This window comes from Armigeres subalbatus, unplaced genomic scaffold (genome assembly GCF_024139115.2).
Source record: "Armigeres subalbatus isolate Guangzhou_Male unplaced genomic scaffold, GZ_Asu_2 Contig282, whole genome shotgun sequence".
Taxonomy (NCBI): Eukaryota; Metazoa; Arthropoda; class Insecta; order Diptera; family Culicidae; genus Armigeres; species Armigeres subalbatus.
Window position 1 is genome coordinate 20,425 of NW_026943022.1, and position 122,507 is coordinate 142,931.

General features: G+C 42.0%; 1 protein-coding gene across 2 annotated transcripts; it reads right to left on the reverse strand.

Moving 5' to 3' along the window:
- Nucleotides 1–61,715: 61,715 nt before the first annotated feature.
- LOC134203881 (sodium-coupled monocarboxylate transporter 1-like) lies at nt 61,716–120,961 on the reverse strand. 2 transcript variants are annotated; one of them, XM_062678716.1, is made up of 3 exons: nt 120,637–120,961; nt 64,341–64,708; nt 61,716–63,274 (listed from the first exon to the last, which is right to left on the reverse strand). In XM_062678716.1, exons 1-3 carry the CDS (start codon nt 120,682–120,684, stop codon nt 61,822–61,824), a joined length of 1,869 nt encoding a protein of 622 aa, XP_062534700.1. In that variant the 5' UTR covers nt 120,685–120,961; the 3' UTR covers nt 61,716–61,821. The 2 variants fall into 2 exon arrangements, with proteins under 2 accessions (XP_062534700.1, XP_062534701.1); XM_062678717.1 differs by lacking the exon at nt 120,637–120,961 and adding an exon at nt 85,941–86,486.
- Between the last annotated feature and the right edge of the window lie 1,546 nt (nt 120,962–122,507).

Genomic DNA, 122,507 nt, shown 5'->3' on the forward strand with positions numbered 1-122,507 from the left:
GAATACTTAAACGTCGCCGTTCTTCTGCACTTCGTAGATACTGCAATTATCGTTCCACGTACAACAAGCAGCAGTTCAATAGTGCCAGCAGTGTATACAGAAGTTATAATCAGTTTTTGTATTCCCGATACATCAGCCGCACACAACGAAATCTGCGTCTAAATCCCAAGCAATTCTGGAAATTTGTTAGGTCCAAACGGAACGAAGATGGTCTTCCTACGTCAATGCAACTGAATGGTGTCTCTGCTGACACTCCCGCTGACAAATGCGAGCTCTTTGCTACACAGTTCAAGACCTCCTTCAACGATTTCGCAGCTCCGCTCTCTCATGCCGTTGAGGCTTCTCGCGACGCTCCTCGTGATGTACTGGATTTAGACATCTTTCCCATCAGTGATGAAAATGTGTGCCGGGCAATTCGGAAACTGAAATTTTCTTTCCGTGCTGGGCCGGACGGGATACCCGCTGCTTTGCTGCGCCGGTGTTCAAGTGCTTTTATCAAACCGTTAGCAAAACTCTTCAATCTCTCGCTTCGAACCAGAAAGTTTTCCATGCGCTGGAAATCGTCATACCTTTTCCCAGTACACAAGAAAGGGAACAAATGCGATGTGAGCAACTATCGCGGAATAACCTCTCTCTCCGCATGTTCGAAAGTTTTCGAAATCAAAGTGAACGACACGCTCTGCGCTGGCTGCAAGCAGCACATCTCAACGGACCAGCATGGATTTTTCCCTAAGAGATCGGTCGCGACCAACTTGACAGAATTCACAACAACTTGCATTGAGGCTCTTGATAACGGGCGGCAAGTGGATGCTGTATATAGATCTCAAAGCTGCTTTTGACCGTGTTGATCATGGTATTCTACTTAGTAAACTGGAGAAGTTGGGCGTTTCCTCTGCGTGCGTGGATTGGTTTAGATCCTACCTGACGGATAGAAAATTGCGTGTGAATGTCGGATCATCTTTTTCGGATCCTTTCGTTACTCCATCTGGGGTACCACAAGGGAGTAATCTGGGACCATTATTGTTTTCAATATTTGTCAACGATGTGACACTGGTGCTACCACCTGGGGTGAGGCTACTCTATGCTGACGATGCAAAGATATACATTGTCGTCAATAGTCTTGAGGACTGCATTAAACTACAAATGCTTTTAACCCGTTTAGAGGGGTGGTGCGAGCGAAACCATTTGTCACTCAGTATCCATAAATGTCAGACAATAACGTTCAGCAGAAAACGAAAACCTATTATTTACAATTACATGCTGGCTGGGACAGCTCTTGAGCGAGTGCAACAAATCAGGGATCTTGGAGTTATACTTGACGACGCACTAACCTTCCGTTTCCACTACGATTACGTGATTTCTAAGGCAAACCGACAACTTGGCTTCATAATGAAAATCGCCAAAGGATTTCGTGACCCATACTGCCTGCGATCGCTCTATTGTGCGCTTGTACGATCAACACTGGAGTTTGCTGTCACTGTGTGGTGCCCTTATCAAGCCACCTGGATCTCGAGGATCGAATCTGTGCAAAAAGTTCGTGCGCTTTGCTTTGCGCAATCTTCCTTGGCGTGATGGCCAACATTTCACTCCATATGAAAACCGCTGTCGGCTGCTTGGGCTGGATACTTTAAATGTTCGACGCCGTGTGGCACAGGCCATGTTCGTAGCGAAAATCCTCAATGGTGCTTTTGACTCTCCAGCAATACTTAGTAAGATTAATTTTTACGCTCCTATGCGTCCGCTGAGGAGAAGGGACTTCATTCAGCTTGGTGCTCGAAACAGTCGATATGGTCAGTATGATCCAGTTCGATATATGTCATCCAATTTCAACGCAGTGTTCCACCTCTTTGATTTTAATCTATCGCCAGCAAATCTACAGCGAGTTTTCACAACACACTTTCGAGACACCGTTTGACACAAACGTAGTTTGTTAAGTTCTGTTTTACTGTAGTGATTAATTCTTGTGTATTATGATTATGTATTATGTGTATGCTTGTTAGATTCAGTGATAAGTTTTACCCTTGTAGTCATTGAGACATCAGATGTCAGATGACAATTACTACTAAATAAATAAATAAATAAATAAATAAATGGTGTTCGCTTCCGATCCGGCAGGTACGAGACGGCGTGGAGCGCAGCGAGCGAGATGGGCAGACCAGGTGCAGAACGACTTGGCGAGCGTGGGGCGTATCCGAGGATGGAGAGATGCGGCCTCGAACCGTGCATTGTGGCGTCAAATTGTTGATTCAGTGTTATCTGTTTAGATGTTAACTAACTAAATGAAATGAACTGTGTTCAGTTAGAGTCAAACCATCGAGAAAGTAAAGTTACTCAATAAAGCTCCCGCAATCTCTCGAGAAATTTTATATGTGAAATATTGTTGTCCCCAGTGCAAAACAAGAAGGTGTTGGGCCTTAATAGTGTGACCCCGGCCATTTTCGCAACTCTTCGAAAACTATGATCCTGCCCTATCAGAAATGAAAAGTGAGGAGTTGGAATCGGAATGAAACGTTAAACTTATCTACTTACTCATCTCTCCTTACCTCTCACTTCACGTCTGTTTTTAATAAATTAAAATTGTGAAGAATGAAAAAAAGAAGTAAAAATTAGGGATGTAGTAGAAAAGAATAACGTTTCACTTCTCATTCCTCACTTTTCACTTCTTACTTGTCACTTCTTTACTGCGATTTCTTCCCTTCTCATATTTTGCTTTTCCCACTTTTCAACTCTCGCTTCTTACTTCTAGTCACAGTAAGAAGTGAAAAGTGAGGAATGAGAAATAAAAAATGATAAGTGAGAAGTGGGAAGTGAAAAATGAAACAATTCTTGATTCCCAAAGAAGAAGTGAAAAGTGTTATGAGGGGTAGGAAGTGAAAAATGATACGTCAAACATCACTGCTTACTGTCCCCTCGTTGCTTATCACTTAAAATTTTTCACGTCTCATTTTGAGAAGTGAACAGTGAGAAAGGAGCACTGAGGAGTAAGGAGCACTTGAGTAGGAAAGAGTACCTTGTGTCAAATCTCGTTCCTCACTTATCACTTCATACACCTTCACTTCCTCGCTGTCACTTGTCACATTTTCTATCTCTTCACTTCTCACTTGTTACTTCCACTCATCAATTCTTACTTCTCACTTCTCATTTTCACTTTTTATTTTTTACTTCTCAAGTTATGAGCTAAGAGTACAAAGTAAAAAGGATACGTCAATCTTCACTACTTACTTTTTTACTTTTTACTTATAGTAATAAGAGAGAGAAATAAGTAGTAAGAAGTAAAAAGTGATATTTGACTTGAAGAAAATGAAAACTTCTTTACTTACTTCTTACTTGAAACAGTTCACGTCTTGTCTTGGGAAAAGTGAAATAAACTCACTACTCACATTTATCTTTTCTTACTTTTCACTACTCACTTTTTACTGAAATGAAAAAAAAACGGCCAGCTGTCGTCCTACGAACGAAAATACCATCGCTCGAATTGTTGTGGGTTTTTTTTTCATGAAAGAATCAGCCGCAATTAACAGCTACCCAGTATTGAATCTGGGACTGGTGATACTTTCTCGAATTTTTTGACTGTTTTTGCAACGCTCTCCTTTCAAGTAAGTAATTCAAGAAAAGTAATTCATCAAAACAATCCCGAAATAAAGCCAATTTCTAGCAACCAGATGTTAAGAGAATCAAACTTTGAAGAGTCCATTTCTGGCACTACATAGTCCGTGATTCTTTGTGATACTGATAACTATTGTTCTGATAACTATTTTATTCACTAGCAAAAATCCAATAAATATGGTATTTTAGTAAACGTGAACTTGACAGGAATGTAACGCTGGAAGTTAACGAAGAAGTTTATAACGGAACCTTTTTGTTGATATCAGTACAGAATATAATATTAACATTTGAAGACCATGTTCAGCAGAGACTTTGTTCATTTGAAGACGAATGGAAATTACAAGTACAAAAATATATTTTGATTCCGTAGCATATGAGACAATCAAATGAGACTGAATTAAACTGTGCCCGCCATTTGTGATCTCTATGAAATTTGTGTTTCCGTCGAATGAAAGCTCGAAACCTAACTGCATTGACCATAAGCGAGCCCGAACATCGAGCAGTTGTTGCATTCACAAGGATCGCGTCACACTAGTGACTGATCACTATCAAGTAGAATATATAATTCGCTTGCGTAAATCCTGACATATTGCATCTGTTTTGAACACCGTTGCTTATAAGACGCAAGAATGACGACAACATAGAGACTAAAATTAGCGTCATTCTGTCTGTGTCACATGACTTGCCGTCGTCACAAATTTGAAAGGCCATCGAATTTGCATTATAAAATGGTTTCGGTAGATGACAAGGAAACAAAATAAAATATCGGTTATAGAAAGGTATGAAAAAGTAATCCAGTTTTTGGCGCATAGTTTTCGCTATATGAACCAGTTTTATGGCCATGCATTATGAACGCCTTGAACGATCTTTCCCAGTTCAATGGGAAACAATTGGACAAGCGAGACTTCGCACCAAATATAGATATAGATTCAGGCACGCAGCATGACTCGACCCTAGCATCTAAGAAACAAGCGTTTTTTTAATCGACGCTTGTTCATTCTCAAAACAAACGATGATTCACGGCATTTATCCAACCAGCATTGTCATCCGCAGTTTTCAATCAAGTTCATTATCTCGACAGCAGTAACCGAGCGCTAATGTTCTAATCACTACACCAGATAGCTCACACGCTCACAAGATTGTCGATGTCAACTGGCCATCCAACCATCAAATCGTCAACATTTTGATGGAATGGCTTGTGCCTCCTATCAATTGCCACAATAGAACCAGTAGCGAAAATAATGCAGCCACGCTATGATTCATGGCACAACAATTTAGCACAACTCAAGGTCAACCATTTTTTTTTTTTGAGCGCAATCAATTACCCTTTCTACTCGTTGCACCTTCGCTGCAACTAGACTACAGCCAAATATAAGCTTTAAGACTATTATATATTTGGAGGTTTGTAACGGAAGAAATATTCAGACAGACAAATATGCTGCAGACAGCAAGCATGTTTCTTCCGGATAGATTTTCATTTGACCAAGCAATAAAACAATGTAAGCAAAAAATCGAACACAATGACCCACTCTAATAAGCCTGAAGTTACCTCCAACTTTGTCTAACAAACACGTGAATAGGAAACTGCATGATCTACCCTTAGAAGCGGGCAGTAACGCTAATAGGTAAATAATAGCCACGCTTTTCGCCCCAAAAATCGAGTGATTTGTATTGTCTACTCGGGCGAGCACGGAAGAGATAAGTAAACTGGTTTCCTCCTAACGCGTGATACCGATAAGACAGAAGCGAGCTGGAGAAGCTGATGGCAGAGTGGGATAATGTCAATAGGGTGAGCCTTTTAATCTGGATCTTTTCATGAAACAAAACATTATGGCAGAAATGATGACTTTGGCAGAAATGATGACTTTGGTTTTGATCACGCACATTAGTAATAGATACGGGTAGAGCCTGGATACGAGAAACGCAGAGAAGAAATATGAGCTAAACTTTGGCTTGACCCAGTTCTTAACAGGCCACGGATGCTTCAAGTGGTACCTACACAGGTTCGGACACGCGGCTTCTCCCGCCTGTCCGTAATGCTCAGACGTGACAGAAAATGCTGAACACATCATGTTCACATGCCCCCGGTTCAAAACGAAGAGGCGTGCAATGTTGGAAGCATGTTGAATGGACACTACCACCGATAAAATCCTCAGAAAAATGTGCCAGAACCCAGAACAGAGGAGAGCGGTCGCAAGAGCGACGTCCAGGATAGCCGACATCCTACAACGATGTTGGCGAATAGAGCATCAGCAGGCAGCCTTTACGGATAGCGGATCATGAGTACTCCACCGCGGAAGTCGTGAATATATATGTCGATAATGAATGGGAACGCCAGCGCCAGCTACCACGCGTAGCCTCAAAACGTGACGAAACGGCCGGTTTCGGAGGAGCTCTCGCTTTCGGGACACTTCTCGGTATCTCGGTATCGGGGGAGCTTCCGCCGCCGGGGACTATCTGAGTAGCTTGCGAGTACGTTGAGAGCTAAATGGCTCTTAAAAGAAAAAGAAAATAGATGTGGTGCTGAATGGCACAAGGAAAAAATAAGGGGCTCAACGCTTTTGTGTGCTAGCTGGCACCAACAAGGGAGCCAAAGGGCTCAGACGTAGAACAAATCATCGAAGAGAGGCACTGTGAAAGGTGTCGTTTTGGGAGGAGAACTTTCAGTGCTGCTTTCCCCCACACAAATAAAAAGTTTCAGTTGAAAGAACGTGAAAGTTGAAGTGTATGCTGAGATAGCAGAAAGGTAGAAAGTGTAAACTGAGAAGAACCAAGAATTTTGTTGTACAAACGTTCATGAAAAAGGAAATTCGTCTGTGGAAAGACATTTTAACCAAGTAGATCGTAGGAACATAATTTTTCGATTGAATTGGTGCGTCTCTGAGAGCACGACTAATCAAGAAAGATCACATGAATGAAAATCCAATCTCCGTTTGACCTGGGTAGATCACATAAAACCAAAATCAATATCCAAAGGGAAAGTTTCATTAATGACTGCACAAGTAAGGTTCAAATGTCATACATGAAATCGACTTCTTTTTCTTGCTGTTCGCATTGTTTTTTTTTTTTTGGGAGAGTTTACTCCTTCGCTCTGATCTGATTTTGTTAAAAGTACACAAACATTTCAAAATGTTATTGTCCTTTTAAATACCTGTACAACGCATAGATCATAATGATATGCACAACTAACCTCAAAAATGCATCTGAGATTGATTTGTTGCAATCCCTCTCCTCAGTATCCTACCTTTTATATGGTTAAGAAAACTAGTTGGCACAAAAGCGTAATTTTAGGCGGTGATATATAAAACTGGTCATATTTGGCGTTTTTTTTAAACTAATTTTATTTGCTAATTATCTAATACATGCATTTATCTCTTAGACTAGGTGTTCCGTGTTTTCTTAGCACTATCATCTTTATTTGCTATATTACTTTTTAGTTATTATTAATACATTTCAATTGCCTCTGGCAGTTAGAATTTTTCCTCTGGTTAAATTGATGGAATTACAATGTTTTCAACTTAAACTAAACTAATTTATACTAATACTTAAGCTAATTTATACTAAGGGTACAGGAAGCTAATCGTTGCAATAGAAGATTGCAACGATTTTTGTCTAAAATTGGAAATTATTTTGTTGGACATTTGTTGCAATGTCTCAATATTGAAAATTCTATGAAGTTTATTGGTACTATACCACGGAGGCAACTTCAGAATCATTTTCAAAATTTTATTTTGAATCCTCTGAAGTGCCTTCTTTCTGGTATTGCAGCAACTTTTGGCGTTATGATAGTCTGTTTAACAGCCCGTATGAATAGAGCTATTTAAAATGATTCATTCGTATGAGATCTGTGCGAATAATGCAACAAACAGTTTCTTAAGGCCTCCAATACATCTGGCAGATTGTGGTGAAGTTGCTCTGAATAAATTAAAATTTTATTTGCCTGAAGCATGAACCTTTAGTGATCTATCAAGCCTATATAACTCCCTAGAGCCAATGCGAATGCTTCACCAGTCAAATAAGTCCAACGCAGATGTTCTAGGTTCTCCAAATTATCGTGGAGTTGAGTTCAATTGGTCTACCAGGTCAAATACGCCTTGTATCGGAGCTATAGCAACCCAGCGAGTCCATATATTCAAAAATCCCAGCATGTTTTAGTTTGGTACCTACCAGGCGTGAATTATTCGCTAGGGCTCTGAGGACTTACATAGACATGCTGGGTTGTTTTCGAATTAGAATCAGTCCTGATTGAGCAAATAGACCAGATGATCTTAACTCCAGAATAATTTGGAGACTCTAGAATATCTGAAATTGTCTTATTTGAATAGTCAATCAGTCGTTACGTTTATAGGTATTCATATGGACGTGCAAAGTACATGCATGTGGGCGGAACCGAGCGCGACAGGGCCTGGGAAGCAGTGTTACGATAGACGGGGATACCTTAGAGGTGTTCGAGGAGTTCGTCTACCTCGGGTGCTTGCTAACGGCTGATAACAATGTTAGTCGTGAAATACGAAGGCGCATCATCTGTGGAAATCGGGCCTACTACGGGCTCCAGAAGAAACTGCGGTCAAAAAAGATTCGCCACCGTACCAAATGTGTCATGTGCAAGACGCTAATAAGACCCGTTGTCCTATATGGACATGAAACATGGATAGTGCTCGAGGAGGACTTGCAAGCACTCGGAGTATTCGAGAGACGGGTGCTTAGGACCATCTTTAGCGGTGTGCAAGAAGACGGTGTGTAGCGGCGAAGAATGAACCATGAGCTCGCCCAACTCTACCCAGTATCCAGAAGGTAGCTAAAGCCGCAAGGGTACGATGGGCAGGACATGTTGCAAGAATGCCAAACAGCAACCATGCAAAGATGGTGTTCGATTCCGATCCGGCAGGTACGAGACGGCGTAGAGCGCAGCGAGCGAGATGGGCAGACCAGGTGCAAAACGACTTGGTGAGCGTGGGGCGTATTCGAGGAAGGAGAGATGCGGCCTCGAACCGTGTATTATGGCGCCAAATTGTTGATTAAGTGTTATCTTTTTAGATGTAGACTAAATAAATGGATGAATGAATGGACGTGCTTGGTTGCTTTTGGTTTTGTACCAGACATAGTCGAACTGGCAGACCAATTGATCTCAACTCCGGAACAATCTGAAGAACCAAGGACTTGTATTATGGACTTATTTGAATAGTGAAGCATTCACAAGAGTTTAAGGACTTATCCGTACATGTATTACGATCAAACCTCTATGAGCTGATGTTCTATGACTCGATATCGACTCATGGAAGCAAATTATGCCACATTAAAAAATATTATCCGGGGTACTGTGATGGTCCCTTCAAACGGCTTCCAGAAGATTTCCATTCCACATCTCTTCCATGAGTCGACGCTCCCTTCAATATCGGCTCATGAAGGTTTGACTGTATTTATACGACCTTTACCAAGCCTTGAAAGTTTAGCTGGCAGGTAGTAGGGTGGCCATTTGAAATCGAATACATTATGGAGATAATGTCTTCAATAACCATGTCATTTTTTCTATAGGGGAAATGACGGCTTCGGCAGGTTTTGTTCTATAACTAATTGTGCTCAAATTTGACCTAATCATTCTTTGCGCATCAAAGAAGATTGTGGCCAAATTTCATTAAATTTGGTCAACAAAAACCACCATGACAATAATAGAACAAAACCAGCCAAAACCGTCATCTCCCCTATGTATTAGATCTGCGTTGTACTTATTTGAATGATGAAGCATTCGCAAGGGCTCTTAGGACTGTTTGATACCATGCGTAGTTGATCTGGTAGACCAATTGAATTCAATACCTGGACAATTTGGAGAACCTTGAACATCTGCGTTTGACTTATTTAAATAGTGAACCATTCGCATGAGCTCTAAGTACTTATGTAGACAGGCTGGGTTGCTGTCGGTTTGATATCAGGCATAGCTGAACCGGTAGACCAATTGAAGTCAACTTCCGGATAATTTGGAGAGCCTAGAATATCTGCGCTGAATTTATTTACATGGTAAAGCATTCGCATGACCTCTAAGGACTTATATGGATACGCTGGGTTGCTATCGGTTTGATACCAGTCGAAGTTGACCTGGTAAACCAATTGAGCTTAACTCCTGGATGATTTCGAGAACCTAACACATCTGCGTTGGACTTACTTGACTAGTGAAGCATTTGCATGAGCTCTAACGACTTATATGGACACGCTGGGCTGCTGTCGGTTTGATATCAGGCGTAGTTGTCCTGTTAGACCAATTGAGCTCAGCTCCCGGACAATTTGGAATTTATCACAACGCTAAATATGACCAGTTTCATATATCACTGCCTAAAATTACGCTTTTGCAACAATGGGACCGCAATCCCCGTCGAATGCAACTTGTTGCGAGTAAATCGGATAATGCTAAGTTCCTAAAAGTGTGTTTACAAAATTTGTATACATACGCACATACACACACATACAGACATCACCTCAGTTCGTCGAACTGAGTCGATTAGTATATAACACTATAGTTCGCCGGTCCTTCTATCAAAAGTTATTTTTTTGAGCAAGCATATAGCCTTTCAGTACAACTTTGTGGTACGAGAAATGCAAAAAGATAGAAATAGATAGAAATTGTAAACTGAGACGTACTGAGAATATTGTTGGAATTTTTTCTGATTTTGATGCAAGTCAGATATTCTAGAGCCCTACAAGCTCTGCCCATGATAGCATGTCCAACATCAGCTGTTGCCTTGGATACAGCGTTAAAAAGTTTAAGCTGACTATTTGCTTCTCAGTTGTCCAAACGACAGTTTTGGCCAGATGGCCCAATTAGCAAACGACATTTACGAGGATTCTATGACAAAAGGTCGAAAGACAAAATGTCGAAAGGGCAAAAGGTCGAAAGATAAAAGGTCGAAAAGACAAAAGGTCGAAAGGACAAAAGGTCGAAAAGACAAAACGTCGAAAGGGACAAAAGGTCGAAAGGCACAGAACGCCGAACGCGACAAAAGGTCGAAAAGGACAAAAGGTCGAAAAGGACAAAAGGTCGAAAGGCACAGAAGGTCTATCAAGAAAAAGTTGATAACAAGTTGGGTGTATTTCAAAAGAATTTATAAAATGCATTTAACTTTAAGCAGAAATATCGCACTCATCTAATCAATCAAAGTTGAAGAATGAGCAATTTTCAAAGTAGGAGTAATAACTATAAGACAATATTATAAATATCTACATATATAGTTCTGAAAGAGATAAAAATATTGTTAATAAGAAATGAATAAAGCTTTTTTTACGAGACAGAGTTGTGCTATACAGTTGGCAAAAAATGCTCTTTTATTTTTTACTATTTTTTAACAATTAAATAAAATTCAGCCGAAGTGTGCCAATAATACATGAATATAAACTGACAACACTGCTATGTTTGTTTGACTTGTTGTTTTTGTTCATAACTTATATTCGTTTTATTCACTTCAATCCGTTTCGTAAAAACCTCTTGTGATCGTTTAGTAATAGTCAAGTGACTAGTGCATCGTGTTACACTGAAATAGTTTCCGCCGCTTGTGCTATTGTGCTGTTTTTCCGATTTTAAAACTGTTATTTTAGTAGCATTGTCTGCTGAAAGCTCCTGCCCGCATCTGTCGATTCATTGCCATAGTACACACGTCTACACGCATCTGCGCAAAAGCATCTGAACACCATTCGTTGAGTCTACCTGAAGGCGCATCACTTCACGATGGCAAAAGTGTGTGGAACGTGCTCTGAGGCAGTCACTGGAATCGAATATGTTGTCTGTCGTTTATATTGCGGTTTAACATACCATATGAATGCAAGCTCCGGAGTTACTCGCGCTCTGCTATCGTACTTTACATCCCACAAACGAAACTTATTTTGGATGTGTGATAATTGTGCGAACCTCTTCGAAAACTCACATTTCCGTGCAATTTCGACCAGAGCTGACGAGATGTCCCCATTGAATTCTTTGGCGACGGCCATCTCCGAACTACGAACTGAAATTAAGCAACTGAATTCGAAGCCCCCGGCCCAATCAACACCTGTAATCAGCAACATGTGGCCTACACTCGAGCAAAGAAGAGCTAATAAACGACCACGCGAGTTCGAATCAGGAGTAAGGGCTTCTAGCATTTGCCAAGTGGGTACCAAGCAAACCGACGACAACGCTCTTATTGTGCCCATTATCGGTGATGACAGAAATTCAAAATTCTGGTTGTACGTTTCGAAATTCAGACCGGATGCCACTAATGAAGCTGTTTCAACTTTTATCAAAACGAATTTGGAGACTGATGACAACCCTTCCGTTGTAAAACTAGTTCCCAAGGATAAGGACACCTCCGGACTCTCGTTCATATCATTCAAGGTTGGACTCGACCCATCTTTGAAAGCAAAAGCTTTGGACAAATCTACTTGGCCTGATGGATTACTATTCCGCGAGTTCGAAGACTTTGGAGACTCAAGAGTCTCAAAATTTCGAACGCTGCCAAAGAACAAGAAACCTGCAACGCCGTTACTGCAACCTTTAATCACATCGTCACCAATCACACCAGTGATGGAGCTGAGCTGAACATCTTTAATTCGGGATGCAATACAATCAGCAGATTGGAAGCCCCAAGTCCCCCCATCACAGTCGTGCCATCCCCGCCAGCGCTCTGCAGTCATCCCGGACCTGTGTTTGGGTGTGGAGGAGGGGTCTTCCAGCCTGCCTTAACAGGCAAGTACGTATTGAACAAAATTTATTCGCCATCTGAAATATGCTTCGCTCCTAGTTTTCCTCTTTCGTCTGATCCTCCGGTTCCGGTTGTGGCTACTCGCACACTGGGATGCATGCCTGCTAGCTCGAAGGAAGCCCCCTATCCCCTCAACACAGTCGAGCCTCCGCTGCCAGCGAACAACAGTCATCCCAGTCTTGTGTTTGAGATCGGAGAAGGGGGCTTCCAAACTCCCACTGCAGGCAAGTATATATGCCGTCCGAACAGCTCTCTTCCTGATGTACATAACACTTGCAGTTACGCACCACAAAACCGAGTTGTGAATCAATCGTCGCCGAAGCAACGTGACAACAAGTGTCCTTCCAGTGCCGAGAGCATCAGCGTTTATTATCAGAACGTGCGCGGTTTGAGAACCAAAATTGATGACTTTTTCATCGCGGCGTTGGATTGCAATTATGACGTCATCGTGTTGACTGAGACGTGGCTAGACGCGCGCCTGCTTTCTACACAATTTTTCGGGGATAAGTACACAGTTTTCAGAACTGATCGTTGTCCTCTAAACAGCCAGAAAACCCGCGGCGGTGGTGTTCTGATTGCTGTCTCTTCAAGGCTTACCTGCTTCCTCGACCCTGCTTTGATCAGTTACTCTTTGGAACAATTGTGGGTCAGAATCAAATGTGAGAACAAACATATTAGCATTGGCGTTCTGTATCTTCCGCCCGATCGTCGAAACGATCTGTCTTGCATTCATAACCATCTAGATTCCATTCGAAACGTCATGGCTGGTTTGAAACACAACGATATTTTTCTTCAGTTTGGTGACTACAATCAACCACGATTGTTGTGGAAAATGTCAGATGATGGACTCCCAAAGCCTGCCTCAAATTCAATACTTTCTGCCTCTGCCAGCGCACTGATCTGATTGTATGTGTTTTAACGAACTAGCACAGCTTAACATGGTGTCCAACCAAAATGGGCGTTATCTGGACCTAGTCTTTGCCAATGAACCTGCTCTCGATTGTTGTGCAGTACGAGAATCTATCGATCCACTGGTAAATCTTGACGCCGATCACCCAGCGCTCTATTTATTACTGATGCTGCCTACGCCAATCGTTTATGATGAGTCCCCTGTTGCTCCCACATACAATTTCCGACGATCCGACTTTGAAGCACTTCAGGTAGAGTTCGCCCAGATTGACTGGTCACCGATTGAGACTGCACAAAATATTGACGAGGGTGTTGAATATTTCTGTGACACTATCAACAGAATTTTTCAAACTCATGTGCCTCTGAAACGACCTGTACCTAAACCTCCATGGTCGAATTGTCGTCTACGCAGTCTAAAGAGGCTGAGAGCAGCTGCCTTAAGACAATATTCCAATCATCGTAACGCCTACACGAAGCAACAGTTCACCCGCTGCAGCAATGACTACCGACTGTACAATCGATTCTTGTACGGTAAATATGTTGTACGAATGCAACGAGACCTACGACAAAATCCGAAACGATTCTGGTCGTTTGTTGACTCTAAGAGGAAGGAGAGTGGTCTTCCATCATCGATGCACTTTGAAGAACGTTGGGCTCAGTCATACGAGGATAAATGCGAATTGTTTGCATCTCATTTCATGCACGCGTTCAACAGCCATGTTGCGACTAATAGTCAAATCGAAAATGCCACCCGACAAACGCCAGAGAACGTTCTCGACTTTCGCTGCTTCCGGATTAACGAGCAAGATGTTGGATCTGCAATAAGAAAGCTGAAATCATCTGCAGCTGTTGGACCCGATGGTATTCCTTCACTTATTCTGAAAAGATGCTCAAGCACGTTGGTGTCACCTCTTACGTTACTATTTAATTTATCACTACGACAAAGCCAGTACCCTACGCAATGGAAATTTTCGTACATGTTCCCAGTTCTTAAGAAAGGTGACAAATCGAACGTTGAGAATTATAGAGGTATAACTTCTCTGTGCAGCTGCTCAAAAATATTCGAAATTATTATTAACGAAGCTTTGTATGCAAGCTGTAAAAACTACATTACGACATCTCAGCACGGATTTTACTCCAAGAGGTCAACGTCAACTAATCTTATTGAGTTTGTGTCACTCTGTATCCGCAATATCGATTCAGGCAGACAAGTGGACGCAATCTATACTGACCTCAAGGCGGCGTTCGATAGAGTTGATCATGGTATCTTGCTCAGCAGACTCGCAAAGCTCGGAATTTGTCACGACATGGTTTCCTGGCTTGAAACATATCTCACTGATCGCACGGTTTGTGTCAAAATTGGAAGTGCTGAATCTGCTATTTTTTCAAACCCCTCTGGAGCGCCTCAGGGCAGTAACCTTGGACCCCTGCTTTTCTCTCTATTCATCAATGAAGTTGCATATGTACTTCCACCCGGCTGCCGTCTATTCTTTGCTGATGATCTTAAAATATACATGGTAATCAACAGCATTGGAGATTGTGTGCAACTGCAGGAGCTTGTAACCAAATTCGAGCTCTGGTGTACCACTAACAATCTGACGCTTAGTATTCAAAAATGCAAATCAATTTCCTTTCACCGTAAGATGCATCCAGTACTATTTGATTACAGCATGTCCGGGATTATTTTGGAACGAGTGGACAGCATTAAAGACTTGGGAGTGCTTTTAGATCAGGGGCTTTCTTTCAAGCACCACTACAATGAAATCATTAATAAGGCCAACCGTACGCTCGGATTCATCTTCAAAATTGCGAATGACTTTCGAGACCCATTTTGTTTACGATCGCTCTACTGGTCGCTCGTACGATCTCAACTAGAGTATTGTTGCATCGTCTGGTGCCCCTATCAGACTTACTGGATCGACAGAATTGAGTCCGTACAGAAGAAATTCGTTCGTCGTGTCTTGCGACACTTACCTTGGCACGATCCGGTGAATTTACCCCTATATGCGAATCGATGCAGACTGATAGGAATTGACACTCTGGAAAACCGACGTCGAATCGCACAAATAGCTTTTACTGCTAAATTATTAACCGGATTCATAGATTCTCCAGAAATTCTGCGCCAGTTCAATATCTACGCACCGGAACGGATAATGAGACCACGGAATTTTCTTTCTCTTGAAGCCCGCAATAGACAATACGGCTCACATGAATCGATCCGTGCAATGGCTGCATCCTTCAACACGGTGTACGCTGAATTCGACTTCAATCTTCCATTGGTAACCTTCATCCGGCGGATTAATTAGGATATGCGAATTAGTTAATAAGATTTTATTCATTAAGACAATGTTTTGTCAGATGAATTTAAAAGCAAACAATAAACAACAATAAACAACAATATCAAGGTTTTCTGAATGACACTTCGATCTGTCCGAATAGATCACGCCGCAGCCACGCCGGTGTATTTGATCGAAGTGACATTTAGAAAACTCAAAGAACCATCTATTAGTGGTACTCATTAAATGAATTTTATTTAATTGTTAAAAATTGTAAAAACAAAAGAACAGAGTTTTTACTAAACGTGTAGGGCAACTCTGGTTTCATTTTTATTTTTCACTAGCAGATCCGACGAACTTCGTTTCGCCTTAAATTGATTTATTCTCTGATTAGTTCTCAAGTTAAGCAGATATTTCTGTTTCATTTGTATGGGAGCCCCTTTTTCCAAAGGGGAGAGGGGTCTCAAACCATCTTAAGAACCTTTCCCGGCCCCAAAAACCTCTGCATATAAATTTTTACGCCGATCGGCTCAGTAGTTTCGGAGTCTATAAGGTTCAGACAGACAAAAATTCATTTTTATGTATATAGGTTTTATTGCTAATAATTTCATTTGCGTTTGCTTAATAAAGCCTTAAGATGAGGAAAAGCCATTTTGAGTAGACCACCAGACTGTCTTGCTTAAACCGTTAAAACCTCATTTCTTTTCTTAAACATTACAATTTGGTGCGAGATTGACTCTTTCCGTTTCACTTTCTTGTCAATTTCAAACTTATGTCCTTTGACCTTTTGCACCGACGTTCGACGTTTTGTCCTTTCGGCCTTTTGTCCTTTTCGACCATTTGTCCCTTCGACCTTTTGTCTTTCGACGTTTTGTCTTTTGACCTTTTGTCCTTTCGACCTTTTGTCTTTCGACCGTTTGTCCCTAACCCATTTACGACACATATAACTATTTCGGCCAAACGACTTTTTCAGCCAAACGGCTAAACGGCATTTCAGCCATTTCAGCTAAACGGCATTTTTGGCTAAATGACAGGTTTCGTCGAATGACCATTTTGGTCGTATGTCGCTTTCGGCTAAATTACATTTTCGGTCAAACCGTTTCCGGCCTAATAACCGTTTCGGCTAAACGTTCAAGTTGGCCATAAGGAATTCGGTTAGATGACTTTAGGCCTAACTTGTTATTCACGCCAAGTGGCATTCGACCTACTTTTGGCCAAATTACCCTTTCCCGCTCTTTCTTAAAGAGTGGACAAATGAGGTCATCCAACCAGCAGGAAATTCCCCGTCTTCCCATATTTTCAACTTAATATGGTGCAGTACTTCTTAAAGCTGCCAATGTTTAAGAAGTTCAGCCGGGAGCTAGTCCTTCCCCGCAACCTTATTGTTTTTCAGCTCTTTTGGCTTTTCGAATCTCATCTAGCGTAGGAAGCTCCACAACTTGCCCATCATTGCTAATGTTTGCTCTCTTCACCGATGCACCGTCACTTCCACTGTTCAACAATGTCCCGAAGTGTTGCTTCCACCTGGCAGTCACTTCGATCTTATCTGTCAGCAAATGCCGTTCTTGGTCATTGAACATAACGGGAGAAGGCGCTGTCTTCCTCCGCACGCCATTGACAGTCTCATAAAACCTCCGCATATCGTTCTGCTCGATTCTTTCCTGCGCCTTAGTAATCACTTGTTCTTCATACTGTTTTTTTCTTCCCGCGATGGGTTCGTTTTTCGGTTGCTCTTGCTTCCTTGTACCGATCTCAACCGGGTATTCGACAAGTCGAGTCAAAGTCAAGTACGAGACACTGAAAACGGTCTTACTGTTGAAGTCGAAATACGTATCTGTTAAAGTTACAATCAAGTTGTGGAATTAAATGGGATAAAAAGAAATCGTCTTATGACAGTGTTATAGAAAAAAGTGCTTCAATTGAGTTTCTGCCATGAGTTGTTGTCAAATTAATCAGGCTCTGACTGTATTATTTAAACCATTCCTGCATAAAGATACACTTTAACAAATGTTGATTCAAGAATTAGTACAATGTCATATTAAATATGTCTGACATATTTTTGACGAAATCATGTTTACGCACATATTTGAGCTTCAACTGGTATCTGCTCTGCGTCCAAGTGTGATCAACCCCAGCTACTGACCCCGGATTACGGTAATTCGCTTACACAAACTGAACATAATCGAGTGTTTGTACATCAAAATAATTAATGAAGACATGTAAGAGCGTGATGTAGGGCATCCAAAATGTTCATGTGGTAATCAATCATAGTTTTCGAAGCGGCAGTGAACACCAAGCAAATACACATCACTGTTTTCAACCTACGAAAAAAAATAATAACACGATTTAAGTACTTAACCCAATAGCACTCGTGTACCAAATCTTCACCATCTGAAGTATGAGAGGCTCGTGTACGCAGTACACGTGCCTAACTGCTCTTGGGTTAAAGTGCGTAATGGCTTATTGATAGCCTTTGGCGATATGGTCTTAAGATTTAAATCATCGTGTATAAAAAACACACAAACAGCTTAAACGGCTGACAGAATGATGAAGCATTTTTTTCATGAGCCCTTCATAGTCAAGTTTTAAAAACAAGAAGATCAAAATGATTGCCAATTTGTTTCCATGAACTGCTTCTCCGAATACCGTTTGCCCTAAAAAAATTATTACGTGGAGACGTTTCGCGTATACCGGAATCTGAACTAGCGATTTTTTTTTGTATTTCGGTCAGTGACCTTGAACTAGTCTAGTGGCACATTTGGCATAGTGAGAATGGCAGCTTGAGGAAGCAATCTTGCCATTTTCAAAGCGATATTAATCATGCCGTTATAAAGTGCACAGCAATTTTTTTTAAACATGTTATAAAATTACTGTAAACCATCTAGGTCACGATACATTTTATATCCTCTTCAGGAAACTACGAAGAAAGAGCATTCGTATGACAAATTTGATGAAAAATGGAATAACAAACATGTTGCTTGTTCCTCTACTAGTATTTCAGACAACGAACCCTGAGTTGCTTGTTTTTAGTCTTCTTATCAAAGACCATGTCGAATCGAATCAATACCAGGAAGCAATGTATTGGATAACAATATCTAAATTTTGAAGAAAGCAACATTAGCATCATGACAAAGACCCGCCCGGCGGTGCTCGTGTGATCATTTTTACCTTGAGGCAATATTCGGTTCGGTTTGAGTTGGTTTAGTTTGGTTTGGAGCCACTCAACTACAGTTGGAGTGCCACACCTCTTTTTGCCGACTATTGGCACGCACAAATTTGACATCCCTATCTGTGGAGAAAGATCATAACTGGTTTTCATATTTGTTTGATGTAAACAAACAATCAAACGTGGTCGTAAGCAAAAACGCAGTAGGGCGCATATTCTAACGGTGATAATATTTATGACACTGAAAGGATTGATTTCGTATGCATGTTTTGCGCTGCATAATGTAATTATCATGTTTAATATTTAAATATGAGAAATCAAGTCCATCTTTGTATACGAAAAAGCCAAATAATTACAAAGTCTTCGCTATTTGCAACCTGTAGCGAAATGAATGTCATTTTATCAAATCCCTCTGAATATCAAATGTTTCGACCCACATCAACCGAAGGTTTTTGCCAAATTTAGTTCAGTTTATTTTATTTTCTTTGTAAACCTCAATTCGCCAAGACAATTGGAATGGATAAATCAAACATATCCTTTAATAGACCTTTATTTTCTTAAGGAAGTGCTACAACATTTATTAAAAAAAAAATTGAATTGGTATAAGTGCTTACCTGCATGATTACTATGTAACAGTTTTTATCACTTCAGTATACGTATCACTAAGAAAACAAACTCAAATTAATCATAATATTCCGCACTAATTCACCCGAGATGAAGATTTTACACATATCCAACAAGTTGTTCCTGGAAACTAAAACACATCCACGTCAAATCGATTAAGAACCAACTCATTGACAAGTATTCCATTTTACGCAAAATTATCCTACGATATTACTTTACTTCGTCTAGCCATACTAGGTAAAACAAGTTCACTGTTTTTCTACGAACAAGCCATGAATTGTTTTTGAGGAAAACATGCTCCCAGCCTAAACAAATATGTCATAAAGGAATTGTTTTGGTAATAAAATGAAAATGCGTCAGTTTCTGAAAAACAACAGTATTGCTAGTGAGCTTGGTCAATAATCATTCTTAGAACCGAGCTTAACAAACGGCTTGTTACAATTTCCTAGCTAATAGAAATTTATTTAAAACATGGAGCATTTTACGACTATGAGAAAATCTCTGTTTTGTAAGTGAAAGCTGAATATCGAATAACTTTGCGTAAAATGGTAGCCAACGAGCATATCATCATTAAAATGTTCCAATTGAAGATTTCATTTAAACAGTATACTTGTCACTATCAACAAAACACAAAACAGGAACCTTCAAATTGATGACCGACTTATTCCCCAACCAGCGTTTCTTCTTTCACCTTTCCCACGAAAACTATTTCGCAGCACAAGAAAGTCACGTAGTTCGGTGCAGGTTCGATTCGCCACACACAGGCAGCTCACACACCTCTCAACTATTCTAGCACTGTTATCACCGTTCGGTTGGAGCTTCTTTCCCGCAACCGTAACTGCCAGTTTCAGCTCAACAATCAGAACACTATCTGGCTTGGAAAGCAAATTCCTTTCCCGCCCGTTTTCAACAACAATAACGATAACAAAACTGCAATTGGTCGTTCCGAACCAAATCTCTGCCTTTTCGGAAGCGACGAACGTATGAGTGCTTTCCGTTGCAAGTCCACTTTGTGACTGGCGATGCCCGTGGCGGGTAGGCACGGATAAGCGGTGGAAGTGTGGTTATCTCGGATCAACGGGCTCCGAAGTCTGCGTACATAAAACCTGTTGGTTGCCAGCACTGTCTGCCTGGCCGCGGACGCGTTGACTGTGGAACGAAAACTATCGAACAACTTTGTGCGGTGTCGAGTGTCAATATCGCGTCGTTGACGTAGTTTGTGCCATCCCTATTGGCGGGTATTGAAGACTCACCGAAGACGAAAGAAACACCAACGAACTTCACTGTTTAAGGGTCAAAGCTTCAATTACGTCAGGTTTTGTAGCAGGAGAGGGGGCTCGGTATCTTTCTAGGCTTCATACAAAATAACATCTTACTAGACGTGAACATCTCCGTAAAGCGAAAATATGGTTAAGGTATGGTGTTCGATTGAATTTAGATTGGATTGCGAATGAATTGGGATAGGGATTAGATTGTGCTTTTATTGGGTTTGTTTGGGATTGGATTGGGATTGGATTGGGATTGGATTGGGATTGGATTGGGATTGGATTGGGATTGGATTGGGATTGGATTGGGATTGGATTGGGATTGGATTGGGATTGGATTGGGATTGGATTGGGTTGGATTGGGATTGGATTGGGATTGGATTGGGATTGGATTGGGATTGGATTGGGATTGGATTGGGATTGGATTGGGATTGGATTGGGTTGGGTTGGGGTTGGGATTGGTTAGGTTTGGTTGGGATTGGATTGGGATTGGTTAGGTTGGATTGGTTGGGTTGGTTGGGTTGGATTGGGATTGGTTGGGTTGGTTAGGTTGGATTGGGATTGGTTGGTTGGGATTGGTTGGGTTGGTTGGGTTGGTTGGGATTGGTTGGGGTTGGTTGGGATTGGTTGGGATTGGTTGGGTTGGATTGGGATTGGTTGGGTTGGTTGGGATTGGTTGGGTTGGTTGGGTTGGTTGGTTGGTTGGGATTGGTTGGGTTGGTTGGGTTGGATTGGGATTGGTTGGGGTTGGATTGGGATTGGTTGGGATTGGTTGGGTTGGTTGGGATTGGATTGGGATTGGTTGGGATTGGTTGGGATTGGATTGGGATTGGTTGGGTTGGATTGGGATTGGATTGGGATTGGTTGGGGTTGGATTGGGATTGGATTGGGATTGGTTGGGATTGGTTGGGATTGGATTGGGTTGGATTGGGATTGGTTGGGGTTGGTTGGTTGGGATTGGTTGGGATTGGTTGGGTTGGTTGGGATTGGATTGGGTTGGTTGGGTTGGTTGGGATTGGTTGGGGTTGGTTGGGTTGGATTGGGTTGGTTGGGTTGGTTGGGATTGGTTGGGTTGGTTGGGGTTGGTTGGGTTGGTTGGGTTGGTTGGGTTGGTTGGGTTGGTTGGGTTGGTTGGGTTGGTTGGGGTTGGTTGGGATTGGTTGGGATTGGTTGGGATTGGTTGGGTTGGTTGGTTGGATTGGTTGGGATTGGTTGGTTGGTTGGGTTGGTTGGGTTGGATTGGGGTTGGTTGGGATTGGTTGGGATTGGATTGGGTTGGTTGGGATTGGTTGGGTTGGTTGGGATTGGTTGGGATTGGTTAGGTTGGATTGGGATTGGTTGGGTTGGATTGGGATTGGATTGGGTTGGTTGGGTTGGTTGGGTTGGGATTGGGTTGGGATTGGTTGGGATTGGTTGGGTTGGATTGGGATTGGTTGGGTTGGTTGGGATTGGGGTTGGTTAGGTTGGTTGGGATTGGATTGGGTTGGTTGGGTTGGTTGGGTTGGTTGGGATTGGATTGGGATTGGTTGGGTTGGTTGGGATTGGTTGGTTGGTTGGGTTGGATTGGGGTTGGATTGGGATTGGTTGGGTTGGATTGGGTTGGATTGGGATTGGTTGGGTTGGTTGGGATTGGATTGGGTTGGATTGGTTGGGATTGGATTGGGATTGGTTGGGTTGGTTGGGATTGGTTGGGATTGGATTGGGATTGGATTGGGTTGGTTGGGTTGGATTGGGTTGGATTGGGGTTGGATTGGGATTGGTTGGGGTTGGATTGGGTTGGGATTGGTTGGGTTGGGATTGGTTGGGTTGGTTGGGTTGGTTGGGTTGGGTTGGATTGGTTGGGTTGGTTGGGTTGGTTGGGATTGGTTGGGTTGGTTGGGTTGGATTGGGTTGGTTGGGATTGGTTGGGTTGGTTGGGATTGGTTGGGATTGGATTGGGTTGGTTGGGTTGGTTGGGATTGGTTGGGTTGGTTGGGATTGGTTGGGTTGGTTGGTTGGGATTGGTTGGGTTGGATTGGGTTGGATTGGGTTGGATTGGGATTGGTTGGGGTTGGATTGGGATTGGATTGGGATTGGTTGGGTTGGTTGGGTTGGTTGGGATTGGTTAGGTTGGTTGGGATTGGTTGGGGTTGGATTGGGATTGGTTGGGATTGGTTGGGTTGGTTGGGATTGGTTGGGTTGGTTGGGTTGGTTGGGATTGGATTGGGATTGGTTGGGGTTGGTTGGGTTGGTTGGGATTGGTTGGGATTGGTTGGGTTGGTTGGGTTGGTTGGGGTTGGTTGGGATTGGATTGGGTTGGTTGGGGTTGGTTGGGTTGGTTGGGTTGGTTGGTTGGGATTGGTTGGGATTGGTTGGGATTGGTTGGGGTTGGTTGGTTGGTTGGTTGGTTGGGTTGGTTGGGATTGGTTGGGTTGGTTGGGTTGGATTGGGTTGGTTGGGATTGGTTGGGTTGGTTGGGATTGGATTGGGATTGGTTGGGTTGGTTGGGTTGGATTGGGTTGGTTGGGTTGGTTGGGATTGGTTGGGATTGGTTGGGATTGGTTGGGATTGGTTGGGGTTGGATTGGGTTGGATTGGGATTGGTTGGGATTGGATTGGGTTGGTTGGGATTGGTTGGGTTGGTTGGGATTGGTTGGGATTGGATTGGGATTGGATTGGTTGGTTGGATTGGTTGGTTGGTTGGGTTGGGTTGGATTGGGATTGGTTGGGTTGGTTGGGTTGGTTGGGTTGGATTGGGATTGGTTGGGATTGGGTTGGGATTGGTTGGGATTGGTTGGGATTGGTTGGGTTGGATTGGGTTGGTTGGGTTGGTTGGGATTGGATTGGGATTGGTTGGGATTGGATTGGGGTTGGTTGGGTTGGTTGGGATTGGTTGGGTTGGATTGGGTTGGTTGGGTTGGATTGGGGTTGGATTGGGATTGGATAGGTTGGTTGGGATTGGTTGGGTTGGTTGGGATTGGTTGGGTTGGTTGGGATTGGTTGGGTTGGTTGGGATTGGATTGGGATTGGATTGGGTTGGTTGGGATTGGATTGGGATTGGATTAGGTTGGTTGGGATTGGATTGGGTTGGTTGGGATTGGTTAGGTTGGTTGGGATTGGATTGGGATTGGTTGGGATTGGTTGGGTTGGATTGGGATTGGATTGGGTTGGTTGGGTTGGTTGGGTTGGGATTGGTTGGGTTGGGATTGGTTAGGTTGGTTGGGGTTGGATTGGGTTGGTTGGGATTGGTTGGGTTGGTTGGGTTGGTTGGGTTGGTTGGGTTGGTTGGGATTGGTTGGGTTGGTTGGGTTGGTTGGGATTGGTTGGGGTTGGTTGGGTTGGTTGGGATTGGTTGGGGTTGGTTGGGGTTGGTTGGGATTGGTTGGGATTGGTTGGGTTGGTTGGGTTGGTTGGGTTGGATTGGGATTGGTTGGGTTGGTTGGTTGGGTTGGTTGGGTTGGTTGGTTGGGATTGGTTGGGATTGGTTGGGTTGGATTGGGATTGGTTGGGATTGGTTGGGATTGGATTGGGATTGGTTGGGATTGGATTGGGATTGGATTGGGTTGGATTGGGTTGGATTGGGATTGGTTGGGTTGGATTGGGATTGGATTGGGGTTGATTGGGATTGGATTGGGTTGGTTGGGATTGGATTGGGATTGGGTTGGGATTGGGTTGGGATTGGGTTGGGATTGGGTTGGGATTGGGTTGGGATTGGATTGGGATTGGATTGGGATTGGATTGGGATTGGATTGGGATTGGATTGGGATTGGATTGGGATTGGATTGGGATTGGATTGGGATTGGATTGGGATTGGGATTGGATTGGGATTGGATTGGGATTGGATTGGGATTGGATTGAGATTGGAATGCTATTTTATTGGGTTTGGATTGAAATCGAATTTGGATTGGATTTATTTGGACTTATTCGATATCCGTCAAAATTAATCGTCCTCTTCTAGCAGGGTTATTCGGTAATTATAAAACTGTCATATTTTTGTTTAGTTCGAGCTTAATCTGTAAATGAGACGGCCCTTAATTTCCTTGTAATCTTGATCCCCACGAATTTTCGTTTTCGTTGCTTGAGTTAAACTTCTGTTTTTTTTTGAAGTGTATTATTAATATGCGATTTTTAGCATAATTACTTTCTGAAAACGACTAAACCATTTTTAATATTTGGAACTGAGTACAACCCTAACACTACCGTATAACAATATCAACACATCTTGGTAATAATTCTAATTGCAGATGCCATACTATTTATATATATATATATATATATATATATATATATATATATATATATATATATATATATATAGGTGGGGTTATGAAAATATTTACTAACAAAGGAATTTACTATCTTTCATGCAATTGCACTACCGTTTCCTTATGCTCCTATATGACAACCAACAAACCGCTACACTCCAACCGAGTCAATCAGTTGAATTGCATATGTGCATTCAACAGTTAGAGCAAATACCGGCAGTAACTAGACGCTTTCTGTTCTACGGTTAACACAACCTCGATCATTTGTCCAATGGCTGTCGTTATCGAACAAAGTCGATAGCCAATTTCGATCTACTACTGGAATAGTCATGCATGTGTTCATGTGTGCAATCCATCCTAGCCACCACGCTTTCCATCTAAGGAAGTTTGATCGAATGCAACAACGGCAACAGGTTTCATTCTGCCAAGTTGTGCTTTCTTCGGAACTTGTAGATGATAAGGTATATCATCGAACATGGAAATATCTCATTATCTTCACATGTGATCCGCCGGAGACCACTTAGTTATTCTATTTTTATAAACAGCTTATGTGTCGTCTCCCAAGAATTGCTCTATCGGGTTTTTCAGCAGTCCAGTGCAGTGCCGAGGAAAGCATAATGAAACGATTATTTGTGCAAATGGTTTGCGAGAGCTCTCTTTCCTCCTCTAGTCCAGTTCTAGAGCCGGTAGATGGAACATACGTCGTCGATGAGTAGACCGGTAGGCTACGTGATAATGTGCCCTTCCCATCGACGACGGAGAAGGTGCATCGAAAAAAAAGTGGAATACGAAGAAAACAAGTGAGGTGATAATTGTTTATCATACTACATTCAATTCACATTATTGTGGTTTACTTTCTTCGAATTACAATCAAGGCAATTACCGGTTTTAGTTTACCTTTTTTGTCAACAATCGAATCCATCGTCATTGTAGTTGTCAAACGTGAAATGTGATGTTGACTATTTAAAACCGTACATTGTGCGGTACGTATTTCGTTCGACCCATAGACGCACATCGCTAGTCACGCAGTCTACGGAGACACAGTCAATCTTCCTAGAACTACCTGATAGATCTTGTTTGCTCACTGCGCGTCACGTCTCCTTAAACCTGTCAGATCATTATTGAAAACCATTTTCATCGGGTTATTCCCAACTTTCGGCCAACGTCAAGAACCAACAATAAACCTGAACTTAGAAAATAATCTTAATTTCTAGCTCTCACATGTTTATTCGCAATTTTAAACATTTCAAGAGCCCGGCGAAAATGATTAGCAATTCAGTGATAATTGGATATGGTGTAATGACGATTTCTCTGATTTCCTTCCTAGTCTGCACCTGCACCATCTACGGGACTTCTAAGCAGGTGTTCCTCTTCTTCGGCTTCTTAAAGAGCTCCACCCATTCTTTTTACCCCATTACCAAATGTAATGCTTCCGGTGTTGGAGAGTAGCTGCAGGAACTTTTCTGGCTCCCATCCAATTGCTGAAAACAGGATCTGCGGAAACTCACAATGTTATAGCAGATGTAGCAGTACCAGGGATTGAATGGAGCTTTGGTAAAAGAGTTAAAGTCGCCTCCACTCAGCTCGGTGTACGGCTGCACGTCGCCAGCCACGCAGTCTACGGAGGATCCACAAACCATGTTCCACCTGAATGATTCACCTTGTTCGATGGGTACCTTGCCTACGTGTGCCCGTCGGATCTTCGTCGAGAACGTTTTTCACCGTGTTACTGTCCGATATTATGGCTACGTGCCCGCCCTACTGCAGTTATCCGATTTTTACGGTGTGAACGAGGGATGGGTCTCCCAACAGCTAATGCAACTCGTTGTTCATTCGTCTCTTCCAGTTATCAACTTTATTCTCTACAACTCTATTCGATCAGACCGTTTTGCAGAGGCCAAAGTACATACGATTTCCAGCCATGATGCGTATTTGAATGTCTCTGCTGACATCGTTTGCAGCGGTCAGCAGTAAGCTCAAGTACAAGAATTCAACCACCTCGATTTCGACTGGCCCACATTGTCTTATCTTGAACCTCTTTCTATCATGTACCTCGTCTTCGCGTCTTCGATAACTAATACGATCCGCTTAGCTTCGCTAGAGCTTAGCCAGATGTAGACTTCTTCCATCTTCTCAAAGTTACGTGCCATAACATAATATCAATGTCGTCGACGAAAACAAATACGCAGACACGAAAGACCATCACCTTTCCGAAACCATCTGCGCGTTTCAAAGGAACCCAAGAATGCCTCTGAAACTCTAACTATCTCCCGATCCATCGTCACCATGACCAACCGTATAAGTTTATCCGAAACCAGTATTCCTGTATTAGCTTCCATCTCCCCGCACGGATAAAGAAGGCCTCCCAGAATATGTAGACGTAGTTTCTGAAATTTCAATTGCCCCTTACAAATCCTTTACTATATCTGACAGACGGGCCAGATATAATGAAGGGAAAATCTTTTATCTTTACTTTTTTATGGATAGACGTTTTTATGAATAATCCTAATTTCTTTCTTTCGAATTATATCGAGAAAACGTAATCATTCAAATATGACATTATATCCTCCCTTGGATTTGTACCGGGCAGAGGCAACCATATGAAGAAGGCATTACCCCTTCCTTCGCGTTATGGGCATTTTCAAGCCGAAATTTTTGTTCAGGTCCGAGTTATTGCTAAAATAAGTGTTTTTTTTTTTTCCTGTTATTTGAACATCTCTTAAATATTTTGGACGTGTTCATGCCCAAAATTTATCAAATCGACCATCAAACCAAACCAAAAAGATATTTGTAATGATTTTGAGTCGATTCCGATGTTTTCACCATTTGAGTAGGACAGGATTGTTTGAATTCAGGGCCGCATTCATGGGCTACAATGGTATAGTAAGGGCTGAAAATTCAATTACAATGAAATTTGCATGCGGTAATAAGCATGCGGCTGCACAAACTAAATCAGGAGTTTCAAACATTTCATTTTCAATTGAAATTGACCTCTAAAACTATTATCAGGAGCGGATTTAGGGATCAAAATGGGAGTTACCAGGGACCATATCACCAATTGCAATGAAACTGGGCATGCGACTGCTCAAACTTCATGAAAACACATCAGGATCTCAAAGAACTCTGTTTGAATTTGAAATTTACCTTCTGAAATTTTGACCAGGGCCTGATTCAGGGATAAAATGGGGAGAGCAGGAGCCATGTCGCCAATAGCAATGACACTGGACATGCGAATGCTCAAACTTCATAAAAACACATCAGCAGCTCAAAGAATTCTGCTCGAACTTCAAATAGACTTTCAGAAATTTTGACCAGGACCATATTCAGGGGTCCAAATGGGGAAAGCAAGTACAATATCACCAATTGCAATAAAACTGGGCATGCGACTGCTCAAATTTCATGAAAACACATTTGGACTCAAAGGATTTTTTTTTCAACTTGAAACTGCTCTCCTAGAAATTTCAGAAATTCCTCCGGAAGTTCCTCCAGGAATTCCTCCGAAAGACTTCTGCAGAAATTCTTTTAAAAGCTTTCGGAGCAACTCCTGAGAAACTTCCGAAGGAACTTCCGGAGCTTCCCGAGGATAAACTTCTGGAGGAATTTCTGGAGGAACTTCCGGAAGAATTCTTGGAGGAACTTCCGGAGGAATCCCTTGAGGAATTTCCGAAGGTGTTTCTAGAGGAACTTCTGGAGAAATTCTTGGAAGAACTTCCGAAAGAATTCCTGGAGGAACTTCCGAAGGAATTCCTGGAGGAACTTCCAAAGGAAATCCTGGAGGAACTTCCGAAGGAATTCCTGGAGGAACTTCCGAAGGAAATCCTGGAGGAACTTCCGAAGGAAATCCTGGAGGAACTTCCGAAGGAAATCCTGGAGGAATTTCCGAAGGAAATCCTAGAGGAACTTCCGAAGGAATTCCTAGAGGAACTTCCGAAGGAATTCCTGGAGGAACTTCCGAAGGAATTCCTGGAGGAACTTCCGAAGGAATTCCTGGAGGAACTTCAGGAAGAATTCCTGGAGGAACTTTCGGAGGAATTCCTGGAGGAACTTCGGAGGGATTCCTGAACGAACTTCCGGAGGAATTCCTGGAGGAACTTCCGGAGGAATTCCTGAAAACTTCCGGAGGAGGAATTCCTGGAGGAACTTCCGGGGGAATTCCTGGAGAAACTTTCGGAAGAGTAACTCCTGGAGGAACTTCCGGAGGAGTATCTCCTGGAGGAACTTCCGGAGGAATTCCTGGAGGAACTTCCGGAGGAATTCCTGGAGGAACTTCCGGAGGAATTCCTGGAGGAACTTCCGGAGGAATTCCTGGAGGAACTTCCGGAGGAATTCCTGGAGGAACTTCCGGAGGAATTCCTGGAGGAACTTCCGAAGGAATTCCTGAAGGAACTGCCGAATGAATTCCTGAAGGAACTTCCGAAGGAATTCCTGGAGGAACTTCCGAAAGAATTCCTGGAGGAAATTCCGAAGGAATTCCTGGAGGAACTTCCGAAGGAATTCCTGGAGGAACTTCCGAAGGAATTCCTGGAGGAACTTCCGAAGGAATTCCTGGAGGAACTTCCGAAGGAATTCCTGGAGGAACTTCCGAAGGAATTCCAGGAGGAACCTCCGAAGGAATTCCTGGAGGAACTTCCGAAGGAATTCCTGGAGGAACTTCCGAAGGAATTCCTGGAGGAACTTCCGAAGGAATTCCTGGAGGAACTTCCGAAGGAATTCCTGGAGGAACTTCCGAAGGAATTCCTGGAGGAACTTCCGAAGGAATTCCTGGAGGAACTTCCGAAGGAATTCCTGGAGGAACTTCCGAAGGAATTCCTGGAGGAACATCCGAAGGAATTCCTGGAGGAACTTCCGAAGGAATTCCTGGAGGAACTTCCGAAGGAATTCCTGGAGGATCTTCCGAAGGAATTCCTGGAGGAACTTCCGAAGGAATTCCTGGAGGAACTTCCGAAGGAATTCCTGGAGGAACTTCCGAAGGAATTCCTGGAGGAACTTCCGAAGGAATTCCTGGAGGAACTTCCGAAGGAATTCCTGGACTAACTTCCGAAGGAATTCCTGGAGGAATTTCCGAAGGAATTCCTGGAGGAACTTCCGAAGGAATTCCTGGAGGAACTTCCGAAGGAATTCCTGGAGGAACTTCCGAAGGAATTCCTGGAGGAACTTCCGAAGGAATTCCTGGAGGAACTTCCGAAGGAATTCCTGGAGGAACTTCCGAAGGAATTCCTGGAGGAACTTTCGAAGGAACTCCTGGAGGAACTTCCGAAGGAATTCCTGGAGGAACTTCCGAAGGAATTCCTGGAGGAACTTCCGAAGGAATTCCTGGAGGAACTTCCGAAGGAATTCCTGGAGGAACTTCCGAAGGAATTCCTGGAGGAACTTGCGAAGGAATTCCTGGAGGAACTTCCGAAGGAATTCTTGGAGGAACTTGCGAAGGAATTCCTGGAGGAACTTCCGAAGGAATTCCTGGAGGAACTTCCGAAGGAATTCCTGGAGGAACTTCCGAAGGAATTCCTGGAGGAACTTCCGGAGGAATTCCTGGAGGAACTTCCGGAGGAATTCCTGGAGGAACTTCCGGAGGAATTCCTGGAGGAACTTCCGGAGGAATTCCTGGAGGAACTTCCGGAGGAATTCCTGTAGGAACCTTCGGAGGAATTGCTGGAGGAACTTCCGGAGGAGTTCCTGGAGGAACTTCCGGAGGAGTTCCTGGAGGAACTTCCGGAGGAGTTCCTGGAGGAACTTCCGGAGGAATTCCTGGAGGAACTTCCGGAGGAATTCCTGGAGGAACTTCCGGAGGAATTCCTGGAGGAACTTCGGAGGAATTCCTGGAGGAACTTCCGGAGGAATTCCTGGAGGAACTTCCGGAGGAATTCCTGGAGGAACTTCCGGAGGAATTCCTGGAGGAACTTCCGGAGGAATTCCTGGAGGAACTTCCGGAGGAATTCCTGGAGGAACTTCGGAGGAATTCCTGGAGGAACTTCCGGAGGAATTCCTGGAGGAACTTCCGGAGGAATTCCTGGAGGAACTTCCGGAGGAATTCCTGGAGGAACTTCCGGAGGAATTCCTGGAGGAACTTCCGGAGGAATTCCTGGAGGAACTTCCGGAGGAATTCCTGGAGGAACTTCCGGAGGAATTCCTGGAGGAACTTCCGGAGGAATTCCTGGAGGAACTTCCGGAGGAATTCCTGGAGGAACTTCCGGAGGAATTCCTGGAGGAACTTCCGGAGGAATTCCTGGAGGAACTTCCGGAGGAATTCCTGGAGGAACTTCGGAGGAATTCCTGGAGGAACTTCCGGAGGAATTCCTGGAGGAACTTCCGGAGGAATTCCTGGAGGAACTTCCGGAGGAATTCCTGGAGGAACTTCCGGAGGAATTCCTGGAGGAACTTCCGGAGGAATTCCTGGAGGAACTTCGGAGGAATTCCTGGAGGAACTTCGGAGGAATTCCTGGAGGAACTTCCGGAGGAATTCCTGGAGGAACTTCGGAGGAATTCCTGGAGGAACTTCAGGAATTCCTGGAGGAACTTCCGGAGGAATTCCTGGAGGAACTTCCGGAGGAATTCCTGGAGGAACTTCCGGAGGATTTCCTGGAGGAACTTCCGGAGGAATTCCTGGAGGAACTTCCGGAGGAATTCCTGGAGGAACTTCCGGAGGAATTCCTGGAGGAACTTCCGGAGGAATTCCTGGAGGAACTTCCGGAGGAATTCCTGGAGGAACTTCCGGAGGAATTCCTGGAGGAACTTCCGGAGGAATTCCTGGAGGAACTTCCGGAGGAATTCCTGGAGGAACTTCCGGAGGAATTCCTGGAGGAACTTCCGGAGGAATTCCTGGAGGAACTTCCGGAGGAATTCCTGGAGGAACTTCCGGAGGAATTCCTGGAGGAACTTCCGGAGGAATTCCTGGAGGAACTTCCGGAGGAATTCCTGGAGGAACTTCCGGAGGAATTCCTGGAGGAACTTCCGGAGGAATTCCTGGAGGAACTTCCGGAAGAATTCCTGAATTTTCTATAAGAGCAGTTTCAAGTTCAAACAGAATTCTTTGAGTTCCTGATGTGTTTTCATAAAGGTTGAGCAGCCGCATGTCCAGTTTCATTTTAATTGGAGTTATGGTCCCAAATTTTGGGCATGAACACGTCCATAATATATATCTTCGATATTCTGGATATGGTTCGATATGGTTCGAATTACAGGAAAAAACACCCCCGCGAACACTTATTTTTAGCAATAACTCGGACCTGACCAAAAATTTCGTTAAGAAAATTATTTTGCACTTTTTAGCGGAATGTCTTCACTTGTCATAAGACGAGTTTGTACAATCCCATTTAATTCCTCCACTTAATTGTACCTATGACAAGCAAACATTTCGGATTGAAAATGTGTCAGGGCAAATACATTGCTATTCCCATTGAGCACAAACGAAACCGCGAGGTATTCCGACGATCAGGTGCTGAATGCGAGCCATTTGAAAAAAAAACTAAGAGGATTAAAAAAGTTTTTGAATTTTGAAAAAATAAATAAAATAAGGTATGTTCCCTATCTTGATGTCTCCCTAACTCGATGGTCCCTTCAATATCAATTAAGGGAAAGTGCACATAAAAGAAGAATTTTCAATAAAGAATTCAAAATGTTCCATAAAAAAAACACAATTTTTTTTTTTTATAAATATATCAATACTAGCAATAAACAATAAACAAGCAATTGCTTTTTTTACTTTTCTTTAGGTAAATTTTCATATTTTTTTGTGGAAAGTTTACATTTTTTTGTTGAAATTTTTTTTTTGTGGAAAATGTTGTAATTGTTTATTGATAATATTGATTAATTTTGTATTTTTTTTCAACCTTTTTTTTATTTTTTTCAATGGATTTCTTTACTATATTGGATGTCATTTAATTTTTTGGAAATCGAGAGCGTTACGCTGAAAGGAAAAATTGTGTAACTTACTAGCGCCTTTATCTTTTTTAATTTGCTAATTTCATTGAAACTTGAGATTAATAACGATAGGCTATTGAAAATTTCAATTCTTGTCAAAGCCAGTAAAAATTTTAGATATAACCAATCCCATTCGTGCATTCCTAACACGGACATCAGAATGATGTAAGTTACACGCCTTCTGGTCCACTGTAAGATTTTCTTTGCGTATATAAGAAGCAGTGCCTGCCGTGCGTGAGTCATTCACTATACACACTAACCGAATGCACCACACCGGACCGAAACAAAACGAAGTGAGGCAAAAATAAGGTGTGGCACCATAGCTTGTGGCAGCAAGGCAGGGAGAAGAAGACGTTTTTTCTCAATTTCAAGTAGTCACGATGAATTACTTCTCTGCAAATTCGACGTCGTAGCTCTGTAGAAAATTTGAGACAGAAAAAACATGACATAAAATGTGAAAAAGAGGACATCGAGCGGCTAATAAAGCACAAACACCAATGTTTCGTATTGCTCGTGAATATGAATATTTTGAATATGAATCTGAAACATCCATTCTACCAGCAGCTTTTTTTATAACAGTTAAAAAAAATTGAGAAGAAAGCTTTAAACTGTTACACTCAACCCTCTTTTTACGGCACTTTTTATTCGTCACTTCGTTTTACGTCCTCCTTTTTTGATATCCAAAAGTAAACCTATAATATAGCAGTCTTAGAAACCCAAAACACTAAGTAGTTGTTTTGTATCTTGGCTTCAACAAATATTCCATTCCAGGCCATTCGAGAATTCCCAGGCAGCTGGTCTAGAGCCAACGGCAGCCCACGGGGAGGGTACAAAAGACCTATTTTGGTTACGGGTCTCAGGGTATAATGACGTAGGGAAGCTTTCGGAGTACGGAAACCAATCTTTAAAGTGTTTACCAAATGCTTTTTTTTGTCATAGTCGGTCACACCTGGCACCATGAAAGGTAAGATGCACTGTGCTGCGGCTTAGAGGACCGGATGGTGGCTCCAGCGAAGGCGGTGGTGTGGAGACGGATGACGGGGGTAGGCAGCTTCGGTGGTCGTTTGGTGGTCTTCGGCGATGAAACGGCGGTGAAAGGGTGACGTGTTAAGATTCCCACAGAAATACGCGACGCAATTTTATCGCCTGGCGACTGCGTATGGAAGCGTAAATGGAACTTTACATGTAGCTATCCAATGATCGAATCGTGGTGACTTGTTGTCACAGTCGCGACAATGGAATCGCTTAGGTCGGGAGGGGGGGCTTTAATGACGCGTGGCCGCGGGAGGTGGTTTAGTCAACGATTTGGAGGTTATGCTTTTGACTGCGAGGTGATCTGGCGAAGCAACTGAATCATGATTTTGGCAGATTGGGACGCCTAGTAGTGTATTCATCTTGGTCGAAACAGTGCTGACGAAGCAAATCGGTGGTCCACACTGTCAGTTTCAAGGGCACGTAGGAGTTAATTTCAAACGGCCTGCTCGGTGTGATGGAGCTGATATCACTGGCCCTGCGGATTTCCTAGGTGGCGTGGTTTGGTGCTTTACGGAATTCCTTTACCGTGTTTTCCAGAGCCGGGTTCTGATCCGAATGGATGGATAACGCACACAGCTGGTATTAGTGGCGTTCGTTCTTCCGAATCTTCCTGGGGAAACGATGGACCACAAAGGGAAATACTCATCCGCTGGAACGGGGTCCCTGCCGGACTGTACGTCACATTGTATCTGTGGCTTGTTGAAAACTAACTGTAGCTCTTTCGATCTTTCCATCGTTTTTGCTGTTTTCTCCACTTCAGTTTAGTGCATTCAATCACCTACCAATGACCCATCTCCTGGTGCAATTAATATCCCTCAAACCATCAGTTCATTTACGCGTCTTTGTCGGCTTCCTACGCGTAGGCATACGAATTGACCGTTGGGTTCACGCTTCTAAATATATATAAACATTATCCCTCATTTTCCGCACCCGAGTAAACTATCCATCCATGATTGCATATTTGTAAAATTCGACAAAAGTTTTTTTTACAACGATATAGTTTGTGATATGCATTAGTATGGAAATCTGATTCATTTACAAAAAAAAATCGGAAATTGCACAAACACTTTTTACATTTAAAATCATCGGCACTGATTAATCGCTTTAAGGATTAACCCTTCCAATCTGTATCTACCAGTGATGAGTTATTTGAGATTATGTTTGCAAAAAAGGCTGGAATTTTAGAAATCGGAAAAAAATGTTGAAGTTATGAACATACACGTCATATATCCACATATGCTTTCTGTCGACCACATAATTAGTTTTGTTAGTTATCGTTAGTTATCGTTCATTCGCTGATTATCTCAATGTTTAATAAAACTTACATTTCGTTCCGAACACCCCAAGATTTTAAACGATCATAAGGTAAGTATTTGCATTCGTAAAATTAATCGATCTCCGGTGGACTACTGGAGAATTTTCCAACGCGAAGTCTTCAAAAGTCAGGCAAACAAAACACGGCCAGTTCAGTTTACTCTTTAACTAGCTTGACCCTTCACTGTTTCATTAACCAGATCCTCCAAATACGTCATTTTGAATAGATTATAATGTTTGAGCTTTTTTGGTAGTGGAATGTTCCACCTGCCATAAAGACGACCTTACTGTTCAGGTTGAATTACGCGTCTATCAAGCTATAAAGTGGGGGAATTAAATGGAACAATACAAATTTTTCCTATGACATGGTGACAACAGTTTGTCCGGAAATGCGTCTTCGTGCAACAGTGTTTTACTATCTATCACTCATCTTGTTGAAATTGGTTCAGATTTGTTTATTTGCTCGACTCAAATTCGGACTATTTACCGGCTCAGTTTGTTCGCAAACAATAAAGCGAGTTCCTGCCAAAACCAGCTCTTTCTGAGAAATATGCCAGATAAAATGCACCTGGGCGGATGCTCTCCCGGAAAAGAGCGTCTGTATTAAATCCCGGTAATCACTGTGCAAGATAATCTAGTGAGTAATGATAATGTTTCAACAGTATTTTAACGTGAAATGAATTTTCAAATATTTTTGGAAACGAAAATAACAAGCAACGATATTTCGAAGTACACTTGAGTTGGTTTTTACGCGGGGGATACGTTACGCTTAAATTCCGTAAACAACTATTGCTCATTTACAATATCTGTCACTTACGAATGAGGAAACTGGACTAGGCCGGTGTATGGCTTCAGCCACATAAGCAGGAGGTTCAATCAAAGACTAGTCCCTTTGCTACTTTGTGTCCCAATCTTAACACTATCTGTGTTTTACATTCTTGCCGAAACGTTTCCTACTATATCATGCTCATGATATCATGATTAGTACATAATAATTTTATGCGGCAACGACAGGCATTGAGGTTACTCTCATTTAATAGTCTAGACTTGGACCACTTAAGATTTTTTTGAATTGCTCAAGCTGAATAGCGTTGTAATCCAATTCCCAAATTTCATCTCGCTTTCAGGGGCACACATCTTTAAAAGCAACATGGTGCAACATTTTTTTAATTTGTTTCTCTAATCATCTTGTTATTATTATTGTCTTTATTTAAGAGGCTTTTAACCCTTGGCTGGCTCACGTCTGGAAACTAATCATCTTCTTATTGTCTTGTGAGGACTATAGGACAACCATTGTGGCAGCGGTGATTGTCCATAATGGAATAACCCTCGGTATAACCCAATTTCTGGTGCTTCGAAAAGGCAATGATGAATTGCGCTGATTCTTAAAATATTATATTTAAAAAAAATAAAATAACGTTCGTTCCTGGAAATTTGATGCTTGAACAAGCTTTTTTTAAATGTTTGAAATATATTTTTCTTGCACTCCGCATTTTTAGCTATGACTTCGACGAATGTTTATAAAACTGCGTACGTCCTTGTCGCAATGAACTCCGGAATGTTGACTGCATCATAAAGCTTATCTAATCAACAAAAACAGCAGCCAAACATGTTGGCAGACTGACGGCGAGACGGGTAGCAACTGCCGAGTTTGTATTCACGAGACTTCTACCATTGAACGTGATACTGTTCACATGTTTGCACGTACCACTAATGACTCACATTACGGTAGGTCCAAATCGAAATCACATCCCACAAGAAGTGAACTCCTGCAGGCGATACCCATTTGTTCACAGCTGTTTGCCTGGTGCCTTGTATTCCATTGGCCTTCTCATCCAACTCCGTGCTTTTGGTATAGACCAAACGTGCGGCGGCCCAGTTGAGTGCTGTAGATCGTACGTACTTCGTAAAGGGAGATATTTGTTTTGAAACTCATTTGCGTTCCTACGAGGTGAAGTACGCGAGACAAATTATGTTTGTCAATGACATTCACTGTTTTGATTGACTCAACTGTCTACAAATGGTGTGCTCAAAACCTGTTTGTCACGTTCCATCGATGATGCATCGCACTGGCTACTGTACATAAAACAAATCGGAACTATTGGCTCAGTTGTGCTCAACACGTGGAAGTGCTGCGGGCCGTGGAATTCTGTACAATGTTTTACCATGCATCGAATGTCTCAACTTTAGGAAACACCATTAGTAAGTACACTAGGGTTAAATTTCAAGGATAAATAGGATTTGTTCCCCAGAAAAATGAGCAAGAGCCGACTCTGAGCTCAATGGGTTTAAGCATTTCTCATGACAGTAATAGCCGTAGTTTCCCCTATTTCTAATAAATTAAGATTGAATGCCTGCTTCTTTCAGTAATCTTAAGATTCAAAGAGTTGCTGATATAATAGATTTATATTTCAATCATAATCGAAACCTAAGTATTAACAATTTTGATGTCATGAGTAGTATTTGCCCACTAAGGTGCATCAGCCTATGTATGTAAAAAATATGCTACTAAAGAAAATTGTTGTTCTTACGTTTACAAAAAATGCAATCGTTATTAATGGCCGCCCGTGAAGGCCCGTAAAGTTCACAACATAAACCGCATCAACTTGAAGATGATATGCGTATCCTCCCTTTTGCAATTCTGTACTATGAATCAAGAGGACTGTAGAGGACTACTACGTTCTGCTCATCGGCCTCATCGACCTTAATATTAAAATAAAAATCACACTCACGAAAAGATGTCTTTCATCTACCTATCAGTTGATTGCTATCTCTTATTCAGACAACAGAAAATGTGCAAAAATACTTTTATTGACATTTAGCGGCAAGGTGAGCGTTTGATTGATTAGCCATCATAAACGAACGATTATGGTATCAAAGTCTGATGAATGGTTGAATCATCTGCATTAACACTTGTCACGACCGAACCAAAGGGCAATGATTTTTTGAAGCATCACCTATATGATGGTAATAATGGCATGACATTAATTTTGGTCAGCAACGTGACATTGTTAAACTAGTGAAATGTTGTATGACAATTTCATATGCAGTTCATCAAACAAACGATTTGAGAAAGCAACATTGAGCATATGATTCCGATAATTCCATGTACTCACTAGCCCATAATCGCAACCCACTGAGCGTCTGTTTACCAAGCAGGTACGGCTCACAAAAGCGTCTGTTTCCCATGTTAGGGGCAGCGGATCATCGTCCTAGTGCCAGCGAGGGACTCTAAGCGAAACTGTCACCTTGGTTCACCGGAAAATAAGAGGCATATTCCTCCGGAAATCAAGTGGGTTGGTTTCAGGCTCTACAAGTCAGTCTTTAAAGAAACAAGCAACGAGCAATCAACAGATAATACCGACAATAGCTGATGACCACAGCGACGAAAATGGGCTAGCGATTATTGGAAGCACGGTTCACGGAACTGCAAATCTCTCAACTTCATCGAGGGCACACGCATTACTCGCTGATGTGCAGAAAGACCTCGAATTCTGCACGTAGCGCTACAGGAGGCGTATAGGAAAGGATCCCATGAGAAAAGATAAAAGGTGAGCAAGAAAACCAAATGCAAGTGAGCTTGAGCTTGATTGACTGCCCGTAGTTGCTACTCATTATGACCAGATCAGCTGTTCTTGCACAGAGAACTAACAGATGTCAGTTGACAGCCTCGCCTTACACGAATCGGTCGCGTTTTCTCTATCCGTGAAAAAATGGGTGCAAAAAAAGAGAACACTTTGGTTATTGATTTTAGTGTTAAGCGTAAACTTCCTGTTGCATCGGTGGTGCACAAATTCATGTGCGAAGAACTCAAACTGGACAAAAAGGACATGATAAATGTCCAATTTCATAATTTACGAAACTGTGTCTATGTGGAGAGGGTGGATTGGATATGGATACTGCCAGAAGATATCAAACCACTCATTACCTGCTCCATCTTCTTCAATCTGGCGACAGTGTTTATAAAATACCAGTATACGTAGATGATGGTGCGATCAATATACGTGTCCATGATTTACCACCCAAAACACCTCACTCGGTGCTGGTTGAGCACTTGCGGAAATACGGTACTATTCTCTCCATTACCAGGGAAGTGTGGAATCATTATTTCCCTGGCCTTTACAATGGCTTTCGCGTAGCGAGAATACAACTCACTCAACCTACTCCCTCGTACGTGACCATTGATGGCGACGTCACTTTGCTCACATACCAAAAGCAACCAAAACACAAGAATGTAAACCAAACCAATACCACGGAAGCTGCGTTGGATTCCAACAATATTAGCCTACTTAACAACATGGGCTTTCCACGGTTGGATACTCCCGAAAACATCAAACAAATAAATCATCAAAAGAAAACGAAAAGAAAAATCAGAACAAACCAATCAACAACGTGAGGACGACGTACCTAATACCATCTCCAACAAACAATAGAAATGCAGATCAATCAGAGAGTGAGTCTGTCGAAACACAAACGGCAAACAAGCAACGGCTGTCAGCGGATCGAAAAGAGAATACTCCAAAGCGGCGAACTCGGAAGCAGCGTGGCCAGACCGGCGGTAAGGATGAAACCGAGAATGATAGCGAGTTCGAATTAAATGATCCTATGGTAATAGTAAATTCACCAGTTCTCACTAGAAGTAAGAAAAAACATATGAATAATAACTAATGTAAAAATAATATTTTCCGAGACGAGCCTGCCACGGGCTGAAAGTCTCGTTAATAAAGACAAAAAAAGCGATTGCTAGAACATGAGAAATATAGAGAAAGATGCAAAGTAGGAGAATGGAACGGACCTGTGATTGAACCCACGACCTCATGCGTATGAGGCAGAAGCAGTAGCCATATGACTACCAAGCCCGTCATAAGCAAGTTTATTAGTGGATAATGGGAAAAGTAAACAAAAAATGGTGACGTATATGTACATTTTGCACGGCTTCTTATGGGAGCTCGTTCGAAAGGCACGCACACAAAATATGGATTTCCATACCTTAGTATCTATTTTCATTGGAAGGGATCGCTGGTGTGAACGTTTGAACACATACAAACAGGTTACACGCAAATATGTTTCGTATGACATCGTCACCAGAATGCACTGGAGTGAAATTTTAAACTCGAAGGACTACGACGCTAGCGCCTCTAGCTATGAAACGTGATATCAATCTTATTCAAATTTATCGTTGAAGTCATAGTCGATGGTAATTTCTCTAGTGTTACGTCTGTTTGTCTGAGGTTTAAAGGTAGTCATACCATCTACCAGAGCTGCGGTATCACACACAAGCTGGGAACAACTTTCATATTGATATGCGATATGCAAAGACGCGTGATCGGGTGGCCGATCAATGAGAGAATGTGCATCAAAGGCCGGTTCTTCAACTTTAGCATAATCAACGTCCAAAGCCCACACTCCGGAAGCATTGACGACGATAAGGACGCATTCTACGTGCAGCTCGAACATGAGTGCGATAGCTGCCCAATTCACAACGTCGAAAACATCATAGGATATTTGAACGCTCAGGTTGGCCAAGAGAAGGAGTTTAGACCGACTATTGGGGAGTTCAGCGCTCACCGGCTGACGAACGTAAACGGCCTACGACTAATTGATTTCTCCACCATTCGTAGCATTTACTTTCAGCACAACCATCCATATCGATATACCAGGCGATCACCACCGCAGACAGAATCACAAATCGACCATGTTCTGATTAATGGACGTCGTCGTCAGGAATATCGTGGGGCCAACATCAACTCTGACCACTATCTGGTGATGGCTAAAATGCTAATAATCTATGGAACCTAATGCTGTGTATTGTTTATATTTATATTCATGACATTTCTATAATTGAATCCATCTGATTATTTGGGGTATTTGAAAGAATTCAGGTCTGAACTTTAGATGAAGAAGGGGGTAGGAAATGAAACATAAATGCATAAATTGAGAATCGATATGTACTCAACAGTTTTCTTTAATGATTGTTAGCAGAAACAAAATAGCTTTTGATTTACCTTGGTAGTAATCAAACTTGCCCACCGAGTTTCAATAGAGAGTAAACATAAGTGGAAAATTAAATTCGATTGCTTCACAATGCACAAAGAAAAGATGCCTTAGTGAATAGAAAAGACATAATTATTCAATAAAATCAGAAGCTTGCGAGTTCATGGGGCAGCAGACGCTATATCCAATGAATTAGGACCGGGGATTTCCCTCTGCGCGTTATTAACGTGGAGCTATCAAAATGTTTCTCTTTTTCCGTAATACTCATGAACCAATTTCCCCAAATCTCATTTGCTCGGATCAGCATTCAACCCAGCTAAGCTAAAAATAGAACATTGCCGCACGCAATGCGATGTGTGTTGGTGATGCTTCCTTCGGCAATATTCATCCGACGGCAAGAGACTGAAGCGAATGCGCATGCGTCCCGCGTCTTCCCGCACACCAGCTGCGCTCCCATATGCTGATTGAACGCCACAAAGAATGATGCATGCATATGCGTAAAAATAGAACAGAAGCACGGCTTGCCGCTGATGCTACGATTGTTAAGCCGACCGATCCACAGTGGCGGAAACCCAGACAAAACCTAAAACAAATCGTTCTTTCTTGAAGCTGATATTATATTAATTTTGTACATTTAGTCAAGGATAATTCCTCAATTTGTTAATTGTAGTTGGTAAATTTATTTTTTGGTGACCTGGTTCAAGTTGATGCTGTAAAGTATCTCCTAAACATATATGCATGGAAAAATTAAATTTGACTAAATTTTTTATCGGGAAAGATTCGGAAAGAACTGATATCATGCATTGAAATACATATTTTGTCTACTTAACAGTGTTTAGTTTGGCGAATTGCGCCTTGCTGCACCAAAGCGGAAAATTTACCGTTTCAAGGTTAGAATTGAGACTACTGAGAGACTACTGTGGCTGCAGATCTTGAGTCATGGGCTTCCGTAAGTCTTTGGATAGCATAGCATATGTCGGATAACTATTTAAATTTCAAAATGAATTCAGCGTTACAAAATTACTTTTGCTAAATTTCAAGCGCAATCGTAGGTTTAGTCGAGCATTTGTATGGGGGACCACCACTGCGCGAGGCACATTGCCATTCCTTCTTTTAGGCGCATTCGTACGGGAGAGCGTTGAACGTGTTGAACAAAGCACGATGCTTTTTGAAATTGCTACATGAGGATTATTTACAGGCTGTTATATAGGGTATTTGTGCTTTTCTTAGCGCTTGATAGCAAAAAGACATGAGAAAAGTTATGTCTAAAGTTTAGCAGAGAAGAGGATTTTTAATTACTGAACGGATATCCTATCGAAAAAAGTTTACTGTTAGTAATTTCCATAGGGCACCCGTAACCTGAGGGGTTCTTATTGATATTTCACATTATTATACATATATGTTTATTTAAGTTTGGATGTAATTATGTTATTATACCAATACAATTTTGCATTGACTTCCTCGCATCATAGTGAATCTACTTTTATATCCAATAAATGAACAGCGTATCCAAGCGGTTTCAATAGTTTATCTATTAGAGCATCATTACTGGGTGCGAGTGTTTTGATCACCCTCGCTGCTCTGTCATTTTAGTTTAGTCACTCTTTTTCGCACCAGTCGCTATTTTCGGTTATCATTTTGGTGGCTGCATTCCATACCGGTGACGTTTAATAGTTCATCAAATAGCAGCGCTGTTATCGCGCTACCAAATTTGATCACCTGTCAGCTGCACTACTATTTTAGCAGCGCGTTTAGTAGCGACCGGTAAAGTGTGAAGTAATGATACTGCGCTGCAAAACGGCTTATACTCACCACGGCATCTTGTTCTAAGTTAATGTATTGAAACTGTATATTTTAATAACCAACGAGAAAAATTAATATTTTCTTTTCTCATTCCATTAATACTTCCAGTATAGGAAACAATACCCTAGCAGGATGAGTTCTGTTGCTTATAGAGGCAATGAATATGTGCCCAATTCGATGATTTATATTTGTACGTATCTTCTCACATGTTATGTGTATCGATGGTATAGTGGTGTAGTAACCGCTTCCCGTTCCAGAGGTCACGAGTTCGAATCCAGAGCTGGGCATTTTGCTTTTTTTTTGCACGTTAAAACAGTTTTTTGGCCATAACTCCGAAACGCAAAGTTCGATCGATCTAATTTTAAATAGGAACCAATGGGACTGCATTCCGCGTCGAATGCAACTTGTTGCGAGCAAATCGGATGATGCTAAATGCCCAAAAACGTGTCTCACATTTTTGTACACATACACACACACACATACATACACACATACAGACATCACCTCAATTCGTCGAGCTGAGTCGATTGGTATATAACACTATGGGTCTCCGAGCCTTCTATAAATCTATAAATTAGCAAACGGAATCGTCCAAATCGGTTGAAAACTGACGAAGTTATGGTCATACCAAAACGTGGGTACCCGGGTACCCTGTCGGTACGTTACGGTGTAAAAATATTCAGAAGCCCCTCCCCAAGCCCCCCCTTACTGGATTTTCATTTTCGTACCACCCAAACCTTAATTTTGCCGAGTTTGAAGTTGTCACGGAGTTTCAATTTCCTGCGATGTTCAGAACCCTAAAAAAATTTCACTTGAAAACGAAAAAGGTACCCGGGTACCCTGTCGGTAACAAAAGGGTTAAAGCAGTAATTTACGACGTAGCGAAGAGCAACGTCGGGTATGTGGGACGAAGTCTACGAATGATTGGTTTGACGAAGAGTGCAGACAGATTCTGTAGGGAAACGACGCAGCGCGAGTGATCGCGCTGCAGCAAGGGACCCGGCAGAACATGGAACGCTATAAACAGAAACGGAGACAACAGACCCGCCTATTTCAGGAGAAGAGATGCCGCCTGGAAGAAGTGGAGTGCGAGGAGATGGAACAGCTTTCCCGCTCTCAAGACACACGCAAGTTGTAACAGAAGCTCAACGCACCTCACAAAGGATTAGGGCCGCGAGGCAAAAGGTGCAGGGATAAGTATAGGAGCATCTTGACGGTCGAACGTGTGGTGATCGAAAGGTGGAAAGCAGCACTTCGAGGAACATTTAAATGAGATCACAGTCAGTGAGGGTTAAGGCGGCGGAGAAGACGACTACGTCAGTTCAGCGGACGATGATCCTAAATGCCGCCTACAAAGTGATATCCCAGATCATTTTCCATCGTCACCAATAGCTTCAACGACGGTCGCTCGACAACGGATCAGATCTTTGCTGTACGGAATTTTTTTTTAAATGTCTTAAATGCCCAGTTCTAACGCATCTTTTGATAATGATCTTTTGGGTTGGTGAATGCATCGAAAACAAAGTGCATGCTAATGCTAATGGATATAACCGAGCAGTGTTACGATAGACGAGGATACCTTCGAGGCAGCAAGCGATTCGAGTATTCGAAAGACGCGTACTTAGGATCATCTTTGGCGGTACGCAAGAGAACGGTCTGTAATGGCGGCGAATAATGAAACAAAAGCTCGCCAAACTCTACAGCGAACCAAGTATCCAGAAGGTGACAAAAGCTGGATGGATACGACGGGCACGGCATGTTTCAAGAATGCTAGAAAGAAACCCTGAAAATATGGTGTTCTCTTCCGATCCGGCAGGTACAACAAGTTGGCACTTCTTAGCCGTGCGGTAAGACGCGCGGTTACAAAGCAAGACCATGCTGAAGGTGGCTGGGTTCGATTCCCGGTGCCAGTTTAGGCAATTTTTGGATTGGAAATCGTCTCGACTTCCTTGGGCATAAAAGCCGTGTTAGCCTCATCATATACAAATGCAAAAATGGTAACTTGGCTTGGAAACCTTGCAGTTAATAACTGTGGAAGTGCTTAATGAGCACTAAACTGCGAGGCGAATCTGTCCCAGTGTGGAGATGTAATGCCAATAAGAAGAAGAAGAAGAAGAAGGAGGTGAATCATGTTCAAAATAATTTGGCGAGCGTGGGGCGCAACCAAAGATGGGGAGATCTGGTCTCGTGTATTGCGCCGTCATATTGTTTATTCAGTGTTGCCTTTTAAGATGTAAGTTAAATAAATACAGAAATTGATTCATGTACACTGGATTCTGTTTTCATACTATTTACATCTTTTAAATTTTGCACTTATCCTAAATAAATGTTTAAAGCATATTAATCATCATGTGATTTTTCTTTGAATTGTTTAGGATTTTTTTTAAACTTGTTGAAAAAATCGTGTGAAAACTGAATCCCGTGTAATGTACCAAAACCTCTCAACTTATGGCATTTGTGACTTGATTTCAACGAACTTAAATGAGTACTAAGATTAACGATTACCTGAATCCTGTTTAATCAGCCTCCCCTGAAAGGCGCTGAAGCAACTTTTAATCGGCTCCTGAATGGTTAAACAATTTTATCAGCGTATATTGGCATCCTATACACAAAAAAGGGCATGATGTTTCGTAATCTCGTAGTGGCTGCTTCGTAATTTTCGTAATGGACACTGCCGTGAGGATCAGGGCCATTTAGATTTTTTTTTATCTTTTCAGTCCTAGGCTGGCTCGTCTCCAGTGCCATTTAAATAAGTGCGGCAATACAAAGCTGCTATCACCAGCATTAGGATCATCAATTGAAATTAGTTGGGGCAGTTGAAATTCGAAAAATTAGATGCCAACTGCTGCAAATCGAATTCACCGAGTAGTGATATTGTATTTTTCGCATTTAGTCAAAACACCGACTTTCTTCATAACTTTAAAACGCAACGGTCGATCGTTATCAATTGCAATAGTTATCAACTAAACCTTTCTCCCTGTCGAATGCATTTTGTTGAGAGGAAATCGATTGAGGATTACTATATGAAAAGTTGTCTAATGTTTTTCTCAGATTTTGTGCACACATATACGCATACATGCACACAAGCAAGGACAGACAGCCATTTGATCTGCTCGTTTAGCTGTGTCGATGGTGTCGATTAATATATAATACTATCGATACTATGGGTCTCCAAGGCTTCTATAAAAGCTCGTTTTTTGGAGTGAAATGATAGCCTTTCGGTACAACTTTCTTGTACGAGAAAGGCAAACATACAGGAGTGTTACAGTGCACACCAGCCTTGATAATTGGCTTAATATTAGTCAGTCCATAATTGGATGAATTTTGATGGGAAAAGTCAATTCAATCAATTTGGCTTGACTGCTATAAGTAACAAAAATATCATGAAATATTTATGTTACATCTACGATAGCCTATAAAATGTTTTTTCGTCATATCTGTTCGGGAGTTGCCTCACCCATTCCTACGTACATCACTGGAAGTGTGTAGAATACTGTAGATATTCTCTTACAGATTTATCAAGGGTCTCTCACATTTTAAAATTGAGCGGCACACTAGGAGTTAACTTTCGGAAATCAGTATGGCGAAAGGCATCTAAAGTTTAATATCTCGAAAATAATCATCTTAATCGAAAAAAATATTTGGTAGGCGTAGTAGCAGACACCTTCCTACATAACTGCCCAGGTAACCAATAAGCTGCCAATAGGCTGCGAAATGGTGAGTTGACATCCGGGAAGGGGCGCCTAACATAGCTCTGGTCCTCACAAGTTCCAATACTCACGCTTCCACGGGTCTTCCGATGACAATTGACCGCCAGCTAAGGGTTGCGTACTTAGCTGGTAGTGCAGCCTGGGCACTGTTGTCCTTCTGACATCAGCTAGAGTGAGAGGGTGCGTACTATGGGGTCTGCCTAGGATGTGGTGGGGTTCGACAGTGGGCTCTGTTGAACTTCTATAAAAAGCTGCATGTGTCCCCAAGCAGGCCCTATCAAAGCGACCGTGTGCCGCTCAAAGCGCACTAGCCTAGTCCTGGTGTTGGGTGGGACTTTAAACAAATTTGACCCGACTGATCGAGCGTCTGTCCACCAAGGAGGTGCGGCTCCAACAGCGTCTGTTCTGGCATCCAGCGGCTGAGTATGAAATGCTATTCCCCGGAAGCTATACCTAAGATGGCAGCCCCATCCCGGTGGATAGGGAACCTTGGGCCAACAACCTACTGTTCCCGAAACATCAATTTGTTCGAGAATCCGATAATGAAAGAATACGGACTGATTTTACGGCGACGTCTCTTAGCGCGAAACAGCGGACACGAATAGGAACATGGAACGTTTTAACCCTAGCCCAGCAGGGTAAATTGGCACAACTTGCCAATGAGGCACGCCGCATGAAGCTTGAGATCCTGGGACTGAGTGGGACTGAAGTGGGAACCTATAAGTGAAAGGATAATCGTTGCCAGATTTAGAACACGGATCCGAAACCTTACTATAATCCAATGTTATGCGCCAACCGATGCTGCCGATCTGCAAGACAAAGAGAACTTCTACAGTCAACTCAATGCCGTCGTAGATAGAATTCCGAAGGGTGATATCAAGATCTGTTTGGGCGACTTCAATGCGAAGATCGGATCCGACAACTCGAACCATGAGCGCATTATGGGACGCCATGGTCTCGGAGAAATTAGCGAAAACGGAGAGCTGTTCGCAGAATTTTGTGGTAATAACGACATGGTGATCGGGGGATCGCTCTTCCCTCATCGACCGGTTCACAAGGTCACGTGGGTCTCCCGTGACGGCTTTACAGAAAATCAAATCGACCACATCTGCATCAGCTGAAAATGGAAACGGAGCCTTCTTGATGTACGGAATAAACGTAGTGCCGATATCGCGTCTGATCATCACCTCCTCATCGGCGAAATACGCCTGCGCATTGCGCGGATTCGTCGGCAGGAGGAAAGAGTTGGACGACGATTCAACACACGCCGACTGGAAGATGCCACGGTGAAACGGTCCTTCGTTGAAGAACTGGAGACGCGTGCTGCAGATATTCCGGAAGGTGGCAGCGTGGAAGACCAATGGACCGCCATCAAGAATGCCTTCATCGCCACCAGCGAGAACAACCTGGGTGAACTACGCACCCAGAGAAAACAATGGATCACCGATGAGACCTGGAGGAAGATAGAGGAGCGAAGAGAAGCCAAAGCCGCGATAGAGCGATCGAAAACCAGAGGAGCCAAAGTCTTAGCCCGTCAACGATACACGGCTCATGAGAAGGAAGTAAAACGCTCATGTCGACGGGACAAGCGAGCGTGGGCAGACTCTCTGGCCGACGAAGGAGAGAGAGCCGCCGCAACCGGGGACATTCGCCTCCTCTACGATATCTCACGACGCTTAAGCGGGGCGAAGATGAATGCAACGATGCCTGTGAAAGACGCGAATGATCAGTTATTGACCGACCCAACTGACCAGCTGAAACGCTGGTTCGAGCACTTCGAACAACTTTTTCAAGTGCCAACCAGGCCATCACCACCTCGGCATGATCTGCCTAGGATCCGACGTATAACACGTGTCAATACCGAAGCTCCATCACTGCTAGAGATTCAAACAGCCATCCAAAGCATGAAATCGAATAAAGCCCCAGGGGTCGACCGCATATCAGCCGAGATGCTCAAAGCTGACCCATGACATCCGCTCAACTACTGCATCGTTTATTTCGTAATATCTGGGACACCGCAACTTTCCCGGTCGGCTGGATGCAAGGTATCTTAGTGAAGGTGCCCAAAAAGGGTGACCTGACTGTATGCGATAACTGGCGAGGCATTATGTTGCTGTGTACCGTTCTTAAAGTTCTGTGCAAAATTATCCTAGCCCGGATTCAGGAGAAGATCGATGCGACTCTCCGGCGGCAGCAAGCCGGATTCCGTGCCGGAAGATCCTGTGTGGACCATATTGTCACGCTCCGCATCATTTTGGAGCAGGTCAACGAATTCCAAGAGTCCCTTTACTTGGTATTCATTGACTATGAAAAAGCTTTCGACCGTCTCAATCACGAGAATATGTGGGGCGCCCTGAGACGCAAGGGGGTTCCTGAGAAAATCATCGGCCTCATCGAAGCACAGTACGAGGCCTTTTCGTGTAGAGTGCTGCACAATGGGGTCCTGTCCGACCCTATCCGGGTCGTAGCTGGTGTGAGGCAAGGATGTATTCTATCACCGTTACTGTTCCTCATCGTAATCGATGAGATTCTGGTAGATGCGATTGACCGTGAACCAAACCGCGGGCTGTTATGGCAGCCTATAACCATGGAGCACCTAAACGACTTCGAATTGGCGGATGACGTTGCACTACTCGCGCAACGGCGCTCTGATATGCAGAGTAAGCTCAACGACCTTGCTGATCGCTCCTCCTCGGCAGGTTTAGTCATAAACGTCAACAAAACCAAATCGTTGGATGTAAACACGGTGACTCCTTCCAGTTTCACAGTAGCCGGGCAACCAGTGGAGAATGTTGAAAGCTTCCAATATCTTGGTAGCCAAATGGCGTCAGACGGCGGTACCAAGATCGACATAGGCGCACGGATCAAGAAAGCAAGGGCTGCCTTTGCGAGTTTAAGAAATATCTGGAAAAACAGGCAGATGAGTGAACGCACCAAAATACGAATTTTCAACTCTAACGTGAAATCTGTGCTGTTATACGCTAGCGAAACATGGTGTGTATCAGTGGAGAACACTCAACGGCTGCAGGTGTTCATTAACAGATGCCTGCGGTATATAATTCGGGCCTGGTGGCCTCACAACTGGATCTCAAACAACGAGCTCCATCGTCGTTGTCACCAGAGGCCGATAGCAACAGAAATTCGGGATCGGAAGTGGGGCTGGGTCGGCCACACTCTACGTAGGGCGGAAACGAAATCTGTAAGCAAGCATTAGACTGGAACCCAGCGGGACATCGCAGCAGAGGCAGACCCAGAGGCTCATGGCGGCGAAGCCTCAATAAAGAAATAAAAGAAGTCGACCGAAATCTAACCTGGCAACAGGTTAAAGCGATAGCCGGGCATCGCTCAGGATGGAGATCTTTCAAGTCGGCCCTTTGCACCACCGGAGGTGTACAGGATCCATAAGTAAGTAAGTAACCAATAAGCATTAAAGTAAGCACTATAGTAGCATTATACTGGCATTGCATATGCTTTATGCTGTAAATAAGCATTTCGAAAACCTGGCTGTTCTAAATAAGCATTCTCAATGCAATCATGAGAGGCATAGTATTATAATAGCATTTTGAATGCACAATGTTGTTTTTCGTTAGGTGCAATGGAACAGCTACATTAGTGCCACTTTAAGGCCTGTAGTGTTCATACGTCAAACGTTGTCCAATATGGAACCATATAGCGGGGACTATTTGTCCGATGAACTTACATTTGAGAATAGAAATCGGTACGTGCAGAATATTTTCTCCATTCCGAACATTGACAGGAGTACTTGTTGTTAACCTAACCCTATCACTAATTACATAGGTTAGCTACATTTTATTATTCTATTTGCACTATTTTTGATGGATGCATTAAATCAGCACTACTGTAGCTGTTTCATTGCAACTGGGTATGACGTTTGTGCTCAAACTACAAACTACAACCGTCATGACGGTTGCATTCTGAGATGAGTTAGATTAAGTTTCATGTTTATGTTGGGCAAAATTATTCCGATTACCATCTCTCTCTTATGGGCCAGCTGGTAAGGGCGATGACAACTACAGCGTCGGGTGGCAAGAGCGCGAGTTCGAATCCCGCTCGAAGAAAGTAAAAAAAAATATGTATGTTCCATTTCAAATAATGAAAATATAATAACGATATGATATGAAAAAAAAAATTATGTTAAAAAAGAATTAGAAAAAAAATGCCATAAAAAACCTTTTTTCTTGTTTTTAAAATTAAGCATTTATACAGCATTTCGGATGCTGAATAAATTCTACTCAGCAAAATTTCTACTGTATCGATAAAGTAGGATGAAGCACTTGAGCAAACATATATTGGGCCAAAACCTGCATTAAAATAGCATTAAAGGCGACTATAGGGCTTATTGGCATTTAATGTTTTGCAGTAAAGGCGCATATAACGCCACTTAAATGCTTTATATAATGCTTACTGGTTACCTGGGTGGTACCAAATAGATTTTCGTGAAAAGTTCCTGCTGTTGAGAAAACCTGCGTTAGATGTCTTTCGCCATACAAACTTCAGGTGGTTAACTGGCCATTTTTACATATACGATAGCGCCTGGATATGGCAGTGGCGGGTAGGAAACCAACCATTGTATGTGATTCATTCAAATAAATTTACGACTGATGACGTCACTAGGACGATCAGTCAAGGAATAAGTTTTTAATGAAATCAGTAGGCTCTCGGTTATCAGAAAAGGGAGGTTGACATGACCTACTATCTTTAATTTATTAATGTAATAACTGTTAAAATTAAATGTAATAACTGTTTAATGTAAAAGAATGCTGGCACGGCAAATGCTGGGTAAAGCGTACCATTGTACTTCGCGTACCTGAAGGAATAAAATAGACCCCATCTCGCGATCCTTAGCCTCTTACCCAGCAACTCCTATCCCTACCTCCCCGTGGTGCTGGCCGGGATACGAGCAACCTTAGGGAAGATCGGGTAACCAACCCCGGTGGGAACAATGGTCGTATGCTGACAGGGAAGGGGGGGGGTTTGCTCCTCCCCGGAGGTTCAAATCTTATTGAGCGTCTGTTCTGTCCACGCTCGCCAAGTCGTTTTGCATCAGGTCTACCCACCTCTCTCGCTGCGCTCCACGTCGCCTCGTACCTGCCGAATCAGAAGCAAACACCATCTTTGCAGGGTTGCTGTCCAGCATTCTTGCAACATGCCCTGCCCATCGTACTGTTCCGACTTTAGCTACCTTCTGGATACTGGGTTCGCCGTAGAGCTGGGCAAGCTCGTGGTTCATTCTTCGCCGCCACACACCGTCTTCTTGCACGTCGCCATAGATGGTCCTAAGCACCCGTCTCTCGAATACTCCGAGTGCTTGCAAGTCCATGTTTTATGTCCGTAGATGACTACCGGTCTTATCAGCGTTCTAAAATAAATAATAAAATAATAAAAATAAATAAATATTTATTAATACTTATGCCTCTACTGTTTTTCTACACCACCACCGTGAAACGTCAAGTAGGCTTTGACTGCCGTTTTTCATGGTAACTTGATTGGTATGTAATGCACACTATTCTAAATCGTTAATTTTTGTGCAAAAAGTTTAGTCACAAATAGTTGACGCACCATGCGTCTCCATTTGCTCGTATATGATGAATTGTTCACAGCTTGTTGACATAAAACATAACAGATTTTCGGAAGAAATTTATTTACGAACATGGCATGTTGGCCGATCATAAGCTGTGTACCTCAAAAGAAGCGCATTAACGAAAGCCTCGCTAATAAAGACAAAAAAGCGCATTAACTTACTGATAGAATGTCTGAAAAACACCATTACAACAAATCACACAATAACAGTACTGATCATTCACACACTAAAAACTGATATCGTGCCACCGAGGATCGGTCTGATTACTGTATCCCCGCAAAATGTTTTGTCTGTTGACGTCCTTTTTCTTGTTTCTTAAGCTTAATTATGAAGATTTTTTTCTAAATACGAAGTTCATATTTTTGTTGATGTCCTATTCGATGGAATTCCAAAATATGCAGCCAACAAATAAAGAGTATAGTATGAACTATCGAACTACAAGCATGCCGTTACGGAAATACCGGACAATGTCGATCCACTCGCGTCATGATTTTTTTTTTCATTGCAATGCGTTTCTTTAGTAGGCTCAGGCGTGTGAAGCAGCCGCAGTTTGCACACTTAAAACCAATTTTCGAGCTCGGCAAAAATAAAAGCCAAGACACAACAGCATTCAATTATTTTGCCCAATATTCAGCAATCAGAAAACTGTTTGCCGAGTTTTGTCATTTTTTTTACTGATGTATCGCTAAAACAAGCAAGCATGGCGAATTCCGGCAACATAAAATTACATTATCCACACACGAAATCAACACAAATGACTGCTAAAACCCAGCATTAGAAAAACATTTTGCCGAGAATCAGCATTTAATAAAAATAAAGATTAAGTGTATGGAGTAGGGGAAGAGGTGGTAAAATGAACAGTTGGTTATATTTAGATCAAAACAGTTTCTTTACTTCTGACCAGACTATTTTTTTAGACTTTAGGAAGTATTTCAATATCTTTGTCTATACTTTTCCTAGTGCAAATATTTTCAAACGTCCTCCATCTGTTCTTTCTTCACCTTGCAACGATAAAAGGCCAATCATGTTCTTCGAGAGGCATGTACATCATAGTTATTTTACGAGCATGAAAGAGAATTTGAGCCGCTATCTCTCAGAATTAAATTAAACTGCAGCCAACTGCAAGAATCGATTAACTACTTTGCGCACGGAAAGTATACCTCAAGCTTAACGTTTAAGCTAGCACGAGTGATACGATTCAAACACAAAGTCAATGTAGCACATTGACTGAACGTCACACGTTTGTTGCAGTCATTAAAATATGTGATGTCGACGTCTGATAGATAAACGAGCTTAGAGCTTAAAAAGCTCAGCATGTGTTTGCAAATAGTTATTTATAAAAAGCTTTTCTAAAGTTCGATGCATTATTAGTCTTTCTCTTACATTATGATTTCAGTATCAATTTATCAATGAACAATATTTAGTTTAAACAGCAAACGTTGTTCTGCATGGTAGGCGAAAATGCGAGTTGCAAACTGTCCATGTGAAATCTCCATACAAGTTTTGATTTAAGTTGTTCACGATTTACTCAACTTGAATCGTTATTTTCGCATGAGAAAATAACAAAATGAGCCATTAACTTCAAAAGGTATATAAAGTGAATAGCTTTAATATGATTAGGAAATATCTGGTTGAATTAAACACCTCATAAACGTTGCATCTCCACTAGTGACATTAAAGTTTATATTAGGTACATGAGCGAAACAAGCCCAATTGGAACATGTTTTTCAAAATTGGATGAGACTAGAGGTGTGCGCCAGTCTAAAAATCAACGGCGACGGTGTTTGTCAGAATTTTGGTCAAGACTAGCGGGTGTATAATCTTTGAAATTATGGCGGAAAGTATGAACTTTGTTAGATGAGTTTTTCTAAAATATTCTTTTAGAAATAATTCTACAATATTCCACAGAAACTAGTTTGAAGTTTTGAGAAATCTTTGGAATGTCCAAGGGAGGCTCTTTGAGATTCTCAAAGAAAATTGTCTAGAGTTTCATCGGAAAATTGGCATGAGGAGTTATTCAGAATTAATCAGTCTCCCTCTAAGGAGTTATCACGGGGAATTCTCCAAAATTTCCATGAAAAATTCTTCAGAGTTTCCGAGGGAGAAAGTTCCAAATCTAGACCAACATTTGAAAAGGGCGTAACAGCCAAAAATTATTCCTTCTGATTCTTCATCCACATATATAGCTATATATGTAGACGAAGAATCCAAAGGAATAAATTTTGGCTGTTACGCCCTTTTTAAATGTTGGTCTAGAAATGTGGATTTTAAAGAAAATGTTTAAAATTTCCATAAGAAGTTCATTAGAATTAGTTTTTTCTTTGATTTCTATGGAAATTTTTTCGGTATTTCCACGAGGATTTTTTTTCTAATTTCCACTAAAATTCTTCAAAATTTATGTTTAATTTATTATATAATAGTATTTATTATATTTATTATTAATATATTTAAACTTGGCCGAAATGAACGTTTGGGCGAAATGATTATTAATCGAAAACGGTTTGTCGAAAAATTTCATTTGGCTAACACACGGCCAAACTGGTGATTTGACCGCAAACCCATTGGACCTAACAGGTCCTTCCCAGATGTCAACTCACCATTTCGCAGCCCTGGTCAAAATGGTCGGTTGGTCAAATAGGTCATCAGATCGAAAATGCCGTTTAATCCTATGTCAGAAAAGGGTCATTTGACCTAAAATGTCGAATTCAGTCACATGTAGGTTGTTGCAACCAAACCTGATTGAAATGTGCTGCTTGGGGTATCTGTAAATATTACAAAACGTGATGGAAGTAAATGTAACAGTACAAAAATCATCTTATGACAGGTGATATTTTTGATATTTTCCAAGAAAAGTGCGTTACTTTTTCCACATTTGATCAGTATTCTAAGTGGAATTTCCCAAAAAGGGTGCTCCTGCAAATACCTCCAGGCTCATATTATATGATTTCCCTAACAAAGAAATTATAAAGCAAAGGACTTAAACATGATCCTTGGGGCATGCCCATGTAGCTAATTTTGGAAGTTGCCCGAGTGCCAAGAGTCAACTTCATGCTTCACTGGCAACAAATTGTACACGATTTTTTTTAAATAACTGGTAATCCAATACTGTACAGGTTTTCCGACAGTACTGCTTAGGAAACTTAATCTAAAACTTATGAGCGCTTTTGATTCAGAAGTACTGTCGGAAAAATGCTGAAGCTAGTTGCTCCATGTGCGAAACGGCTGGTTATATATTTGAAGAGAGCAACGCTTTAAAATCGTTTGCTTCTTTACCTTTTCGAAAACGAAGTATTTGGGAGTACGTAATGCAAAAATGTTTTCATGCATGATAGCATGGCAATCGGTCGGTATGAATTGTTATAAGACGCTGGTTTCCCAGGCTTTTCAATAGCTATTACTTTGAACTGTCGCCATTCTAAAGGTACGATGTCGCACTCCATAAAGCGGTTGTACAGGTCAAGTAATCGTCTTTTTGCGACATCTGTGAGGAGTAGAGTTATTCTATGACAGAAGAGACATAGATAGTTCCAGCATTTAGAATGGTCCACACAAAGAACCGGGCTGCGAAAGGGTGAGTTGACATCTGGGAAGGAGCGACCTACACAGCTCGGGTCCTCACAAGTTCCAATCTCACGCTTCCACGGGTCTTCCGATGACAATTAACCGCCAGCTAAGGGTTGCGTACTTAGCTGGTAGTGCAGCCTGGGCACTGTTGTCCTTCTGACATCAGCTAGAGTGAGTGGGTGCGACCAACGGGACCATCGTCCCTAACCCCTAATCCCAAGACGTTAAGCGACCCGTGCCGAGGGGATGCATGGCCAGGGGGGTGAAATAATAAGCTAGGCCTTTAACGGAGCCTGTGGGGTACCTGGGCACCCTCCACAGTAATTGTCCCTTACCGCGTCATGCTGGGCTCTGGCGTGGTGGACCTCTTTTCCCGAGCAACTCGTGGGACCAAAATGGAAAACCAAGTCAATTCTTCAATTAGTGGTAGTAGTGTAGGCGACAACCCCTTCGCAAAAAGTGGGTTGTTCAGGTCTCCGCCTAGGAGGCCAGAGCAATAGTCGGCAGCTCAGTGCCCAGCGCCAGCGTGGGTCACTTAACCATCTCCCAGGTTCCGCCGGTAGAGGTTATAGACGGCCCATGGCTTTTGAAGGCGATGAACCGCAAACGCGATGGGCTTTCGGCCTTCGAGGTGGCGACGGAACAGCTGGACGCCATCATCGACATTGCGTCATCGAAGCATAATATCAGTAAGGAACTCAAGAGGAGCTTGCTGAAACTTCGAAAGTCGATGTTGGACGCCAAGCTGGAGAGGGCGGTCGGGACGGCCAAGTGTAAATCCGTGAAATCCGTGGAGTCGAGGTCTACCCAGACTGAGGCCCATGGATTCGCGGACTCGGGCAAGGTCGAATCGACCGAGTGCCAGCGAAGACGGTGGTGCCAAAGTATACCCAGACTGAGGCTCAAGTATTTGCGGGCACGTTGGGGGTGACTGCTCCAACGAAACAGACACAAAAACGGGGGAAAAAGTCTCCAGGGGATGAGCTCCCTGGGGGCCGCTCCAAAACGCGGAAGGTTACTACCCCGAACAAGGGTAGTGAGGCTGAGAAGCTGAACCCCGGCCAAGTACCTCCAAAACAGGGGAAGGAAGGTTCGTCCACTTAGGAAAGACGGTGATAAGGGGTTACGGCAGGCTGAGAACTCTCAGCCGCCCCAGACCAGGGAAATAGAGGGGGATGACGCCTCAAACCGAAGACGTCAAGGGCCGAAAAGAAGGTCCAGGCGAATGAGGGTAGAAAGGCGTCTAGGGTAGGCGCCAATCTCTCCAGGGGCGATGCCCTAGTCATCAAAACGGGCGAGGCTAAGTACTCGGACGTCTTGAAGGCGATGAGGAGTGACGTCAAGCTCGGTGAACTCGGCGCCGACGTACGTCGAATAAGACGTACCCGAATGGGCGAGATGATCCTCGAGCTGAAGCGGGGCGTCTCGCAAAAGGGCGTCGCCTACAAGAAGTTGGCGGAGGAAGTCCTAGGCGAGACGGTCAAGGTGATGGCACTCACGACGGAGGTGAATCTAAGGGTTAAAGACCTGGACGAGATCACCGAAATCGAAGAGCTCGTCACGGCACTGCGGCGCCAGTGTAAAGTGGAGACGCCCACCGCAGCCGTTCGGCTACGGAAAGGTCCGGCAGGGACGCAGGTAGCATTGGTTCGGCTATCTGCACCGGCGCCTCCAAGGTAGTCAAGTTAGGGAGCGTCAAGGTGGGATGGTCGGTATGCCCTGTGGGCATATACGAGCAACCCGAAGTTTGCTTCAAGTGCCTGGAACCGTGGCACAAGCAATGGGACTGCAAAGGCCCTGACAGAAGCAGTCTCTGCCGACGCTGCGGATTGGAGGGACATAAGGCACAATGCTGCACGAACCCTCCCAATTGTTTGATTTGTTCCAGCAAAGCTGTGAACAGCAAGCACCCCTGAAGTTCGATGTGCCCGGCGTTTAAGCGTGCTGCAAAATCACAGTGCAGGTAACGCAGCTGGCTTGCTCGGCCTCGCCCGAGTGTTTGGTGTGCGCAGGTTTAGAGGAAACGGCGGAACACGTGTTGTTCGTGTGCTCACGTTTTCGCGCAATGCGTAACCACATGCTTGCCACATGTGGTCTGGACACTACCCCGGACAACCTAGTTCGGAGGATGTGTAAAGATGAAGTTGTCTGGAACGCTGTTTTATCGGCTATCGCCCAAATCGTCTCGGAGCTATTCAGAAGGTGGCGGGTGGACTCAAGGATGGCTAGTTCAGGCGCAAATAAGAGGTGGTCCAAGGGTTCGGAGTCGGCTTCATGGGTCATACCGGTGGTTATGCCCTGTGGTCGAACTCGATTCTTTTATCGAACAAGTGGCCGCGCGAAGAACAACATGGTATCGTCGCTTTCGCGGCGTCGGTCAACCGGGCGAGTTCCGATCCCGAGGACGGAAAGGGGTCCTCGTCAAGGCTGGGGCAGGCGTAGGCACCGCGTCGGCAACTCCCTCTGTGTGTTGGCGAATAGATCCTGTCGCAGAGAGGTCAATTTGAGGTGCACGCGGCATCATCGTTCTTGATACCAGTCGTGCAGAGGGAAGCAGGCGCGAAGTCGACCCATCCCACCTTCCGAGGACATAGGGCGTGGTAAGGCCACCTGGAAAGCCGGCAACGCGCTGGCACGATACCATGGTGTTCTTCTAAAAAAAGTGAGTCACGATGTTCGGTGCTGCAAGGACACGCAGCTAGCCTCGAGGGTGCGTTGTGCACTGGCCCCCCTTTGAAGCATTACTTTCTGGTTGTACCGAAGGGACTATGGGCTTGGCGGCAATGGAAACGGTTTAGCGGGCCGGGGATGTAGTCCTGCCTCCCTCGTTTGCTATTGGAGGTGGTCCCTAACCCCGCACTTCCTGGACAACCCCTGAGCTGAATTTCCAACAACCTGAGCAGATTCCCCCTCCATTGCTTAGAAAAAAAACACAAAGAACCGGGATAAAGGGTTGATTCTTGAAATAGCGGTTCAGCTGGTACGGAATCTGAACAGACCGTACGAAGTTGAATATCCATCGATTGAAGTATTCTTCACTTTCGTTCGTGGAAATGCGGTTCTGTATATTGCTAGTCGATATCACGAATGTCCGCATCTACCACAGTGCAAATATTTAATCCGACCACTACCTCGTTGCAGTATGCCTGCACTCAAAGCCCTCGACGGTATACAAAACGCGTCGAAGCTGGACGCCCCTGCTTAACATTGGGCGATGGCTGGAGAGATGAAACCTACTTACAACCGAGCGTGAGTTGATCCAAAGGTGGTGGGGGCACTACGAAGAGCACCTGAATGGCGATGTGGCAGACAATGATGGCGGTATGGTATTGAACCTGGGAGTACGCGCGCAGGACATACGGCTTCCGGCTCCGGATCTCCCGGAAATCCAGGAGAAGATCTGCCGGCTGAAAAACAACAAAGCCCCTGGGGTTGACCAACTACCAGAAGAGCTGTTTAAACACGGTAGTGAGGCACTGACTAGAGCGCTGCACTGGGTAGTTACGTAAGATTTGGGAGGAATAGATTCTGCCGCAGGAGTGGATGAAAGGTGTCGTGTGTCCCATCTACAAAAGAGTTCGTGACGCAGCACCAGGTGGGATATATGGGCGAAAGCTCTTCCATGGACCAGGTGTTCGCCATGCGCCATATATTGCAGAAATGCCGCGAATACAATGTGCCGACGCATCATTTATTCATCGACTTCATAGCCGCATATGATACAATTGATCGAGATCAGCTATGCAACTAATACACGAACACGGATTTCCGGATGAACTGATACGGTTGCTTAAGGCAACGATTGATCGAGTGATGTGCGTAGTTCGAGTATCAGGGGAATTCTCGAAACGCGCAGGGGGCTACGGCAAGGTGATGGTCTTTCGTGCGTGCTATTCAACATGGCTTTGGAAGTGGTAATACGAGTGTTACGATTTTCACGAAATCCGTCCAGTTATTTGATTTCGCCGATGACATAGATATCATGGTACGTAGCTTTGAGAGGACCAACGTGGAGGACCAACGCGCACTTGGAGTTTTCGAAAGGAAAGTGCTGCGTACCATCTATGGTGGGGTGCAGATGGCGGACGGTACGTGGAGGAGGCGAATGAACCACGAATTGCATCAGCTGTTGAGAGAACCATCCATCGTTCACACCGCGAAAATCGGACGACTGCGATGGGCCGGGCACGTAGCCAGAATGTCGGACAGTAACCCGGTGAAAATGGTTCTCGACAACGATCCGACGGGCATAAGAAGGCGAGGTGCGCAGCGGGCAAGGTGGATCGATCAGGTGGAAGATGACTTGCGGACCCCCCGTAGACTGCGTGGTTGGCGACGTGTAGCCATGGACCGAGCCGAATGGAGAAGACTCTTATATACCGCACAGGCCACTTCGGCCTTAGTCTGATTAAATAAATAATAGCTTTGAGAAGATGGAGGAAGCCTACAATAGTCTAAAAAGCGAAGCTAAACGGATTGGACTTGTCATCAACACGTCGAAGACGATGTACGTAATAGGAAGAGGCTCAAGAGAGGACAATGTAAGCCACCCACCACGAGTTGGTATCGGTGATTACGCCATCGAGGTGGTGGAAGAATTCGTGTACTTAGGCACAGTGGTGACCTCGGATAACGATACCAGCAGAGAAGTTCAGAGATGCGTCATGGCAGGAAATCGTATGCAAAACACTCCGGTCAAAAGAGAGTTCGCCACCGTACCAAACTGACTATGTAGAAATCGCTCATTAGATCGGTAGTCCTCCATGGACACGTGACCTGGACAATTTCCGTGGAAGATCAACGCACACATGGAATTTTTGCTAGGAAAGTGTTGCGTACTATCTATGGCGGGGTGGAGATAGAAGACGGTACATGGAGGAGGCAAATGAACCACGAGTTGCAAAAGCTGTTGGGAGAACCATGCATCGTTTACACCACGAAAATCGGACGACTGTAATCCGGTAAGTGATACGGTGAAAATGGTTCTCGTCAACGATCCGACGGGCACCATCGAGCAAAGTGGATCGATCAGGTGGCGGACGATTTTCGGACTCTCCGCAGACTGCGTGGTTGGCGACGTGCAGCCATATACCGAGCTGAATGGAGAAGAATTTTATGTGTTGCACAGGCCACTCCGGCCTTAGTTTGGTAATAAAAAAAAGATGCGAATGAACCACGAGTTGCAACAGCTGTTGGATAAACCATCCATCGTTTACACCTACACAACGAACCAGTGAAAATGGTTCTTGACAGCGATTGATTGGCACAAGAAGGCGAGGCGTGCAGTGAGCAAGGTGTCAGGTGGACAATTATTTGCGGACCACCCGTAGACTGCATAATTGGCGATGTGCAGCCTGGCTGAAAGGTGAAAACTCTTATGTACAGCACGGACCAATCCGGCCTTACACTGAGCAAATAAATAATTGCAAATATGATCAAATTAAATTCAAGTTGATTTAGCGCAAATAATGAAACGGATACATATCCAGTGAAACAAAAAAGCAGGATACAGTGAGCTGGACATGTAGTGCGTATGCCTGAAGAGAGACCAGCTAAAGTCATGTTTAGCAGAGAACCTGGAAGAGGACGTGGGCTTCGGGGTAGACCTTGCACTCGCTGGCTGTGTGCAATCAAGGAAGATGCGCGTGCGGCTGGTGACTGGCGACCCAAGAGCAAGCGACTTGAAAAAAGGCATTACATTCGATATTTCTCAGGACAACACGGAGTGTACGACCATCATAAGTATAGAGAGGCCCTTGAAAACGCAAATGAATTTTGTTTTGGATTCCGGAAGGCTTGTTCTCTTGAATGCTTTCCTCATAAACCAATTAAACAATGCTGTTCAAAATTGATTGCTTCGAATGTACGGAGAAACTGCTACAATGAACGATCTACAAAATACCGAAGGGATTTCGGATAAAATAAAAGTACACATGCCTATTGCACATTAATTTATGTTTAGATCAACGGATTTCTATTTACAAAACTTACATTGCTATTCGGTTTAGCTTCATCATCTACTTGAAGCATCTTGACTATCTACTAGCAAAAAAAACGTCCTCTTCCCCCATCAACTCTTCGCGGGAACTTTCGCTACACTATTTTTGTCTTCTACCTTGGCGACTGGTGTGTGTTTGTCTGCCCCCTTGGTCACATCAAACGACCCGAACCGTTTACCACCGAAAGGTGACCGTTCGTGCAGCCACCGCACCGCCGGATGCAGCATCTTCGTGTTGTACGCATCCACACTGCTCCAGGTGGCTAAGCTAAATACTAAACCTACTGCTACTGTAAGGATGGTTCCGAACACCCCGTAGTACATGTACGATACGGAATAAATTCGGTATAGGAACGAATCACCTGGAACGGGTAAGGGCATCACTCTACTCATGTGGTCCACTGCGATGTACGAGGTGCTGTTAACGAGAAGCTGTGCATCGCTAACGCATCCATCGATGGAGGTTGACAGAAGGGAATTGTAGATCTCAACGTACATCATTCGACCGGTAACGATCCACACGGTCACCGCATGCGATACAATCATTCCCATGGCAGCTCCCTTCCAGTTGGCGAATGGCACAAACATTGCGAGAATAAAGACCCCTAGGAGGGGTCCTGAGGTTGCTGACAGAACCAGCACCGAAGATTCTATCACTCCGGAGAGTAGTCCGACGAGAAATCCTACTCCCAAGATTAGGATGGCGTAGATGGTTCCCACCATTTTTATCACAGTCAATTGATAACTGTCGGTCTTTTTACGAAAACCGGGAAGTAGTGTTAGGAAGTCTTCCCAGGTCACCGTTGCGAGGGAGTTGATATTTGAAATATTTAGAGTTAGCGCTCCATTGAACAACGTTCCAACAAAGAGGCCCCAAACTCCCGGCACTTTGGCGAAGTAGTCCATAATGAAATACGGTAGAATTTCATCCATTTTTTCTATGATGCCCGCCTTTAACGGATCGCAGGTGTGATATAAAGCGAAGATTCCTATTCCGACAAGCCAAGGCAGTGAAAAAAGCACTACGACTAGTGGAATGTTGACCAGCATAGTCTGACGGATTTTGCGTAGCGTTGGCATGCTTAAGTATCGCTGCACAAAGTTCTGCTGGCATCCCAGAAGACTGAGCGACATAAACAGCTCGCCAAGCCAAGCTGAAGTGGTGGTGACCCGAAGATGTAGATCGGCCGCAAAGTTGAAGAAGTTCATGCGTCCATGCTGCGCCCCAACCGCTATGATCTGATCCACTCCACCGCTTTTGACGCTACAGTAAATGACGATTCCGACCAGCATGGCCGTCATGCTGAGACTTTGAATTACGTCCGCTGCCACGGCTGCCTTCATGCCTCCGAGTGCGTTGAAGAAGATACTGATGCAAGTGATACAGAGGAGCGAAGCCCAGTACGGGACGCCGATGATTGTGTTCAACGCTACCGTCGGCGTGTAGATGGTGACACCAAGGCTGAGGAGCGTCCGGAGAATGTACGTTCCGGAGGCAAGACAGCGTACCAATCGGCTGTTGAACCTGGTAATTGAAGAAAAATGATAATGTTAGAGTGTGCGTCTATTTTGGGTTTTGTGTCCATCATATGTTAAGATGATTAGCAAAATAACAAAATTTACAGCAGAAAAATCTCACGGTGACATTAAATTGAAAACTATTTCTGCTGTCATTGAGAGCAAATTGAAAACTGATTTTGTTGGTTTTCATTAACAAAATAAGTAATCAGCTTAATAATCAACAGCAAACTGAAATCAGAATAAGTAATCATTCATTGAGAGCAACATTCAAAAACAAATTATGATTTAAAAACCCAGATTAATCCACCTAGCGGCGATGATGCCTTTCTCGTGCATCGTAAAATGTACTGAAAAAATCACATAGGAAAGGTCAAAAAAGCACTTTAGGGGGATAGATCGCATATTTTCTATCATTTTGCATGTTTTTGCAATAATTAAAATGCATTGCCACCATTTTCGAAAAAAAATCGATTTTGAATTTTTTTTCCAAGGTTGACCCTTGGAAAAAAAGGGTTTTTCAATTATTTCTAAAAGGAATGATCGATTTGGCCAATTTTCAATAGCAAACAATGGGACCGCATTCCCCGTCGAGTGCAACTTGTTGCGAGTAAATCTGATAGTGCTAGGTTCCAAAAAGTGTGTCTACAAATTTTGTACACATACACACATACACACACACATACATACATACACACAAACAGACATCACCTCAATTCGTCGAGCTGAGTCGATTGGTATATAACACTATGGGTCTCCGAGCCTTCTATCAAAAGTTTGGTTTTGGAGTGAAATTATAGCCTTTACGTATACTTAGTATACGAGAAAGGCAAAAAATATATTCTATTTGCTCTCATTATGATCTCAGACTTTGCTTGGATAGTTATGACGGGATACCTTTTAATTTGATGTAATTTGCTGTACAACATAATAACTTTAAATTAGAGGCTTGTAACATGTCATTTGTATATTTTGATGACATTTAATTAATCGTTTATCGTTAAATTACACTCAGTAATATTACCGTGATGTTAGACAACCAAGCAATAGAAGACAATTTCACAACCGCTTACCTCAACTCGAGATACTGATAAACCGATGTGATTCCGAGATCGAAGTACACCGGAATGAATACAAAGCACACGATCGGGTAGGCCGTTATCATGCCGTACAGCGTTTCCCACATGGCCGTCCCCCGGTAGAAGAACTCGCTCGGGTAGCCCAGCACGGAGATAACGCCGAGGGTGCCCCGCGCAATCGACAGCATCATCGCCAGCATCGAGATGTGTCCGGCTCCGAAGACGTAGTCCTCTTTGGTTTTCACCTTCCGGCTGCATAGCCGCTTGCGGATCGGTATCAGTGCAGACACCACTACGAATGCCACAAAGGTCAGGTAGTTCCATAGGTTGCTCACGGTGGTCGGGTCATCCAGCTGCCTTTGCTGGAAATATGAAAGAAAATTTGAAATTAATCGCGGATAGATCGATTCGAACAATTGGGTTGGAAAACTTTAATGTCTAATTAAGGGTTTGCAAGTGACTTGGTCGACCATCAGTTGTGTGTTTCGTTCGTCCATAGTTTGACCAAACGACAGACAAAACAGCAGTCTGGCAAAACAAACCGGCGGGATCGTTCAACAGCGTCACAGCGCGTGTTGCTATTTACACACTGAGTAGTGCCGTGACGAATTACTGCTAACTATGAGAACTGAATGGTTACAGCTATCTTGAATCCATAGAAAGTATAATTCAAAGCCTACAAATTAGTAGGTATGTTGAACCTGGGCGACGTCACTTTGGATGATTTTATCATTTCGAAAACAAACAGTAGTTAGAGTTGTAAAGTAATGCATGTAATTTATCAAGCTTTTAAGATAGATTGGAATCTGTTGTTTACTATTCAAATAGATCAAAATTTAATTTGGGAATTGTGAAGGAATAAACGAACGAAAATGTTTATTCAGGTATCATTTTCCTTTAATTGGAAGATTTGCGCCTAGCCTATAATATGCTGCGGTTGAGCACATCTATCGTTATAAATCTTCATGCATTTGTTCACATGCTTACTTTTGGTTTTGACGCCAAATAGCAAAAAACGACGATGAATGTTCACAATATCTCATTTAAACTAGCAGAAGTCTCGAGCTAAATGGATAAAATGTTGACCTATTATCCCCTAACACGGCTATCAGGTGGATGTTTTTTCGGCCCACTTGGTACGAGTGATCATTGATTTCAAACATACGAAAGATAAAGATGTGTCCTTATTTAGCACTTATTTTGTGACCTCAAACAGAGTGAAAATATTGGAAGGAGAGTAGTAGGCCTTAAGCAAGTAAGACGTTTTTTTTTCAACGTCTGTCAAATTATTACTTTTCAGAACGAAAATTTCAAAATCTTACAACAAACAACAAAATAAGAAATCCGAGGATGAAATTGATGCTATATTTCAATATATTTGGTGTTTTCTGGAATGGAAAATCGATACCAATAGAAAATGTCATTTTTCTTCAACTGCACTGCTCAACATTCTATTTTAAAGTTCTTGAATTGATTCTATGGCCGGAATGAGTTTCTTCAAATCTAGCTCAAATCTTGCCCAATTTTTCCATAAATGGTTTAGTGCAAGCTGCTCTGTGACCCTTGTATTACAATAAGCCCGTAAATATGTCTGATGGTCGACAATCGACAATCGGAGTGATTTCTTTGCCAATCAATCATTGCACAATGAATTAATGGGGAATTGCTACAAATGTTTTGGAAAAAGCAATCAGTACTAAAGAATTGTCCGGTTAGTTCATAGCAATGTATTTTATATCAAGGCCGGTTCAATTTCGCTACAGAAGCCAGCTTGAAGCTTAGCAAATTGAGCAAAGGATTTGGATATTCTGCTACTATGTTGTTGTGCAATCTACATATTGATACACCTCAGAATTTTTAGTTAAAATGAGATTCCACGTTAGGGTAGATAAAGGATTACCTACCATGTATTTTATTTTTAATATGAAATTGTTCAATAAGTTTGCCATATCTGTTCTTCTATCGCCAACGCGGGTAATTGGTACTTTTCAAATGCTGTGAATTCCTTCCTTTCATAGTACTTCTTTAATGTGGTTTTCAGTCCTGGGCTAATTCATCTCAGATTGATTGAGGATGGAGGTGGGGTTTGACAGTGGGCCCTGTTAAACCTCTATAAAAAGCTGCATGTATCCGCAAGTAGGCTCCGCCAAAGCGACCGTGTGCCGCTCAAAGCGCACAAGCCCAAGTCCTGGTGTTAGGTGGGACGCTGCGGACGGAACAGCCCTGACACGACGGCCCTCCGACGAGACAGGAGGTTTGCGCTGGCCCAATAAGCCGCCTAGAAAACCAATCATTACGAACAATATAAGAGATAATGCGACTCGATACAATCGGCAACGACCTAGGCGACGAATAAAGGATCACGATTGGAAGCTTGGAACATGGAACTGCAAGTCGCTAGATTTCGCAGGTTGCGACAGGATAATCTACGATGAATTACATCCCCGCAACTTCGACGTCGTAGCGTTGCAGGAAATCTGCTGGACAGGACAGAAAGTGTGTAAAAGCGGGCATCGAGCGGCTACCTTCTACCAAAGCTGTGGCACCACCAACGAGCTGAGAACCGGCATCATAGTGCTGGGAAAAATGCGCCAACGCGAGATTGGGTGGCAGCCAATCAACGCAAGGATGTGCAAGCTGAGGATAAAAGGCCGTTTCTTCAACTATAGCATCATCAACGTGCACTGCCCACACGAAGGGAGACCCGACGACGAGAAAGAAGCGTTCTACGCACAGCTGGAGCAGACATACGATGGATGCCCACTGCGGGACGTCAAAATCGTCATCGGTGACATGAACGCTCAGGTAGGAAGAGAGGAAATGTATAGACCGGTAATCGGACTGGATAGTATGCATACCGTATCGAACGTCAACGGCCAACGATGCATAAACTTTGCAGCCTCCCGCGGAATGGTAGTCCGAAGCACTTTCTTCCCCCGCAAGAATATCCACAAGGTCACATGAAAATCACCTAATCAAGTAACGGAAAACCAAATCGACCACGTTCTAATCGACGGTAAATTCTTCTCCGACATCACGAACGTACGCACTTACCGCAGTGCGAATATTGAATCCGACCACTACCTCGTTGTAGTATGCCTGCGCTCAAAACTCTCGACGGTTTACAACACGCGTCGAAGTCGGACGCCGCGGCTTAACATTGGGCGGCTACAAGACGGTAGACTAGCCCAAGAATACGCGCAGCAGCTGGAAGTGGCACTCCCAACGGAAGAGCAGCTAGGCGCAGCGTCTCTTGAAGATGGCTGGAGAGATATTCGATCCGCCATTGGTAGCACCACTAGCGCTCCACTTGGCACGGTGCCCCCGGATCAGAGAAACAACTAGTATGACGACGAATGTGAGCAGTTAGTAGAAGAGAAGAATGCAGCATAGGCAAGATTGCTGCACACCGCACGAGGGCGACCGAGGCACGATATAAACAGGCGCGGAACAGATAAAACTCGATTTTCCGGAGGAAAAAGCGCCAGCAGGAAGATCGATACCGTGAAGAGACGGAGCAACTGTACCGCGCTAATAACACACGAAAGTTCTATGAGAAGTTGAACCGTTCACGTAAGGGCCACGTGCCACAGCCTGATATGTGTAAGGACATAAACGGGAACCTTCTTACGAACGAGCGTGAGGTGATCCAAAGGTGTCGGCAGCACTACGAAGAGCATCTGTATGGCGATGTGGCAGACGAAGATGGCGGTATGGTGATGGACCTGGGAGAACGCGTGCACGACATAATTTTACCGGTTCCGGATCTCCAGGAAATCCAGGAGGAGATTGGCCGGCTAAAGAACAACAAAGCCCCTGGGGTTGGCCAACTACCAAGAGAGCTATTCAAGCACGGTGGTGAGGCACTGGCAAGAGCGCTGCACTGGGTCATTACCAAGATTTGGGAGGAGGAAGTTTTGCCGCAGGAGTGGATGGAAGGTGTCGTGTGTCCCATCTACAAAAAGGGCGATAAGCTGGATTATAGCAACTACCGCGCAATCACATTGCTGAACGCCGCCTACAAGGTACTCTTCCAAATTTTATGCCGTCGACTAGCACCAATTGCAAGGGAGTTCGTGGGGCAGTACCAGGCGGGTTTTATGGGCGAACGCTCCACGACGGACCAGGTGTTCGCCATTCGCCAAGTACTGCAGAAATGCCGCGAATACAACGTGCCCACACATCATCTATTCATCGACTTCAAAGCCGCATATGATACAATCGATCGGGACCAGCTATGGCAGCTAATGCACGAACACGGATTTCCGGATAAACTGACACGGTTGATCAAAGCGACGATGGATCGGGTGATGTGCGTAGTTCGAGTTTCAGGGGCATTCTCGAGTCCCTTCGAAATCCGCAGAGGGTTACGGCAAGGTGATGGTCTTTCGTGTCTGCTATTCAACATCGCTTTGGAAGGGGTAATACGAAGAGCAGGGATTAACACGAGTGGTACAATTTTCAATAAGTCCGTCCAGCTGTTTGGCTTCGCCGACGACATAGATATTTTGGCACGTAACTTTGAGAAGATGGAGGAAGCCTACATCAGACTGAAGAGAGAAACCAAGCGGATCGGACTAGTCATCAACACGTCGAAGACGAAGTACATGATAGGAAGAGGTTCAAGAGAAGACAATGTGAGCCACCCACCGAGAGTTTGCATCGGTGGTGACGAAATCGAGGTGGTAGAAGAATTTGTGTACTTGGGCTCACAGCTGACCGCCGAAAATGAAACCAGCAGTGAAATTCGGAGACGCATAGTGGCTGGAAATCGTACGTACTTTGGACTCCGCAAGACGCTCCGATCGAATAGAGTTCGCCGCCGTACCAAACTGACAATCTACAAAACGCACATTAGACCGGTAGTCCTCTACGGACACGAGACCTGGACGATGCTCGTGGAGGACCAACGCGCACTTGGAGTTTTCGAAAAGAAAGTGCTGCGTACCATCTATGGTGGGGTGCAGATGGCGGACGGTACGTGGAGGAGGCGAATGAACCACGAGTTACATCAGCTGTTGGGAGAACCATCCATCGTTCACACCTCGAAAATCGGACGACTGCGGTGGGCCGGGCACGTAGCCAGAATGTCGGACAGTAACCCGGTGAAAATGGTTCTCGACCACGATCCGACGGGCACAAGAAGGCGAGGTGCGCAGCGGGCAAGGTGGATCGATCAGGTGGAAGATGACTTGCGGACCCTCCGTAGACTGCGTGGTTGGAGAAGACTCTTATATACCGCACAGGCCACTTCGGCCTTAGTCTGAATAAATAATAATCTCGAACAAGTACATCGTTGATACTTTTCGATTGTGCTCAGAGGAGGTGAAGCTCATGGTCTCCAACAAGGCCACATTCGATTTCGTGGTGCAGTATTTGACAAGGAAGGAATGGGAGTACTTCACCCACGATTTCCCCGGTATTAAACCACTAAAGGTACTGCTACGCGGTCTCGACGATATGGTGGAGCAGGAGCTCGTTGAGGAGTTGAAACGTTGCGGACTGCAACCAGCAGCGGTTCACAAAATCGCGCGGCATGATAAAAGCAACTGTAGCTCGTCCATCTCGAGCATGGTTCCACCTCGCTGAAGGACCTGAAGGCGAATAAGGTGGTCAATAGTACCGTTAACGAGTGGACAAAATACAAGCCCGTGTATCGCGACGTTACGCAGTGCATGAACTGTTTTCAGTTCGGACACGGTACCCGCTGCAATGAGTGTGGCAAAAACCACAGCACGGAGGAGTGTGACCGAATGGAGGAGTTGGACCTCAAGTGTACCAACTGTGGGGCAAAACATCGTGCCACAACAAAGGACTGTCCCAAGCGCGCCGAGTTCGTGGAGATCCGGAAGAGGGCTTCCACCAAGAATCAGCCTATGCGTCGAGTAGTTCCACCCCAACGCTGAATGAGAGGAATTTTCCGGCCATTACGCCTCCCCGTCGACCTATCCCGGTCCTTCCGCCGCTGCAACCACACAAACGGCTTTCTGATGCCGCTTCATCGATTCCATCCGCGTCACCCGATACCCAAGTACCATCGGCTCCCAACCAGTGGCCCCCGCTTCCTCCCCCTGGATTCCATCGTCAGGACAACGAGCCCCTTCTGGCTGAAGGTGACCCACCGCTCTACACATCGGAGCATATAGTTCCAATTTTCACACAACTGGCATAGCAACTACGCGGGTGCAAAACACACAACTATCAGATCTTCACCCTGGGTATGATCGTCATTGAAAATGCTAGGATGGGTCTGGTCAAATGGAACGCTTGCTCACTTAAGAGCAAAACAACTGAGCTGGTTGGTTACCTCGACGAGAAGGAGATCGACGTGGCTTTCATCACGAAAACACACCTGAAGCCCGAGGGTAGCGTATATATTCCGGACTTCCGTGTGGTGTGCCCCGATCGGCCAAAATCCATCTTCAACTTGGAACTCAAGCATTTGAGTGTACAGTTTTAGATCACATTGTGTTAATCTTCAACCAGTGCCTTCGACTTAGTTACTTCCCAACGACCTGGAAGTCAGCAAATGTGATCCCTATCCGGAAACCTGGGAAAGACCCTTCCTCGCCTAAAAGCAATCGTCTCATCAGCTTTTCGAAAAGGCAATTCATTGCCGGCTACTTGATATTGCCGATTAAAGCAACATCATGCTCGAGGAACAGTTTGGATTCCGACGCGGTCGATCAACTGTGCACCAACTGACCCGAGTCACCAACATCCTCAGACGGAACAAGTTTGTCTCCAAAACCTCCGCCATGGCAATGCTCAATGCCGAAATACAACGCTACAATCCTCCCAGCTACCTCGTAAAGATTGTCGAAAACTATCAGTTAGAAAGGACATTCCAAGTCACAATAGGCGGAGCGATCATCGCAGACGTCCCCCAGGGCAGTATCCTCGAGCACCTGTTGTTCAACCTGTTTACCTCCGACATGCCAGTACTTCCTGAAGACGGCATTTTGTCACTGTTCGTAGATGACACCTAGATCGTCTATAAGGGACGAGTGATGAAAGCCCTCGTGGCTAAGCTCCAACGTAGCATGGATGTCCTGACAAGCTACCTCACTAGCTGGGAGATTTGTATCAACGCGGCGAAGACCCAGGTCATCATCTTCCCCCGCTCCAAATCCCACAGAGTTGTTCCGCCTGAAGATTGTAAAATTACCCTAATGACACATCCGTAGAATGGGCCGTTTCTGCTGCTACCTTGGCTTGACCCTCGACAGCTACCTTCAAACGCCCTCAAGCTTTCAAGAGAAAATGCGCGTGTAAGTTAGCAGAAACGAACTGCACCAGCTAAAAGCCCTCTAAGTTGCCTTAATTTGACGTGTATGCTGGCTTGAGGCCTCCTGTTAGCCATGCGACCAAAGGCGCAGAATCCGGAGATGGTAAGATAGATTCTCGATCTGATTTAGGATGTTTTCGGCTGGGAAACATTTTCGACACCCTGGCCATAGTGTATCCATTGGATTTGCCACACAAGATACATACTACACACACTAATGCAATGGCGGACACAGAAAGCTTTCAATTGATAACTAAAGAAATGCTAATAGATTACTAGCAGACCAAGTTTCAGTTGGTATGTAGTGCTATGGAAGAAGAAGCTTGCGAGCGACGCACTTACGAGATTAGCTGATTCACTGAAACCAATTGATAAACTGTTAACAAGTTTTCAATAGTAAATATTATCATACATGAATATTGTAACACTCTTTAGTCGGTTTTCAAATTTTCTTTCTAAAACTGCTGCAATGCATTCTAATGAACGCATATAAATGTGAATTGATGGAAATAACTGAAACTATCTCCCTAAAGTGCAATTTTTACCTCTCTTATATGCTTTTCTTGTTACTCTTATGAGTTTTCTTGTTTTATAATACATGAGAAAGGCACCATCACCGCTAGGTGGATTATTCTGGGTTTTATATTTCTTTCTAGTATGATTTTTTTACATAGCGCTTTATAGGAAAGAAGCTTTTTTTGGCTAGGCTACCACGGGTTCCATTTTTGAATTATAGAAGAAAAAAATGTTCAGTTCATCCTAATCACAACAATTTTTAGCCATTTCGAACTATACATATTCAAAATACTTACTAAACAGGTCCTTAATTGAAATATTGCACTGCATTGGCATTTTTTTTTTAAATTTCAGTTTTCCTTGCAACCAACAACACGAGGTTATACAAATTCATTGTCATTTTCATTTGACATTTTGATATAGGTTTGCTGGTTTTCAGTAAACTTTTGAAACAAATGCTGGGAATCAGCAAAACATTGCTTTGCTGGTATGATTCCAGCAAACCATTTTGCTGGATGGCTGGATGAAAATTTGGTGTGTATGATGGTTTCGGGGTGAAAACATTCTCTACTCCCTGGGCATAGTGTATCCATTGTACTTGCCACACTAGACTGGCCCAAAATGCATGAAATCCTGAATTTCAAACCTTGCACCCTTAAATGACAGTTTGGGGGTCCCCTGAAAATTTCAGCTCATTCGGTCCAGAGGTTGGCGTGCGCAAATGGCTCAAAGTTTGTATGGGAAAAGTGATCCAAATGTATGGGGAAACACAACCGTTTCAGGTTTTTGCTTCTAGGTGGCGCTGTAGTCGACGGATTCCTGTTGTGGACAAAACGTAGAACCTTTTTTATATAAGGAAGTGACTGGTGAAGACCGGATGTAAATCCCTTTGAAATTGGCCAAGTTATAAGCATACAAAGTCGAGGGTGTCGAGCGTGTCCCCCAGGGGTGTTTAAAATGAGAGTAACGTACCACTGACCATTGCGGCGGCGATGCAGGCGTATTCGGTGCCGTGCGAAATTAAATGCATGATTAGCACGCAATCACGCGAATTTTTATCCGATTGGTAAATACTTTCCGTACTCTGTACAGTAGTGTAGCTAGAGTGGGAGGGGGTGAATAATGGGGGCAAGGGGGGAGAACTTTTTTTTAGTAGAAATATACATCCGGGATATTGTTCGATGTTTAATCTCGCAATTTTCTGGCGTCGTTTTATCTTCGAGCTAACACGCTAAGATTTACTCAAAATTGACATAAATTGAAGAACTCAAAATTTGGTCAAGTTTGGTTTATGCTATAGTTTAGACTTCAATTTTCGAAGCGTGAATGTAAATACACGAAATAAATTAAGTACTTCTTCCATTTATTTTGTTAGCCTCAAATAAAAATATACAGCCATCCAGTTCCAACATTATTGATATGATCCCTCAAAATTACCTTATATTTGGTAGGATCGTTCCTTATAGAACAATATTGGACCCATTTTATTATTTCCCCTTTATGATGACCAATTTCAATATAGGGTATTCAGAAAAATCGATCATTTCAGGAATTTTTATTTTTCATAAAATTGTAACTCCCAAATCATTAGGCCTATTTGTTTTATTAACAAATCAAATAAAAGCTCTTTATTTCTACAGGTTTACCTCGATATAACGTAACTAATTTTTCACTTTTCAAGTCGTTGTATCTCCACTGGTCCTGCAAGAAAAATGTGCTTCTTGCTTTTGTGAAGTGATATTTGATCGTGCAAGTGGAATACATAAAATGGATTCAAAATCTAAGGAAGAATTAAGTATGGAACTTGTTGTCCCAATTGAAAGTTTTAAAGGGGTAAAGTTGCCTTCAAACGGCGATGTGCTTGGTCGGATGCGTTTTATAATGCAAAATCAACACTTGAGTATAAAACCAGCTGCTAAAACTGTAGTAACTGAACTTCAAATTTTTTGGGAGAAATATAGAATTCCTCTAATGCAACACTACAATGCTGTTGTTAAGCTCCTAAAATTATTTAACAAAATGCGAGCAATTATCAAAATATCTTCTCACGCGGGAGATAAACAGAAAGAGCAAGAGTCTAGTTTTATTAATAATTTGGATCGATTGTTTGACATAGCTCGACGAAATGCATTAAATTTGATTAAAAACGATAAGGATAAACAGTTCCTTATTCTGCAAAGGGAAGTTGGAAGGCCTGGATCTGCCTTTGCGAGAGTTAAAAAAGGCAAAATCGAAGAAAAACCAACAACGGAACCAGAGCCTTCCTTGGAATCTCAATCAACTATCAGCGTCTTTACTAAGTTTTGACGAAAAACTATTTCCTTCAAAAGGCCCTTCTTCAAATATTTTTATAAAATTTAAATCGGCATGGCCTACTATGGATCAATCCTTTGATGAAAATATGGTAGACGAAAACATTATTGAGATCCTTGGTGATGAAACACAACTATGGATCAATCATTTGATGAAAATATGGTAGACGAAAACATTATTGAGATTACTATGTCTGAAACTTGATTATGCATATGTACAACATGTGATAGATTTAGTTCGGAAAAGGTATTGGAGGGTAACCGCCCCTTCGGTGGGGTTTGATCCCACGACCCCAGTTTATTGAGATCCTTGGTGATGAAACACAACATTTGATTGTTTTTTTGAAAAACCAACTCAATATTCAACAGCAACGACAAGACTATAAAGAGTTGCTAAATTTATCTTTAGCATTTCTTGGTGTGAAAAGAATTGAATTTTCGCCACCAGGAGCACATAGCAATGCCAGATGGATGGCGAAAGCAATATATTGTCTTAAAATATGGCTGTTTAGAGGCCAATTTGACATGACCGATGATGAAAGGCGAAAAATTCCAGTAATGTGTGCTTTTATTTTACGAGTTTACATTTGGTCTTGGTTTAAAGCTCCTTTACCCTCATCAGCAGCACGAAATGATCTAAACCTGGCAAAAAATTGATAACTTTACGAGATGCTTTCCCTGATCAATCAAGAAATGTGTATATGGCTGCGGCTTCAAGATTTGCAAATCATCTATGGTACTTGAGTGAAGAACTAGTCGCTCTGGCTTTTTTCGACCCAGAATTATTCGCTGATGAGAGAGAAGAAATGGCACACAATTTAAAATCTTGTAAGGGTGATGAAGTAAGAAAAATAAAATTGAAAGTATCTACGATCGATAAGTTGACTTCTTGTACGCTTTCGTATTTTGTTTCTCAAAACACGATGATTTTTTTTTAAATTTCTGGAATATTTGCAAATTTTCTCAAAGAAGATCCTAGTATATGGGATGTATTGTACGAATTCATTGAAAGTAGAAATAAAATTAATTCATTTTTGGTAGTGAATGACTGTGCTGAAAGAGGAGTTAAACTAGTTCAAGATTTTTGTGGAAAACTGACAAAAAATGAAGAACAGCTTCAATATCTTCTCAAAGTTGTTCAACAGCATAGGCAAAATTTTCCAGGTTGCACTCGCTCTGTTATAAAGGAAGGCCTAGCAGTTGAAATAAATAATTAATATAGGTATAAGTGTTGTTTGTTGATAACTTTGTGGTTTTATACAGTTAATAAATTATGCTATGAACATTAAAACTGTTGTTTGAAAAATATATAACTTATATAATATCCCAGGTCTCTCTGTCTTTCTGTCCTTCTAGAGGAAGTCGATTATATCATATCGTTCTAAAATTGATGCAACGGGCATCACGATGTCCGAATACAACTCGTTACAAATATTTCATGAATTTTATCTCCCCTTAAATACTTCAGCACGTTGGCTTCAGTGGTAAGTCACCCCCTCCCTCTCTAGCTACACTACTGTACAGAACACGGAAAGTATTTACCAATCGGATAAAAATTCGCGAGATTGCGTGATAATCATGCATTTAATTTCGCACGGCACCGAATACGCCTGCATCGCCGCCGCAATGGTCGGTGGTACGTTGCTCTCATTTTAAACACCCCTGGGGGACACGCTCGACACCCTCGACTTTGGATGCTTATAACTTGGCCAATTTCAAAGCGATTTACATCCGGTCTTCACCAGTCGCTTCCTTATATAAAAAAAGGTTCTACATTTTGTCCACAACAGGAATCCGTCGACTACAGCGCCACCTAGAAGCAAAAAACTGAAACGGTTGCATTTCCCCATACATTTGGATCACTTTTCTCATACAAACTTTGAGCCATTTGCGCACGCCAACCACTGGACCGAATGAGCTGAAATTTTCAGGGGAGCTTCTGGGACCCCCAAACTGTCATTTAAGGGTGCAAGGTTTGAAATTCTAGACTTTTCACTTTTTCCATATAAGCTTGGGCCACTCTATTGCCACACAAGATACATATTCAATACACCTTTCTTGTAAAAGCAAGCACTTGGAGTATTCAAAAGACTTAATGTTTAATGTAAGCGATAGCGACGGTTTATAAGAGAAGGTATCAAAAGCTAGAAAAATACGATGGACAGAGCATGTTACAAGAATGCCGGATAGTAACCCTACAAATACGGTGTTCGTTTCCGATCCGGTAGCTACAAGAAGACGGGGAGCACAGCGAGCTAAGTGGGCAGACCAAACACTTCAAAATGGTATGTAGAGCGTGAGGCCTCGAACCGTGTGGTGTGGCAAAATATAGTTGAGTCAGTGTTATCTGTTTGGGTGTAACCTAATAAAAGAAAATAGAATAAATCACCAAGACTCTAGATTTTTAGCATCAATCGTGATTATTTTGTATGGAACTCATAGGCCGATATTATAATATTTTTCCCCATTGCATTATTTATTAATACAACTCGTTGTACAAGAAACACATTTTTTGCTGACTACTCCACTGATTAGTTACGGCCTTAAATCTATTTCGAAGATGAGCCGCTACCAATCTTTTGAACACGTATGTTAGCGATTGGTATCACTGATACAGATGTGCATACATCTTCAAGTGTGCTAATAACGGCTAATTGAATTATGCAGTCGGAATGTCGATAACTCATAGTTGATCGGGTAGAGCGGACTCCATGGAGCGGCTACTTTGAGTTTTTTTTTATTTTCACAAAAAAATTGCCTTACAACTATTATCAAGATACCCGAATGTTGTTCTTCATAATTTTGGTTTTAATATACCCAAAATAGTAACGGATTTGTCTAAAGAAGTCTCGCCCAACGGTAATCATTGGAACTCGAAAACAGGGCAGTAGGAAGAAGAAAATGAAATCAGGGGTGCTATCCAAATGCATATGTTCGCATGGGTGAACAAAAATCTAAAAGATTAAGAGAAATCTCGCTTAACTTTTCAAAAGGTCCTAAGTAACATTTTTTTCATGATTTAATTTGAGTATTGCAATCAACATATTAACATGAAATATGTTGATTGCATTATTCAGATTAAATCATGAAAAAAATGTTACTTAGGACCTTTTCAAAAGTTAAGCGAGAAATGTTGATAATTTATTAGAAAATAAAGCAATAACTGCCTATCAAATGTGCTTCCATGTTTTCAATTCATTAATCAGTAATGACTTTACAATTACCTTAAATAAAATTACAGCAAAGAGTACCCTCAAACGTTGATATTCTTCTTTTTATGATCGGCGAAAATTTTCGTTTGGACAAATGTCATATGACCACCCTATCCAATTATAACTTTATTTCTTCCTATATACCAAAATTGTCATCATCTCCATCATCAAAAAAATATCGAATTCTAATTATCAAGTCCGTATCCAAATAAATACCATCAACACATAATACAGTTGGCTTTGATGACATATGATAAATTTAAGCTTCGGATCATAATGGATTCGAGTTCAAACAGAATTCAAGAACAGCGCTGGTGCATAGTGCAACTTGGTTGGAAGTTGCAAAATCCGCTTTGGAGGAAAAAAAATCGTGACTTCTTCATTCGGATCAGATCTAAAATTATGTCACAAAAGCGATGCGACCATATTTCAATCAAATAAACGTGCAAGAGTATCTGAATCAACTAGGGTAACTGTGTCAGTTTTGGCCAATTTCCTGATTTGGCCAGTTTCTTTCATAACTCCAAAAATAAAGCATTTTTTAAGGGTTTTATTAGTTCAAACAGGAGGTATATCTCTTATGCTTCTTCGCTGTTGAAACTGATCAATAGTTTTTGGAAAATATGCATTTTTCGGGGTAGGCCAGATTAGGCACTAAGGTGGCCAAAACCGCTACACTTACCCTACTTGATTGATTTAGCTATGATCTCGGCGGTAATACTGGCATATTGATACTACCGAATAAAAAGTTACTGCATGGCACAGGTCCAAGTTGTAGTATGAATAATCATGATAACGGCTGTACAATGACGCAGCCAGATGTTACCTGAAAGTGTAGTGTTTTATGTAAGAGAATTTTTACCCCATAAAATTTCTCATCATGGAGAATTGCTGCTTACCCTACAGGGCTTTGTTCAACCTATTAACGTTGCATGTTTCGCACTGATCTTTTTTACTGAGGACCCTGATGCTTTATTATGACACTGAAAACGCATTTCGCTTCCAATAAATATTTCTTCATTCGTGTATACTTATTTTCACTTCTGACGGATCGTTTGCACCTAATGGCTGTATTTATCTGCCAATCTAAGGTTTGTTAGTGCATCCATTTTTTCGTACTACTTTGTATTTGAACTGGCTTTGGAAAAGTCCTTTATTGCTCTAAAGTTATTTTGGGAAACCATCCTTTCACCAAATATCTACTTCAAAGGGAGGTAGGATGCGCGGCTACAAATCAAGGCCATGCTGACTGAGAATTCGCAGTACTGCCTCGCAGTTAACAAATGTAGAAGTGCTTAATGGGATTTTTTGTTTTACACGGCCGGGATTTAAGGGATTTTTTGTTTTACACGGCCGCGTAAAAAAATCCGTGTCAAAACAAAATCGGGTGTAGATAACTATCTACCACTGGATAACATTCAATTTTATTTCGCGATATGGAAAATTAATCAAACCGTGGAAATAGACCCAGAAATGCTGGGTTAAGTTTTAATAGACCATATTTGAAATGCGTCCACAGATCCACACGCTTCACTGTATAAAGGCTTCCCCAGACCTAAGCGATTTCATCGCCGCGACGGTGACAACTAGTCGCCGCGATTCTATCGAATTATTGGATGGCCTGGAACGGAAAATCCATTGAAGGCGTATCTAGGTGTATGGATTAAAAAGAGTAGGAACTATTAAATAATCAGACCATTAGTTACGCGTGTAGATCGAAGCCCTATATTTCAATAATTATTCGAGCACTTTGAAAGGAACAGCTATTGAAGGCGAATTCAATTTATTTCAATAGTTTAATAAAGGCATGAAGTATTTGAAAAAAAAAAAGAGAAAACAAACCTTTGGTTACGCCTGTAGAGCTCAAGGCCTATACTATAGGAAATTCTTGGGTGATGTGGAAAGGAACAGCTATTGAATGCGTTGCGTATTCAATTTGGTTTAATCGATCAAATAGTACAGCGAGTCTCAATCTTTTTCCTGAAAGAAACCTCTTCGTACTTTTGCATTCATTGAGGTACCCCCTATTTCTATCACCGTTGAAGAAAATAAACGTTATTCTGCCAAAATAAGCGTTATTTAATTATTTTGTGAAAATTTTCAATTCAAATTGAGTTTTTACATCAAGCTTCTAACAAGACTTTGAAGGCTTCCGTAAGCCTCTTGGAAGGAATCCTCTAAGCGGTTTGGCAGGACTATGCCGCATGTAAAAAGGCCTCTAAGCCTCTTGAAAGGAGGCTTCCAGAGCCTCTTGAAAGGAGGCTTCCAGAGCCTCTTGAAAGGAGGCTTCCAGAGCCTCTTGAAAGGAGGCTTCCAGAGCCTCTTGAAAGGAGGCTTCCAGAGCCTCTTGAAAGGAGGCTTCCAGAGCCTCTTGAAAGGAGGCTTCCAGAGCCTCTTGAAATGAGGCTTCCAGAGCCTCTTGAAAGGAGGCTTCCAGAGCCTCTTGAAAGGAGGCTTCCAGAGCCTCTTGAAAGGAGGCTTCCAGAGCCTCTCGACAGGAGGCTTCCAGAGCCTCTTGAAAGGAGGCTTCCAGAGCCTCTTGAAAGGAGGCTTCCAGAGCCTCTTGAAAGGAGGCTTCCAGAGCCTCTTGAAAGGAGGCTTCAAGAGCCTCTTGAAAGGAGGCTTCCAGAGCCTCTTGAAAGGAGGCTTCCAGAGCCTCTTGAAAGGAGGCTTCCAGAGCCTCTTGAAAGGAGGCTTCCGAGCCTCTTGAAAGGAGGCTTCCAGAGCCTCTTGAAAGGAGGCTTCCAGAGCCTCTTGAAAGGAGGCTTCCAGAGCCTCTTGAAAGGAGGCTTCCAGAGCCTCTTGAAAGGAGGCTTCCAGAGCCTCTTGAAAGGAGGCTTCCAGAGCCTCTTGAAAGGAGGCTTCCAGAGCCTCTTGAAAGGAGGCTTCCAGAGCCTCTTGAAAGGAGGCTTCCAGAGCCTCTTGAAAGGAGGCTTCCAGAGCCTCTTGGAAGGAGGCTTCCAGAGCCTCTTGAAAGGAGGCTTCCAGAGCCTCTTGAAAGGAGGCTTCCAGAGCCTCTTGAAAGGAGGCTTCCAGAGCCTCTTGAAAGGAGGCTTCCAGAGCCTCTTGAAAGGAGGCTTCCAGAGCCTCTTGAAGGAGGCTTCTGAGCCTCTTGAAGGAGGCTTCGAGCCTCTTGAAGGAGGCTTCAGAGCCTCTTGGAAGGAGGCTTCCAGAGCCTCTTGAAGGAGGCTTCCAGGCCTCTTGAAAGGAGGCTTGAGCCTCTTGAAAGGAGGCCTGAGCCTCTTGAAAGGGAGGCTTGAGCCTCTTGAAAGGAGGCTTCTGAGCCTCTTGAAAGGGGAGGCTTCTGAGCCTCTTGAAAGGAGGCTTCTGAGCCTCTTGAAAGGAGGCCTGAGCCTCTTGAAAGGAGGCTTCTGAGGCCTCTTGAAAGGAGGCTTCTGAGCCTTTGAAAGGAGGCTTCCGGGCCTCTTGAAAGGAGGCTCTGAGCCTCTTGAAAGGAGGCTTCTGAGCCTCTTGAAAGGAGGCTTCTGAGCCTCTTGAAAGGAGGCTCTGAGCCTCTTGAAAGGAGGCTTCTGAGCCTCTTGAAGGAGGCTTCTGGGCCTCTTGAAAGAAGGCTTCTGAGTCTCTTGAAAGGAGGCTGGGCCTCTTGAAAGGAGGCTCTGAGCCTCTTGAAAGGAGGCTTCCTGAGCCTCTTGAAAGGAGGCTTCCGAGCCTTTTGAAAGGAGGCTTCTGAGGCCTCTTAAAGGAGGCTTCTGAGCCTCTTGAAAGGAGGCCTGAGCCTCTTGAAAGGAGGCTTGAGGCCTCTTGAAAGGAGGCTTCGAGCCTCTTGAAGGAGGCTTCTGAGCCTCTTGAAAGGAGGCCTGAGCCTCTTGAAAGGAGGCCTGAGCCTCTTGAAGGAGGCTTCTGAGCCTCTTGAAAGGAGGCTTGAGCCTCTTGAAAGAAGGCCTGATTCTCTTGAAAGGAGGCTTCTGAGCCTCTTGAAGGAGGCTTCTGAGCCTCTTGAAAGGAGGCTTCTGAGCCTCTTGAAAGGAGGCTTGAGGCCTCTTGAAAGGAGGCTTCTGAGCCTCTTGAAGGAGGCTTCGAGCCTCTTGAAAGGAGGCTTGAGGCCTCTTGAAGGAGGCTGAGCCTCTTGAAAGGAGGCCTGAGCCTCTTGAAAGGAGGCTTCTGAGCCTCTTGAAGGAGGCTTCTGAGCCTCTTGAAGGAGGCTTGAGCCTCTTGAAAGGAGGCTCTGAGCCTCTTGAAAGGAGGCTTCTGAGCCTCTTGAAAGGAGGCTTCTGAGCCTCTTGAAAGGAGGCTTCTGAGCCTCTTGAAAGGAGGCTGAGCCTCTTGAAAGGAGGCTTCTGAGCCTCTTGAAGGAGGCTTCTGGGCCTCTTGAAAGGAGGCTTCTGAGCCTCTTGAAAGGAGGCTTCTGAGCCTCTTGAAAGGAGGCTGAGGCCTCTTGAAAGGAGGCTTCTGAGCCTCTTGAAAGGAGGCTTCTGAGCCTCTTGAAAGGAGGCTTCTGAGCCTCTTGAAAGGAGGCTTCTGAGCCTCTTGAAAGGAGGCTTGAGCCTCTTGAAAGGAGGCCTGAGCCTCTTGAAAGGAGGCTTCTGAGCCTCTTGAAAGGAGGCTTGAGCCTCTTGAAGGAGGCTTCTGAGCCTCTTGAAAGGAGGCCTGGGCCTCTTGAAAGGAGGCTTCCTGAGCCTCTTGAAAGGAGGCCTGAGCCTCTTGAAAGGAGGCTTCCGAGCCTCTTGAAAGGAGGCCTGAGCCTTTTGAAAGGAGGCTTCCGAGCCTCTTGAAGGAGTTTTCCGAGCCTCTTGAAAGGAGGCTTCCGAGCCTCTTGAAAGGAGGCTTCCGAGCCTCTTGAAAGGAGGCTTCCGAGCCTCTTGAAAGGAGGCTTCCGAGCCTCTTGAAAGGAGGCTTCCGAGATTCTTTAAGGAATATAGTATTTAACTTTACTGATGTATTTAAGTCCTTAAATTATTGTCGTTATCGATACGCAATCGATTTTTTGGAGTGCTGTCAAAAATCGACTTTTAAAATATTCGGGGGAAATTGATCCCTCTCCAGGAACTTGCTTTGATAAAATTAGAAAGGTGCCCTCAGATTCTTTTAAATATTTTTCCATCAAAACACGCGGAATTTTCGAATTGCAGGGCGTACACATGAACGATTTTTGTTATTGAATTCGACAGCACATGCAATTTTAAAATTTTGGGATACTTGATCCCCTTTCTACGCAATAAATATTTTTTCCTGTCAACCCTTCATCAAATCCGTCAAATCTACAAAAAATTTAGAAGCCTGAGAACAGATTCATATTTTTTTTATTTTTTTTGTCATATTTTTGTATAGGTGGCTAATGGGGGATCAAGTGTTCCCGTATTGAGGAAATAACTTAAAATCCAAATATCCTAAAACTTTGATAAAATGTTGACATTTTCATCAGTACAGACCATTAGGCATATTTTTGGTTTTGTGCTGTTAAAAAGTGCTGTGCTTGGTCATTGTTATGAAAAGTTGTTCAAATTTTGCGCGGCCAATAAAACAATCTTTAGGAAGGTCAGAACATACAAACTGCCCTGCAGAATAAATAAGGTTGACAATCCAAAAAATAACTCACCACATAAAGGTCATTTGTCTAGAGGATCTATAGTAAAAATACGCTAGAACAAAACTACTTTAGTTCTCGATAAAACAGGAGGTGATCAAGTCTCCCCGGGGATCAAGTCTCCCCACCTTTCCCTAAGCTTTACCAGATTATATAGACCCAAAAAAATCAAAATATAATCGAAAATTCTACGGCTTTGCTTATTTTTTCACCATCATACAAGTGTCTGGTTTGAAAAACGAAAATCTAACTGGATCAAACCATAACGATGATCCGTGTTTGAACCTCAAATAGTTTGCTTGCATAAAATGAGAGAATTCATCTCAAATTCATACAAACTCTTTACCACTACTCCCGAGTATCTATTATTTGAAAACGGCTAAGATTTCTTAGCCACGAACAAAAATTATAGGGATTTTTTACAATCTACTCTGAAGTCCTCATCTAAGTCTTCTTCCCCAGAAACTCCATGTTCTTTTCTTCTATATTTTATGTTCCGTTCTATTTTCACTTCCTTTTCCATAAGGTAAATGACAATAAAAAGTCAGTAAAGATGCTCCCTGAGCCGACTTTCTGATACCTGTATCAGTTATTGACGAAAAAGTCAAAATTAGTCAAATGAATGATTACGGATAAAGCCATTGCTGGTTGGCTACCCAATTAAGTTAGATTCTTGGTCCAAGTTTGGAATTTTATATTAGCAATGAAGATTCTTCACTCGCTGAAAAGTGCACTGTTCAGTGTGCATAATGTATCCAATATAGCACAAAAACTAATATGACGATTGTGGAAATGCCAATAACAGCACTGAGTTGAAAAGCGGGCAAAATTCCAAAAGACTCGTGACAAGGATGTTATCAATCATTTAGTAATCTGCGTTCGATCATTTAGTAGTTTGTCAATAACTCATTCCAGAGGCTAAATTTCAAAATGTGTTGTATGGTGGACTTTTAGTGCGAAGGTTTTTCTACAACTCTCCTTAACAGGTCGATGTTTGAATTCCACTGCTAAAGGAGTTACGGTGCTAGTTGCTATACTTATACTAAATGATAACAAAATATGCAATCATTTAGTCTAAGTTACTGCTACTAGCGCTATAGCTCCGTTATTAGTGAAATTCAAACAACGAACTGTTAGGCAGAATTGTAGATAAACCTTTGCTCTAGAGGTCCACCATACAACACATTCTGAAATTTAGCCTCTGGAATGAGTTATTGAAAAACTACTAAATGATCGAAGGCAGATTACTAAATGATCGATAACATCCTTGACTCGTGATACCGAAATGTAAGCTGATCTTCCGGATTTTCCTATTAACAACTATGTACGTCGGCTCGCAATATCTCCTTTCCTAGGCCGTCACATTCCGAGCGCGAACTTCAATGAATGGAGGCACAATTTGCCTATTTGGCATAATTGTTACACCGCAGCACCGCGTTGGACGCGCGCGCTAGCTGACTGACGCAACTATTGATAAATGTCATTCAAATTGGGACCGACACCGCTTTAGCAGCAACGGTTATTTCGTCAGGTGCCGGGGGTCATTAAATACATCTCGTGCATCCATCGTCAGGTTCCTGACTTCTGGGACGGACAGGAAAATTGGTGCTCGCGCGAAAGCGTGACCGGTCCGACAGTCTCCTATTTCTGGAACTAGGTAAGCGCTAGGAACAAAAATAGGCGTAATTTGAGTGGAAGAATGGCGGAATTAGCTCATCGCTAATTTCGCCACGTAACACAGATTCGTGGAATTGTTCGAGATTTTCTATATGTTCTTGTCACAGATAAAACAAAACACTATTTAGGGAACACTTTAAAATTTTAGAACGTAACACTATTTATTCTATAAAGGGAAATATGCAAATAATTACAACTTTTAAAAATCATGTACTTCAGATGGAGGTGATTCATATAATAAAGTCACAAAAAAAAAAATTTTGATTCACTGAAAACTGCGTTCAGAACATGATTGCAAAATCGGGTTAAGCTGTGTAATTGATAAAACTATCTCCTCAATGGAAACCATCAACCAGACACAACTAAGTGGTGAAATGGAAACAGGCGTAAATTGTCTAGTAGTCGAATAAATTCAAACCTCAAATTAGCTCATCGCTCCAAAACATCCCACTCGCCACAGTTCGGTGAAAACATAAAAATACCTCTGGAGTGCTCAGTTATTGTTCATTGTCAACGATAATAGATCGAATTAGTCAACGTCAGGTTAGCGGTAGATGTTTCGCAGAAGAGCATCCAGAGCCGCGCTATAGCTCGGTGATAAGCAATTCACATTCTTCGTTCGGTCATGGCATGTTAGCCATCACAACTGTTAGATGTTGTGTTATCACAATCGAATGCGAAGCTCATTGTATGATTATTGTGCATTCCATCATACCGAGACACACTATTTGCGGATAGAACACTTCCTTCTGAGCCGCTCTTCGGATGAGCCGCTCATCGTCCACTCAGATACATCACAGAAGAACACGCTGCGGCCGCAGCAGTCGATCATGATTTAGCACACCACTGATAACAATCCTACACGTGCCCAAAGTCTTGTAACATCACGGGGATAGTAATGCGAGTTACTTTTATGAGTAAGGTTAACCTTCGCACTGTCACTCGACAGTTTACCGTAGGTCGAAACACCGTACAGAAAACACGAACGCACACACAACAGTGTCAACTGTCAACAAACCAAACGAAATTCGGTAGCCAAATTACCAGCATTTTACAGTTGTCGATGTTTAGTCTGCTCCCTCTACTGTGCCTCTACTGCTATCACTGTTTAACCTTCTGTCTAAATAACTGCTTCCAAAATAGCACCACGTCGCCGTCGTCGCTACGCACCGCGACGCATCATCGACGGACGCGCGAAACAGAACCCAAAATCTCGGCAAAGGTGTGAATTGGGTTGCAGTTTGCTGAAGACTTGACAAACCCCTTCAGCAGCGTGCGGCCAACCGATGATAACTGAGCGCGTAATGTTGCCCCGCCGGTAGCGCGAATGCCTAGCTGTTCCTCACAGGCTTCCAACCTGAAGCGGCAGGTGATGATCTTACGGCACAAACAGATTTCGCAAACGACCGGATAGGGGACTCAAATCACAGATTCGCAAACTTTCGTCTCTTCTCAGCTGATAACGGTCACGCCCGGTCCCACTACTGCTTTCTTACGTAGCTGATGATAGTTTAGGAAGGACTGCGCGAACGGACTGAGCGCTAGTTCGCTCACTCCCGTCGAGAACGGACCGATGAATGAAGAGCTATTATTTGCGCGCGCGACAAATTTCTGCGAGGAACTGAAACAATTAAGAGCGCTTCCCAGTGCTATATAGGCACGCGCAGTCCCTACAATCGTCATCAATGCCAGCTGTTCTGGAGTTTCGCGAGCTGGTGTTGACGAAAGTTTAACGGGGCACTTACGGGTAGAATTGATTCCAAATGAGGATAAAAATTGAATTTTCACGAAAGGTATGCTCGATAACAGTTAATGGGCGGCAGTTAAGTGAAAATTGTGAAAATTCTTTCGTATGTTATCATTGGAAAAGAATCGTTTTGATCTTGAGGTTCTGCGCAAATCACGGAATCAGTCTTCAAAAGTTCCTTCGCATCCATAATTCCATAATTGCATCGATGCAACAACCAGGGAGAAGGAGAATGCATGCTCCGTATATTTTAATCGATCATTGCTTTGATGCGTTTGAATCATTTGGGAGCTAATACTGGAATCAAATCAGGGTCCGTTCGCAAATTACGTAACGCAAATTTAGGCAGTTTTAGAGCCCTCCTCCCCTCGTAACACTTTTGTATGAAAGATTTAATATTTGTGTATGGACCGTAACGCTTGGACTAAACCCCTCCCTTCCCCTAAAGCGTTACGTAATTTGTGAACGGCCCCTCACTTCATTGACTCTTCGACGAAGGTAAACATGTACACAGGATTTTGTTTTTACACGATTTTTTTTCGCTCGTATTTTTGATCGTGTGACTTCAGTTTGCCACCAAACTCTTCGCAACATGTTTCAAAAAATCCAGAATAAATCAAAAGAAAATCACATGATAATTAATATACGTTTAACATTTAGGATGAGCGGAAAATTGAGAAAATGTAAATCGTGTAAAAACAGAATCCAGTGTAGTTTGTACTCTCGGATGCCAGTAAATGATTCAAATCAATGATATAGTATTTCAAATCGAATATGCAAAGCAGCATAATTAAATGCGGGGATGTGAAACTATCGTTTCGTAAAACATCTTGTCGATGCTTTCTTTTTCGAATGATTCTCACAAGAGGATGTTGTTTGAAAACTGCACGGAATACGAGACTCAAGAGAATTTGTGAATTTTCTACGGCAGTAAACTGAATTCGGACCTGTATTTTACTTCTAAGAGGAACTTCCTTGAAATCTTCCGTTGATGTTTTTGACAGGCATAATCACGAAAATGTGGTGGGTTCACTATACCACATGGTTGTCTCAAGTCAGTCATCGGTCACATCGAAGCGCAGTAAGAGGAACCCACATGCGAAAGTATTACAAAACGAAGACTTGGCAGATCACGTCCAGATTGTAGTTGGAGTGAGGCAAGAATGTTTACTATTAACACTGCTGTTGGTCATCGTAATCAATGGGATCTTGATGGGTTCGATTGAGCATTAGACTGACCTCGCGTTTGTGAAAGTTGAAATTTTATATCAGAATATTGAAATCTGGATCATTGATGCGATTTCGCTTCGATTCGATTTTGGATCATTGATGCGATTCCGTATGCAACATTCCGGAAATGTTTGAACTCAAAAATCACGTGTTTTCACGTTTCGAATCCCCATTTGGTTGAACGTAATCTTTTGCAGCTCTCTGTGAAAGGAGTTGCATCTGTTAAAAACATGCATTCTAAAAATTTTTTAAATATAATTTTCTCAACAACTTGATTAACACACCCTCCACCAAGCTACCGAAACAGTTGGAGCATATATTTTTTTATCTAATCTTATTTGCCAATACATGCATTCATCTCTTAGACTAGGTGTTCCGTGTTTTCTTAACACTATCATCTTTTTTGCTATGGTACATTTTCAATTATTATTAATACATTTCAACTACCTCTGGCAGTTAGCATTTCTTTGGTTGAGTTGAACCATGTAGGAATTACAATGTTTCAAACTTAAACTAAACTTAACCTATAATTTATACTAAGGGTAAAGGGAGCTAATTGTTGTCTAAAATTGGAAATTATTTTATTGGACATTTGTTGCAATGTCTCAATATTAGAAATTCTATGAAGTTCATTGGTACTATACCACGGAGGCAACTTCAGAATCATTTTCAAAATTTTATTTTGAATCCTCTGAAGTGCCTTTTTCTGGTATTGCAGCAACTAGTCCATGTTGGCACAGCATACGACATGGCTGGTCTAAAAATTTGTTTGTAAATCGAAAATTTGTTCATAAGACAAAGTTTTGATTTTCTGTTCATAAGTGGATATAGACACTTAATATATTTCTTACATTTGGCTTGGCATTTGGCCTTCAATGTGATTTAAAAAAAATAATTTTTGGTCCAGCAGAAGTCCTAAATATTTGGCTTCACTAGACCAATTAATTGGAACCCCATTCATAGTGACAATATGACTGCTAGAAGGTTTCAAATAATAAGCTCTCGGCTTATGTGGAAAAATTTTAAGCTGAGTTTTCGAAGCATTCGGAGAAATTTTCCATTTTTGCAAGTAAGTGGAGCAAATATTCAAACTTTTTTGCAATCTACTACAAATGACACGAAGGATTCGCCCTTTGGCTGAAAGGCCCGTGTCATCTGCAAACAAAGATTTTTGACACCCTGGTGGTAAATCAGGTAAGTCAAAAGTAAAAATGTTATACAATATGGGCCCCAGTATGCTGCCTTGGGGAACACCAGCTCTTACAGGTCATCTATCAGATTTCGAATTCTGATAGTGTACCTGCGGTGAGCGATCTGATAAATAATTTTGGATCAGTTAAATAATGTTCTGAGGAAAATTAAAATTCATCAATTTCACAATCAAACCTACATGCAAAACACTGTCAAATGTTTTCTCTATATCAAGAAGAGAAACTCCAGTCAAATATCCTTCAGATGTGTTGAGTCGAATTAAGTTCGTAACTCTTATTAACTGATGAGTGGTTGAATGCCCATGGCGAAAGCCAAATTGCTCATCAGCAAAATCCTATCATATATAGCCTCAGCTGGATTTTTGTTTGTTCAAAATTAGAACAATATTGGCGTTTTTCCATTTATCTGGGAAGTATGCTCCTCAACATTTGTTAAATAAATGTATTCTCAACATTTGTTAAATAAATCAACCAAAAAGGATAAAGAGCTCTTAGGAAGTTTTTTGATGAGTATGTATGTAGAAAATACCATCATCAACCGGGGCTTTCATATTTTTCAATTTTCTAGTAATAGATCTCACTTCATCCAAATTAGTTCCCAACGAAGGGTCATGATTGAGAATGTCTTCGAAGCTCCGTGTAACTTGATCCTCAATAGGACTATGGGCACTCTTAAACTGATGAGCAAGTTTTAGAGCCTTTTAGACATTTGTTAAGGGAACGTCCACAAATTACGTAACGCTTAGGGGGAGGGGGGTCCGTGAAGTGTGACAACCCATACAAAAATTTAAGATGCTTCATACAAAAAGTGTGACATAGGAGGGAGGGGGTCTAAAATGCCCAATTTTAGCGTAACGTAATTAATGGATCTTCCCTAATAAAATTTTATTTCCCTCTTAGTGCATTGGAATTGGCTTTTGAGGTTTTGTTTAAGAATTTTCGTTAATTTCCATAAGGGTTTCGAACTGGAATCCAACTTCGAGACAATATTCTCAACGTTTTTTAATTTCATTTTGAAAATCTCGTCAAATAACTTTCAACACGGAATCGCGAGTTCTTTGGTATTGCCTTCGCCGCACATTTTTTAAGATGAATCAGTAGCTGAAGATCGTCGTCGATGATAATGGAGTTGAATTTAATTTGACATTTAGGAATTGCATAAAGCCATTTAGCATAACGCCATTTGGCATAAGGTCTTCTTCTTCTTCTTCTTCTTATTGGCATTACATCCCCACACTGGGACAGAGCTGCCTCGCAGCTTAGTGTTCATTAAGCACTTCCACAGTTATTAACTGCGAGGTTTCTAAGCCAAGTTACCATTTCTGTATTCATTTATCATGAAGCTAACACGATGATACTTTTTATGCCCAGGAAGTCGAGACAATTTCCAATCCGAAAATTGTCTAGACCGGCACCGGGAATCGAACCCAGCCACTCTCAGCATGGTCTTGCTTTGTAGCCGCGAGTCTTACCGCACGGCTAAGGAGGGCCCAATGGCATAAGATAATGACCTTATGGCCACTTATGGCATAAAAGCCACTTGGCATAATGGTCATTTGGCATAACGGACATTTGGCATAATTTTGAACTGCGAGAAAAGAGTGGGTCATTTGGCATAACGGCCATTTGGCATAATTTCGAACTGTGAAAGCGAAAGGGATAATTCATGTATTGTTTAGCGTAGATAAAGTAGGTCGAGGCTGTTTTCTGATAAGTTCAGAGTTTCCGGAAGAACGAAATAACAAAACGGCAGAATTACTTCCGAGGGGGGGATCACATCCACTTATTCCGGCCACCTGCCTACTTTTAAAGTAGGGATTAGATCCACCATTGCTTCAATCCGGGGCCTTAAGGTTGAATCAAATATCGTTTCGTTGATGGGCTACAGCTCTTCGATGAACCTACGCCGAATGGAGTATCCTTCTCCACTGGACTCGATCCTGGGCCAATCGCTTCCAGTCGCCCTGAACATTGAGCGCTCTCAGGTCCTCTTCAACTGCAAAAAGCCATCGTGTACGCGGCCTTCCACGAAGCCTGCGGCCTCTTCCAGGTTCTCTACTAAATATTATCTTGTCGTTCTTCCGGCATACGAACAACGTGACCAGCCCACCGTAGTTTGCCGTGTTGTATAAGCAATAATATCCAACCCTTTATACACCTGGTACAATTCGTGATTCATGCGGCGCCGCCAAATACCGTTCTCCTGTTTACCGCCGAGTATTGTCCGCAGCACCTTACGCTCAAACACTCCGAGAGCTCTCCGATCAGCCTCCTTTAACGTCCATGTCTCATGGCCGTATAAAGCCACCGGAAGAATCAGAGTAGTATACAGCGCGAGTTTTGTTTTCGTTTGCAGACTACGGGACTTAAGCTGGTTACGAAGTCCGTAATAAGCCCTATTTGCAGCTGCAATACGCCTTTTCACCTCGCGGGTAACATCATTATCGCACGTCACTAATGTTCCAAGATACACAAATTCTTCTACCACTTCAAATTTTTCACCATCCAGCACTATTTCGCTACCACCACCACTAATGAACCCACGTTGATTGCCAGCGACCATGTACTTCGTTTTGCTGGTATTGATCGTGAGTCCAATCCTCGCTGTCACCCTCTTAAAAGGCGCAAAAGCCTCTTCCACGGCACGGCGATCAATTCCGATAATATCGATATCGTCCGCAAATCCCAGGAGCATATGCGATTTTGTGAGAATGGTACCGCTTCTTTGCACACCAGCTCTCCTAATCGCTCCCTCGAGCGCTATATTGAACAGTAGGTTCGAGAGTGCATCACCCTGCTTTAATCCATCTAAGGTAACAAATGACGTCGATATTTCATCCGCAACCCTTACACTTGATTTCGATCCGTCCAACGTTATACGAATCAGCCGTATCAGTTTCGCCGGAAAACCATGTTCAAGCATAATTTGCCATAATTCATTCCGTTTCACTGAATCGTACGCCGCCTTGAAATCAATAAACAGATGATGTGTCTGCAAGTTGTACTCCCGGAATTTATCAAGGATTTGTCTCAGGGTAAACATTTGATCCGTCGTTGATCGGCCCTCACGAAAACCTGCTTGGTATTCGCCGACGAAGGACTCTTCAAGCGGTCTCAATCTGTTGAACAGAATACGGGACATAATTTTGTACGCCGAATTAAGGAGGGTTATTCCTCGGTAATTGGCGCACTCCAGTCTGTGCCCTTTCTTAAAGAGAGGGCAAATGAGGCCGTCCAACCAGCTAGCAGGCATTTCCTCGTCTTCCCATATTTTCGACATAATATGGTGCAGAACTTCGTAAAGCTGCTCACTGCCATGTTTGAGAAGTTCAGCCGGGAGCTGGTCCTTCCCGCAGCCTTATTGTTTTTCAGCTCTTTGACAGCTTTTTGAACCTCATCTAGTGTAGGTGATTCCACAGCTTGTCCATCGTCGCTAATATTTATTCTGTTCTCTGATGCACCGTCACTTCCTCCATTCAACAAAGTCTCGAAGTGTTGCTTCCACCTGGCAGCCACTTCAGTTTTATCTGTCAGCAAATTCCCTTGTTGGTCGTTGCACATGACGGGAGATGGCGCTGTCTTTCTCCGCACGCCATTGACAGACTCATAAAACCTCCGCATATCGTTCTGCTCCATTTTTTCCTGCGCCTCACTAATCACTTGTTCTTCGTACTCTTTTTCTTCCTGCGGTGGGTTCGTTTTTCGGCTGCTCTTGCTTCCTTGTACCGATCTCTATTCGATCGGGTACCTGACACCAACATCCGGCTTCTGGCAACGTTCTTCTCGTCTGTCACTCTCTGGCACTCCACATCGAACCAACCCGTCCTGGGTCGCCTCTGTGCAGTGCCTACCACTTCTCGTGCTGTTGTGCTCACCGCTCCATGGATCGACTCCCATAGATCGTTGATGTTGTCGCTAACGTTGATTGCACTTATCCGTTCGTCGAACTTCTGGCAGTACTCAGCCGATACTCCTTCCGCCGACAATCGCTGGATATTGTAACGCATCGTTCGCTGTGATCTTTCGTTCGATACAGTTGACAACCGTGATCGAATTTTACTGACAACGAGGTGGTGATCAGAGTCAATGTTCGGACCTCTGAATGTCCGCACATCGATAACATCCGAGAAATGGCGCCCATCCACCAGAACATGGTCTATCTGGTTGCAAGTTTCACCATTTGGGTGTCTCCAGGTGACGAATCAAATATACCATTGCCTTAATCCGGGCTAGCGCCTAACTTTTAAAACTCAAGCAATACACTTGTCGTAGACGAGTTACTAAAACCAATCAAATGTCCAATGTGCACATTATGAACCGATAGGAAGTTGAATAATTTATCTGCCTTACCTTTCAAAGAGCGGGCATTCCAATTTAAAAAAAAAAAAAAAAAAAAAAGACAGAACCACCGTCTTCGACCAGAGGTCGCACAGACTGAACACTTAACATCTAGCATGAGACAACGGACAGGACATTTACATAACACCCAGTGGACCAGTGGAGAGCTTTTCGCTTTACGAAAAGTTTTCTTCTTACCGGGGCGGGAATCGAACCCACACTCCACAGCACATGCGTCTAGGCGATTGACGTCGCTAACCGCACGGCCACGAAGCCCAAAATTTCAAAAATGTGAAAAAGAAGTTTGCGATCGTCAAAGGATCCCGACAAGACGCGGCAGTCACTTTTCCTGGCAATCTGAAATGAAACCTTGATCCCCTGAAGGTTACTCAAAATCTCATTCCTAAATCCAGAAAACAAGGTAGAACAGATACCACAATTAGTGGAATCCTTTACTTCTTCGCATGGATCGAATCACCTGGGTAGATTCGGTTTACTCAATTTCGTCATGAATCAAATCGAACTGATTGTTCAGTTCAATAGGTGAAGAATTATTTTCAGTGTTAGAGTTTGTTTATTTATTTGTTTATTTGTTTATTTGGGTGGTTCTACATCAACAGGCTTCGAAGCCCCAATGATGGTTTGTGCATTGACAAAAAACTTAAATTACAAAAACTATCTTAACACCGTAAAAAATCTAGCTCGAAGCACATCTCTTGATACATTAAAATCAAACTCTGAAGCCACACGGTTGAACGTCGTATGTAACCCAGTAATGGCATTATATATGTCTACTCGTTGAAGAATGCTCGGGCTATATACTGTGTTTTGGAGGATGTCGGAAACTAGAAGAGCTCTAGCTACATCTCTCCGCGTTGCAAGGGTATCCAGACGAATTAGTCGGCAACGGTCCTAGTAGCTTGGTAAATGCAGTGGGTCTTGCCATGGTAGTCGATTGAGTGCGAATCTAATGAAGCTCCGTTTGAACTGACTCGATTCTCTCTGTTCTATTTTGGTAGAATGGGCTCCAAATTGTCGAGCCATAACCCCAGTATCGAACGCACTAAGGCACAGTAAAGTGCCTTTAAGCAATAAATATCCGAAAACGTTTTTGTTATCCGAAAGATAAATCCCAGACATTTGGAAGCCTTATCGACTGCAAAAGATACGTGTTGCTTAAATGTTAACTGGGAGTCTAGTATTACCCCCAAGTCCTTAATTTCGTCCACCCTTTCCAACTGAACTCCAGAAAGAAAATAGTTATAAACTTGTGTATTCTTTAGTCGAGAAAACGTAATAACTGAACATTTGCCAGGATTGACAGTCATACGATTCTTCTGGCACCAATCGGCGAAGGCATCCAATTGCCGTTGTAGAAACTGTGCATCTACTTCAGAGCGTATATTAAAATAGATTTTGAAGTCATCAGCGAAGGATAGCCTATTACTGCGTTTACATCGTTTAAATATAGAAGAAAGATAATGGGTCCAAGATGGCTGCCTTGCGGTACGCCTGAGGTGATGGGAAACGATGCCGAAGTGGAATTACCTATGACTACTTGCGACTGACGGTCGCTTAGGTAGGACTGGAACCAGTTCAAAAGTGTCCCTTGTATTCCAAACCTCTCAAGCTTTGCAACAGCGATTTGATGGCTGACTTTATCGAATGCTGCTGAAAGGTCTAGGTACACCACATCAGTTTGCGCTCGTTCTAGCATACAGTCAGTCACATAGGAGACATACAAGATTTGATACCGTTGAACGTCCCGAGATGAACCCATGTTGGTCTATGCTTAGATGTCGCCTGCAGTGGAAAAGCAGTCGATCCATCACAACGAGCTCGAAGAGTTTTGAAACAGCGCTTAAGGACGATATTCCACGGTAGTTATCGATTTGCCTCCCATCACCCTTTTTGTGCTAGAAGTTAGAAGGAACATCTGAAGTCTCCAGCTCCTTCTATTGTTTCCGCGCTTTGGCAGGATGGTCTTGAAACCTTGTTTCTTATAAGGAGGTGGAGAATTCAGAGACTCCCCCTTCCTCTTGTTTTTATTAATGCTCATTGCTGAGCGTGGAGACGTGACCTTCTAAGAGGTTTTTTCCCAGAACGGTGTGCTGGATGTGCTGGATTACCACCGCTTGTAGGAATTTTACTTCCGCAAACGGGTCCAACGTTAAACGTAATGGGATCAGTAGGTACAAGTAACGCTGAGAAGCAGTGTTGAAATTAAAATAGCTACGGGTAGTAGGGGAACGGTTCGCCACTTCATCTCATAGCTCCTATTTCCATCTCATCAAAAACAAAGCAATGGAAAGGAATTTGGCTTGTTTATTATTTTTGTGATTTTTTTCAGCAGTGAGCACGCGTGTTGACAAAAAGAAGCGACGAATTTGGTGTCGTATTTCTTTGTTTAGCGATGAGATGGATATATGTACAGTGAGATGAAGATCGGAACAGTTCCCCTATAACAAAATTTCTTCAGCAAATAAAACAAAAGAAGCGCACAGCACGAAAGCATAATGCGGTCTGGACGAAGGTAAATGATTTCCTATTTCAGTGGGGCGCTATTTTGTTCGCCTTATAATAAGTTAAATACCAGAAAAGTATGTGCTGTGTGATGAATGTTATGTGTTCAAGAAATACATTACTTTTGTAAGTTAAAAACCAAAAAGAAGAATGAGTAATTAAGTCGAACTATTTAAATTAGATTATTTTAAGCGCATAAACAATGTATTTATATCTATTTATATTATTTGTGACATAACAATCGAACGTACGGGTCAAGTTTTACAAAAACTAGTTTTCTATTAAGCATACAAATCGGATTCAAATAGCATTTCATTCTTTCTACCGATCAATGTCAAGACGCCAGCTACCACTAATTAACGATTCATTCTGCGGCCGTCGACGTTTCGTCTAGTTCGACATTTCGATAACGAAATATACTTTCTTTAGATCAGCGTGTTTGTATAACGAGGGTCGTTGGTGATAGGAACGTTAAATCACACCTACTAAGAAAGTTTTTGATATTTAAGCACATGTTCAGCTGATATGATAATTTGGATCGACAGACAGTGTGACTTCTTCTAAGACATGGATAGAGTAGGGTGGCCATTTCACTCTAAAAACGATCTTTCATTGAATTGCTCGGAGACCTATAGTGTTATATAATAATCGTCCCAGCTCGATGAACTAAACAAATGTCCGTCTATCTGTGTGTACACAAAAGCTATGAAAAACATGAGCCAAATTTTCATAAAGCAGATTTTCAGATTTTCTCGCAACAAGTTGGAAGAAAATCGATTATAAACTTTACTTTGACATTTTATATATGTAGAATCATATACGTTCTTGCGAAATTTTGAACCGCATACCAATAATCGCTTGTTACATTCACTCTTTTTCATGATTCAATTCAAGCCACTTAATTTTATGGATTTTTTTGAGTCACCCTAACATTGATCCAGTTCGGTCGTAAAAAAAACTTCTCTGTTAGAAACAGATGACCAGAACGTGTTATGTTTGCTAAACTTGTCATCACCTAACTCGCACGATTCCAGGGTTCGTATTGAAACGGATGCAGCTTTTACCGAATCCTCTTGGGTTCTGGATTATTAGGAACAACCTCATTTAAAAAATGGGACCGGTTTCATATACCTCGCATAAGTTATCAAAGCAGATTGATTTCAATTAATATTAGAATGATCACTTGTCATAAGACGAGTTTGTATAATCCCATTGAAATTTCCGAAAATCCCATTGGAATTTCAATGGGATTGTACAAACTCGTCTTATGACATGTGAAGACATTCCACTAAAAAGCTCAAAATAATTTTCTTAATTAATTAGAATGATGTTGAAAATTCATGACTTTGCACTACATGAAGGCTTGTTTTATCGGTCCAAGCTCAAATGTAACGATTTTTGAAATGAATAAAAATTAAAATAGTGTACGAATAAATTTGACCATAAAACATGCTGAGGTCGTGGGTGCAAGAAAGTGGTTACCTTAAATCCAAATTTCGAATTAAAGCAAGTATTAAGACTTTGTAATAACATAGCGTACATGTTGGGTGGTCAATGCCCGGAAATTAGGCAATTAACTTTAAGGTCACTACTGACAGAATCCAAGTTTCAAAGTGCTCGCGTTTTCGGGGGCACACCACTCGATACGGAAGCAACGCACAACTGTCAGCAAAGCTGAATCAACAAAAATGACAGTTGTCCGCCGCCTCCGTATCGAGTGGTGTGCCCCCGAAAACGCGAGCACTTTGAAACTTGGATTCTGTCAGGAGTGACCTTAAATAAACCAAACATAAGAAGAAAAAAAATAAAAAAACAGGCAAAAATGGCAAATAAAAATGAAAAATCACATCAATTCGTCGAGCTGAGTCGATTAATATATAACACTATGGGTCTATGGCCTTCTATCAAAAGCTCGTTTTTAAAGTGATCCTATGCTTAATATATTATACTTATACTTAGTAGGTATACGCGATTGGCAAAAATGTAATGGATCAATGAGAGAAAAATGAGCAAAACCAAAAAGTGATAAGTGAGAAATTTCCATGATACTTTCATACCCAGGGAAATCAAATCAAAAAACTGGAATCAAACACAGCAACCTTCAGTCGGACCTTGCATTTTAGCCAAAAATCCTAATCCTAGACTAAGAAAGGCCCCTTGTATCTAATCCATACAACTAAAAATTGATTCACAGCTGGAGGTCACCATTTTCACTAGACGTCAATCAGTTCAGTCGAAACACAAAATTTCGATACACCTACGTTTGTGAAGTGTCCAAGCAAAACAACTTTCCGTAATGATTGATCTACCCCGGAAATGGCTATTTTAATCGTAAACAAATTGAAATAAGTGATCGGAAAGTACCCCCCGAGCAGCAAACACTCTTGAATCAGGCGGAAAATCCATCAATATCAGCGTGGAATAGTGAGTGTCGTATTGTCCAGCAGCAAGTGATAATTCAAATGCGGAAAGTGGTGCGATTTGAATCATATATTTTTATCTACAGCAAAAATACAGAACATAAATGCCTACGAAGTACAAATATCAAACAGTGGAATCCTGTTTCGTTTGATAGATTGTGCAATGATATGCCAATATCGACTGATACAATTCAACCTAGATTGATTAGGTGAAACCTAAGAAATAATAATATACCCCCATCCACTCATGAATGTTCTGTACAAATGATTCTTTCCATATATCAATATTTTATTCGATTTCTCGACTATTTTCCTTCAAATATTTTAATCTAAATTTTAATCAATATTTGATCAATACTCTCTACTCATATATTTGAATTCTAAGGTCGGAACAGTGATCACACCTAAATTGAAAGGCGCAAAATTATTAAGCAACATATCGAAAATACACAGCACTCCTTGCGCCTACATCCCACATGACCTTATTTCTACATACAATAGGTATCCCCCCCCCCAAGTGGTCTGATGACTATTGTGTGGTTGGAAAACCCCTTTTCTTCGCTTGGGTCCAACCAGTGCCAGTGACCAGATTATAAACAGACAGTTGTTATCAGTTATCCCACGATAACGTCACACGCTTTTGTGTCGAAGATAGCATTCAGATGTTCAAGGGGATATGAATACTAGGCAAATGGGGAGCAACAAAGAAAAGCACAATCAAAAGTTGTAATTTGGTTTAGCTTTCAGCAGATTCGTCTGGTCAATCAGTCGCAATGACTTCGAAGAAGTCTAACTAATCGGTTTGTAGAATTGACATTGATCATCGATTCGAAATGTATCACTAAGTGATGTAGAACATTCGCACGCAATTCTTCGTTTAAATCAGCAACCGGGATCGGTTACTAATTTTCGGATGTCAAAAGGAATGGTGGCCCTTTAAATCATATAGGGTAAAAGACCCAATAGTGGAGGAACTAAGCACGTTCCACCACTGTTTCTTCGCTTACACCACATCTATATTTCATGTCGCTTACCTTAAGTACTTATTCAACAGCTCATCAATTATATTTTTAACGAAAAGTATTCCAAACGCTGCAGAAACCATTATTGTTACCTAAAATGATACCTCCAATTATTGGTGCAGTGTTCCATTAGTTGCGGTATTTTTTAATTTGTGTTCCTATAGTTACGAATCCCATTGTTTTCTTATGGGACTCGCAACTATTGGAACACTACCGCAACTATTGGTGCAATCCGAGAAAAAGATAAGGTAATTTTGTGATACTTTATCGATTTCGAGGGATTTTCCAACCTGTTTTCTTTTATTTCAAGTAATGACAGGTCAACAAATTGATAGACAATATGGGTTGCTGCGTTAAATACGTAGATTTTGTTAAAATAACACTACCGCAACTATAGGAACACCCACGACCATCTGATCTTTTGCCCTACTGCTAGATTCCAGTGGAGGGTAGACCTGTGCGCCGCCGCGCCACGCCGCCGCCGCCGACACTTATTGACGTACGCCGACGCCGGTCAAGGTGTCGGCGGCGCGCCATACGCCGGTTGGCTCCACGCCGCCGAATTTCGTATTTCACGCCGATGTTTGGCCAACACAAAAATCACATTATGCAGTGCGTTTGCATCTGCCGAACCAAGGCAACCTATCAAGCATTAATTAAATAGCTATTATACCTTTAGCAGATTTGTTTAATTTTATCCCTGTCACTTTAACACGCTTTGTCGTGTTAAATGTTAGATCATCCAAAAACTTCTTGGCTACAGATCTACAAATCAATGAGCGTGGCGATTAACTTCTAATCTCATATGTAACTTCATGTGGAAAGCAAAATAAAAACTGATATCCCGGCAAAAATAACGTTTGTTAGCTGGTTTTCGGCAAATAATTTGCTGATTATCAGCAATTTTGACAGAAATCTTGGCAAAAAACACGTTTGTTGGGGGTCGGCTGTGCGAATCTCGGTAAAAGTTTAACAAATTGCTGAAATCCCGGAAAAAATACAGCTACAAATCAACACCATAATGAATGTGTGAATCTTTTGGTTTCAGGATCTGGAGCACGATTGTGCACGTGACCCAAAAAATTGAACATTTCATTCATCTTCCTTGTAATTACTAGAATTGTTCAAAAAAATTGGTTCCGATTTATTTCGATAAACAATTTCTTGATTTTCTTGAAATAATTTCCATGAAGTCCTGGAGGAAGTTCTGAAGGAATATCTGAAGAAAATTCTTAGAGCCGTGAAAAACTTCTGAATTTATCTCCGTTGTAATTTCTGGAGGATTTTCTGAAGGTATCTCTGGAGAAAATCAGGAAGGAATTCTACGAGGAATGTCCAAAGAAATTGTTTAAGAAATTTAAGTATGTCAGTAATTTCCTTAGAAGGTCCGTTGGAAATTGCTCTAGGAATTCGTACGGAGATGGGTATCTTGAAATTCGTCCTCCAGTTTTGGAAGGAAATGATGTTGCAAATTCCGAAAGAATTACTAGATTAATTTCCGAGGGAATGGAATGTCTTATGAAATACCTGGAAAAATTCCAGTGGAATTGTTAAAATAATTTCCGAAGGAATTTTGTAGAAATTTTCTAAAGTATGTATGTATGTATGTGGTTATCCATCACCCTGGCTTGAGTCTTGCTCTGCATGCGGCTCCACCCAATAGTGCAATCGAATTTAATTACCATTCTGCTTTCAATGCACTTCTGTGTGAAGGGCAAGCAACGGAGGTGGCGGACCCGTAACCAGAGACACTTACGTGAAGCCCGCGAGATAGAGAGAATCTCCTTTCAGCAATGTAATCCAACAGACTAACAAATAGATTCGCAATCCTTTTTGAGTTTTCCGAGGGATGGCTTCTTTGAAGAAGGGCACGTTGAGTCCATTACAACTGTGGGGAAGTGTACCCATCTACATGAGTAGAAATTATTAAAAGTATTACTAAAAAGAAATTCTTTATGGAATGGTCAGTGTGAATCTTATATGTATTTTGAAGGAATTTCCAGAAGAATTCCTTAAGAAATTTCTTAAGGTCCCAAGAAGTTCCGAAGCAATTAAAAGAAAAGCTTGGTTTAATTTGTGGAGAGTTTTTGAAGAAATTCTTGATCGGGTTGCTGACGGAGTTTTAGAAGGTATTTTAGGATGAGTTTCCTGATGACTTACCGAATTAATTCCTGAATATTTTCCTAGGGAATTACTTAAGCTATTTATAAAAAAAATGTGTAGAAATTTTCGAAGGAACTCGTGCAAGAATTTCCCAAAGAATTCTTGAGGATATCCGAATATCTGCAATCTCGATATTTTGGGAGTTTTTCTTGGCATGCAGTCTTGATTCTAAAGCCAAAACTGAGTTTGTTCTACTACTGTCCGGACTTTCGAAGACATTCCTGGAGAACTATAGGAATTTCTGTGTACATACCAATATCTATTTGTTCAGTAAATCCATTAAACATTTCTTCGTAAATTACTTTCAGAAATTCATTTTTTTATTCTTTATTATTGATGTGATACTTTCGTGATACTTATATGACTGAAAGAGCCGATAATAGTCAAACAAAATTTATTATAGAGGTTTTCAGCCCTGGTTCACCTCTTTGAAATTCATTTAAAAATTCTGTGAGAAAATCTTTTCAGGTTCTCTTTCGGTTAGTCCTTAAAGAAAAATGAAAGGAATTCACAAACAAAATTTTAGAAAATTTCCCAAAAGAATGTCTGAAGGTATTCTCGAAAGAGTTCTTAAAGGAATTTTAAAAGAAATTTTCGAAGTGCTACAGGAATTTCTGCTATAGGAATTTCCGGAGGAATGTTCGAATAAATTCCTATAGAAAATTCAGAAAGAATTCCTAGAAAAAGTTCTAAATAAATCCCAGAGGAAAGTTCGAAAGAATACCAAAAATATCTTCTTAGAGTTTCCGAAGAAATTTTTAAGGAATAACTGGAAGAATTTCTATTAGAAATCCCTAAAAAAATTCTTGAAGGAATTAAAAAAAAACTAAATCGAATTCCGAAGGCGTTCTTCTAAAGGGATTTCCGGATGTATTCCTCAAACAGTGTCCGTAGGTATTCCGATGGAAATTCATGAAGGAGTTTTCATGGGTATTTTGTAGAGAATTCTTAAAGGAATTTCCGAAGGAAAAAAGTTTTCAAATGTATTTCCGAAAAAAATCCCAAAAGACTTCGTAAAGGAATTACCGAAGCAATCCCTAAAGTAATTTCCAAGGAATTTCCTGAAGGAACTTTTGAAGAAATTTTGGAAAGAATTTCCGAAGCAATAGCCAAATAAATTTTCAAGGGAATTCTTGGAGTAAGTTCTGAAGGAATTCATAGGAAAATTATAAATTAGTTCACCGAATTCATTTTTAAAATTTTCTGAGGAATATCTTGAGGAATTTCCAAACGAATTTCTGGATTTATAACTGGAGTATTTTCCACTGAATTTATGTGCTGTGATGCGGCAATATCCTAATGGAAGATGTTATGTAAACTTTTGCTGTGGAGATACAAGCTATAGCTGTTAGCATGTTCACCCTATCAGTCTGTCTGTAGCTAGCAATTGTACAAAAACCTAAAATACAATAAAAGCATGATAGGCCTTACTGCGCGAGTTTTTTTTTCTCAGCTTAAAATCATTCACGCCGATTCACGCCGCCACCGCCGCCGCCGAACATGGCTTACGGCGTGACGCCGCCGACGCCGCCGCCGCCGGTGTAAAAATGGCCTTACGCCGCCGCCGCTCACAAATACTTCGGCGCACAGGTCTAGTGGAGGGCCTTGTTTTTAATACAACAGCGACGGTAGTTTTTGTTAGTATCCAACGCCAGTCGGAAATGTTGGTGTGCGTCCTTATATCATCAATACAAAATGATATTGTTATGTATACAAGGGCAGGGAATTATGTAATTGTAATGCCAGATCCGCTGCCATCAATTCAAGACGTGGAATGGATTGTCGCCCTATGGGTACTACTTTCAAGCGTGACGTTACCACATGAGTCCTAAACCGACTACACTGCTGAACAAGTTTACACACAAAAGACTTTGCAGTATGCTCTTTTGATTATAAAGTATTCAATTATGACTCCAAAGTACACTTTTTCTTGGGAGAAAGGGACTACGCATAAAAAGGAATAAATATTATGCACAATCATGACTATCTTTTATTCACAAATGATTAACATTTACGCATAATACCCGTAACGCTGAGTAGACACCTTTATGTGGTGCGTTACGGGGTAAGATCTATCACGGTCACATTTCCAGCTACAGGCAAATCCTGACCCAACGAATACCTTACCAATATCCAACTCCGTGGTACTTTATGAGGGTGTCGCTGAATGGAGAGCCTCTCTTTAACTATCACATCAACATTTCCTTTCCATCCCCTAGTTGTGGTACAGAGGGGCGTAGTACGGAGTAGTAATTCTCACGCTTTTGTAATTTTTGTCTTACACACTCAGTTCAGCTCGGCATTTTTTGATTCTTTTGCCGAAATCTGCACAGCCGAGCGTTCGGTTACTGATTTTCTGCTGATATCACAGCTAAAAAAGTAATTTGTTTACCGCAGCACCCGAAGAAGCCGCCGTAATCATACGTCCTTTCAGCTGATATTTCAGCAAACGAACTTAAACCGAGAATCGCACAGCCGAGATCGGTGAAAAATTTAAGTGTGTAGATTGAAATCAAGGACAACACCTACCTTGATTTCTGATAGCAATCTGGACAGTATTTTCAAAAGAAACATGAAATTACTCCACTTTCATTTTTTCATTAATTTGGAATTTGAATATTTTTTTATTTTCGTATAATTATTCCCTCACTTTTCCATATTTCTTCTTCTTATTGGCATTACATCCCCACACTGGGACAGAGCCGCCTCCCAGCTCAGTATTCATTAAGCACTTCCATAGTTGTTAACTGCGAAGTTTCTCAGCCAGGTTACCATTTTTGCATTCGTATCGAACCCAGCCACCCTCGTATCACCCGGGAATCGAACCCAGCCACCCTCAGCATAATCTTGCTTTGTAGCCGCGCGTCTTACCTCACGGCTAAGGAGGGCCCCTACTTTTCCATATTTGTATGTGCTATATTTACTTAATTTCATAATGTAATATTTTTATACTCTCATATTTTAAAATTTTGCAATTTTTTTATCTTCATATTTTTTTTTATTTTTATGCTTTCATAATTTCATAATGTTGTATGCTGCCGTACACTGTTGATAAGGAACTATATTTTTCAATTATATATTAGTTATTAGTTCAACTGTTTTTTAATATGCAAAAAGTAGGACATTTTAGGGAAAAAGGAGGACTTCCAATTTTTGTCTAAAAAGGAGGACATGTCCCCCTTTAGAATACCATATGGTCACCAGGGATGGGAAATATCAAATTTTCAAAAAATCGAGGATGATCAAAACTCACCCGCGATCTTACTTTTAAATTATCAAGTGATAAAAAATCGCCAGCGAATAAGAATCATTTGGAAATCGTTTCTTGATTTAAAGCAATTATCGTTAAATATATTTTGAACTCTTTTCCTTACTACCATTTCCTTACCAACCATAACGCCAAATAGAAGCTATAACGGGACTGTTGACAATTAGCTGATAGTAGTAAAGAATAATGTTTGAATGAAATATTTGTGTTTATCATCGTTTGAGTGCAAAGTTTGAGAAGTTGTCGCCAGCGACAACAAGCCTACTGTTTTCGCGGGAAAATTTTTCGCATGAAAATTGCAATCATTATCGTCTGATAATGATTCAGCACAACACTGATGGTCACCCTAACACCACACACATCCGATAGCGTATATATACCGCTAACGCTGACACCAATACTAAGGGCCGATGCCCACGTAGCGGTTTTTCAACGCCACGTGCACGCAGCGTGCATCGGCGTGGTGACGCTGTGTTATACCGCTTTTTCCCGGTGCACACCTGCGTCTTTTTGACGCCACGTGCACTCTGCGTTGAAATGACGCTACGTGGACATCGAGCCTAATACAGAATAAGTACATTGGGCGTACAAACACAATGATCAAACATTTGTATTCGAACTTGTTGAACACCCTGTATTTTTCAAACATGTTTTCATATTATCACGTCCTCATTTCATCATGTATTCATATTTTCCTATGTTCATATTTTTATACTTTCATATCAATGGGTCAAATGGGCGTGAGAATGGGTCACTGTTTCAACCACTTAGAATGCTTGTAGAATAGATTGAATGTATCTGAGGGAAAGAAGACTAAATTGAACGATTTTGCTCTACGACCTCCAGACTGCCGGTGAGAACGATGACCCATTCTCACCCCCCAGACCCATTGTCACCCCCGATGGCGGTATTTATATTTTCATATATTTATTTTTTCCATATATGTACATTTATATTTTCATATGTTCATACTTTTGTTTTCTCATATTTATATTTTTATAGCATGTAGGGTGGGTGTACCAATTGTCGCCATACATAAGAACAACTATTTTTAAAAAAATAAGTAAAAGGCATGTGGGTGAACTTTATATATCAAGGGAAAGGTTTTACTTCCTGCTCCCTAGAGCAGCTGTGAAAACCACAATAAAATTTGTTATTATCCTCATAATTAATTAATCCATAATAGGAACGCATGCACCAGTTGTGGCACTATTCTTAATTTTGGTTCCTTATTTGGCAAATCCCATTGTTTTCTTATGGGACTGGCCAAATAGGGACCACTAGTGCGATAACTGGTGCAAAGGACGTCAAAAATTAAGGAAAATCAATTTTTACAATTATGTTTTGCTTGTTTTGGAGGAGATCAAAGGTGTTATCGTATCATATAAATATGCTTTGATATGAACTTGGTTTTTGCGATGATTTGATTGGCCATTTGGCATATAAAGCACTAGTGCGACAACTGGTGCTATAGCCACAACTGGTACATCTAGCCTATAAATAATAGTGTGAAAGTGTGAAATTATTTTCATATTTTATTCTTTCTTATTCTTATGCTATCATGTGTTATATTCTCATAATTTTGCTTGTTTAAATGTTTTTCCAATTTCCATATCTTCATGATATATCCATATTTTATCCATATTTTCATATTCTGCTACATTAAATTTTTTTTTATATTTTTATACACTAGATTCTGTTTTTACACGATTTACATTTTCTCAATTTTGCACTCATCTTGAATGTTTATCGCATATTGATTACCATGTGATTTTCCTTTGAGTTACTCTGGATTTTTTAAAACATGTTGCGAAGATTTTGGGGGTAGGTTGACGTCACACTATGAAAAACACGAGCAAAAAAAATCGTGTAAAAACAGAATCCTGTGTTTTTTTCATTTTGTTATATATTCATATGTTTATGTTTCCATTCTTTAATATTTATTTTTATTATAAATGTTCATGTTTTTTTTTATATTTTCATATATTCATTTTCATTCCCTCCATATCGTCATATCTATTTTTCCACATTTTCATATAAATTTTTATTAAAAATTTACTAAAACTGGTTCACTAAAAAATACAGGAAGATTGAGAGGGCATCATTTACCTAGGTCGTTATTATCTGACAAAACTTTGATAGGTTCGGTGATATAAAAACGGGAGGAGCTGACAAGATACAAAGGAAAGGTAACATTTCCAATACAATAGAAGAAACATATTTATTTTAATAATTTTTACCATATATTTTTATTGACACACGGTGATCTGGTGACGCTGATTTCTTGAAGCTGAGGTCCTTCGGTCAGGGACACTGTGAACTATTTTTCAAATAATGTAATCCCAATCTAAACATTAATATTTCCTTTTCAGCTGAAACAAGTGTTGCTGGTGAATTTTATTTCTCACCAAGGATCAATTTGCTCTCCTTTGATTTTCATAAATTTCAACGTTTTTTCTATACTTATTCTTAATATTTCCATACCATGGAGCTCCATATATTTTAAATACCTAATCTCGCATAAACATCTATAAACAATCATCTTGTCAACGATTTACCTAACCAAATGACAATTATTGATCTTCATGTCGTGTCCTCAATTTCACGAGCGAACTTTCTTCCACGAAAATCGTTTACTGAATCACTCCTCTGCTTTGTGCACAACCTCATTTCCGCTATGGACTTTGCGTTTCCATGTTGCGTTCGAGTGTGCGTTTTTCATTGTTGTTTTCCCTTCAGAAACTTTTATACACTCAGGTAACGAAGCTAACAGAATAACAAAGAGGCGCAATTTCAAAATTGAAACAGCGCGTTTGCTGTCAGATTTGTGGTTCCAATCGGGTACAAGGTTTTAAAAGATAGGAGTATTGCGCCACTTCTATATGCAGGCACTTTAAACGTAGGCTGATATTGCAGGCTCGTTCAAGTAGACTGATGCTACGTCGTACGCTCGTTACAATCCAGTCATTTTGTTTCCTAAACTTTGTTATTATTTATTCTAGTTATAAGTTCAGGTTTGCGGAGCAGATTACAATAACCTTTCCCTTGATGTTTTACTATCCAGGACAATTATTTTATATGTATACCGCCTCATTTACTACATTCTTTCCCATCTCCACTGTAAACCACAATGTCTAGATTTTATTTCCTATCTATATGACACAGTAAAGGGTCTCGCAAAAGGGATACGTTTTATCGGATCAAACTATTTTTGTTTCCGTTTTGTTTTGGGAAAGAAAAAAAAATCAACCTGCTGTTAATAACCGCCTGCATACTATAGATAGTGGAATATATATAGATGAGCGAAGATAAATCCTCTGTCTCCAAACGAACTGTTAAACGTGTCTCCAAACGAGCATGACGTCACGATTTCAATGGAAATGTTAAGGGCTGTGACGTCATATGCGCGCGTGCATGGTCAAAAAAATCGACTCAGCCATGCTTTCGCTCATCTATAGATTCTACTATCTATACTGCATACCGTGCTTATTTAGGGTGTTTTAATAGAAGTTGGCAAAATAAAACTGAATAATAACCCGTTTTAGTACAACGTGTATGATGACATTTCGCCGATGAAACTATCAATGCTTATTCTACACAGGTTCGGTTATGCTTGCCTTTTGTTCGTGTTAGTGCCCAAATACAATTACCGATTCCGACACTTAACGAACACGTTTATGCTTTATTAGGCTATCCACGAGGACATTCAGCGATGGGACTGACAATCGAAATCAAAACAAAGTGTGTATGCAGTTGAAGGCAATCCACTTCTGGTGTAAACCGGGCTTAACAATTTTCTTTGGATTGTTCTGTCAGTCCGGTCAGAATCTGTCAAAAAATCAAGGTAAACAAAAATCGTCAGCTGATCGGAGCTGTCTCATGGATTGCCTTATTGCCCAAACCTGTATAACATACAAACCGAGACAAACATTGACTGCTGGTGAATAAGCACATTCTTCAACTTATGACGTCAGAACTTTCATGTTTACAAGAGTGAAATAGCCAAGGGTTCTTTCACAAATTACGTATTATGAATTCTGACAACATGTTAAAGCTGAACAGAAACAATACAACCCGTCCGTCTTCTCATGCAGCAACCCAACGATAAAATCGCAGCGTTGAAACCACCTAGATTTGAGGGAGCCTTTATGATAATATATTATAATAAAGTGCTATATTATTATTAAATATTATTTATTCACTTTCACCAACACCTTTCTAAGGTTTTTTTTTTTTATCTTTACCTAGTTAACAAATCATTGGTCACTTCTTTTATCCTTACCTAGTTAACAAATCATTGACACTTTAAACGTCAAACTATTCTTACTGTTTACGATTTAGTGAAATAAGCGATATACAAAATTATCGTTGAATCTAGTAGGCTTTTTCATCAAGTTTCTGTTACGAAGTGGTCGCGAATCTTCCGAATGCTGGACAGCAAAACGATTGGCATCATAAAGTTCTTCATCGTGTGCTGGGCTTTCCGTTTCTTCCGCAGCTGGGGCCTCAGCAGAAGTTGTCTCCATTACCGGATCCTTTTTAACTTCCTGAATATTTCTAGCATATTGTACTCCTGTGCTGCTTATTACCACTACCTTTGGCCCTTCTCTAGCAATTACACGGAAGCGTTCCGACGAGAAAGTCGAATCGGTTTTACTTCGCTTTTGACGAGCCAGCAGAACCACATCCCCAACTTTGATGTTCGATTCTTTGGCACCCCGAACTGAATCAGCATATGTCTTACTGGACAGCTTTGTTGCAGCATCCCGGTCACGAACCTCATCTCGATCCAGCTCCTTGGTCAACGAACTGCTCCATAAACTGGGGAACGTTCCACGATGCTTCCAACCGACCATTAATTCGAACGGTGTCACTGCAAGCCTAGAGTGAGGAAACCAGTGTGTTGTGCCGGTGAACAAACTCTTGGAGAGCGTGTCGCCAGTTCCTTCCATCCAGTTTTGATGCCGACAGTGCCTTAATTATCCCCTGGTTCTGTCTTTCGACTGCCCCATTGGACTGAGGACTTAAGGGATCGACTTTCGTACATCAATCCCTTTGCTTTTCCAAAATTCGATAAATGCTGCGCTCTGGAATGGGGGACCATTATCACTCTGCAAGATGATAGGCAATCCCCAAGTCTGGAAAACCTCGCATAATGCAGCATTTGTACTCTCAGCATCCATGGCCTTCATCTCTACCACATGAAGGTACCGAGAATAGACGTCGATCACAACCAAGAACTCTCCTGTACCAAAATGTGGAACCGACAAGAAGTCAATTTGAAGGCTCTCCCAAGGTCCTTCCGGGAGTTCTCTTGACACTAGCGGCACAGGCGGATTTCGTTTGGACAGTAACGCGCACGTTTCACAATTCTTGATGAAAAGCGAGACTTCCGCTGACATCTTTGGCCACCAAAAAAATTGGCGCATTATGCGTTTCATAGCCACCTCACCAATGTGTCCTCCATGGGCGGATTCCAAGGCTTTCCTGCGAAGAGTTCGAGGCAACACCGCACGTTCGTCCTTAAACACTAAAAATCCAAGGCAATGTAATGTTTTTTTATGGGCTTCGTAAGCTCGAATTTCAGGCGTCCATTTCCTTTTATTTAGCGCTTCCCGGACTGATTGCAATTCTTCGTCGCTTTCTGACATAGATTCAATTTCACTCCAAGTAAGTTCCATGGATCCTGAATCCAGTGCATACAGGAAATGTTTCTCGTTATCATCATCAAACGGTATGCACTCCTGCGTTTCTGGAATCAGTCTGGACAATGCATCGGCTACATTTTCATTTCCCGGTATGCGTTGAACGGTGAAGTCATAGGGTTGTAACCTCAAGGCCCAACTCTCAGCCCGTGTCACTGCTCTTCTTCCCAAACGATGATTGGTATGGAAAATATACTGATTAGCCTCAGCATCAGTTCGAATCACGAAGGATGTTGTCAGCAGATAATAGTTAAACCGCTCAACGCCCCACACAAGAGCAAGCGCTTCTTTCTGCGTTTGCGGATAACGTTGCTCTGTTGGCGAAAGCACTTTAGACGCGCAGGCAATGATTCGTGGTTGCCCATCTTCATTGTACTGTGCTAATACCGCCTGAGGCCGGTTGGTGATGCATCCACAAAGAGTTCGATGCGATCCGCTGGGTTGTAGTATCCAAGACGCTTTATTGTTTTCAGTGCTTCCTTTTTCAGGTATTCAAATTCTCGCTCCTCGTTTTCGGTCCAATAGAACTTCTCGGAAACTGCCAATGCTCGTAAATGCTCCGTTTTAGTAGCACGGTGTACGATGAATTTATCCACAAACGTGATCAATCCGAGAAAGCTTTTGACTTCTGATGAACTAATTGGAGTCCTGAATTCCCTGATCGCTGAAATTTTTCCTTCCTCCACCATCCAACCTTGTGGCGTTAATGTAAAGCCTAAAAACCCTACAATCTGGCTTCCAAAAACGCACTTACTTTTGTTCAACATAACGTTGTGATTCGCCAAGCACGCGAGGACGGAGGCCAAATTCGTCGTGCTCTTCTTTCGTTGACCTGAAAACCAAAATGTCATCCTGGTAATTCCTGCATCCTTTGCATCCTCCCAGCACCTTCCGCTGCAATGTCTCCTGGAACACATCTGGCGCGTTACAGAGACCGAAAGGAGTCGCACACACCGGTACATCCTGAACTCTGTGAAGAAGTTCGTCAGATGTCTTGATTCTTCATGCAGCTCGATGTGGAAGAATGCGTTAGTAATATCGATAGTGGAGAACCAAGCTGCACCATCTAGCTCTGCCAAAATCTGCTCCAACGTCGGCATGGCGAACGGAGTCCGATAAATGTATTTATTAGGTCCTCTTAAATCAATAACTAACCTGATATCTTCCTTCCCTTTAGGTACTACCAACATGGAAGAGCAGAAGGAAGTATCCATCCCATCTACTACTGGTTCTATGATGTCAGCTTTAATCAGTTCCTGTATCCTTTTTTCCACAAGAGGCTTCACAGCGAATGGAATATTAAAAAAGATATTCCGACAGGGCGGTCTCGACTTATCATAATGGATCTTCACCGGAGGAACGTTGAACTTGGGAAAAACATCGTCAGTAGTTACTGCTGCAATTTCTCCAGCAAATGGAGATTCTTGCCAATCAAGTTCCTGGTTTCGTACGGGCACGTTGAGTCCGAGCATTAGAACGCTGTACCTCGACGCGGTTGTTCTACTCAAAAGAGCACGTACCTCGTTGACCACATAAAATTTCTCCAAAAGTACTGGCCTGTCATCTGAGATGTATAAATATGCCAGAAATGTCGCTGTTACCTTGATAGATTCAGAGGACGCGTACGCCTTCAACGGTCTATCCGAATCGTGGTTCACTTCAAACACCTCGGTTCTGTACTTGGGATCTGAAATCAACCTATGGAATAATTCCTCGGTGAATGTGTTGACCTGGGCCCCAGAGTCGATCAGAAATGGACAGCGTAGTCCGGCCACCTTTGCGAATATGATTTCCTCGTTTGCTGACTTGTATACAGACTGATCAAGTGGTTTTGACAATGAACGGTCCAGCTAGTGAAACAAAAGTATCAAACCATCAAATACCATTCCATAAAAAAATGTGTATTCGATACTTACACTATTAATGCTTTGAGCAAAAAAATCGTCCTTTTTTGGTTCAATTTCCAAAACTGTCCTCCGAGAGGATTCATATTTTGTTCCAGAAAATGGTTCATTGGAATCAGTGAGCTTGGTTGTTCGGACTGTTTTAACCGAGATAGGAGTACTCGGATAAAGTTGACGACATGGTTGTGTGTTATTTTCTATGTCGTTGCATACACGGGATACCTGTGCAGTAATACAACCACAAAATATGTGTTAAACATTTTCTTAAGCTTGTTTATTCTTATAAAAATTGTATATAACAAAGAACATGAACGGTACAACAGATTCAAATTAAATTTCTCATTCAATTCTTTTTTTTCGACTCAACGTTACTTTTACAAGTTCTTTCCAAACTATCTTTAATAATATCATTTATTGATTAAATATTTAATATTTCGTTTTAGGTAATTACACTCATCTTTACTCAAGCTTGTCTTCTTTCCCCGCACTTACCGTATCTATGCCAACATCATCACCCTCAAGTTTTTCCACGGCGGCGATTTTAGCGGAAACACCATCCAAACTTTCAGGAGCTGGACGTTTGAAGCTACTCGACTTACAAGCGCGTTGAATATGTCCCGCCACTCCGCATTTGTTGCATATTTTGTGACTCACTGGGCAGTTGTTTGCAGTATGGTAAACGCTATAGCAGCGCCAGCATCTTTCCCCGTTTTGAGAAGGAATGTAAGATTGGACCCGACTATTTGAATATGGCAGCCTACCTCTAGGAGCACGCCAGTTGGCTCGTCGCGCCGGATATCCACGACTGTTCATGCCTCCACGAGTAAAACGATTTGGGTCCCAATTGTACGTTGTTTGGACCGGTGCGATCAAAGCCGGCGATGCTTTTTCAGACTGCTTACCGCGTTTTTGTAGTACGTACTCCTCATTGAGCCGTATTGCTTCGAGTTCACGAACCTTGTCAACGAGATCGGTGAATTTTCCCTTGCGGCTCAGCAACTTTAAAGCCGTAGTCCGCACGTCCCTGCTAATAGCGTGCTCTGCAACTGTGGCCACTATTTCTTCGAACTCCTTATCATCGTCATATTCGCATAACCGAGCTGTTGAACCTACTCTCAAGATGAAGTTAAGATCAGACTCATCGTGCTTCTGTAGCATCAAAGACAGCCGACGCCTCATCAACATAACATCGGATCCAGAACCAAAGTAGGTCTTTAGACGATGCAAAGCGTTAGAGAAGGGTTCGGCGTCAGGATCTGGTGCGTCGCAAGCACTCTTCGTATTGCGGAATATTTCAAGCAGTCGTGGTCCTGCCTTCACTTTAAACACTGTATACATGGTCACTTCATCCTCGATACCAGCCAGTTTCATCGAATCAATAAGCAAATCTTTCCATTCTTCAAATGTTTGTCGGTGTATCTGTTCGTCGGCCGCTGCCTTGCACTCCGGTACGTTGATCGACGCTACAGATAACTGGTTCATGGAACATAGGAATCTTGACTCTTCCAAACTGCGAGACGCATTGGGAGTGAACGCCATGTGCCGAGTGCTGCTGAATCCAGTCTGTGCATCGAAGTTTGATTGCTGGCTATCCGGATTGCTACCTGTATCCCTTGTAAGGCCAGCTCGAAGCGCTTCAATTTCCTTACGAGATTTTTCGAGTTCGCCTGCCATCTTCTCTCTTATCGCTCTTTCTTCGGTCAGCTGTTTTGCTAACGCTGCCGATAGTTCGTCTTCCACTTCTTCCTCTATATACTTCGGTGCTCGCACATATTTTCCTAGAATCAAACAGAGAACAATTTTCTTACACTTACGAGCCACAACCTGGAGTCTTACGCGCTCCATCTTTATATTAATGGTTTTTATACAGTGCCAGTTTTATTTGCATCTAGTATCCAATGAGAGAAATAAAAATAATCTAAAATTAAACGGATGAGTCTTAGGTTTCCTAATGTAACTTTTTTCGTTTGCAGTAAAGACTTACCGTTATAGATTTTTCACATCTAAGATTCGCTTTCTGATTCCCTCTGTTATTTATTTATTTTTTTTTGTTTCAGAGTCCTGAGGCTGGCATCCCCTTTTTTTTTGCATTAGGCCAACTAACTATACATATTTTTAGGACCCGAGACTTGCACGATCTGTTTTCCATTTTTTTATTGCGGATATCGTTTGTTCTACATAATTGTTTGCCACAGAGACCTGAGACTTGCACGCTCTGTTTTTATTTTATTATTTCATTTTCTTTTTTTTTTGCGTATGTGGTTTATTCTACAAATTGTTAGCTACAGAGACCTGAGACTTGCACGCTCTGTTTTTTCGGATGTAATTTGTTCCACATATTGTTAGCTACAGAGACCTGAGACTCGCACGCTCTGTTTCCATTTTTTTCCATTGCGGGTACAGCTCTCGTTTTATATACTGTTAGCTACAGAGACCTGAGACTTGCACGCTCCGTTTATATTTTACTTATTTTTTTTTTTTTTTTCAAATAACACTGATCTACATTATTCGCACTTTGTAGAATCCTGCTCACTACACGGTATTTCCTGCCATTACTCACCTGCCGACTGCGCCATGTCGTGTCCTCAATTTCACGAGCGAACTTTCTTCCACGAAAATCGTTTACTGAATGACTCCTCTGCTTTGTGCACAACCTCATTTCCGCTATGGACTTTGCGTTTCCATGTTGCGTTCGAGTGTGCGTTTTTCATTGTTGTTTTCCCTTCAGAAACTTTTATACACTCAGGTAATGAAGCTAACAGAATAACAAAGAGGCGCAATTTCAAAATTGAAACAGCGCGTTTGCTGTCAGATTGGTGGTTCCAATCGGGTACAAGGTTTTAAAAGATAGGAGTATTGCGCCACTTCTATATGCAGGCACTTTAAACGTAGGCTGATATTGCAGGCTCGTTCAAGTAGACTGATGCTACGTCGTACGCTCGTTACAATCCAGTCATTTTGTTTCCTAAACTTTGTTATTATTTATTCTAGTTATAAGTTCAGGTTTGCGGAGCAGATTACAATAATCTTTCCCTTGATGTTTACTATCCAGGACAATTATTTTATATGTATACCGCCTCATTTACTACAGTTCATTTTCAGAAACATTGGGTGCTGACGAAGATTCTTTAAGCAGCATCACACTATAAAGTCTAATATTACTACAATTTATTATTTCAGAAATATGCCGTAGATTGCAAAATCAATGCAATTGTTTTGTCAAAATCTATTTATTCATATTACATTCAAGAACAAAACATCACCTTTTATAATATCAATAGCAATAAAAATATAATATTTACGCTTTTTCGCCAAGAAAAGCACCCCTTAATAACCCATCCAAACTCCAACTCCAGATACCTATGAAGGTCGCGCGAGTTCTCCGCATCTTCTTAAGTAGGTATCTTCCCACCCAAATCCCCACTGATCGTAAGGACCTGGCCAGGTGTTGAACAAAGGGATCGTTGAATGAAAAACATGCCAAACCCCAGGCTGTTTTTCTGGCGCATCTAACGTCCCTATCGACAGCCAACCTAGTATAGTGTGCGGTCAGATATGCTATGCTATGCTAAATGATTAACATTTATGCATAAAAACAGGAAAAGTGTGTAAAACTTATCCTTTTTATGCATCAAATTTTACTCCTTTTGTGGGTAGTCCCATTCTCTCGCAAAAGAGTGTATTTCTCCCCAAAAGAGCATACTTTCAGCTTTGCGTGTACAACCATATGCGTTTTCACTTGTATCCATGCATTTGTGTAGCTTGAGTGACTCTACCTCCGGCCGCCGGCTATTTTTCACAATTCATGAACGTATATTTTACCATGCATCTTAACGGCGCCAGCAACCCTAGAAGGTAAAACAAACCATCACGCAACTCAAAATAATCCTTTTCATTGACAGCTGAATACGAGCTGCTGGAGGATGCGAATAGTACAGACGAAGATAGAAGCGATTCCAAGAAGGACGAAAAAGAGAAGAAGGATGTTGTTTCCCGCAAGCAGGAAAATCTACTTGTCGATGAGGAGTATGAAAACCGTTACTGTTTAGTGGAAAGTTCCTCGTTAAGACTGATTCCAGCGAAAGTTTCGGTCCAGCTAGTTGATGTGAAATCTGGTAGACCAATCCTCACCCCCCAACAAACAACGACAAGCTACAAATAAGCATCTAGGTTGAATTATTGTTTATTAGTGATCATCATAGCTGAATAAAATGGATGCTGAATAATTTGCTAGACAGATTTCATTTCAGCATATCAAACTAATATTCGACATAGCCTATTTATTTGTTTACTACCTTTATTTGAAGTCGAACTTACGTTTTCGTTTTATCACATTTCAGCACATTGGGGAAGTTTAACAATGTACTGAACTAATGATTTTTAAAGTTCTCTGTTCGACTATGATGTGATGCTCTGAAAGGGTGGCCGAATTGAGTTTGAATAGTAAATTAATAAGCAGGCATTAGACATCCTTCTTAACCTTTGTCCTTCTTAACCATTGGATTTCACATTTATCTGATCTATCGCACAGTGGGAAAAAAACATGCTTTTTATTTTCGTGATTTATTAAAGTGTCGGAGATTATAACGAACAAAACTTCTGGAGCAATAAAAAAAATCATGCTGAACTAATTTTTTACTAACTAACGAAATTTACTAAAAGCCGGAAATAACGCCGTTGAATAACACCGGGAAATTATTGAATCTTTGATGTGTGGAATCCCAATATTATCGCATGGATGTTGATCTTTATTGCGGCGAAATTGGAATAATCTCAGCATTTGACAATCATATCGCAACCGATTATTAAGAGATTCTGAGGAAGGCCGAATATACATTGATTTTATTTTCATAAATTCATAAATAGCATTGGGGACGGATTTTATTTTATCGTTTATCGACATTATTTTTACGTATTTTTCCTAGTGTGCGATAGTTATGACTGGCTGAACAATGGTTAAAATAAAAATCTTGTACAGTTATTAACAAACTGTAGTTTGACAGATCGACTTATTGAATAAGAGTCCAATTATGATTCATATTCAGCAATAAGATTATTTATGTTATGCATTGAGTGAGCCATATCTAACAAATCAAGGATGGCGCGGATGACAACGTTACCGGCGGATGATCAAATGACAGCAGTTCGAGACTCGATTTAGGAAAATTTTAAAATGATTATATGAAAATAGCAATTGCTTCAAAATACGTTCATTGGAGATCTTACTGATGTTACCTTCTATGCGTTATTATTTTCGAAGAATTGACATGTAGCTGAATTGAGGCTTAGTAAAATGCTTATTAAAGGTTTAACGAATCAGTTAATTAAGTTGTTTTTCAAAATGAGATGTTATAGTTGTATAACTTCGCCAAAATTGTGTGAACAAAGCTTGAACAGAAGTTGTGATAAGAAATAGTACAGACATAATTCAACACAACGCTGAATTAAATCATCACACTGATGTTAGTTCAACTAGTGAATGTTTGTTGACTAGACTTTTTGCTATCTAAACTGAATAGCCAGCCAAACCCTTTTATCTTGAAATTGCACGATGCAATTCAAAAATGAATAGACGAACGTCGAGACATCAAACTATTCTCACTTATAAGATGGCTTCAAAGTGAAGAAAGGTAATTTTCGAATTCTGCTGAGCTTTCGATCGCTTCCCGTCACTAGCTGATTAAGTTTGTTAAAGTTGCCAATCCACTCATCATTTTCTAAATCTGACGGGAACAAGGCATCATCTCTGTTGGAAGCTAAAGCTATGTCCATTTAGAATCCGGAATAATAAAATCATCTGTATCTGGGTAACGGATTAACGTACAAATAAGGTTAATACATCAAAACAAGGGTAATTCACGGTACTTTAAGCGCAGGGTTACTGATTCGTACATAGCATCATCTTTCACTTGAGATGCCGCTCAGTGGTGAATGCTACTGCTTTCGTTCGTATGTCTTCGTCACACGTGAGAGCACGATACTCAGTGAATCAATCCATAAATTTTGGGTTTCCTTTTTCATCCGTGCTTCTGTCAATCGCTGAGTTACCAGTTTCTGCTATTTTGAAACAAAACGCACTCACCAGTTATTCGTATCGGCATGGATTCTTGCTTTGCGTATAAAGTGTTCATCGCATTCCTTGTTGATTGTATCACGAGCGATCGATCGACAAAACGAATCGCGATGATGATGATTGGGTATGATTGGAAGTACTAGGGAGTAACAGCTAACAGGATTCTCTTATGGATATAATCCTGTAGCTACTGCGTTACCTTTTCAGAACTTTTGAAGCGCGAGCACGCTGCTTCAGCTGCTTGACAACGCTGGCGTATGTATGTACAACGACTTAATGAGCTAAATTAATGATTTCGTGTGTGTTACTTCTACGTGAAGTTAAACGATTTACAATGATATGGAAATGCTAATATCATCTTCCAAACTTGGCCGTACATGTTCATGATAGCATTAGAGGCGAAAGTATAGAATTGATAGTTCCGTTAGGATACGGCAGGCATGAAGAATGTTTTTATAGAAGTCGATTTGAAAGCGAGCGGAGGGCAACATTTGTGATGGCACATATCACACGACCTTCCTTCTGCCAAGCTCCCGTATGAAGGGGGAGGGAAGAATATCAGTGTGGAAGCTGATATATCTCCACTGGCCAAAATCATCTGCTTTTTTCTGCAAGTTTGTCCAAAAAGCAAACCATCGTCGATGAGCAGGATTATCATCGTGGGTGTGCAGATTTTTTCTCTCCTTTCGGCTTCCATCTGGAACAATTTTTGACTAGCTGCACGAAACATCGTAAAATTTATACCACAGCTGTAAAAGAATTCTTGCAGCGGTCACTTTCCGTGTCGCTGCAATACAACAAATGATTCCGGATTCTAAATGGACATAGCTCTATGAACCAGAAACAGAAAGATGCGTCGTAGCTTGAATAATTCCATCGATAAGGAGCATGCTCTGTTTGAAGTAACTGAAGAACTAGCATCGAGTCTAGATAAGGTATTCATGGCATTGAAATCCATTAAACCCACTTCGATCAATACTCCCAACCGGCGACAGTTAGATTTTCATACACTTCTGTATAAGGACCTACCAAAACCTGTATAAGAACTGGGCCATCTACCAATCACCGGTTGAGCGAGCGAGTGTTCTCTGATTCTAATTCTGAAATAACTGCACTAAGAAGAAGTCTATTTTGTCGGATTCAAGCATCAACGCCTTAACATTTCTTAAATCGTATTGCAACCGAGTGGAGACAACCGAGACAAAAGTGGCAATTCGTTAGTGAATTGAACTGATACATATTTTACTATTCTTAAAAATGTAATAAATATATGAAATTGAAATTTGCAAGTATTTTTATTTTTATCCCGGGATCCCAGGATATCCCGAGATAACGAAAAATTTAATCCCGGAATTTTTTTTAGTCCGGGAAACAAGACCCTCTATTGCTTAGATCAATATGACCCGAACACCGTTAGTGTGAGTTTTTCTTTAGAAGTTGCTACGTTGCGATAAGATAAATCACATAGTACTTCGAGGTAATGTCATAAGACGAGTTAGTACTATCCTATTTAATTCCACCACTTGATTGCAGCTTAACAGATACGTATATCGACCTCAACAGTAAGGCCGCCTTCAGTGTCTGGTACTTGTGACGTACTTGACCCGACGAAATACGTATCTGTAAAGTTCCAATCAAGTGGTGGAATTAAATGGGATACTACTAACTTGTCCTATGGCAAATAAAGACATTCCAATAAAAAGCTCTAAATCATTTCCTTATCAGAAATATGAGCTGATTGTCCTTAGTGTTGTTTTCCTGTGAACTTGAAAAAAAACATGAGATTAAGACTTCTAAATTTTAATTTTCCTTTGAACATGTTTTGCATTATCAATAACACGTCATACGCCTATGAACTTCAGATGGATTAATAAGTGCCCACATTTTCAGAGACATGAAATGCTATGATATTTCTAAAAACACTTCCTCATAACGGTAACAATTTCGCAGAAACATACTCATCTCCAAACATGATAAACAAAATAAATGAATTATCAAATAGAATTAAAGAAAAAACATAGAATATTGTTACAAAATCAATGAAAATAGAATCGCTGCTATTCAAGATCCATTTACAATCATTGCTAGTTACATAAAAACCACATCCAAGTATATCCATATAAACGAAAAACTTACCACAAATATGCCACAAAATTGAAAATTTGAATATCCGTTATCAAGCATTTGTCACCGAAGTCAATAGCACTGAAGTAACTAATTAATTATCATCGAACCACCGTATTCAAACAATAACCAGTTTGACCGTGCTTTAAAGTGTGAACATAACGAATATCTGCTCCGAACACTGCTCGCGTACACTCTAGTTCCCACTATCATTTTAACTCTTGATCTATCCGCGCAGATCTCACTCACAGCTACTGAGCGATGACGCGAAAACGTAAAAATATTCCTAAATCTATGGTTTGACATAATGCTAATTTGCGGTAACTATCAACGTGGGGAGGCACAATGCATAGTCTAATAATACCTTCCAGTGCATGACCGACCGGACTGCAACGCACCATTCAATACAGTCCCAGTCTAGTCGGTCAATGTGATGCGATAAGCGCTCAGGGAGCGAGGGGGTGCTGTACGAACCTCCTCAGGAAAAAGTTGTGAAAAGCTGTAGGGAAAAACATTAATATTTCCTAAACCGACACAGATCCATTGTGTATCCTAATCGGCTTCGAAAAATACACGATTGGGTTGGTATTGGTCGTTTGTAAAAGAATATGGACCATGAGCTACACAAAGAACCGTCAGAAGCGGCTCTTTTTCCTACATCAGCATGCTACCCCATTTTACCCTACTTATTACAGCTGATACACTTGAACGAAACCAGACCAGTAGGTCCCATTCAGTTCGTCAATATCGTGCAATGGTAAATAATAACTCTCAACCATATCGGCGGACATCATGTCAATTTGTTCTATGTATGTACACTAATAAAAATCCGTATGGGTACAATGTAGCTACTGAAAATGTGAAAATCATTACCTAGTGATTAAAATTCATGTTAATAGAAACCAGGTATAGGTATAGAAAATTACAATTTTTTGCGTGACGTACTTTTACGAAGGCTTTTGCTAGTTCTATGGTATTTTACCAGATAACAGGACTTGCACAAAAAACATGATGTTTTCGAGCAGACGCGGCCTCAAACATAAGGCTTGTTCGCGCCAAAATCTAGACACATAATTTTAGGAACAAAAATAAGCTGTAGTTGGTGTAGCACAGTTTTCACTTCAAATGGCTTCATTCATTGTCTATGCTTCGATGTATGCATGAAAGCTGATAACATTTGAATTTCCCGAGAAATAATACGTGCCGGATTCGTTTCACCTTCGCGTACTGCTGACGGTTCATAAAATCCGTCAAACAAGCATCGACAAATTTCAAAACGCTATGAGCAGTGTTCACATGAATACACAAAGTTTTCGGCCAGTTTCCGGATTGAGAGTCCCGAATTTTAATTGCGGCTGCACCAGGGATGCCAGGGGATATTTTCAAATATCTTCACAGTTGAGTCTTCAAATGTCTTCAATATCAAAATTATGATCATCAGTGAAAAAAATTCAAAATCCAATAGATTTGTAATTTCAATCATCTCCTTGTTTTATGTATCGTTTATTTTTACACACACAAATAGTTAGAATTCAAGAGAATATTCTTTTAAATCTTCATGAGTAAGGGAAACGACTTTCCCTTGGATTTCCCAATGAGTCTTTAAATATAATTCCAACGGATTTTTCTAACTGAATTTCCTTGTGGAATTCTTCTTAATTTATTTTTCAAGAATTGGCTGTAGGGATTCGGAAAAATTCACCGTGAAATGGCTAATACCGACTTCCATAATGACCTGAAAAAAACTTCCATAAGATTTTCTGAAGAAATTTCCGGAAGAATTTCTGAAGAAACTTCAGGAAAAATTCCTGAAGGATTTTTCGGAGACTTCCTAAAGGAATCCCTGAAGGAATTTCCGGAGGAATTGCTGTTGGAACATCCAA

Bases quoted from the DNA above. Each gene is read 5' to 3' on its own strand.
- LOC134203881 (XM_062678716.1), bottom strand. From the start codon at position 120,684: ATGCTTGATAACGGATATTCAAATTTTCAATTTTGTGGCATATTTGTG. The intron at 64,709-120,636 runs GTAAGTTTTTCG...TCATATTTCCAG, and splicing joins AATTTTGTGGCATATTTGTG to CAAAGGCAGCTGGATGACCC. The intron at 63,275-64,340 runs GTAAGCGGTTGT...TTCAATTACCAG, and splicing joins TATCAGTATCTCGAGTTGAG to GTTCAACAGCCGATTGGTAC.